The 140,118-nt window shown below is 48.8% G+C and overlaps 6 protein-coding genes and 1 pseudogene across 17 annotated transcripts; 3 read left to right on the forward strand and 4 right to left on the reverse strand.

Moving 5' to 3' along the window:
• Positions 1-2,123: 2,123 nt before the first annotated feature.
• On the reverse strand, positions 2,124-70,988 carry KDM3B (lysine demethylase 3B). Of its 2 annotated transcripts, XM_090064742.1 has the most exons (24): positions 70,723-70,988; positions 52,227-52,394; positions 48,020-48,133; positions 46,947-47,052; positions 45,036-45,160; positions 43,314-43,385; positions 41,758-42,333; positions 37,660-38,911; positions 36,721-36,922; positions 35,055-35,269; positions 33,136-33,288; positions 25,888-25,995; positions 25,222-25,349; positions 19,160-19,433; positions 17,793-18,049; positions 14,927-15,193; positions 14,197-14,368; positions 10,735-10,825; positions 10,460-10,590; positions 8,275-8,394; positions 7,656-7,795; positions 6,735-6,911; positions 5,973-6,107; positions 2,124-3,423 (listed from the first exon to the last, which is right to left on the reverse strand). In XM_090064742.1, exons 1-24 carry the CDS (start codon positions 70,897-70,899, stop codon positions 3,343-3,345), a joined length of 5,241 nt encoding a protein of 1,746 aa, XP_089920868.1. In that variant the 5' UTR covers positions 70,900-70,988; the 3' UTR covers positions 2,124-3,342. The 2 variants fall into 2 exon arrangements, with proteins under 2 accessions (XP_089920868.1, XP_089920869.1); XM_090064743.1 differs by lacking the exon at positions 43,314-43,385.
• Positions 27,803-29,295, forward strand: LOC149856019 (uncharacterized; annotated as a pseudogene).
• A 1,821-nt stretch (positions 70,989-72,809) lies between the features above and the next one.
• On the reverse strand, positions 72,810-84,151 carry LOC149856020 (C-terminal-binding protein 2-like). The gene is made up of 9 exons (XM_090020944.1): positions 84,011-84,151; positions 82,586-82,740; positions 82,349-82,493; positions 80,351-80,557; positions 79,526-79,740; positions 78,653-78,783; positions 78,366-78,493; positions 77,655-77,775; positions 72,810-76,522 (listed from the first exon to the last, which is right to left on the reverse strand). The coding sequence occupies exons 1-9, from the start codon at positions 84,057-84,059 to the stop codon at positions 76,351-76,353; spliced, it is 1,323 nt and encodes a 440-aa protein (XP_089877070.1). The 5' UTR covers positions 84,060-84,151; the 3' UTR covers positions 72,810-76,350.
• A 204-nt stretch (positions 84,152-84,355) lies between these two features.
• Positions 84,356-90,845, reverse strand: FAM53C (family with sequence similarity 53 member C). Of its 4 annotated transcripts, none has more exons than XM_090020947.1 (5): positions 90,758-90,845; positions 88,624-88,752; positions 87,729-87,786; positions 84,826-85,544; positions 84,356-84,577 (listed from the first exon to the last, which is right to left on the reverse strand). In XM_090020947.1, the coding sequence occupies exons 2-5, from the start codon at positions 88,633-88,635 to the stop codon at positions 84,365-84,367; spliced, it is 1,002 nt and encodes a 333-aa protein (XP_089877073.1). In that variant the 5' UTR covers positions 88,636-88,752; positions 90,758-90,845; the 3' UTR covers positions 84,356-84,364. The 4 variants fall into 4 exon arrangements, with proteins under 4 accessions (XP_089877073.1, XP_089877072.1, XP_089877074.1 ...); XM_090020946.1 differs by lacking the exon at positions 90,758-90,845 and adding an exon at positions 88,865-90,737; XM_090020948.1 differs by lacking the exon at positions 88,624-88,752 and having other exon boundaries at positions 90,758-90,836.
• A 1,107-nt stretch (positions 90,846-91,952) lies between these two features.
• On the reverse strand, positions 91,953-95,994 carry LOC149856022 (oocyte-specific histone RNA stem-loop-binding protein 2-like). 3 transcript variants are annotated; one of them, XM_090020949.1, is made up of 7 exons: positions 95,815-95,994; positions 94,711-94,809; positions 94,524-94,628; positions 93,875-94,034; positions 93,076-93,195; positions 92,378-92,816; positions 91,953-92,102 (listed from the first exon to the last, which is right to left on the reverse strand). In XM_090020949.1, the coding sequence occupies exons 1-6, from the start codon at positions 95,853-95,855 to the stop codon at positions 92,664-92,666; spliced, it is 678 nt and encodes a 225-aa protein (XP_089877075.1). In that variant the 5' UTR covers positions 95,856-95,994; the 3' UTR covers positions 91,953-92,102; positions 92,378-92,663. The 3 variants fall into 3 exon arrangements, with proteins under 3 accessions (XP_089877075.1, XP_089877076.1, XP_089877077.1); XM_090020950.1 differs by having other exon boundaries at positions 93,076-93,196; positions 93,682-94,034; XM_090020951.1 differs by lacking the exons at positions 91,953-92,102; positions 92,378-92,816 and having other exon boundaries at positions 93,183-93,196; positions 93,547-94,034.
• A 67-nt stretch (positions 95,995-96,061) lies between these two features.
• On the forward strand, positions 96,062-107,724 carry CDC25C (cell division cycle 25C). 4 transcript variants are annotated; one of them, XM_090020940.1, is made up of 15 exons: positions 96,062-96,331; positions 96,438-96,535; positions 96,835-96,874; positions 102,752-102,785; positions 102,891-103,010; positions 103,311-103,409; positions 103,836-103,970; positions 104,366-104,449; positions 104,676-104,828; positions 105,060-105,161; positions 105,781-105,843; positions 106,311-106,409; positions 106,545-106,678; positions 106,791-106,902; positions 107,131-107,724. In XM_090020940.1, the coding sequence occupies exons 1-15, from the start codon at positions 96,186-96,188 to the stop codon at positions 107,269-107,271; spliced, it is 1,560 nt and encodes a 519-aa protein (XP_089877066.1). In that variant the 5' UTR covers positions 96,062-96,185; the 3' UTR covers positions 107,272-107,724. The 4 variants fall into 4 exon arrangements, with proteins under 4 accessions (XP_089877066.1, XP_089877067.1, XP_089877068.1 ...); XM_090020941.1 differs by having other exon boundaries at positions 102,930-103,010; XM_090020942.1 differs by lacking the exon at positions 104,676-104,828.
• Positions 107,725-119,037: 11,313 nt separating this feature from the next.
• On the forward strand, positions 119,038-131,091 carry GFRA3 (GDNF family receptor alpha 3). 3 transcript variants are annotated; one of them, XM_090020499.1, is made up of 8 exons: positions 119,038-119,128; positions 123,058-123,330; positions 124,093-124,185; positions 127,433-127,778; positions 127,857-127,966; positions 128,211-128,345; positions 129,441-129,571; positions 129,931-131,091. In XM_090020499.1, exons 1-8 carry the CDS (start codon positions 119,083-119,085, stop codon positions 130,060-130,062), a joined length of 1,266 nt encoding a protein of 421 aa, XP_089876625.1. In that variant the 5' UTR covers positions 119,038-119,082; the 3' UTR covers positions 130,063-131,091. The 3 variants fall into 3 exon arrangements, with proteins under 3 accessions (XP_089876625.1, XP_089876627.1, XP_089876626.1); XM_090020501.1 differs by lacking the exon at positions 129,931-131,091 and adding an exon at positions 129,196-129,284 and having other exon boundaries at positions 129,441-129,567; XM_090020500.1 differs by lacking the exons at positions 119,038-119,128; positions 123,058-123,330 and adding an exon at positions 123,346-123,486.
• The last annotated feature ends 9,027 nt before the right edge of the window (positions 131,092-140,118 follow it).

Genomic DNA, 140,118 nt, shown 5'->3' on the forward strand with positions numbered 1-140,118 from the left:
CAGATGAAAAATAATAAAGTAATAGGAGTTTAAGGATCATGAAATCCTGTTACAAACCATTCTGTGCATGCACTTTCACCAGTGTCATCTCCTCCATATGGATGCTTGGCATAGTAGCTGCCTGGGTCAAGATTACAGACCATAAAAGCTGCACTTCTCTCCATACAGCGGGCAGCGCTGAACTATGCAGGGAATCAGGAAGAATGGAAAACAAGATGCTGTAATACAAATCCTTCAGAACGCTTACGCATAAGTGTCACCAGCGACCAGAACTAACAACAGGGAAGAGCTGCATTTTTTGTTTGTTTGTTTAAAAGAAAACCCACACATTTTATGGATCAAAGTAAAAAAGTACAATGGTCTGTTAAAATGTTCTTGCACTATGGTGGTGGTCTATGACATTGTTTCATTATACTTGCAATTAATATCTGATCACAGGAAAATTAACAACATTTGAGTCTCTATTTCCATTAAATATTTCTGTGCAAAGACAAAGGAAAATAGGATGGCTTTGGTCATTTTATCAGAACTGCATTTTTCTCCAATACCATTCACTGTTTTAATTCTCTGAATAAGAGGCTCTGCCCAAGAAAACCGTCATCCACCCTCTCTGTAGTGTATGCCACTTAGAATAATAAAAAATGCTGCACATATTGATCATACCAAAAACCAAGTTATTTGCATAAATTAGAGTTTATTAAAGCCAAGGTACAAAGTTGTTGGGGTAATATACAATATTGTTATTGGTGTTTTATGTTTCCACAAAGTTGAAGTTAGAGTTTGCATTTCTCTGATGAAATTTTAGAACTAAAAAGGAAAGTTAGTAGGTACAGTTCATGGAGTTAAGGGGTTGGATTGGATAGCTTCTTGAGGTCCTTTCCAGCTCTATTTTCTTAGGATTCTAGGCACTATTCCAGCTAGAGATGAAGAATTCTCCAAATCCTTGAAAAGCATAACAAATAACAGTGCTCGTTTGCGAGTCTTAAGGCAACACTAAATACAAGAGCTGGTTCAACTAACTGTAGTGTATAACGAGGAAGTATCTCTTTACAGACTTTTAGAGCCCTGTAGCGGTGCTCGCTGTTCTATGTTTTAGAAGCCATCAGAAACCAAAGCACCAGTACACACTGGGTTAGACCTTGTATGTTTAGCTATGTACTAGTAAATGCAGTTATGAGGGAGCCACTTACTATTTATCTTGTTATGTAGCAACCACAAAACCACTGAACCTAACACATTTCAATAGTCATAATTCAATTAAGCAATCTGAACGGTTATTTATCATGGAGAATTTTCTACAAATTTAATTTTACTTTGATGCTTTTAAAAAACTGGTCTCTGAACTGGGGACAGGGAGCAGCAGAGATGGACCTAGGAGTCCTGCCACGCCTGGGACCAGTGGTGCTCTGTGCACCTGGCTGCTAGCTGTGTAGGCAGGCATGAACTACAGCAGGCTCCAGCCCTACCTGTGAGATGAACAGCAGCGGCAGCCAGCGAGCCATGGTCTGGCCTCTCTGACCCTCGTCTTCAGGGCAAATGCAGAGGGACTTGGGCAGTTGTTGCCAAGACTGAGCCACTCGCACCTCCACCTACCTGGGACAGAGCCAGGCCATGGCATGGCAAGGGACAGGGACCCCAACTGGCATGGGACACACAGGGGACAGCTCTGCCCTCCATGACAGCGAGAAGCAGCCAGGCTGAACACAAAAGCCTGGGGCACAGGGGAAACACCCTGCTTGCGAGGGTAGGGGCAAGGGGGCACGGTGCGGGTGATGGGTGGATGAAGAGGATGAGCCTGAGCGAATGGAGTGGGGGCTGGGCTGGGTTGTGGCAGCCAGTTTCAGGCAAGCTACAATGCTAACCTTCAGGATCTCCCGTGCATACAGTTTGAGCCTCACACCAGCTCAGGCCACTTGTCCTACAGCGCTCTGAGGAGCTGGTGCCTAGGCAGTGGCTGTGCCAAGCTGAGCATGCCACCGGGGCAGCTGGGCTGGCTGGAGCTGCCGCCTCTTGGCCTGGTTCAGGGGCTGGCGTCCCGAGGCCATCGCGCCCTGGCAGGCTGCACGGAGCCGAGGCAGGAAGGGAGCAGGCTAGGAGTCTACAGTAAATGACTTTTATTTAAAAAAAAAAAAAAAAAAAAAAAAAAAAAATAAAATGAAATAACCGTGAACATATTAACAGGCCTGCAGGTGGCACTACAGTACAGCTGGATATAAGGTAGATACATTTCCCCATGTACCCGGACAATGAAATCCACCGCATCAATGCTGACATTTAGTTAATTCTGAATACAGTTCTATCAAGCAGGAACATTTTACTTAAAATAGTTCTGGACAAAGCTGATATCTGAAAATTAGTTTTCCTTCACTTCTGGAAAGGATAGAAGCCCCGAGCTAGCACCAGCACCGGGTGAACTATTGCCTGGCATTACCAGTGCAGGAGGAGATGCACAACATCTCCAAGTCAAAACAAAGTTCATGCCCCTTTTTACTTCTCATTTTGAGGAAACTGGAAGGGGAGGGTCAATTTCTTTTAGCTCTCCTTTGGCTGATTTTGTGCTATTTTGGACTGATTTCTACAAATCATTTACTGATTTTATTGAAAGGAAGACTAAATGTAATGTGCCTTTCCTTGCAAATCCAGGAACAGTTGTGGTATTTCAAAAATACTAAAAATATCTACTTTCATGAAATATTAACTGTTTCACTACAAACCTAGTTTTTCACTAAATACACAATTCTCCTAATTCTGGAGCCTCCTGGGAAAAGCAGTGGGTTCTCCCTGTATTTCTGCAGTTCTACAGTGTATAAACGGCTACAAGAAGGGGAGTGTGGAGAACAGCTTTATCCCTTTTCCTTGGCCTGTATCAATCACACTAGGAAGGATTAGCATGTATGTTTCTGCAGTTGGGCTCCTGTTGGTCACACTTCTGCAGCAGCTATCTACTTAAGTTTGCAACAGGATACCCCACCTCCAGCACATTCCTTCTAATTTCTTGGAGACTAACTAGGCATGAGGAAAAAAAAAGTCACACTCTTATACCATTTCTAATTATAATATGCAGGAACACCATGTGGTTTCCATGCAATTCCAATTCGCAGAAGGCCACAGGAAAGGGAAACGGCACCTTTCATCAGACAGGAATTCTGCAGGTAACAGCGCAACTTCCCATTAGACCTTCAGTGTTGAGGCAGCGTAGAAAACAGTGGCTGAAGAGTGTGTAATACTGACCACACTAGCTCTTAGTGAGAGGCTTCTGCTCCCGCAGAGGCAGTCAAGTGCAGTCCCTGTATGTACTGTGAGCAAAGGCTTACTTCACAGGGGATTCAGAATTAGCAACTCCTAAGACCTAGCCAGTTTGGATTCGTGAGCCTTCAGTGTGCCAACAGCATCTTTTACTGCATGGTAGATAATGTTCTTCACCTAAAACAAAAAAACAAACAGCCCCCACAAAAATCAACACATACAATTAAACAATGAGCAGCATCTTCAGTTTAACAAGAAATTAACTAGCTCTGCTTGTTTAAAGCTGTGGAAGTAAACTCTGGCAATTGGCTCTATAGCCACTGGAAGATAATCGCGCAAAAGAGTTGGTCATTGACCAAAGGATATTGGTCTCAGAAACTGCAGAAAAGGAGGGCTGGAAGGGACCTCTGGAGGTCACGTCTAGTCCATCTCCCAGCTCAAAGCAGGACCAGCCCCAGCTACATCATCCCAGCCAAGGCTTTGTCTACCTGGGTTTTGAAAACCTCCATGGACGGAGACTCCACCACCCCTCTGGGTAACCTGGTTCCAGTGTTTCACCACCCTCCTAGTGAGAAAGTTTCTCCTAATATCTAACCTCAATTTGCCTTGCTGCCTTATTCTGTCATCTGCCCCCACTGAGAACAGCCCAGCTCCATCCTTTTTGCAGCCCCCCTGGCAGGGAGCTGAAGGCGGCTATCAAATCCCCCTCAGTCTTCTCTTCTCTGGACTAAATCAGCCCAGTTCCCTCAGGCCTCTCCTCACCAGTCTGTGCCCCAGCCACCAAACCATTTTCACTGCCCTCCACTGGGCTCTATTTGTCCACATCTTTTCTGTGGTGGGGGGACCGCAACTGGACACAGGACTCCAGATGTGGCCTCCCCAGTGCTGAATAGAGGGGAAGAATCACTTCCCACCCCACCATCTGCTGGCAACGCTCCTCCCAATGCAGCCCAGGATGCTGGTAGCCTTCTTGGCAGCAAGGGCACACTGCTGGCTCCTGTTCAGCTTCTTGACCCCCGTCATCCCCCAGGTCCTTTTCTGCAGAGCTGCTGCTTAGCCAGTCATTCCCCAGCGTGTACCTCCCTAGTGCAGGACTTTGCACTTGTCCTTGTTGAACCTCATGAGACTTCTTTTGGCCCAATTCTCCAATTTGTCAAGGTCTCTCTGAATACTAACCCTACCCTCCAGTGTATCTACTACTCCCCACAGCTTGGTGTCATCTTCAAACTCGCCGAGTGTGCACTCCATCCCACCTTACAAAGTGTTGATGAAGACATTGAACAAAACCAGCTCAAGGACCAACCCCTGGGCACTCCACTTGATACCAGCTGCCAACTAGACATCAAGCCACCAATTACTACCCTTTGGAGTCCAACAACCCAGCCAGTTTTCTATGCACCTTACAGTTCGTTCATCCAACCCATACTTCCTTAGCTTGATTGTGAGAATGTTGTGGGAGACTGTATTAAAAGCCTTGCTAAAGTCAAGGTATATTATGTCCACTGCTTCCCACACAGAGCCAGTCATCTCATCATAGAGGGCAACCGGGTTGGTCCGTCATGACTTGCCCTTGGTGAATCCATGCTGGCTGTTCCTAATCAACTTATCTTCCAAGTGCTTAGAAATAGATTCCTTGAGGACCTGCTTCATGATTTCTCTAGGGACTGAGGTAAGGCTGACTGAGCTGTAGTTTCCCAAATCCTCCTCCTTTCCTTTCTTAAAGCTGGGCATTAGGTCTGCCTTCTGCAATTGTATTGTCTTGTATTGCTAGGCTTTAATTCTTCATCTCTTAAAATACCACTCACACTACTTGCCCCATTTAAACATTGCCACAATATTATTACTCTTCCTTCCCTCTGAAATGTCCTTTGTGTTCCAAAATATTATTAATGTTCTCTGTCACTGGGCCAGAGACCTTCTTAGCAGCTCATTCACACATTTCTTGGGCTACCAATTTAAAAATTCTTCATCTTAGTAGACGATGTTTTGAATCCTCCTTAGTAACTGGAGTAATGCACTGGAGCTTACTTCTTCAGGCATATGCTATAAGAACATGCCATCCCACATCTTTCAACATTTGTAGCAAACATTTATGGAACATTAAACCTTTCCTGCATCAGTTTTACTGTCTAGCACCAAGGCTTCTTTTGTTCTTCGGCTTCTCATGCTTCAAGTCTCCTATGCCCTGCCAGCCATGGATCTTTCCCAAGACTTTTGGCTTCCCTTATCAATTTTCTATACTTAATTTCTAATTTATGGTTTTTATTTCCTTTTTTCCATTTGTTATAGATGTCCGTCTTATTTCTAATTGCTGCTCTCACTACAGCACAGAACAAGAGGCTTAAACATTTTTCCAGTGCAGAGAAAAAAATGCAGAGCAACAAGGAACGGACATCTCTTCAGTTCATTAGTCTCTTAGTACCTTTACCCTGGCTAGTTGCCTAATTATTTGCCATAGCTTCATCCTAAAGCACACGTGCTCACACAATCTCTTCAACATCCTTTCTAGCTGACAGTCTAAAGACTAACTCATACAAGTTAGTTCCTTTGTCATATATACACAAAATCATTATCACCACCCATTCTGGCCACCAATGGGGAAAAATCCTAAACAGTGTTGCTCAGACAAAATCAGGCCTATTCAGACTAGTAATGACATGTCTTTTAAAGACTTCAAGCCACCAGTCAGCACAGAAATGTTTCCACCAAGACGGACTGACAATTACCTGCAGCTTATCTTCATGGTTCGTGTGAGTGTTAGACAAATGTCTGAACTCTTGAGTCAGGCGGAAGCAGTGCTTTACATGTTCTGGAGATACAAAATCTTCTGCCACTTTAATACAGCTGTACAGATTATGAACCTAAAAAACCCCAAAACATTATAGCAGTGGATGTTAGATACAGCAAAGCTGAATGACCCAATATAGAATTAATACAGAAGAATTCCATGTACTGTAGGTTCCTGCTCACCTAGCTACCAGAGACTGAAGCTACCCAGAGACGCAGAACAATTCACAGAATTAGTTTCATGTCAGAAGTGCAAACATTCTACTGAGCGACAGCCAACCTCTCTCCCTATAGATGCAGGACTGCTCGCTACAGAAGATTCTCTGGTATTTTGCTGACCATAGCGTCAGATGACTACAGTGATGGAGCCTCTACCACTTCCACTGGGAGTCTGGTCCAGAGCCTAAGGAAATCTCAATGTCAGGAAGCTTTTCCTAATATTCAGTCTAAGTGTTCATTTTCTTAATTTTCTCCCAGTTATTTAGTTACACACCTGCTCCCGTGGTGCCACTATGCTTACTTATTCAGTTGTTTAAATTGTACTCAAGCATCACATTGATAAAAATGTTACAAACAGATTTCTGTAGCAACTGTTCTCCAAAACCCAAGGGCTCAAGTCAGTGGTCATATTTCAGGGTGCTTTTGGGAGATGAAACAAACTTGGCTGTAACGTTTTTTATCATCTGTGACACTATGCTTACCTGGTGGGGTGCACCTGCGGGAATGAACACTGCATCTCCTAGGAACTGTACTATTGCCCAGCCTTGTACACCATATTCATCATAAAGACGCTTACGCAGGGTCTGGTCCAAGTACCAACTTTGGTCATGAATTGGGTCATGATCTGGGGGATTTTCTTGACCTTGTTCTTCTCCAACCTAATGCAAAAATACAAAACACATCCACAGATAGCAAGGTTCAGTACCTCTCCCATCTCACGTAGCATTCTGAGCCAACCCTGACATGGACAAATATGACTTTAAGCTGCTACAATGAGAAATACTAGCAGCACAGACTATAAAGTGTTTCCAGGCAATGGCATCTGTACTAATAATTATCCCTTCCATATCTATCCTTGAGATCCTAACATGGGCTAATCATTTATATTATCTCCATGCTCAGAAACTCAGTCTTCTCAAGGACGGAGACAGGCTTTTCTTTGTGGCTACAGGGGACAGGACTAAGAGCAATGGCCTCAAAATGCAGCAAAGGAAGTTTACGTTGGAAGTTAGAGAAATTTTCTGACTATGAGGGTCACCAAGCACTGGAACAAGCTACCTACAGAAGTTGTGGAATCTCCGTTACTGGAAATTTTCAAAAATCAGGTTAGATCAGCACTTGACTGTTATGGTTTAGTCAGGGATGATCCTGCCTTAAGCAGAGGGCTGACCTAGATGCCCCTATGAGATCCCTTCCAGTCCTCCTTTCCTATGATCCTACGACTAGCCATACACACAATTCCATTCAGTCACATTCACAGAGTGGTTGTAATTTCTGCAGGTGAATATTTTTGTGGTAAGGAACATCAGCTGCACAAGATTCAACCTGAATCCTCCAAGTCCCTATAGATGAACCTTTCTTGGACAACAGTAAGACACAAGCCTTCTTTGTCATCGGTATACCTTCCGCAGAAGTTCACGGATCTTCTCAGCATCCTTGGCGGCATAGATGTGCCACAGAGCTCCAGGCTTTTCCTTCCCTTCGTGGATTCGCTGCTTTGTTACATCATCGGCATCTCCTTCATCAATAGTTTTCAGCACCTCTGCAAAGAAGATCCCCACAAAAAGTTGAGTACAATCACATACCTTTTATATCCAATACGTAAACAGAAATTAACATCATAATCTTTGGACTCATAGCAGTCACTAACTGACTGGGATGCAGTCTAAAAACTCGGTCATAAAACATTCAAATCCAGCCAATCCTTATTTCTCAAATATTTGAAAACTGGTACAATGGTTTCCTTCCCCTCCCATTCAGTTCTCTTCTTAATTCCCCCACAAAACTGCCACTGCTTTCACAGAACATTCTGAACTATTAGTGGAAAAGGCACTACTTTAGAACAGATTAATTTCTATACTTGTGAATGTTCACTGAAGATACGGCCTACATTTCCAAGGTGACTTGTTGCATCTGGCCAAAGTTGCAAGACTCTTTAAAGAAACTTGGAAGCCCACATAACACATTCCTCTCTCCACGGCACAGTTTTCATAGGACAGTAAAACGTTTCCAAAACATTACCATCATCATGGGACCCTTCGCCAATGGGGATCCCAACATACACCATGACATTAACGGCATCAGACACATCCAAGTGTAAGTTGGTTGTACCAACACGTCTGTCTTCCGCAGTTATCAACCCTAAGAAAAAGGACAGTGTGAAAGACCAGCACTGTAAGATGGACAAGATCCAAGTTCCTGTGAAAAGAACAAACAAAGCTCTTTTTGCAAGAACAGGGGCTTCCTAATGCACGTTTACTTTTGGTTTCTCCCATCATCCCTGAAACAGTGTACAAAATCAAAGCTACATATTTAGAGACCTGAGCTACAGCTTCCTAGCTTTTCTAAACTGAAAAACATTATGAATGCAAAGAAATCTGAAGTAGTACTTTGTGTTCATTACTGTTGCAACATACAGTGATGAAATATTTTTTCCTAATCCCTTCTTTTACTTTGACATGCCTGTAAGCACATCGAGCAAGGTACTGAATGTTTGCTTTTTTGATGAAAGACATTTAAGGCATTTTTGCCTTTTACATTTAACAGATGGCAAAATAAAGGGGCTGTCCCTTTGGTGACAACACTTTTTAACAGTCAGATACAACACTGAAGTATTAAAATTTTTACTTCTGGAAGGCAACATATTATACAGAAGTCCTACAAATTCTGATTTTTAAAAGAAGAAAAAGTTTAAACAAAAACGTGCTCATTGTCTGTGCATTCCCCATGCACATAAGATGGTACAAAAAAACTGGAAGCACACAAAACAAGTTAGCTTTCACTAGTATTCACTGCTTTTTTGTTGCATCATTTCCTACATCTAGTACATTGTCTGACTAAACTACATGCTCTTTGGGGCAAGGACTATGATTTCTTGCTGTCTAAAGCCTGTCACATCAAGGTGTTAACTACACATTTAAGGCAACTGTTGCCTTAACATACAGCTTGCAGAAGTTGGTTCTGCTACCTGCCTAAATTAAAGCACCAGAAACAAAAGACTTGAAAGAACCGCATTAATCATAATCCCATTTTCATCCCCCTATTGTATAATACTTGTGATGTCTCTAGTAAACAAACTGATTTCTCAGAACCTCACAGGGGTTTCACATTTTTAAAGCCAGAAGTCTCACTGGCTTGGCAGGCACAGAATTTCATGCAGCAATTCCTGAATTCTAATTCAGTGACCAGGGTAGATTTAAGCACATATTTTATAAACTGACATCCCAAAGGAAGCTGGCTCAATTAAAAAAGATTTTACAAAGTTTAGTTTTTAAGCAACATTTCTACAGTTCACCCTTCAATTATAAGAACAATTTCCTTCCACACACCTGCAGTGGAGACACCATTTGCAGGGTCACCAGCTTAAAACGGTTTTGCAACATTAAGAGCGATCCAAACTGTTTTTTTCCTTTAAAGCAACAACTAAGTGAAGTGTTTGAGGCCTCAACCTACTTTAAATAACTGGTTAAAAACAACCAGCATCCACCGCCCCCCCCTCTTTCCTATCATGATTCAAGCTGTTATAACTTCAAATTGTTCCATTCTACTTCTGTCCATCAGATGCAGTGAAAATAACTTCATATTTTAGAATGATTACATCCACAAAGCATGTGTGCGCCAATTGTTTTGGATGTTTTGAAAAATAATCATTAAATGCTAATTGCTTTTAATCCCTGCAGAAATTGTCATCTGTAAATTTCACAATGCTTATTCATCAGGGCACACGCTCTGGCACATTGCCCTCCATTGATATCCAACCTGCTGCACGCACAATTTATCTTACAAGGCTAAAAATATATACTTAAGTCTAATAGTAGGGTTCAATCTGTCTTTCAGTCTGAGGTCACCAAAACTGCTTTAACTCAGTCATGGAAAACAGCTAAATATATTTTATATTATAATGTAATATATACTATAATATAACATGTATTCATATAACATACACTAGAGAATATAAAGTACATTATGGTAATAATTTATAGGGAGGTTTTAAGTTTACTGGTGTGTACGTGTACATGCATTCATGGAGGAAAAAGCAGCACGTGGAGATCTCTTAGTGTTGATCCAGTAAGATGACTCAACCTCCTCTAGGGTAAGTTCTCAGACTTAGCTAATGCTTTCTTGCCATACAAATTCCAGTTCTGAGGATATACAAAATGAAATAAAGCACAGCCACAAGCTCATCTCCAGCTCTGTTCCTACATACCATAGGCATTGTACATTTTTGGGCCCAGATCAGGACGTACAAAGTAGCTTGGCAGCCTAGAGGCCAGATTTAACCTGCCGTCCCTCTTGGTATACTCCGGGAGAGGAAGATTCTCCATCAAATCCTCAAACCTACACAGGAAGAGAAGAGAGCAAAGACCCTTTCAGGTCACAGGGAAGGAAGAGCACACAAAGAACAATACAACACCAACAGAACGGTCCTGCTTGTAAAGCAGTCAGGATCCCCTGTTAGTGCTGTTGCTCCAGATTCCTTACCTTGTAGGCATCATGTCTCTAAAATCCTCCCCTGGAGGCCAGTCCTTTAACTTCAGTACCATTGGCTGTCCATCTTCTGACCTCAGGCGTTCTGCAAGATGAAACACATTTCACTCTGCATGCTGCACCTCTTCCCACCTCTCGGTCTCATCTCCATAGCAAACTTCTTGTGACGGTGACTTTGTACACTGCCCAGCACAGTGCACGCTGCTCCCTGGCCCATAGTACAAATGAATTTTACTAGTCAAAACAGGACCCACAGCAGAGTCTAAAGGAGATTCCCGCAAGTTGCCAAATGTCTGCAGCACTTCTGTGGGGCGAAAGGAGGAGCGTTCCAGAACCCACCGCCTGACCACTTCTACTGACATCACAGAATTTTACCATTCATTCCTATAGAAGGCAGTTAAGCCAATGCCCAATGCTTATGAAAAAATCTCATCCTATATTGTTTTTGCCAACCTGGACTGCTTCTAAAACACGATGAAATCCACTGTGGTCAACGCAAGGGACTGGTAATGCACTGCTGAAATTGCAGTCCACAGGGTGGGGGACATGCACACAACCTCCAGAAGACATCCACCATGCACAGCCTCTCATTTACCAAATGTGGTGCAGAGCAGAGCAGGACATTTAGACGGCAATGCTCACAACTGATTTTTACTCGTACCTAATTTGACTCAGGAATGAAGCCTAGCCCATTTATTCTCTTCATACGTGATGCTGACTAGTTTAACTAAAACAGGGGTGGCTCAGACAGACCTGGCTTACAGAGCTGTGTCATCCAGCCAGTGGGGCTCCCCAAGGTCTGGAAATCTGGCAACAGGGGAGTGATAATTAATGCTGCCACTGCTCCCCTGATTTCAATTTTCTGGACCCTTAGGGAGCTGCATGGGCCAGACTGCACCAGCATACAGCTACAACCAAGGGCTGGCCATGTGCCAACTCCCCTCCACTCATCTAACCCCAAAATCATAGACAATGAGGCCTGGAAGGGACCTCAGGAGGTCACATCTAGTTTAACCCCCTGCTCAAAGCAGGACCAGCCCCAACTACATCATCCCAGCCAAGGCTTTTTCTACTAAGGTCTTAAAACCTCCAAGGATAGAGATTCTACCACCTCTCTGGGTAGCCTGTTCTACCCTCATGAGAAAGTTTTTCCTAATATTGAACCTAAACTTTCCTTGCTGCAACTTGAGCCCATTGCTCCTTGTCCTGTCATCTGCCCCCACTGAGGACAGCCCAGCTCCATCCTCTTTGCAGCCCCCCTGCAGGGAGGTGAGGCTGCTGTTCAATCCCTCTCTCTCTTCTCCAGACTAAAACAGCCCAGTTCCCTCAGCCTCTCCTCACCAGTCACGTCCTCCAGCCCCACAACCATTTTCATTGCTTTCCACGGGGACTCTCTCCAATGTGTCAACATCCTTTCTGCAAGGGGGAGGGGACAGGCAAAACTGGACACCGGACTCCGGATGTGGCCTCCTCAGTGCCAAATAGAGGGGAAGAATCACTCCCCTCCATCTGCTGGCAATGCTCCTACTAATGCGCCCAGTATGCTGTTAGCCTGCTTGGCAATATACTACAGGTGCCTCGAGTAGTCATCTTTGGATCTATAAGACATTGCAAAATCCTGCTCATTTGTCAGACTTCCCCAAGGAAGTATCCAAGACACTAGCTGACACCAACTTCAAAACGTCTGTCTTTTACTTATATCCTGGACCTGACCTACCAGTCAGAGCTCAGGCCAAGCCATGGCACAGCATGCCTTTAGCACTGACAAATTACCTTTTTTGCCCATAGGTGAGAGATTTTACATATTTATCCTTCTAGATGTCTTATGATAATACTGACTATGGCCAATTACTATCTTGCCTCAAATGTAAGAGAGACTTAAAAAACACCAACAATGAACAAACCAAAAACAAACCTGACCCCACTTCCTTATTTATTCAATTTATATGTCACTCGGGGGCAGATCCAGAGGGGTGGAGTGATGCAGCTGCACTCCCCTTTCCAACCACACCATGGAAGCAGCAGCCGGGGATTCTTTTAAAGACTCCAAAATCAAGTAAGAACTCCCTGCTTCCCCCAGCCTTGCCCCAAGGCTCAGCAGCACATCCCCCCGCCCCCCCCCCGCAACTAGGGAGGGACTATACCACTCATGCTGCGCACATAGCCACGGCACATGGACTGCTCATGCTGCACGTGTGGCAAAGAAAGGGAACAACTCCTTTCCGCTGCTTGCACTGAGTGCGTAGCCACTTGGGGGTGGGGGGAGAGCTGGGCTCCTGCATGGCAGAGGGATGCCAGGCCTGCAGACTCGCGTGGCATGCAGTCTCCAACTGTCCGGAAGCTGGGAAGCCCGGAGCAAGGCCACCATTCAGTTGCTTGCTTAATCTAATCTACCCATCTTCAAAGTCTTCCAGGACCCTGGCCCAAGACCACAGAAAGTGTCTTGTTAGAATGAGATGCCATGACCCGCTCCACCCCTCTGGTACTCCGAAGCAGTCAGCCTCAAGACCAGGGTGGCAAAGTGGCAGATCCGGCCAGCAGCCAGACTCCATTTCCCACCACCCCTGCCTGTGCAACTCTCCATGGAGACCAGCTGGGAGCCATGCAGTCAGGGTGCACAGCTGGGCAGGGAGCTGCTCCGAGGCCAGGAACTTGAGCCAGGGATGGCACGGGGCCACAGCAGAGCTGAAATCTGCTCCCTGCACGCCCCTGTGCATGAAACCTGCACTTGTTACAATGGCAGGTGGGCAGTGGATCGCAGCTCTGTCCAGGGCCCAGCCCCCACCAGACCCCGGGGTCTCCCTAGCCCCGCCTGCCCATCTTGCTCCCGGCTGCAGTCCCATCCCAGCCATGTGTCCTGCTTATGTGCCTGGCAGCGGGTATGGGGCAGATGGGCAAAGGTGCCTGGGAAGCAGGGATCGGTCTGGTAGTAGCTGCCAGAAGGAGCTGCCACTGCAGGGACTGATGGGATATGGAGGGCCAGACTTTGCCCACCCCTGCTCAAGACTGATCCTTACAAATAGTGCTTTCTTTGCAGCATGACCATGGTTTTGGGAGGTTGTCACCAGGGGATAAAAACATGGAGGTGGCAAGACTTGCAATCACAGCAAAATGTAGAACCAACTTCAGCTTTATCATGAATACAACCAGAGGGGGAAGAGAGAAAAGATCAGACTACCAATTTCATGTGGTATAGACCATCTACTTATTTATTTTGAATACTGTTGTAATAAGAGTTCTCTGCTCCAAAGCAGTCTGACTGTACTAAGCTACTTTTGGCCTAGCCTCATTCTTCACAATTTCTCCACCCAGAAGTCACTCCCTAGTGAGCCTTACAAGGAGCAGCTGTGGCTTTACACCTTGAGGGATAGCTACTGGAACACACAACCTGTGGTATCTGTGACAGGGATTATAAGAGGAATGAGGTGTGCTGTTCCACCATGAATCTGCACTTACTAGAAATTATTTCAAAGCCATCCCAGAAGTCACGCACTTTCACATCTGAAATTATGGCACAGTTTCTGCAGTTCACCAGATCAACATCCTGGTCTCCAAACTCCAGACTGAAGGCCTCTGGTTTCCACAGCTCTGACTTCAACTTCTTATGGACTCCAGAAACTAGCACGGGCTAACGAAAAGAAAGGCAGGTGGCTCGTTACATTATTAGCCAAATTTGCTACAAATTTAACTACATCTCTCTCATTCTCGGGAGCTGGATTTTCTTGGCCATCACCAGAGAAGCAAGGCATCAGATACTAGCTCCTTTTCGCATAAAAGTACATCCCCGTTACATCAAGCAAATTAGCAAAGTCAGAAAATCAAAATTCAGTTCCAAGCCATTTTCAGGTGTCTTTACAAGAAAGTCTAGTATCATATAGCACCATATACACTCCCTCCACCCCGAGATCCACTAGCCATATGTAACTATATCTGGCTGTACTTCTAGACAGACTATATCCACTCCTAAATGAAAGGAATGTCTCTCTAAAATACAGCAAATAGGAGTGCCACAAAATTAGCTTCAGTTTTCCCTCCCTTAATTTTTTTTTTTTATTATTATTTTTTTTTTTTACACGCAGAACTGTACGTTGCCATTGACTATTCAGAGCAGGAATAGAGGAAGCTTTTTTTCATTCTCTAAAATACCTGCTCCAGTGTTACAACCTGGCTATTCATTTTCACTTACCTGGCCCTGTTTCCAACACTCCCTGAAGATCTTCCAGTTGTTTTTGTTGCTGGGATCATGCAGGCAAAGGAGCCTTCCATCACAGAGCCAGGAATGAGAAGTGTGTGGATCCAGAACATTCAGTCCCATTACCATTTCCTTCACCTCTCTCTGAGTGTCAGCCAAGTTACTTGTTCGCTTTGCAGCATCAGATGTCTTCTTATTTTCCACCACAGAAGCAATGATATGATCTAGGAAGTTGGGCAGACTGGCTTTACCTTTGGCTCCCTAAAGACACAAATATACAGGCCAAGTTCAGTTTTCACAGAAGTTTACATAAGGGCAATATGCATCTGCCCCAACACCCTCTTGTATTTCAACCATGGTAACTGTTATCACAAGACCTTGTACACAAGTCAGTACACAGTTGGGAGGGGGTACTGACAACAGCATGTCTGCTGCTGCCGCCAGTGGTCTACAGAATTAAGGCTTGGAAAACTTGCTGCATTCTAACGAGATTAATTGCTAAGCCTTCAGAAATGAATACCGACATCACAATATCAGAAGCTGTTCCCTCCTACCACCATCGGTTTTATTTCCATCAAGTTATGAAATGTTCATTTTTTCCTGGTTCCCTTAAATGCTTTTTATGCACTAAACAGAATCAGACCAGTTAGGATCTCTGGCTTTTGTTGTTTTGGTTTCTGTTAAAAGGGAGACTGCAATCCTTGAATATATAAGCAGGAGTAGATCACACAGGAATAGGAAGTCAGCATTACCTCTGTATGCAGCATAATAGAGACTGTTACTTAATACTGTGCCCAGTTCTGCTGTCTACAGCTCAGAAAGGACACTGAAAATTTGGAAGAGATTCAAGAGAAGAGCTACAAGTGTTTCGAGGCCTTGAAAAACATGCCTTACAGTGAGAGATTTATACTCAAGCATTAGTTTAAACGACAAAAGATTAAAAGCTGGTTTTGATCATGGCCTACAAGTGCCTCAACAATAAAACTGCTTCTGGTGAGAAATGGTACTTTCTAGCAGGAATAAAGGTATAATAAGAGCTTGTGGCTAAGAAACTGATGGTGCTCAAGTTAAGACAGAAGACAGTGGCCCAGTTGCTAAGATGCTATCTGCTCCACTGCAAGTCATTTGGGCGTATTGTTTGATTCACTTAAAATTCTGGAGGTCAAATGAGTTCAGTGAAACTCAAATGCTGCAGAAGTGGTAAATTTTAATAAAGAAAATCCCAATACACATAACTTCACCACCTTATGCATGCCTCCTCTTCAAATGCTAGTGATCCAGACTTTTACAAAGTTCTGACCCTAACGTTCGAGTCAGAAAAGCAGCAAAGGATCTTTGTTGATGAATTTGTCACTGATCTTGATAAGGAGCAGCAACAAAAACTGACAAGGTTCTGAGAAAGGAGAAAAAGGATAAAACCTGTGGTTTACTGTGCCACGTTGCTAGGAAGGGTAGGGAATATAAATGTGAGGACTTTCCTTCCACAGAAGAAATTCCTTTTGCCTTAAGGCATTTCACAGTTATCTACATTTTAGTTTGTGGATATATGTTCTCAGGGCCATGACATTTTCAGAAGCTCTTAAAAGCTGAGTCACAACTACTGGTTTCACTTTCCTGTGACAACGAAGCTTCCCTTTGTAGTATGTTCCAATCCTCTTGCCAGTGCCAAACAAGTTAAACTATTAAGACCCCATCTGCCCTGGTTCAGAGAGTTCAAATGTCTTGCTCTAAACATCAGAGCAAGGCAGTGTTACTCTAAACCAATGACAACAGATGCCGGGAGGGTAATGAACAGGGGGAATGCTCACACCAGGTACGCCTGGTTCAACGCTCTCCCTCCAAATCACCTACTTCTGCCACTGTCAGAGACAGGATACTGGGCTAGATGGACCACTGGTTTGACCCAGTAAGGTGCTTTTGCTATTCTTACCAGATCACACCGCGGGGCATACCAGTTTAACACCATCCCTTACCAGAATCCGAACACCTTCCATAATTAAAAAACAGAACAAAAAACTCGCAGTGATAGCCAAGTCCCTAGTGGAGTCAGTGGACCGTGGCACTTCTGAAGGTAACGATTCTATTTAGGGAAGGGCTTTTTGTTATAGATTGTTCATGCTGTTAGTGCTCGCCCACTTCTTAAAGAGGCTTAAGTTATATTTAAACAAGGAATTCTTGTTCCAGAACAAGAGTTTCATGTTTGAAAGTACTCAGTAACAGCCACTGTCTTTTAAATTTACACCCTACCTTAAATGAGAATCAACTTTAAGCATGGGCAAGCCTCAGGGTTTTTTAAGGTAAGGATTCTTGGGGTTCCTCTTTTTACTTCCTTTTTTTTTTTTTTAAAGCAGGACACGTGGTTGTTGTATCATTCTTATGATGGGTATTTTCAAAGGAGAATTTTTCAGCATATCTTTTTCTTTTTTTTTTTTTAAAAGGATAGTCTTACTTCACATTCACCCAATCTCTGAAAATCTGTTCCACAGCTGGGTCCCCTTAACCAGCAACAGCTTACAGGCTAATCTTAAGCAGGACTTTCCAAAAAATCAGACTGCTTCTCAACTGAGCTTCCATGGCAGCACAGATTACCAAAAAGGAATTTAAGAGTCGGAGTTAATACTATGCCTAACTAATGGCCACTTCCCTCCAAAGGGAGAATTTTTTCATGACAACAAAGGACTAAGCCCCATAAATAACTATTGTGTCAAATTATTTTATAGCTTTTTTCACCATCAAATGAGTGCCTTTGTTTATACCAAGTGCCCAGAAACAATGCTGTTAGAATGCAAAGAAAGCTGTTAAATTACTGAGAATTTTACCTCAGAGTATAACCTATCTGCAGGAAGACAATGCTACTTACCATTGAAGCTGCAGAGAAAACTGGAGGAAATGGGATTCCTGTGTCTAATGGGACCTGAGGCAGTTTTCCTGGTCCAGAATGTAGCAAATCTCTGAGACTTGAACCTTCGGTTTTGTTGCTAGATGCAACTGGGCCCAACAGGAGGCTGTTAAACAGCTTTGGAGTTAATGGGGAAACCTTTGCACTGGAATTGAAGGAATCCAATCCAAAGGGCGAGTGGGATTCTTTACTGAGCACTGACCGCAGTGATCCTGCTTCTGTAAGCAAGAATTAGAACTGGGTGAGATGAAGAACCACGACGAGGAAAGGTCTGAGACAAGTGTCCAATATAAACACAGCTACTATCCTGTTACTATCCCGTAACATTTACCTAAATGTTACAACTCAAGAATAGTATTACACTCTGTTGAGGTCCCTTCTGACCCTAGCATCTATGAATCTATGCATACAGGACGAAACACTCTTATACACTGTCCTACACATTTATACATTGTACATTTCAGGGAGGTGTTACCAACAGGCTGTTATCATTGTGGGATAAGACCTTGAGAAGTACAAAAGATAATTTTGACTTAAACACATTTGATTTACAAGGAACTGCAACCTTATTTGAAACAAATTCCCCAACTGACCCACTCACCTTCCAAGTTAGTTCCGAATCCTTCACCATGAAAGCTTTTAAGATTACTGTCTTCAGATTTTACAGACAGTAGGGACTACTACTGGGAATGTGACCTTTAGAGCTAGCAAAACATTTGTGAGCAACAAGAAGGAACAACAAAATCTTTCCATCACTCACAGTGATGAAAAAAGGTTGCATGCCACACCACCTTCACTCTACCTAAGCACAGTCTTTATGGGGGCCACCCTGAACCACCTTTATTGCAGGTGTGTCCTGAAAAACAAATATTTCTGAAATGATGTTGTATATTCCGAGGTTTTTTTTTTCCTAAAACCTGCCCTGAACATTTAAGTGACTAGAAATTCCACTCTTCATTTCCCATGCAGGACGCTAACATCAATTTTAGCAGTTTCCATAAGCTACTTAACCGATACCAGAAATAAATGTTAAATTAGACTTGACATCACATACCAGTGCAACAAAGCCTTCCAGAAAAGATACAGCTAACAGCAGACTAAGATGGGATAAATGTGATTAGGAATTATATGCTCTCCCTTTGGTCACCTCCATGCAAGTTATTTCGAGATGCTTTCCACATCTTTTAAACCTACTAAAGAAAATGGATCCAAAGAGGGAAGTGAAGAGGAAGGAGCACGCCCTTTTCCATCTAACAAGCTGGGACTCTCACCAAGGTAATACTGCAACTCTTTTCTGCAAAAAGCTATGGGATAGATCTTTTACTTACCTTTTGTTTCTTCTTTTGCTTTCTGGGTTGCTAAATCAGCAAGCCAGTGCAAGGCAGATGAGGGGGTCGTTTCTGGACACAATGCCCTGTTAGTCTTTGTTTCACTGGTGTTACTGGTTGGTGGTATCTCTGATTTTGCAGACTCCTCAGTTCTACCATCTGCAGCCTCAGGTTTAAGGCCAGTGTCCATCTCCAGCTGTCCTGTCCCTGTTGCTGCATTGGAGAAGGTGCTTTCATTTCCAGAGGCAGACACAGTAGGATTTACACTGGGAAGCTAAAGAAAACATGCACATTTAAATGCCGACTTTAAAAAAGCAAACTGCTCCCCCTAAACTGAAACAAATGAAAATTTAACCAGCTGATAACAGCAGAACAAGGCAATACAGTCTAGTGTCATCAAGGTAGAATGTCAAGCCAGAGGAAGGCCAGAAATGCAACAAATCTACTCCAACTTTCACCTAGGAGGAGAGGAGGGAGTGCTAAAGTTGGAGTGGGTCTGCTGCACCTGAATCATTCTCAGCTTGCTCAGTCATAACATTTAGAACGCATCAGCAGCTGTGCCCTTCTGAAACATTCCCCTTTTGAAAGGGGCTCCAAGTCATCATATGTCCACACCCTAAGAAACAGGATAATTTGGTTATTCATACTGATGTCCAATGTGCCTTGCCAAGTTATTGCTATGTAGTGATCTCAAAGCCAAGGAGTACCACACTAAATCATGTATGTGAAAAATGTCCTTTATCAGGCTTAAACTTAGTCAGTACTTAATTGATTCAAAGTCTCCTTGTTCTTGTGTGAGGAGGTAGAGAAAACAGTCACTGTAGACCAGGCACCATTCTATTTATTTGTACTGTGTGTGTACTCTTCATCTCTTTTCTAAACTAAACAGTCCTCATCTTTTCAATCTCCCTTAATACAAGAGTTTTAAGCAGGCACAAATCATTCCTCCTTCTTTTGAGATCTACCCCCAATTCAGCAATATCTTTACGAGATAAGGTGACCTGTATTGTTGGAAGTATCCCATATTCCACTCAATAAGATGGCATAATATTTTCTGTATTATTCTCTACCTTATTCTTTATGCACCGAGTATCGAGTTTCCTATTCTGCTTGCTGTTGGATACTGTGGAAAGGTCTTAGTTATGGTAATGTTATGGTATCTTTTTAAGTTGATCTTGCAAGGTCAAGTCTGTGATCAGGTCGTGTTTATTTCCTTGCAGTATTCAGAAGCTAGGCATCGTTTCCCATCATGTTACACCAATTTGCCCAACTTGGATCTCCTCTGGTCTCTACTTCCCTAAACAGCCTAGTCTGATCTCCAAAATTTGGTATCTCTTTGTACAATCTCTCATTTCCACATCATCAACACATGAATAAAATGTCACAGGAACTACTATGGAACCTTGCTGTTCATTTTTTGCATGATGAACGCCAACTATTAATTCTTCTTTATTTCTCCCATAATAACATTTTGCTTCTGATTATAAGCACTACTTCAGAGTCAGGGTGGCTAGAATCTGCAACCAACTTCCAAGGGAAGTGGTGCTCGCTCCTACCCTGGGGGCCTTCAAAAGGAGGCTAGATAGACAGCTTACTGGGGTCGTTTGACCCCGGCACTCCTTCCTGCCCATGGCAGGGGGTCGGACTTGATGATCTGCTCAGGTCCCTTCTGACCTGACCAACCATGAAACTATTTTCTTTGGTAGCATCTTGTAAAAGGGCTTTTCAAAGGTCTTCTGAAAGACTCAAAAGTTATGTCAACAAGTTCTCATTTAGCACTATGCTGACAACATCAAGACTTCTAACAGATTAGTAAGGCACCATTGTCCTTTGCACTATGGTCTACCTAGGTTATTATATTCAGTTTTTAATCTTCATTACAATCAGTCTGCCAAACAGCGACAACTGTTTTCAAATATAGGTAGAAGAATATTTGGCTACTTTCTAATTTTCTCAGCACAGAGACTGTTTTTAAATGAGAGCCTGCATATTTTTGCAAGCAGCTCAGTAAATCTATATTTCAGCTCCTTCAGCACTGTGGGATTTACACTGTTTGGGTTGGGTGACTTACTGTATTTTCAGTTCTCAATGTGGTCCAGCTTCTCTTTTGACATTCAGGTCACCAATAGTACTTTTTCCCTATTGCCAGAAAAGAAGAACACGGATCTCCACCACCCTCTGTGAAGACTGATGCAGAGACCCTCTGTGGTCAAGACTGATGCATTTAGGTGCTCGGCATTGTCCTTATCCTTAGCCCTTTGAGACCCAGCAGTCCCAATTATTTTTTTCATGAGTTTCCTGCTTCTGAAACTCTTGCTATTTATTTATTTGGAGTTTCATAGATTTCATAGACATTAGGGCTGGAAGGGACCTCGGGAGATCATCGAGTCCAGCCCCCTGCCCAAAGGGCAGGAAATCAGCTGGGGTCACAGGATCCCAGCAAGATAAGCATCCAATTTACTCTTGAAGGTGTTCAATGTAGGTGCTTGAACCACCTCCGCTGGCAGACTGTTCCAGACCTTGGGGGCTCGGACAGTAAAGAAATTCTTCCTTATGTCCAGCCTGAAACGGTCTTGCAGGAGTTTGTGACCGTTAGACCTTGTCATCCCTTGGGGCGCTCTGGTGAACAAACGTTCCCCCAGATCCTGGTGGTCACCCCGATAAACTTATAGGTGGCCATCAGATCACCCCTGAGCCCGCACTTTTCCAGGCTAAAGAGTCCCATGGCTCTCAGCCTGTCATCGTAAGATCTGTTTTCCTGACCTCTGATCATGTGCGTGGCTCTCCTCGGCACTCTCTCAAGCTTCTCCACATCCTTTTTGAATTGTGGAGCCCAAAACTGGACGCAGTACTCCAGCTGCGGCCTCACCAAGGCCAAGTACAAGGGGAGAATGACGTCCCGGGATTTGCTCGAGAAGCATCTATGGATGCACGCCAGCATTTTGGTCGCTTTATTAGCTGCAGCATCGCATTGCAGGCTCATGTTCATCTTGTGGTCAATGATGACCCCCAAGTCTCTTTCTTCTGTAGTGCTAACCAACGTAGCACTGCCGAGCCTATAAGGGTGCGGCAGGTTTTTCCTCCCAAGGTGGAGAACCTTGCATTTTTCGGTGTTAAACACCATGAGGTTCTTGTCTGCCCATTTGCTGAGCTTGTCCAGGTCAGCCTGGATCACCCACCTATCTTCCGGCGTGAATGCTTTGCCCCAAAGTTTGGTGTCATCGGCGAACTTGGCCAGTCCACTCCTGACTCCAGTGTCCACATCGTTAATGAAGTTGTTGAACAGGATGGGTCCCAGGACAGAGCCTTGAGGGACCCCACTGGTCACAGGGCACCACGATGAGTGACTGCCATCAATCACAACCCTCTGGGTCCGACCATGGAGCCAATTTCCCAGCCAGCGGATCGTGGTGGAGCCAAGGCCACAACGGGGCAGTTTGGCCAAGAGGTGATCATGGGATACCAGATCAAAAGCTTTTTTGAAGTCAAGATATATGACATCAATCTCTTCTCCCTCGTCCAGGTGATAGGTCACCTGGTCATAGAAGGAAATGAGATTGGTCAAACAAGACCTACCCGCAACAAACCCGTGCTGGCTGTCCCTTAGAATGTTAGCCTGGGCCAGTCCCTCAAGAATGGCCTCCTTAATAAACTTTTCTAAGATCTTCCCCAGGATAGAAGTCAGGCTAATGGGCCTGTAGTTAGCCGGATCCACTCTCCTCCCTTTCTTGAAGATCGGCACCACATTGGCCTTCTTCCAGTCTTCGGGCACTACACCAGAGCGCCAGGAGTTTTCAAAGATCCGTGCCAGGGGCTGGGCTATGACGCTCGCCAGCTCCTTGAGTACCCTGGGGTGCAGGTTGTCAGGACCGGCTGACTTGAAGGTATCCAGCTTCTCAAGGTGTTCCTTCACGAGGTCAGCATTGATGGAGGGTAGGGGATTCCCCTCACCCAGATTTCCCTGTCCCATAGCAGGCATAGGCATCCCGTGTGACTGATGAAAGACTGACGCAAAGTACCTATTTAATAGGTTGGCTTTTTCCTGGGCGTCCGTTGTCAGTTGCCCCATCTGGTTTAGCAGGGGTCCAACATTGCCCTTGCTTTTCCTCCAGCTCCCCACATACCTGAAAAAGGACTTTTTGTTGTCCTTGATGCCTGAAGCTAGTTGGAGTTCAGTTGCAGCCTTGGCTTTCCTGGTTTGGTCCCTGCAGGACCGGACCAGCGCGGAGTAATCCTCCTTGGAGGTGAATCCCGTCCTCCATCCTTTGTAGGCTTTCCTTTTTAGCCACAGTAGCTCCGCTAGCTCTCTGGAGAGCCAGGGGGGCTGCTGTGCCTTCTTGCTGCCTTTCCTCTGTGTTGGGATAGATTTAGCTTGTGCATTGAGGATCGCTTCCTTGAGAAGCAACCACTCTTCTTGAACTCCCATCTCCCTGGGGTCACGGTCCCTGAGGGCCTGACCGACAAGCCTCTTGAGCTTGTCAAAGTCGGCTTGTCTGAAGTCAAGGACTTCTGTGTTGCTGACTGACTTGCCAGCTTTACGGCGGATGGTGAAGGTGATCAGCTCGTGGTCGCTGTCACCCAACTTCCCATCGATCACTAGGTCGCCGATTAGGTCGTCCCCCGTAGCCAGTACCAGGTCAAGCAGCGCTTTGCCTCTCGTTGGCCCATAGACTTCTTGAGTCAGGTAGAGGTCATCCACGCACAAGAGAAAGCTTTGCGACCGCTCAGATTTAGTTGAGTGATCTTCCCACAAGATGTCCGGGTAATTGAAGTCACCCATGACAACCAAGGTCCTGGAGCAAGCGGCCTCAGTCAGTTCCCGGGCGAACTCCTGGTCAAGCTCGGGACTTTGAGTGGGAGGTCTGTAGTAGACTCCCACCCTTGTGTCCCCTGTGCCGAATTCCCCACGAATTTTTACCCACAGGGTCTCTAGCTGTCCATGCCGGTCACCAACATCAGCTTGCAGGGACATGTAGCTTTCCTTCACATAGAGAGCTACACCCCCGCCCCTTTTGTCAACACGATCCCTCCTGTGTAGGGCATAGCCCTCTATACCCGTGGTCCAGTCATGGGTGGAGTCCCACCAGGTCTCCGTTATCCCAATGACATCATATTTCTTTGCACTGAGCAGGAGAACGAGCACCCCCGCGCCTCTCGGCTGCCCCGCCCGGCAGCCCCTGCCCACCCTCCCATCCGACTGCGACCTCAGATCAGACGTGGCAACCCGCTGAATTGAAGCATATTAGTCAGCGGAGGAAAAGTCATTAGCTACAGGTGCCATTTCAGCCCTTCTAATGTCCTTCCTACATGCTATGCAGTTTCCCTAATTTATATTGCTATGTATTGGCTTTATTAGGATCTCATTTTGAAGAGTATCTTTTCGACTCTAGTGGACTCTCAACCCATTTCATCCTATTGATATATATAGTCCTGGCTTTCTAATCACAGTTTTTGGTCATAAGTATACTTGCTGAGATTTCCTTGCTGGTTTTTGAGAGTAGCATCCAAGCCACCATACTTTTCCTTTCATCTTTCAACTTCAGCATCTTTTCTGACTCATTCTATTTTAATGAAATCTCCACTTGTGCTAATATTTGATTCCTTAACTTCCCCTAGGACACTGACTCCAACTATAATGTGGTCACTAGCATTCTTGATTAACGTCCGTCTTACTTAGCCTGACACGTCAGCTTTAGAGCTACCTTTGCCAAGGACAAACAAAACAAAAAAACCCCCAACAAAATCAACCAACAGTTAAAATACTGTGCACTAAGAACCAGATTCTCAAATTCTGGCCACTTATCTCACTTTATTGGTTTACATATGGATAGCTGAAGCTCCCCTGATCATCTTTGAATCTCTATTAAGTTTATTGAAAACAGCAAAATCAAATAGACCATAAAAAGCCTAATAGTTAGAAGGCGCTGAAGTAGTAAGACTTGCAATACATAGGAGGTTAGATTATGGACCATCTAATGCCACCCTTTGACTTTTAAAACTCTCTTCTCTAACATTCAGGGTCAAGTATAGTATTTCTACTCACAGACTCGCTGCTTACATACCTGTGACATCCCATTTGTGACAGCTGGTCTCAGTACGGATTTGTTCTGTCGGTTAATACATGGGCAGTTTGCTTTAATTCCCCATTTGCCTCGTGCTGCATGCACCATGTCTCCAATATTATAAAGGGCTGTAAGGAAAGTTAAATGTTTTGGTACTGGAGCTGTGTACAAATCTGGGAGAGACACTGACCCCAATTACTGCCACCTCACAGTGAAAGTCTTAAGGGTCGATGAAAGCCTCAAAACAAGATGCTTGCATACACTCCAGTGTACTGTGTAACAGTGCTCACATTGGTTCTGAAAGCTGGTCTTGTCAGGGAGATCCTACCATTGAACATTTCCCTGGCCTTCAGGTAGGATGCTTCCTATTACTCACTGTATTTGGTTACTAGTAGTATCTCTGAAAAAAGAGCACTGAGCCAAAACAAGAGCCACACGCTTTGGATGCATGTTATCACCTTTGGTAACAGCTTAGTCTCTCACAAACTATTTTCACCTCAATTCCCAAGCTTCCTTCAGCAAAACACTTTCTTCATCCAGGCACCCTCCTCCCTGCCTCCACTAAACAAGACAACAGCTAGAAAAACTAACTATCACACTTCCTTCTCTCCTGCCTCTTCAAACAGGAAAAGTTGTATAGAGTTTCCTTCCGGTTTCGAATATTACCTGTTCCAGGAATGATTTGGGTTGGCATAAGATTTTCTGGTTCATGAGACTGCCCCTTCGCACACTTCAGCCATGAGAAGACTTCCTCATCACCAATCTCCTCTGTTTCTGAAATGGTAAGAGCCAGACACTTTACTCTCCTAATAAGTCGCAGAATATTTATTTGTCACTGTTTCAATGAGTTTCATCTCCGAGCTGCACAATCAACAACAAACCCATCCTACCCTGGTGAGTACAGAATTAAGATGCTTCAGAACAAAATCCACGGCAGCTCCCAGGGGCTCTGTTTTGCCCCTACCATCCACAGAAGGCTGTTAAAACCATTCTTTTGCACAGAAGTGTCCACTGAGGCCACACAGGTGCCTTGGACAGCCTCATCTCGTGCACTGAGGGTGTAACAGGTAGAATAGCCCCCCTCATCACACAGTTTCTTTCCCCCTTCAGATCCAGCTGTTATACAACTCCAGAATCACGCAGAAGAAACACAGTCATGCATGGACAAAGAATCTTGGATTCCAGTTACCAAACTGGTAAGTAACTCTGCTTTCCTCAAGTACTTGTTCCTATATAGTTGACCCTTTATTTTTTCAGCAAACAGCAAAGCCAACCTTGGGGAAGCTGCAAAAGGTTCAGCTCCTTGTAGCCAGAAGGATAGCACTGTAGACATTTAATTTACATAGACTAGCCTCTATTTTGGAAGACTGAGGTTAAGTGAAGAACCTAAGACAGCATGTATTCTTATTTAAATAAAATGTCATTACTAGTTTTGTTGGGAATTTGATTGGGGGCGGGGCACGATGGGCAGAGTTGAATTATATCCTGTCAGTGTAAAAATGGGCTGGGATCTCCCTGGCTAGTGAAACTGCAACAAAAAGGAGGTTTTCATAGATACATATGCTATGGAATAGGATACCACAGAGATTCCTTAAATATAGGTCCCATTAAATCTGAAAGAACAAGATTAATATTCCACAATGGGTACCTATGGAAATGGAACAGGTACCTATGGAAACGTACTGTGCTATAATTACTGTAGGCTTCAGTATCAATAGCAGGCATCTGAGAGTCGGTGACAACAGGAGAGATTCAGATTTCTCAAACTCAGTAGGATAGAGTACCTTGGTGTTAGACAAGAGGGCACCCTTAAGACCACTGCTGCTCTTGTGGAAGTTAGCAATGACAAAATGACTAGAACTAAGTACTTGACACTGATGCCAGGCAACGTTACAGCATCGAAGACAGAGGCACCACAGCAGCTGAGATGGAAGTTACTTAGCATACATATGCAGTACTAATACTCTGAAACAAGCTCCCTACAGAGGTCCAACACTACTCCCAGTTAGGCTGAAGAGCCTCTTTAGAATTGTGGCTTAAGCATCTTTCTAGCAGAGGTTTTGTTGGGAACTGGTCTCTAGCTTCAACAGAGGAGCCAGAGGAATGCTTTCCTTCCTATTAAAATGTAGTTTTAATGTCCCTAAATTAATTTTAAGCCTGGCCATAGGCAACTGGTGCCTCCCAAGTCTGGAGGGACACCAGATCACTGACGGGGAAGGAGGGTCCCCCAGTGGTCAATTGTCAAGCCAGGCGCTTCTTCCAGGGGGTGCACATGCACCCCCTGCTCATCGCCAATAAGCCTGGCTTAGGGAGATAGGACCCAAAACTATCTGAGCCCACACTCTGATAGCTGGTGTTTGTTAGAAGAGGAGGGCTGGACGTCAATCAGCTTCAAATGATTTAGTAGAAACATTTAGTAGGTCCCTAGCAGGCATGCTGCTGCTAGGGACTGCCCGGGTGGCACTGCCTACCTGCAGCTCCTCGGAGGTCACCACCCAGACAGAGCCCTGCCCCGACTGTGGGGGCAGCCTGGTGGGGACCCTGCAGCAGGGAGTGGGAGCCCTCTCACCTGTTCCTCTTGTGCCCACCTTTGGGCCCTGGAGGAGCAGAAGCAGGTGAGGGAACTCCAGGAGGCAGTGAGCAGGCTGAATGGGAGCAGGCAGGATGAGGCTGTGATTGACAGGTACTTCCATTCCTTACAGCTCCAGATGCCTACGGGAGAAACCCTAAGACAGGGATCTGCAGCAAAGGAGTGACAGACAGTCACCTCCAGACCCAGGCAGCAGGAGCAGGCGTCAGCTTCCCCATTGAGACCAGGGAAACAGGTACGAGGCCCTGGCAGCTTTGGTGGAGGATGCAGCAGAGGTGGCCACAGAAGAAGCAGTCCCTGCAACCCCCACTGGACAGACTGGAGGACCGCTGCCCAGTGAAAATAAGAAACGCCGGGTTATTGTGGTGGGCAACTTGCTCCTGAGTGGCACGGAGGGGCCGATCTGCTGACCAGATCCTATGGCAAGAAAGGTCTCCTGCATGCCTGGAGCTAAGATCAGCAACATCACCGAAACAATTCCTGATCTCATCCGGCCCTCCGACTACTACCCCATGGTCCTTGTCCATGTGGGCACGAACGATGCGGCTGGGAGTAGTCGTGACCACATCGCAAAGGACTTCCACAAGCTGGGGGCCGAGCTTAGGAAGCCGGGGGCACGGGTGGTATTCTCCTCCATCCTTCCACTTGGAAGCAGCTGGTGGTACCAGGATGCCCGCACCAGGGTAGTCAACCAGCGGCTACAGAAATGGTGTCTTCGGGAGGACTTTGGATTCTACAGCCACGATCAGCACTTCCAGGGAGGAGGCTTCCTGGGATGGGATGATCTTCATTTCTCTCCTAGAAGTAAGCATCTGTTCTCCCACAGGTTGACTGATTTCCTCCGTAGAGCTTTAAACTAGGTTCAATGGGGGACAGGAAACCAGTGGTCGAGGCGAACCCAGGGTTGGCAAGCCACAAACAAGGCACCGGACAAAACCAGGTAGGCACTAAGGGGCACACTAGCCAACAAAGCAAAGGGGCACCAAGAGCACCCCTCGGAGGGGATAACATGTCTTTACACAAACACCAGGAGTATGGGGAATAAGCAGGAGGAGCTCTCACTCCTACTTGCTAGCATCCAGTATGACCTGGTTGGCTTAACAGAAACATGGTGGGATTCTACTCATGACTGTGTGGTGGGCATTGAGGGGTACAGGTTGTATAGGCAAGACAGAGTGGGAAAAAAAGGCAGGGGTGTAGCTCTCTGTTAAGGAGCAGTACACATCTACCGTTATCAAGGCAGGGGAAGAGGAGAGGGATACCGAGTCATTACGGGTCAGGATACAGGGGGGTCCAGGGGAAAAGGACTTGGTAGTGGGGGTCTAATTAGGATGACGAGCTAGATCTGGTACTCACCAGGCAGCTCAGGAGGCCGTTCAGGTGAAAGAAGCGGTAGTCATGGGAGACCTAAATTACTCGGACATCTGCTGGGAGTAGCAGACGGCCAAAACAAACCCCTCACATAGGTTCTTAAACTGCACGCAGAACCTCCACCTAACCCAGGAGGTGTCCAGTCTCACCAAGGGTAACACTTTGCTAGACCTGGTCTTAGCAACAGGGGATGATCTTGTGGGGGACCAGCGAGTGCACAGTAGCCTGGGAGACGGTGACCATCATTTGGTCGCATTTACAATCCAACAAAAGGTGGGAAAAATAACCAGCAAGGCTAAAGTGTTAGACTTCAGAACGGCCAATTTCAGTTAACTTAGAAGGCTAGTTAGTGAGGTGGCTGAAATCAAGAGCATCGAGCATATGGGGGTCCAGGAGGGTTGGCAGTTTCTCAAGGGAGTGAATCTTGGGGCACAAAGTGAGACTATTCTATTACACTGGAAAGGGAGAAGGGGACTAAAAAGCCCCCTTGGCAGAACAGGGAACTCCAGAAAAGACTGAGGGCAAAGAAAGAGATTTATAGGTGGTAGAAGCGGAGGGCTTGCATACACCACCCTGGCACGCTAGTGCAGGGAGCCAGTTAGGCAGACCAAGGCAGGGCTGGAGCTTAGGCTGGCTACAAAAGTCAAGGACAATAAAAAGTCCTTCTACAGACACATAGCAAGCAAAAGGAAGGCGCAGAGAAGCACAGGGCCCCTACAGGACAAATCAGGACAGTTGACAGCCAACACAGGGAAAAAGACGGAGCTCTTCAACAAGTTCTTCACTTCAGTATTCCTAAGTACTGGCCAGGGCAATTCCCCCAATTTGAACATACACAGATGTCTGGAAGGTACCAGACCACCAATGGTTAGTGCTCATAGAATCAGAGAAGTAGGGTTGGAAGGGACCTTGTAGATCTTCAAGTCCAACCCCCTGCCTAGGTGGGAGAAAAACTGGACTCAAATGAGTCCAGCCAGGTAGGCATCAAGCCTCTTCTTAAAGACCCCCAGGGTAGGAGTGAGCACCACTTCCCTTGGAAGTTGGTTCCAGCTCCTAGCTGCCCTAACTGTGAAGTAGTTCTTGAGGATGTCTAATCTAAACCTCCTCTCCAACAACCTGTGTCCATGATTCCTTGTTATGCCAGGGGGCACTTGGGGAAACAGTGTCTCTTCTGGTCCCCCCCTAGTGAGTTCATAGACAGTCACCAGGTCCCCCCCTCAGCCTTCTCTTGTGAAGACTGAACAGGTTTAGGTCCCGCAGTCTTTCATTGTAGGGTCTGCCCTGTTGTCCCCGGATCATGTGGGTGGCCCTCCTCTGGACCCTCTCCATGTTGTCCACATCCCTCCTGAAGTGGGGCGCACAGAACTGGACGCAGTACTCCAGCTGCAGCCTGACTAGTGTCACGTAGAGGGGGAGGATCACCTCCTTGGCTGTACTTGAGATGCACCTGTGGATGCACGACAAGGTCCGGTTAGCCCTGCCAACCATGACCTCGCACTGTTGGCCCATTTTTAAGAAGGGATGTCCCCCTCTGTGCGACACTGGTCAGGTCACGGTCGGAGTACTGTGTCCAGTTCTGGGCACCGCACTTCAAGAGGGATGCGGAGAATCTGGAGAGGGTCCAGAGGAGGCCACTCGCATGATTAGTGGCCTCCGTACAAAACCCTACGAAGGAAGGTTGAGAGATCTGGATCACTTCCGCCTTCTCAAGAGATGGCTGAAGGGAGACCTTGTAGCAGCCTATAAGTTTATCAAGGGAGGACAAGAGAGAGCTGGAGATGCACTACTTACCAGGGCACCCCTAAGAGTAACTAGGAATAATGGGTACAAACTAGTGGAGAGTAGTTTCATAGTTGATAGCTGATAGGGTCGGGAGGGACCTGAGCAGATCATCAAGTATGACCCCCTGCCATGAGCAGGAAAGGATGCTGGGGTCAAATGACCCCATTTGGCTAGGTGACTATCTAGCCTCCTTTTGAAGACCTCCCAGGGCAGGAGTGGGCCGTCCTGACTGTGAAGTAGTGCCCCCTGATGTCTAGCCTGAACCTACTCTCAATCAACTTGTGGCTGTTATTCCTAGTTACTTCAGGTAGTGCTCAGGGGAACAGGGAGTCTGCCAAACCCCACTGGTGCCCCCGGTAAGTTTACAGACAGTCATCAGATCCCCTCTCACCCTTCTCTTGTGGAGGCTGAACAGGTTCAGGTACCATAGCCTCTCCTCGTAGGGTCTGCCCTGCTGCCCCCTGACCATGCGAGTGGCCCTCCTCTGGACCCCCTCCATGTTGTCTACGTCCCTCCTGAAGTGCGGCGCCCAGAACTGGATGCAGTACTCCAGCTGCGGCCTGACCAGTGCCGCATAGAGGGGGAGGATCACCTCCTTGGACCTGCTCCAGATGCATCTGTGGATGCATGACAAGGTACGGCTGGCCTTCTGGACCACGTCCCCACACTGCCGGCCCATGTTCATCTTGGCATCAATGACGACTCCAAGATCCTTTTCTGCCTCTGCACTGACAAGAAGGGAGTTCCCCAGTTGGTGCCAGCTGTTCTTCCCCAGGTTCAGCATCTTGCACTTGTCGGTGTTGAATCCCATCCTGTTCTCATCTGCCCACCCCTATAACCTGTCCAGATCTAGTTGTAGCCTGTCCCTCTCTTCTAGCTTGCCTACCTCTCCCCACATCTTAGTGTCGTCAGCGAATTTGAACAGGGTGCTTTTCAGTCCCTCGTCCAAGTCACTGATAAAGATGTTGAACAGTGCGGGCCTGAGGGCCGCACCCTGGGGGACTCCACTGCCCACATCCCTCCGGGTCGAAAATGACCCATTTGGCTAGGTGACTATCTAGTGACACCACCACTCTCTGGGTGTGGCCCTCTAGCCAATTTGGGACCCATGTGACTGTGTAGGCATCAATGCCACAATGGGCTAGTTTTTTAACGAGAATGGGGTGAAAGAGGGTGTCAAAGGCCTTCCCAGACTCCAGAAACACTACGTACACCGCGACACCTGCATCCAAGGATTTTGTGACCTGATCATAAAAGGCAGCCAGTAGATTCAGGTTAGACATTAGGAAAAAATTCTTCACAGTAATGGTGGCCAGAATCTGGAACGGGCTTCCAAGAGAGGTGGTACTATGACTTGGAGGTCTTCAAGAGGAGGCTAGATAGGCATCTGACTGGGGTCGTCTGACCTCGGTCCTTTTCCTGCCTGGGGCAAGGGGTTGGACATGATGATCCTTTGGGATCCCTTTCAACTCTACAACCTATGAATTTACAAACCATCTTCTCTTGCTCTTGAAATTCATTAGTATAAGATTTACAAGTTGTCTCACTTGTCCCTTTATTGGTATGGCTTTCCCCACAAGACAAAAAACAGTTTAAGTTTAACAGTTGAGACTTGAGGTTAGGCTACCCAAACTTCAGCACAAGTACAGAAAGAAGCTTCCCTTATAAATCTGTGTGAACAAGCAATATCTAGCATTTACAATAACATGCCATTAAAAATGGTTAAGGAGCGTACCAAGATCCAGACACACAACACGTCCACCTTGTAGCTACAAGTGGTAAGAGGAAACTGGGCAACAGCAGGTGCTGCAGCACACGTTCAGTTCCCACTGGAGCCCAAGGACACCAGGGGCATGCACAGTCCCAGAAAAAATAAACAAACACAGGTGGCCTCAAGACAGATCACATACATGGAGTGCAAGTATGCCAGAGGCAAATGTATATATACACATGGACAGGTATTCAGAGAACAAGGAGGATGAGATGACAACAGGTGCAGGCAGCAGTGACAGAAGCTTCTGCCACTATCGCCTCCCTTCTACCAAACCCTTTGAGTCTCTCCCATCGCACACCAGCTCTTGCTTGGGGACCCCATCAGACCCCAGGGGTCACCTACCTGCCAACTGCCCAGATCAAAGAATACAAGAATCACAGAGAAAGCTGGTACTAACCACTTCGCGGACGATTCTTCCTCAGCCGGTAACAGTCCAGGCAGACTCCAAAACCACATTTGCGACAAACCCAGTGAATATTGAAGAGGGTTGTCTCACATACATCACACATCTCCCTCACGCCACGGACTGCTCGCTTCCATGCCACTTTCTCTAAAAAGAGAAGGAAGAACATTTCAGATTGGGGTTTTGTTTTCTTTTGTGGGGAGCTGCAGGGAGGGGGGTGGCAGCACGAAAGGGAGGAAGAGGCATAGGGGTCTGAGGATTCCACAAACCCACTGACCTAGCCTTAGCAGCCAGGCTTAGTTCTCCAGTGGGGTGAGATTCCGCAACACTTTCATCTCTGTTATTGCCCCAGGAGAGACCAGGTGCAGGAAAGCCAACAAGGAGTGCAGAGTTAACCCTCAGCTGTCACTGACTGGAGGGCCAAGTACACTCCACCACCACTCCAGGTCTCCATTTACATACCTGGGAGGCAGAAGCTGAAACTTGCTATCCACTGAAACACCAAGCTGTCCAGCAGCAGGTGCAGGAGCTTCAATTTGATGCCCTTCCCTAAAGGCAGCAGACTGGAAGTGATTTCCCCATGGAACAGAGGCATTTCCTGTCTTTATTGTGTATGCATCTGGCAACCCACAGTTCTGTGACATTTTTTCAGAAGAGCCATAGAATTGGCTAATCTAGAGCAGATGTGTGTATATGCACATGATGCAGCAGGTAAGTAGGTGCAGAATGTGTGTACCTGAAATGAGTGTAGCATGCTTACAGGCAGAAAGCCTGGGAGTGTAGTGAATGCTGTCTGAGTTAGAAACAGGATTTATAGAATTACTATACTACATGAAAAGGGTGTGAATTTGGCAAATTGCCAGAGTATGCAAATCTGCACGCATTTAAAAATGTGTGCAAGCCTGTAACAGCACAAAGCCTATGACTCACTAATGGCAGGCAGTCAGGAAAACAACCATGTTCCAATTTCAACCCGGGAAAGTGACTGGAATCATTTTACAGCCTAAATATACAAAGGCTGAAAAGCTGCCGACTTGGCAAAACACAACCATCTCTTATCAGTCCTAGAGCAGTAGAGACCATACTGAATTACAAAAACATTTCTGACTAAGTATCCTCTTCAATTATTCTAGAGTTAGAAAGTAGCTTTTTTTCCCTAAACCAAAGAAACTGTGACAATGTGCTTTGAGTCAAGCATCTTACCATTTGGATGCTGAAGCCTAAAACAGATCTTAATTATGAAGTCTGCCTTTGCTAGACTTGTAATTACTTGTTTTTGAGGAGCACTGAAACATGCATAGCGAGCACACCCAGTACAACGCTTCATAGAGACGTGCACTTTGACAGATAAACACTTGCATATCAGCCCTCTAAAACCAGCATCTTCACTAGGCGTGGCAGACTAACGCTTAGCTTTTTCTAGGGCATTTTGGGAGAAGATAACACAAAAGCTGAACTAATTTAATAGGATGGAATTCATGCAGTGAATTCAATGACAGTCTATTAGTTATCAGACTTCAGGATAAGCAATTCAAGTGTGTAGGGTTTTAGACACCAAAGTAAGGCCTCATTGTATCCTAAAGTACTTGGCAGTGTTATCAGAAAGTCAGGTTCTTTTCCATTTTCTCAGGACCTTCAACCAGTTACTCAAGGAACATAATTTTTTGTATTTCCTTATTTAAAACATGGAATTAGCAGTTTCAGGCAATTTACCATCAGTTCCCTTGTTAGGAAAAACTACTCTTTCCAAGAAGACAAGCTGGTCCTATAGTCAGATCTGCTACAGAAGGAGATGCACCCTCTTTCAAAGAAGGAAAGTATAGTCTTTGCAACTAGGAACTAAACTCTCTCTTCGGCTGCACTACACTGAATTTGCATGGATCTCAGCTAGAGGGGTAAAACCAGCAGCTTACGATGTGGCTCCACCATCATCATCGCCTCCTTTTCAGACATAACAAGCTGGCAGAACTGGTCCCCAACATTGGCCAGGATGTATTTAGAAGTTTCCAAGTCAATGCCCTCTGCAGGGGCGGAAGACGGAATCCACAGGCTCATCGCATCAGGGTCGCTCTGCTGGGGATTTAAGAATCCTTCTACTCGCAGGATACCCTTCCGCGTGAATATCAGTCTGAAACAAAACAGGATGAACTAGATAAGAAGCAGCAAAATAACTGAGAACTTCCCTCTGATGCCATCCCCCTCAGAGTGCACCTGGGCAGAGAAGGAAAGGCTTTTCTCTATAACTGTACAATCCGTGGAGTTAGCACTTCAGCCTAAGAGGACAGCTTGAGGCAACTGAACAGATCCCCAGTTACAGGCACTGGCAATAGGGAGCTGTGAGGTAACCAATTCAGTTTGAGAAACAGGAGGACTGAAAAAATGGCAAGAGGCTAAGCTGCTACAAGTCCCTGGGGCTTACTGGTTTGCTATGCAAGAGTATCCAGAGTCCCGCATGTAATTCTCCATGCTGTCTCTTAGTGCAAGTTATCTCCTAGCTTCTGAAGAAAAAACTACTGTGTGGGAACTGGAAAAAGGACATGGAGCTCTTCACTACTAGCCTGCACACAGACTGGTCTGTTCATCACTAAATTGCAGCTGACATTTGACAACTGGTTTCAGTACCTACTTATTAGGGGTGAACCCATCCCATCTTGTAAATGTTAAAAAACATGTTAAAAAAATCCTAGTCTTTCTAGGATTAGCGTAATTAATCTCAGCTGATGGAACTACCTTTAATTCACAGATATGGCCCTGCCAGATCACGATGTGCATGCGCACAGTCCACAACAGGTCAAAAACTTGCACTTCTGCTCCAGTCTGTTTTAAGAAAACTTTGTTCTCCAGCATGTCCAATCTAGCTTCTCATCCCACCTGGCTTCAAACAATGGAGGGAAGAGAAAGACATGCCTTCCAACCCCAGCAAGGAATACAGTATAATGTACAGAGGATTCACTGCTGCTTTATTTCTCTAGAAGCAACTAATCATCCATCTCCCAGCTACACGTCACTAGTTGGGTCAAGATTGATTAAAGAGATCAAGAAACACATATCCCTTGAGGGACCTGTGTACTCCCACGGCATACTGGGGGAAAAGGGAAAGAAGGGAAACACAAATGGACAGAGCAGGCTACTCCAAGAAATTGCTTCCAAGCCAACTTATCACATTTATACCAATACTAGCTTTGCACCGACAACTTCTAGCTATTTGTTAGCTAAATTAAATCTTACCTGCCCCAAACTCATTGAATAAAAACAGAAATGAGCAGTTACTTCAGTACCCTGCTACCCAGTAGTAACATTTCACTGAAGCAAATTAGGTATCCTGGGACTTGGCATGGAGTCAGCCAGTTAGCATCACATAGCTGTAGTTTTCAAGTGAGCTGGCAGAAATACATCTGCAATGGCAGCTGCCTTCTTTACAGAAGAACAGAACTCCAGCCAGGTGACAGGAAACAGGAAATGATCAAAGCCTTCCCTAAGATTCTCAGGCAAATTAGAAGCAGAAGCCCTAAGAACTGGGGACTTGAATAAGCCTGAAGCTCTGCAGCATTAGGTAGGAAGCAAGAACAGATTCAGCACCTCCGAAAATGGAAAAAGCGACAGGCCACAGTCGAGTCATCTTGCTCTTGCTCCTTGAACTTGCGGTACCGCTCCAGACGGCACTCCCGGCACTTGTGCAGATGAGGGGCTACGTTGATGCAAGAGCCGTCCTGGAGGAAAGGTTCTCCTGACTGCTTCAGCTTCCTCACTTTACTCATGTCTTTCAGCACTGACTGGCCAACTGTGTAGAAGGGGAAACATGAAAAATCCATCAAGCTACACCAGCAAACTACACCAGAAGCATCTATCTTCCCCCAGATAATCTCTACCAGTGCATTTCTGCCAAAAAAATTCTCCTAAGGTCTCCCTCCCCAACATGAGCAGGAGCACTTTTGCATATAATCTTCAGTCACATCACACCATTACAATGATGGCTATTTCAAATAGGAATATTGTAAAACAGATTAAGAATGGTTAATGGGGCTGAACGCACAAAATACTGAAGAATTGAAACTGTCAGAAATTACAAGCCACAACCCCCTCACGCGAGCATGACAGTCTACCAGAACGTCTAAGAGCAACAGCACAAAGAGTCCAGTCTCTCATCTCAGACCAGTGGCTAGTACTGCCTGCTTCAAATGGACCAGGATAATGGTCTTAGCTGTGGAACAAGAACATGCCCACAGGGAAATATTAGCAATTGTCATCAGTTCTGAAGCATGCCCATTAATTCCGTGTCCTGACACTTATGTTGGGGAAAATCATTCTTAGAGACTGCACCTGCCAATATCCTTAAGTCCAAAAATATCAGATCCATGCAACTCCAAACTTGGGCCCTTACTAATCTCCTGTGCACATGCTAGTTTACACCAGAGGGCACATCACATGGTTTACCATACAGGAGATGTGCTAGTGCAGAACACAGAATCCCTTCCCTTCATGTTTCCAAGCAGGTGTGCCCTGCCTTGAAGTCTTCACCTTTCAGGGGAGCTGTGCGAGGCCGGCCCTTTGGGGCCTGTTTCCCTTTTCCTTTTCCCAGTAGCAACTCAGCATTCCGTTCTGCATTGGGGCCCAGCTTCCCAATCAAGTGTTCTGGGATCCCCTTCAGACAAGCCTTGGCCTGCAGCTGCTCCTCAGAGTCACTCAAATCTGACAGGTCACTATTGGTACTAGAATCTGAGTCTTGTTTGGACGTCATGCTCCTCTCATCTAACGAGAACCTTTTCACAGCTTCAAAGGGGGCTCTGTTCTCTTGTGCAAACTCTGCCTGTGAAGAGAAAAAGCAAGGCGGGTGCCTGCCAAAGACGTTAGAAAAAGTTTTCAGAAGAGGGTTGTCCTGCTGCCCAGGCCCAACAGATGGTTTCTCTTCCGTTGGACTGGAGGAAAGAGTGGGCATCTCAATAGGCTGCGTCAGGATGCTGGTGGGCGAGCTGGAGCGGCCATTCCCCACCGTAGCAGGGCTCTGTACACCAGCCAAGGCAGCCAGACCAGGCGGACCAGAAACCAGCTTGGAGGAATCGGTTGTTATAAACAAGGTTTTCTTCTTAGCAAAAGAAGAGTCTGTTGAGGTGAGCGATTCTGGCCAGCTAGAAGCGGCCTTGGGAGCCACAGTTGAAGAGGGTGTAGAAACTCCTGTCTGAGATGAAGATGCAAAGCTACCAAAAGGACCAAGTTCTGCTTTCTCAGCAAATGCCAGGAAAGGGTTTGCAGGCTCCTCCCGGGACAGTTTTGGGGGCTGTAAAAATAAATTTTCATGATTATCTGGGGGCCGAGGATTCAACAGGCTTCTCGAAAAAGCTGGAGTGAGGGTGGGCATTGACTCGGTTGGCAGCTTCCGGTCCACAGAACTGCCAGGCTGGGCTGCAGGCTTATTCTCTGCTGCAAGAAGACTTTTACCTTTACCAATCCCAGAGCTCAGGCTTTCTGAACACTGCTTGAACGAGTCCCGATTACAGGGCTCGTCAGCCAAACTCTCAGAGATGACTGTGAAGTAGTTACTGGAGGGCAAATTCTGAGACATACATTGGAAAAACAAGTTCTTTGACAGATCAGAATCTTTTGGAGACTCTTGCCCAGTGCTGCTGCCAAATGGAAATCCAGCAGGTTTGCTTTCTGCGGTCAGTACTCCATTTGATTGGCCTCTTCCACCCCCGAATGTCAAAGGTTGGGGAGCACTTGGAAGAGATGCTCCAAAACCAGAAGAAGCAGCCAAAAGCGAGTTTCGGGAATTCTGCAACAAAATTGGAGAGAGTTAGCTAATGAGACAAATTCCTCAAAAAAGAGCTTAGTATCTACACTTCAGCAGTACTTTGTCTATCTTATTTCACAATTTCTTCACATGCCCCTTACTACTGCAGGAAGTCAGACCAGAAATCATTACATAAACAGCACCCGCTAAACTAACATTTACACAATGCATGACCTCTCTTCACCTATAAACTGATGTACCTAGCTGGTTCATATCAGTTACAAAATAAGAGTGCGCAGAGAAACTGAGTTTTTTTAACATGTGGGAATGGAACTAACAGATCAAATTGGGCTGACTCACGTATGGAAGTGATTTACATCAGCTAGTACGAAACTTCCATCTAAATTATTACTTTTTATCTTGTTTTGTATTTGTACAAAACAGTGATTTTCCTAAATGAGGATTTGAGTCCTCCTCTCAGACTGGCAGCCAAACATACGTACCTACAACTAAGCCATTCAGCCTTAACATGGTGGGGTTTTTTTCTTTGAAGTGAAGAGGAACAGTGCAGGCAACTACTTGTAAACCACTGCTCAGCATGTATTTATTCAGTTTCTTATTTCTTACATTTTCCTCATGGAGAAAAATGCATTTCTTATTTGCTAGATCAGGGGTCAGCAATCCCCGGTACGCATGTCAAGCATGGCACGCAAGGCCATTTTGCTCCGTAGGCCACAGCCAGCCCCGGCTCTGGGTAGCTGCTGGAGCCCAGGCTGCTCCCAGCCGGGCTTGCAGCGTCCCAGCCGTCTGCTGGGAGCAGCCCAGGCTCTGTGGCTGCAGCAGCTACCCAGAGCCGGGAGGCTCTAAACAGCTGCGCCAGGCTCCGGAACCCCGGCATCAGCTCCGTACCGGCCCATGCAAGAGAACAGGCCCTATGAAGAGAGGCTGAGAGCCTTGGGACACCATAACGATTCTGGAAAAGTAAAGGCTCAGGGGGGACCTAGTGGCTGTTTATAAGTACATAAGGGGTATACATCAAGATCTGGGAGAACGTCTGTTCACCAGAGCGCCCCAAGGAAAAACAAGGGCCAACAGTCAAACTCCTACAAGACTGTTTTAGGCTGGACATAAGAAAAAATGTCTTTATGGCCCAAGCCCCCAAGACCTGGAACAGACTCCCTCCAGAAGTGGTGCAGGCAGCTACCCTGGACTCATTCAAGAAACGCTTGGATGCTTATCTTGCTGGGATCCTTTGACCCTAGCTGACTTCCTGCCCCTGGGGCAGGGGGCTGAACTTGATGATCCTCAAGGTCCCTTCCAGCCCTAATGTCTATGAATCTATGAACGTTGCTGACGCTCATCGAGCTTGTAATCCTGTGCAACTCGTGTTGTTGGTGCAGTTAAGGGCCATAGGATGTGGAACTGCTGCCTACCAGCATCGTGGCAAAAGGTTTCTGCTTACATAGCCTTTTCTGTAGCCTTATGACACTACACACTCGTGTTTAGTGTACTGACTACTGCCGGTCTTCCTATGTTACTGCCTCCCAGAATTCTCCCTCCGAGTATGCGTATTTACAGTATGTTTTCTTCTTTATGTATTTGGTGACTCTATATGATCTATAGATCTAGTCTCTTCGTGCCTCATTAATTGCCTCAGTCTCTCCAACTATAACTTCTGATTTAGAATCTCCTATAGTTTTAATCCATCATAACATGTATTCAAGCTATAGTAACCCTGGGTTTTGTAAGTCTTTTCTATTAACCTGTTTTGAGAGCCAAAGATTTTGACAGTCCTCTTCCATTATTTTATCAGTACTTCTGAAGAACACTCAGACTAAGGAGGGAGGACTTGTGAGGCTAGCTTTTTCCTAGCACGTAACCTTATGCAGATACCTCACAACCAAGGACCTGAGTATACTGTGGTAGGCCAGACCAATTCATAGAGTTTCAGACTGTCTACAGATTAAGGAAGACAGAATTATTATATCACAAATTTCATGTATAAAAATATTCTTGACCACAGGACTATAAGTTTTAAATGAAGGTTAGCTAAGGGCTCATCATAAATTATTGGGCCACGGTCAAAAATGTCTTCTGGTACACTAAGCTCTCATACCCTAAAATTCCCCAACTCTCCCCTACCAACTTTGAAGACCAACACAACAGTGACTCCTCTCCAAGAACAGCTCTGTTAGTAGTTCCGTTACTCTGCATTTCTTTTTAAGCGGTTAAACAAATATTATACAGTCCTTGAGATTCACAGCCAAGTGGCTTCCTTCTGCCTGCAACTTAGCCCTTGTAGGCTGTGCATGGGCTGACGGTAGTTAAGTTGCAGCCCCTGGGCTCTCACCTGGCTGCTGCTCCCCCTCCCTTCCCAGGGAGCAGAGCAATGCAATGCAGGGAGCTAAAGGCAAGTCCAGACAGCATGTAGCAGCGGAAACTGATGGTAAGCCTGTGTTGCGTGCAGCAGGGGTAGGGGGAAAAAACAAATATCAGGGCTAAGGGAAAGAGTGGGGGGGAAGAGACTGTGCCTGCATGGGGGAAGACACTGGTGCAGTGGAGGGGATGTCCATGGGGAGCAGCAGGGGGAAAGGGGAAGCATCTGCATGCCGCATGGTCCAGTGGCCTGCATGGTGCAGTACCCAGAGGCTGAAGTTGGACAGCCCTGGTTTAGAAGAGGTGTCCCTTAGTTCTTTTCCCAGTCAGTGGCTAAAAAAAAGAAACGAGAGGAACTTCTGGGAAAGACAGAGGTCCCCAAATGGCAAACCTTTTAGAACTACCTATGTACAAATGCCCAATGGGAACCTATTTCATTAGATGCTTAGAAAATACATTTTCCCTGCATTTCCTAGTTTTACTTTGAATCTTCAGAGCTGCAAACGACTCACCTCTCCCTGAGCCTGTGACCGGCTTTTTGATTTCTCCTGTCCAGAAACCGCTGACATACCAGTATCTGAGATCCTCACAGTTGTGGGCGTCAAAGTAGCTGTAGTAACAACTGTTGCAGCAGCCGCCATGTTTTGGCCAACCTGTTCCAGTGATTTTCCTGCCTCTTTACAACCAGCTCCAACCAGCAGTGCTTGACCAGCCACTGAGGAAAAGGGAGTGAATGGTACAGGTGTCTCACCACCAACTGGTTCATCCTGGACTACCAGAGTTCGGCCATTCTCTTTGGTGTAAGTGGCAAAGCGAATATTGCGATTAATTGGAGGAACAAATGGAGGCAGCTGCTTGGCCCTTGGATCCAGCCCTGCATCACTACTGGTGCCTCCTTTCCAAGGGCCACTGCTTGCCTCGCCTCCGTCACTCCCATTACTATCTGCTTCACCCCTCTCTTTTAGCTTCTTTGTTGCAGGATCACACCCAGGATCCGAAGCCGTTTTCCTCCTTCGTCCATCCTTTCCCTCCAGACACTCGCGTTTCTTTTTCCCTTTTGAAGATTTAGCTGCTTTTACACCTCCACCCTAGAAGAAGTAAAATTATGCAATTATTACAAAAGGTCCCCCTGGCTGTGTCAAGAAAACCACAAGTTCCATTCCCTTCCCAACTCAATGGAAAGCAGTCCGTATGCTGGAACAATTAATGTGTTACTCTATTCTACTCTAGATACTGCTCTGGCAACTTTTAATACAGGAAACTGTAAGGAGGCAAAAAAAGGTAAGCCCTTGTCCTTTTTATGTTAGAACAGGGTCATCAATAAACACAAATAATCTTTTCATTAACTGACTGACATCAAGCAACACCAGTACAGCAGACCTTAAAGAAACAGAAAGCCAATGAAAGTAATGACTGCGAAATACTTATGGTTGAGAGCCTGAACTATGAAACCATTTATACAATGCATCTTACTGCTACAAGTAAATTGCCACCACTTTCTTTTAGGACAAAGCTTTTGGTCAAACACAGCTGCCAACATTGCCAGGATTCTGCAGGAGGCAGCCTGCACTACGCTGCAAAGAGCAAACGTGCGGCTCCGAACTTCAAGTAGAAGCATCATTTAAATGAGGAGGGCAGATCCCAGACTGCTGTGGCCTGAAGTTACAGAGTCTGCTGTGTGGGGACCAGCCATGACCCTCTCTCAACAAGGTCCTAAAGGAGGATAGGAATGTTTTCCTACAATAAGAGAAAATGACCAGCAGGACCCACCGTCAGAAAACCTCTTACAATGAAAGATGACATGTCCAAATGCCAAGAGCCACCAAAAATCATTTCTAACTTTGTAAACCAAAAGCAAGCCTGTGCTGACAGAAAATGGATCTTTAAGGGAAACCAAGAAGATAATCGGATTAGCCATCACAGCACAACACAACACCCACTTCTCCCCTCCAGCAGAATTCTGATGCCCTCAGCGAAGAGCACCCGTTGCAGTTCTTTTTTATCAAGTGACTTCAAAGACTTTCCAAAGCTCCAACTGTATATGCAGAGACCTGATAAATAACAGTACCTCATTGGAAGGAGCCGAGTTGTCCATCACCACATGAATAAGTCGAGGATCCACTGACTTTATCTCACCACTCTGATTTTTATGGGTGTGGGCAGCGAGAAGCACAGGAGGAAGGAAGAAACGCATTGAATCAAGTTATCAGCTTGGAGACTACACCAAACAGCCCATCCCACCCCCTTTCTCTACCTCTCGTACCCTGTTTCCACTTCCTTGCTGGCCTGTCTTTCATTTACCATTTTAATGGTTTCACTTTTTCTTCAATTATGTGGCCCTCAAACTTGGCTCTCCCTTTGTCTGCATTCATATACTTGCCCCGCTGAGCACTTTGGGCACACTTTGGCCACGAAGCATACTCCCCTGTAAATGCATTCTCTTCTCCCTTCCTTTCTTTCTAACCTGGCAAGGAAGTGACTCAGTTTATGTGACCCATTCCCTAGCAGCCTCGCCCAAACACAGGAGATTGGAAACTAGTCCATTAGAAGATTCAAGTCAGGCGGTTTCTTGATCAATGACTTAATATTCACTTTCTACTCAAGTGTCACCCTGCCCCACAAAAAGCAGCAATAAAGCATCTCTTCTATTGAGACTGTCTCCCCAGATTTAATCAAACAGAAGATACATGGATACAAGAACCCAGTTCAGAGGCAGAGACCTGAAGCTCCCACAGCAAGCAATAATGGCCAGAAACACCCTTCCCACTCCAGGGTTTGAGGCAGCAGAGTGGGCATCTGTAGGGATGGGAGGGAACATGGGAAAAAATATTCTCTTTTGCAGGGACAGTGAATGGGGGTGGAGAAGTGAGACTAGGTTGGACAGGAGGGATGCTCTCCTAACTAACAGCCAGGGAAGCAGGAGCGAGTGGGGCAAAATAGGCTGTGTTTGAATTTGGAGGGAGGGGGGTGTTATTTTGTTATACCCTCTTGTATTATTTTATTATGCTTTAAGTTTTGTTTTTTATTGAAAACCACTCAGCCCTCTCTGGGAAGGGCAGCATAAGCAGTTGATAAAAAAATAAATACATAATAAAAAAATTACGACATACATATTCAAACAAAAAATACTCTATACATTATCCAACTCTGGAGTTAAATCCAAATAATCTAATCAGACATTTTTGCTGGCTGTTCTTTCCTGGGTAAGAAGTACAATAATTAATGGTGTCAATGAAGGTTCACCATGCTATCAACCACTTGGAACTGACATGACGACTGGGATTTGGGAGAAGCTAAAGAGTCTGCAACTTTAGCTCAACAAAAAACAAAACAATAACTTAGGTTACACTTATGTGTCTTCCCCTAGGGTATATTGTCAAACAAATGCAGCATGTGGGATGGCAATTTCTGTAACTCATGTAACCTATGAAGTAGCTGCCAAGAAAGAAGATACTTCAAAGCCACATACACCAATGGAAAAATACATGTTTCCATTCAGCAGACTCTCTATCAGAGTCATTTCCATTAGTTTTTTTCCACCCTACAGTAGCTTGTTCTCAACAAAGATCACTCCCATACCCTCTCCCCTACCAGAATTGCTGAATTGTGTACTGTCTTTTTATTATGAAGCCTGTGGACGTTTTATCCAGAAAGCACCGGGTAAATGATTACACATTTAAGAACCAGTAGCCAAGAACAAATAAATGCAGTTTTTTTGAAAAATAAGTTCACTAGGTGATGCAACAGAATCACATTTCAGAAGCCCAGACAAAACGTATCAGATCTTCACCTCAGTTACAGACACCTCCATAAGGCGAGTGATGGGGTCTTGATGGCTCACCACACCACAAAGCCAACTGTTTTCATCCTCCGGTTGGTACACCTTCACCCGTTGGCCCTGAACACTGTAAGGACCTAGAAAAGACACACAGTGATTGAATATACCTTTGAACAAATTATACTGACTGTACCATTACAGGTATATAATACAGGTAGTAATATATATAGCTTGGGGTTGAAAGTACCAGTACTCTGGTGCAAGGAAACAGATTACAAGTTTTATTAGAGCTTCTGCTGGTTGCAAAAAGCTGTACTCTGTAAGCACAAGTCTCTGAATAAAAATGACCAGCAGCCTCAGGGGTCTTCACATTTGTTTCTCAATGATTCTCAGATCAAGTTTCTTAAGTTTATCAGAATTTTCTTCTGGATAACTGAACACCCTCCTCCAGCTTTGCAAACATGCACCAAGTTCTAACTCCCTTCTCTTCACTTTTGCTCCATCACCTACAAACAAATTAATACTTAGAAAAATGAATGTGTAGCCACATAGCAAGTAATACAACCTAACTGTCAGCTTTGTTTGTTCTACTCTTTCTTCTATTTGTGACCCTCATTTGCTGGGCAAACACTGCAAGGCTGCCATTTGGAACAAGGCTGCCACTTATCTGTAGCTGAAGCATTAAGTATAGGTGGAGCAGACCAGCAGACTTATGTAAACCAAACAACGGGTTTTGCGACCTGAACAGAGCATGAGTCCACAGTTCATCCAGAGGTAAGAATTTTTTCCTGCTATAAAAGCCAGTATGTGGAATTCATCTCCTGGCTCCCCACTAAACCTACAAACAAAGAACTTGCCTGAACAAAGGAAGAAAAGCAACTCAGACCACAGGGGCCTGTTTAGTCTAGTATCCTGTCACTGACTGTAAATTACGAGATGACCAGCTCATTTGAGGAGCATTGCCTTAAACGGAGAAGGCATGCTTATTAAGCCAAAATCAGTTTTGCTAATATCAAAGTCACTAGCTCCCCAGTAAGATCCACATCACACCCCCGTAATGCAGTGTCCCTAGGGCAGACATCAGCAGCATGGACCCAACTGCACCAAAAGCCACAAGCTTCCACTGGTCAAGCTGAAGAGCCCAGGCTGCTAATCAAAGGTTGTAGCAGAAGCAACGCTACATGGTCTAGGCACTAGACCAGGGGCGGGCAATTATTTTGGGCAGAGGGCTGCTTACTGAGTTTTGGCAAGCCATCAAGGGCCACATGACAGGCAGCCAGGGGCAAATAAGTATTAATTTTCTTAATTTTGGGGGGGCCCCACCGGCCAGATACAATGGCCTGGCGGGCCAGATCTGGCCCCCGGGGCGCATTTTGCCCGCCCCTGCATTAGACCGTCAGAATACCACATAGCGCAAGTCTGGATCAAATCCCATTTAACATTCCAGTCATTTATGAACACAGAGCTGCTAAGGTTAGTCCCCTATGTTTCCCTGTAGTCATGTTCAAGATGCTATCATTAGACTTTGAGACAAAGTAGTTTTCTTCAGTTGCAGAGAACTCAAAGACAACCAGAGGGATTCGGTTCTAAATTCCCACAAAACCCAGCTCCAGGCAAAAGCTAAACATGTTACATTTCAAATCTAAAAATCTGATTATTTGTAAATACTGACTTACACTGAAAGAGGTTTTGGCACTTCAAATAGAGAAAGCAGTCATTTTCCCAGCCGAAGGCACTTTGACACAGATGATTAACCTCATGTCACAAAGAACTCAGGACACATTATCTGTGAAAGTGGAACTTTCAAATATAGCCAGCCATACGTATCGCTTTGACTCCTTTTCTCAACAAAACCCAAGCATAAGTCAGTACTCTGGTGACACAATCAAAATCATTCTGAAATGAAAAACCAGTCAGTTTTACCTCTGCTAAAAATTTCCTGGAGCTTCTGGTCACCAATCAATGCATTGACAGATTCTCGCAGGGCAGGCTGCTCCTGCAGAATTTGATTCTGACTCTCCGTTCCCATCTGTCAGCAATGGAAGAAATCACAAAACATTTTGAATGGAAGATTCAAAACCTCTCAAGACTCAGATTCATAGATGTTAGGGTTGGAAGGTCATTGAGTCCAACCCCCTGCCCTGAAGTTTCATAGTTAGCAGGGTCGGAAGGGACCTGAGCAGATCATCAAGTCCGACCCCCTGCCATGGCAGGAAAGAGTCCTGGGGTCAAACGACCCCAGCAAGGTGATTGTCTAGCCTTGTCTTAAAAGACCCAAGGCAGGAGCCAGCACCACTTCTCTTGGAAGTTGGTTCCAGATCCTAGCCACCCTCACCGTGAAGTAGCGCCTCCTGATGTCTAATCTGAATTTACCCTCTGCCAGCTTGTGACCATTATTTCTAGTCACTCCTGGTCGTGCTCGGGTGAACACCCCCCTGCCTGTAAGTGTGTTGGTGGTTCTTTTTGCCCAGGTGCAGCACTTTGCATTTGTCTTTGTTGAACATCTTATTTCATTCTGCCCAGTTTTCCAGCCTGGATCTGTTCCCTACCCTCTGGTATGCTAACTTTGCCCCATATTTTGGTATCATCTGCGAACTTGGCCAGGGTGCTCTTCATGCCAAGACAGTAGATAGCAGAAAAGTTGCACTATTTTACATTACATCCTGAAAACTTCCAACGATGGAAACTGCACATAAAGCTGGCACCTCTGCTCTGAGACTTGTGTGAAAAACATCTGACCTCCACCCAAACCAGAGAAAACTAAGCAGCCTCTCTCAATATGTCAAGAACTTGATCGAGACCTGCAGAAGCAGCTTTGCAACTCCCATAGTAATCATTTACTCTGTATATGGAAGAAGGTCTAAATGCTACTGATTTTTACAACAGCAGAAAAACAAGAGCCAAAATACTTGAGGAGGGTTTCCTGATTTGGAAAGAGTGATCCTGACAAGCAGGGCAAAGTGAAATCTATGTTATAAACATACTTAATCAAGTACCTGAAAAAGACGTAGTCCACTGGCATCAGACAGGAACCTTAGGTGCCGGTCCAGAAGAAACTCCACTGGAACCACAGAGCCTAAGCCCAGCTTATCTACTAAAGGAGTGAAGGTCTGTGAAGAAGAAAAATGGAGGTCAGCAAAAAGGCTGGGAAAACCTTCAGACGTAGGTGATCCTCTCCAGCAGTTCTCAAACTTTCAGTGGATAAAATAATCTTTTGTAAAATACATTCTTCCCAAAGCAGCAAACACTTTAAATGCATACTGCATAAATATTGTGGACAAAGAACAAGAAGAACCCAAGCTTCAGTAATTTAGAAAAAGGGCCGAGTAAAATAATTTTGCTTTCTCCAGGGCTCCTGGCAGTCAGCTTTGGTAAGACAAGGAACTAGAATTAAATTATGAATCACTAAGACTCTCTCTCTCAGTGCTTCTAAGGAGCTTCAGCAACTCCTGATGAGAGGTCACATGAAAGCAACATGACCTACAACCTTTGTTAGAACTCAAGGCACAATTCAAATGAGATGTTCTTTTGGGTGTGGGTACTACTAGAGCACATCCCAATGCAGCACATTCTTTGTACTGCACTTGTAATAAAAATCTGTGATCAATAATTCTAAGTATTCCAGGAAATCGCAGACATAACTATTTAACAAGGACAAGTTTATACTCTCATTCCATGTAAAAGTAAACGCTCTTTTGGATTGACTAATGAAGGGAAGCATTACTTGTTACTATAACTGTCTGAAAAATAAGTGCATGTTAGGTCAAAGAATCATAGAAAAGTGGGGCTGGAAGGGGACCTCATAAGGTCATCTAGGACCTCATAAAGCCCTGCCCAAGGCAGGATCATCCTTCACTAAACCATTCCAGCTAAGTGCCTGTCTAACCTGCTTCTGAAAACTTCCAGGGATGGAAATTACACAGTTTCTCTAGGTGCCTGTTCCAAATGCTTGACCACTCAGTCATAAAGTTCTTCCTTGGAAATCTCCAACGAAAATTTCCCCTGCTGCAGCTTAAGGCTATTGCATCTAGTCCTGTCCCCTACAGCCAGAGAGAAAAGCTCATCTCCATCTTCTCTATAATGACTCTTTATAAAGATTGTTAGCAACCCCACCCCCCTCGCAACCCCGTCTTCTCTTTCGCAGACTAAACAATCCTAGTTCTTTCAGCCTTTTCTCATAAGACGGGCTTCCCAGACCTCTTATCACTATTGTTGTTCTCCAATGGACTCTTTCATATCTGTCTCCACCTTGGAGTGTGGGGCCCAGAACTGGACACAATTCTCAAAGGTGAGGCCTCACTAGTGCTAAACAGAGCGGAAGAATCATAGAATCAGAGACAGCGAAGGCTGGAAGGGACCTCAGGAAGTCACATCTAGTCCAACCTCCTGCTCCAAGCAGGACCAGTCCCAACTACATCATCCCAGCCAAGGTTTTGTCAAGCCAGGCCTTAAAAACCTTCAAGGATGGAGACTCCACCACGTCTCTGGGTAGCACTGGAACAGGTTTCACCACCCTCCTAGTGAGAGAGTTTTTCCCTAATATCCAGCCTCAACTTCCCTTGCTGAAACTTGAGCCCATTGCTCCTTGTACTTATAGTTTCATAGTTTCTAGAGTCAGAAGGGACCTGAGTAGATCATCTAGTCCGACGCCCTGCCATGGCAGGAAAGAGTACTGGGGTCAAACGACCCCAGCAAAGTGTACATCTAGCCTCCTCTTAAAGACCCCCAGGGTAGGAACCAGCACCACTTCCCTTGGAAGTTGGTTCCAAATCCTAGCCGCCCTCACCGTGAAGTCACGCCTCCTGATATCTAGCCTAAATCTACCCTCTGCCAGCTTGTGACTGTTATTCCTGGTCACTCCTGGCAGCGCTCGGGGGAACAGAGACTTCCCCAGTGCCTGCTGATCCCCCCTAACTAGTTTGTAACAGGCCACTAGATCCCCCCTCAGCCTTCTCTTGTGGAGGCTGAACAGGTTCAGGTCCCATCGCCTCTCCTCATAAGGCCTGCCCTGCTGCTCCCTGACCATGAGAGTGGCCTCCTCTGGACCCTCTCTCTCCGTGTTGTCCACATCCCTCCTGAAGTGCGGTACCCAGAACTGGACGCAGTACTCCAGCTGCGGCCTGACCAGTGCCGCATAGAGGGGAAGGATCACCTCCCTGGACCTGCTTGAGATGCATCTGTGGATGCATGACAAGGTGCAGTTGGCCTTTCTGACCACGTCCCCACACTGCTGGCCCACGTTCATCTTGAAGTCAACGATGACTGCACCATCCTTTTCCGTCTCTGTACTGACAAGAACAGAGTTCCCCAACCTGTAGGTACGGTGCCGGTTGTTCCTCCCCAGGTGCACCACTCTGCACTTCTCGGTGTTGAATCCCATCCTATTCTCATCCGCCCACCACTGTAACCCTGTCTAGGTCTGATTGCAGCCTGTTCCTCCCTTCTAGCGTGCCCACATCCCCCCACATCTTAGTGTCATCAGCAAATTTGAACAGCGTGCTTTTTACCCCCTCGTCCAAGTCACTGATGAAGATGTTGAACAGCGCAGACCCGAGGACCGAGCCCTGGGGGACCCCACTGCCCACATCCCGCCAGGTTGAAAATGACCCGTCCACCGCCGCTCTCTGGGTGCGGCCCTCCAGCCACTTGGCGGCCCAATTGACTGTGTGGGTGCCAACACCAGTCCCCCAGTTTCTTAATGAGAATGGGGTGAGAGACAGTGTCGAATGCCTTCCAAAAGTCCAGGAAGACAATGTCCACTGCTACCCCTGCACCTAATGATTTGGTGATCTGATCACAAAGGCCACCAGGTTGGTCTGACAGGACCTGCCACTAATGAACCCGTGTTGGTTGCCCCTAAGCATAATCTCCCCTGCTGGCCCCTCATAGATATGCGCCAGAATAACGCGTCCTGTCATCTGCCCCCACTGAGAACAGTCCAGCTTCATCCTCTTTGCATCCACCAACCATGACTTCACTTAATTTGCAAGAGATATTCCTGTTAACACAACCCAGATGCCAGAGCACTAGAGAACAAACTCCCAGATGAAAACACCTTTATAACATTAACTTCTAATTATATGGAGTTATTTTAAAATATTAATGCTTGAAGGGGCAGCAGGGAAATCAGGATACTTTCTACTTAGAAGTGACTTACAAAAAGGACAGAATAAGAGATGTTTTTGAAGGCGACTCACTAAGGAAAGATTGTGGAATTTTGTTTTATGATTGATAAAAGCAGCCTGAAACGCATCAAAAGCTACTTTGCTAAGTTATTACCAGGAGCATTGCATCTTGAATCTTTCTTTTACATTTGCTGCTGAACTCTTGAAGGACCAAGAAAATAACACATGCTCACTCTCAAACACTAACTTAAGGGGAAGAAATACTGAACCAAAGATGTTCTCTCTCAGCAGTTTCCCATGCAACTTTATAGAGATTAACAAAAAGGTTTCAGCACTGACTAAAATTTCTCTCTCTCACTTGATTTCAATTTAATCTTCTCAAGTTTTAATTTCATTAGTTGTCATATCCCCAGAGTCCTCCAGAACAGAAAGGACTGGAACAGCAAATATGAAGACATTGGAATAGCTATGGTGGCAAGGTCAACATGAAGGGGTACCATATGCTGACGGACGGCTTCCTTTGACACAGTTAATGTTTCCCCAAATGAAAAACGGAGCTGGCAGCCGGCAGCAGCTCTCTTCTCTGTGCATCTTTCCACATCCTCCAGGCAATACGGCTATTCCAACAAAAACTTTGGGGTATAGCACTTAGCCTATTAAAAGTGAAAGGGAGCAGGGGGGAAGTCCTTATAAATTCTGCAGGAATCACAGCTAGGTACTATGAGAAATAATCTTTCTAAAACCTTCAAAAGTTCCTCACTACTTCATCGCTGTACAATCCCAAGCACCTGAAAAGAGTTCCACATACAACCTAAATTTCACCCAAACAATCCTACATTAGGAAATACACATCACAACATGCGAGACCTCTGACTTTGCAGCCTCGGAGATAACAGAACATTCTGTCCAGATCCCAACTGCATTTTCCACTTCCCAAATTTGTTCCTGTCTCACCTCAATATAGCTAAGGTTAGGAAGCAGCACGTAAGCCATAAAAAGGACCCGAGACAAAGCTAATCCCAACTTCAACAATTACATGGCTTTTTCCATGCTGAAATTGTTCTGGCCAAATACTTACAAGTGCAGGCCAATGCGCGAGAGAGACCCGAGTTCCCTGAAGTGGAATTGGATCATTTCGAGGAGCCCAAACCAGAGAGCCTTCCAACAGCAACACGATGACCTCTTCAGCATGAACTTTCACCCAGGCATGTTGCTTCCAGTTGCAGCCATCAAACTCCACAAAGATCTGCATGAGATTTTAAAAGGTGATTTAAAAACACATTCCAAACCCCATGGGTGAGAGGAGGAAAATCCTGCAGACAGCTATGGAGATAGGGACTTCATTGTCAGTCAGGAAGATTAGCACCATGTTAGAGCATGCTTCACAGCCTGCCAGACTGTCACGTTTACACAGCTACCAAAAAAGTCAGCTAAATTAAGAGCAACTGCACAATAGAAAAGTCACTTCCTCCCACCCAAACCTCGCCTTGCCTCAGTAATCCATACAGCAGTCCACCCTGACTTGTAGATGCTTTTTGCTCAGTCCTCTGTGTTTACAAACATTGCTATAATCATTATTCACAGAATGTAAACTCCTCTTCAGTCAGAAACACTTTGCCTACAGAACTCCTACTAACACAGGGAGGTCTTAGCCTTGCACACCATGTTCCACGCTCTGAACCCTTGGCAAACATTTCAGTCAACATGAGACTGGGGCTGCTCGGATGCGCTGCTTCATGATAGGCCTGTTGTAGGTGAGACGGCACAACAGACTGCAGTGCACAATATTAAGCCTATACCTCCCAGGTGGCACCTGTTCCTCAGCCAGGTACACAGAAATAAAGACATTAAAATGACCTGTGAAGTTAGAGAATGAGTGTGATGAAGCCAAGAATAATATCTCAGAGTCTTAGCCCCTAATCTAGCCACTAGGGCACCGTCCCAGAACACCACTGCTGCAACACTGTCTTTATTTGTACAGCCCAAGGTCCTCTCATAAGAAACAACTCTTCTACATATCAAACCAAAATCGGTAACACATTCCCACACAGTAGGAAACAATGTCAATTTGTACATTACAATTAATTTTTACTAAATTACCATAAGATCACTGAGGTTGATAGGAAATGACAGAAACTGAAGACAAAACAACTCCCATTTTTTATCAACAGATGCTAGCAGCCACCCATGTTTTCCCACACCCAGCTCAAAAGTTTGAGCCCAAGCGAAGAAAGCATATTTGTAGTGCTCTCCTGCAGAATTCCTGAACTTTAGCTCACAATGAAAGGGGGTTAGGGTTTGCACAACTACAGCTGCATGCTTGCTATGCACATGTGGGCAGCTCTTGTGTTTAGAATGTTGACATGATTTAGCACACCTGGAAGGTGCCACCCTCCATTCAACTTAATTAACACAGCCCATTTTCATTGGAGGGCTGAACAGCTTTTCTCCTGCAGGTGGGCATGCACCCTGCGAAAAACCTATACTTCTGCAACCTATACTTCTGCTACTTTGGCACCTGAGCTCTTAAAGGCTCACAAAGGGATTTTCTTTACACACACGTCTCAAAATAGCTAAAGAATTATCAGTACAGCTTAAAGCACACACACTCTCCCCTCACTCTGGTATTCTCCACATTTACACTGCACCAAACTCCCCCAAACAGATCTTAGCTTCCCAGAAATTTGGCCTTTTAGGTTAAAGTGGACTTATTGAATGCAAATAGTTCAGCAAGCTGAAATAAACTGTTGGCAGAGTGCCAGCCTTAGCACAAACATGTTATTGTTTTGTGGCACAACACTCACTGGCTGTTGCGGCTTCTCTCAGTTCTAAGTAGCTCCAGGAGCCTCTTATGAAAATTGCTGCACACACACAGAGCACAAGTATTGTAACAAATATGTTACAAGAGGCCTCTAGGAATAAAGAACCTAAGTGTCATTTACAGGGTTTATTATGTATGTATTCAATTTATACACTGCCCTTCCCAAATCCAGGTGGCTCACGGTTAGGACTATCCTATAAATTGGCAGTGGAAAGGACTTGGGTAACCAAATAAACATGATGTCTGTCAATGATGATGGTCACAAATGCTAATGCCAACTTGGATGGATAAGGGGGGGGCGGCTAATAGGAGTAAGAAGGTGGTACCAACTCCATACAGGACACTACTAAGACCATTAATAAAGTAAATATCTAGTTATTGCATCCACGCTACAAAGAAAGTGTAGAAAAACTGGAAAGGCCTCAAAAAAGAGCTATGAGAAAGAAGTGAAATCTGGGGGGAAAAAGCCTGTTAGCAGGAGACTTTAAAAGTTCATAGTTTCATAGTTTCTAGGGTCGGAAGGGACCCGAGTAGATCATCTAGTCCGACCCTCTGCCATGGCAGGAAATAATACTAGGGTCAAACAACCCCAGCAAAATGTTCAGTTATTTAAACTTATCAAAAGGAAGGGTATGTCATCATAAGCTACACAGAGTAAAAATTTCTCACAACAAAGAGTTCTTCAGATTGGTAAATGCGTAAAACACTGCCGAGTTCTTTTACAAGCTTCCTTAATGATTTGGACAATAGGATCGAGTACACACATTGCAAATTTGCAGACCACACCAAGTCGGGTGGCATCACGGATTCTCTGGAGAGCAGAGCTGGGATCCAGAATGACCTGGATAGACTGGAGAAATGATCCACATCAACCAGATGAGATTCAACAAGGACAAATGCAAAGCCCTGCACTTGGGATGGAATAACTGCATGTGCAAGTACAGCCTGGGGAATGACTGCCAGGGCTGCTGGGAGTCATGGTGGACCATAATAACCTCAATACGAATCAACAGTGTGCTCTCACTGCAAAAAAGCCCCAACATCTCCTGGGTTGTATTAACAGGAATCTAAATTGCGAGTTAAAGCAAGTGATTCTTCTGCTCTATTCAGTACTGGCAAGGCCTCACCTGGAGAACTATGTCCAGTTCTGGGACCAACACTTCAATAAGGATATGAACAATTTGGAGACTCCAGTGTAGAGCAATAGGGGCCTGGAAGGACAGACATATGAGGAAAGGCTGAAAGACTTAGGGTTATTTAGTGTGGAGAAGACAAGACTGGGAGGGATGTGATAAGTCTTCAAATACCTGAAGGATGATAATAGAGAGGCTGGGGATGAGCTTTGCTCTGTGGCTGCAGGGGACAGGACTAGGAGCCATGGCCTCAAGCTGTAGCAGGAAGAATTGAGGTTGGAGAGGAGGCGGCACTTTCTGACCATAAGGGTGGTCAAGCACTGGAACAGGCACCTAGCGAAACTGTGAACATTTCATCCTTGGAAGTTTTCAAGAGCAGTTTGGACAGATACTTGGCTGGGATGGTTTAGTCAGGTGTGATCCTGCCTTCGACAGGGGGCTGGACTAGATAACCTTTTTGTGAGGCTCCTTCAGCCCAACTTTCCTATGAAATCATTCAATTGCTGAAAAACAAATTTAAACTGAAAGTAAGAATTTTTTTAACTGTAGCATAACTGTGGAACAACTGACTAGGCAGTCTGGTGAATCCTTCGTTAGTTTTTCAATGTGGGGGTTATTATACAAAGATAGTTTAATCTGACTGAAAGTTAAAAACTTGATGCAAGAATTCACCAAGTTTGTCACTTCATGAATTTTTTAATCAAAGATGCAAGTTGGTCTAATAAAAGATATCAGATTTACACAAAAAACCATATCAAAATTGATGCAAGAATTCAAGAATTACTCAAATAAACAGTACCCTGTATCATTCCAGAGACCAGACTAGATGATGAGCCCTTCATCTATGAATAGGGAACTACTGAGTTCAGAGTAATTAAGCCAGGTTTCAGGCCATCTGGCAGTCTGTGGGGAGGGGTGGGACTGCCAGGGCCCTTCCGCCAGAGACATTCCCCCACTACCTCTGCCCACAAAAGTGGAGGCCAGCCCCAAGATCTGCCCACAAATATCAGGCAGCAGTCTCCTTGAGTTCAACAGACCCCACCTATGGGTACAGCTCAACACCTACGTTTCTGCAAAGCACTAGATACTGAAGGGAAGAAGAATGCAAGACACCATGGCATGAAAAGAGCAAGCTATTACCTAACTCACTAGTCAGAGTAGAGACCGGGGGTGGGCAAAATACAGCCTGCGGGCCAGAGCAGGTTCTCCAAGATGTTTTTCTGCCCCACAGTGAGTCCCTCGATGCCGCCTGGCCCAGATGCAGGGGGCAGCCTGGGCTGTAGCGCATGCAGACAGTCCCACAGCCCCTGGTCCCGCAGCATGGCTGGAGCAGCACAGCAGCTGGACTTGCTTCCTAGCAGCCCTGGGAGTTGTTAGGGGACACAGGGGGGCTGACCTGGCTTGCAACAGCCCAAGTAATTGCCCACCATGGGATACATTTCTTTTAGTGGCATCCTCCTGTTAATTACAGCTCCACCCTTGGGCAAAAGACAGAACAATTCAAAAGATTACCTAGAAAATAACTGGGGAGGGGGGGAGGGGGGAGGAAAAATCCCAGCTCTCATCACAAAAGCAGCTAAAAGCCTCAATACACAATCAATCAAGTTTCATGAATAAAAGATAAATACTTAAACAGCAGAGAAAACTGCAGGTGATTCTGTATCTGCTACTACTCCACCTTAGCACCTCCTTCTTCTTCCGCCCCAGCATTGCCACTTCAGAGCAGCACAGAAGGGCACAATGTCAGTTGAATCTAGTACCAGGCAGAGTATTGCTCTCAGACAGCACACTGGGTAGTTTTTCCAAGGTCAAAAAGTGCAATGACATGAGGGGAAAGTCTCACCTTCCAAGTCTCAGATAGGGGACAAAAGGTTGTGCTCTCAAGTTTCCACTGACAAAGGATAGAAAATAAGCTGCTTATTTTGTCCCAACTTGTTGTTCAAGAGCAGTGCAAGCACCAGCACAGCTACTCTGGAACTCTAGAAAGATGATTGCTAGACAGCCAAGTCTCCATGTTCTGAAGTCAAGACTCATCCACATTGCTTCTAGGCAAAGAGTAGTTCTGACCAGTAGGATATGAGCTTCTTGGTTCAAAAAGACTACTCTTCCAACTTCGGGAACTCTAGTATCAAAAATAAGATAGAGGAATAAACGTTCACATTTTTCTTCATAATAGGAAATATATTTCCTGGGCAGGAAGCCTCAGATACAAGAGAGGACAACTTTGGCCAGAAGCCATTAAGGGAACACTGCCTCTGGTTTCAGGATTCACATTTTAAAAGATGCTGGAACTTTGCAGAGCACCAGAACAGTGCCGCAAAAATATTCTGGGGGCAAAGATAAGATAAGTTGTCATGACAGACTTAAGGAGCTTCAGCTGTCCAGTTTATCAGAGCTGAGGCAGCAAACTGGGAGTATGCAAAGTGAAAATACCAGGTTCCTAAAGACACTTATGTGGCAGAGAGAGACCAAAACCAGCAAACCTGAAATGCAAAGAAGGTCCAAAGCTTAACTTTAATGCTATTACTCACTGCAATACAATACTATTAAGAAGTGCTTTATTCTGCATCTCTTGATGGCTTCAAATCAAAACTGGATGCCTGTCTTGAACAAGTCTTAGTCAAACAAGTTATTGGACTCAATAGAGAAGTAATTACTTGAAGTTACATGGTCATACTAAACATTGCTTCCTGCTTGAAAAGCTACAGATTTACTTCCCTGTTTCTCAGGAGTACTGAGGATAACTGCACTAAGGCTGTGCAGCATTTTAATGGCACACAACTACTGTAGCTGAAAGACCAGTTTCGGTTTTACTTTATCCATTTGACACAGAGGAATCAACTACACAAGAGATTCAGGACCAAATTTAATTCACATTTACACTTGAGATGCAAAAATGCCCTAATCCAGGACAGAGCAGTAGGGGGCCCCTCAGAAAATACCCTGTCGGCAGCACACTCTTCTGGCAAATGAGCTGCAAGTCAAGTGTTGCTGTGTTTATCACAGCAAGAGGACATGAGCTAGAGGAAAGTAAGCAGTTCAAGTTCCTGATCATTTAAAAGAGCAAAACCAAACTCTGACAGCCAGAGCGCCACAGGCAACCCGTGCAGATGCTCTGCTTGAAGACTGTACATTCTGCACCAGCTTCAGTTTGCTTTGAACAATCTCGGAGACTAACATGAATGAGGCCAGCAACAATTACATCTAAGAAGCTGCAACTTTCCTGCTACATGGAAGAAGCTCTCCATGTCCCCTGCTATGTCAAATCTTTCAATAACTGGAAATCCAACCTCAAGTTTCTAACCAATTATCATTTAGGACTATTAACTGCCTCAAAAGGCCAGATTCCAATTAAAAGTCAGATGGCAACTGGCTCTCGGGAAGCCTAGTAAGATATTCTTACACCACTCTGAACAAGTATAATCCTGCAGTTTTTTAAAACTTTTTCACATTCATTTCCTAGTCAAAGGATAGTCTGGAAAGGAATCTATAATTCACTGCAAAAGTCACTGAATATTCAGCAGCAGTTGCAGCACACTTTTGTTTTAGGGCATACTTAGCCAAAATTTCATAAAATTGTCCATAGTTTTTGGGGTGTGTTCATACTCTGCTTAGCCTCACAATGAAGATGATGATGTGTTTTTGCACGTGACCCCCAAACTATTTGCCAGAGGTATGTGCATCCAAATAGGACACACCCATCTCAGTTCCCAGATCTTCTCTCCAAGCAGAACAGAAGGTTGCAGGTGAAACAGCAAATCCAAAAAGAATGCAAACACAATGATATAACCTTAAGGTGATAAGAACACTATTAAGTTTGCAGTACTGTCATTTAAACTGCTAAGCCTATTTACCCTCACTAACGACAAAAAGACCAGAAGTTTCCACCTATCATAGATTTCTTGAACTATGGATACTGGTGCATATCTGGGATAGGATTATATTGTTCAGCTCTCTATGGTCTACAGACACATTTTTCCCTTTTACTTTGTTGCACAATACCATTACACATTTTAGGAAAAGGAATCTTGACCCGCTTGTCTTGAAACTCTGAAAATGGATCACAACTTACACATGAATTATTCCTTGCAAAGGTACCGCCTGGCATAATCCTTCCGATAACTCTGTCCTTCCTCTGAGGCTGTACAGTCGGCAGGGCTGTCCCAAATTCACTAGAAGATCTGAAGGTTTTATGCTTAGCCAGCACTGTTGGTTTGTTATCACAACGCTCAATTTCCTTCAATGGGGCAAGGATCCCTTTCTGGTTTTTATGGTAGCTGAACTGACCAACTATAATCATTCCTTTACAAGTCCCCTGCTCTCAGGTGATACCACATTTAGTAACAGAACAGGCATCAGAGGCAAGCTGTAGAGCCCCGAGGGCCACACACTACTTGCAGGGCAGACCTAGCTTGCAGAGCCCCGTCATCCAGGTCCCAATGCTGGTCCTGCGTCCAACTGGGCCCACACAGGGCAGAGCACATATTCACAGCATGGGGCAGTGCGTGGGCTAGACTGGGCCCATGTAACCCCTCCCCCAGGATACCCAACCTGGAGGCTGCTCCAGCTGGGCTGGGACCCACACTGTGTGCGGCACGGATCCAGGATTCACCAAAATGGGCACCACATGCAGTACAGTCCAGTCCAGCCAGGACAGTAGCCATGCCGCACACAGGGGCTACCCTGGGCTGGGCAGCACTGCACATAGTGCCCACGCTGGCACATGCACCATATGGGGTCTGCTCCAGCTGGTCTGGGACCTGTGCTCCCAGGCACCACGTTCAGCATAGGTACACGATGAAGAAGGTCCTGCACAGCCCCATGTTCCTAAGACTCCTGTCAGTAGTACTGAGGCCATCTTTCCAAAGCCCACAAATAGGGGGACACTGTATTGCAGTACAGCAGTTAAGAGGCTGTCAAGTAAATTCCACATCTATCCAACCATGAGATGGAAGTTCAGCGCCATTCACTACTTCTAAATGTAGAGTAATTTCAACTCCCAAAAGGTTTTACGCAGAGCTCTGGGAGACAATGATCTGCTTTAATAAAAGTTACAATAGAATCACCTCTGGACTTGAGGTCGATTGCATCTGGTCTTGCAGTTGTGACACTTGTTTTCTTGTGCCCAAATCCACCTGTCCAGCATGCAGTCCAGCCACACCGTGACACCTGTCAGTCAGTCCCGTTTTTCTCCACAGACAATACTGCCAGTCTCTGATCATGCTATGCAGACCAGGAGAGGAGGCGCAAATATCTGCAGAATTACAAGCATTTCTAACCACAGCCTGTAAGAACTGCCATTTCAACTGTTAGTGCCAGACTGCTTCACTTTTCTTTTTTCAGAGGGGCAACTAATGCATTCTGCTTTGGCAGCTGATGCTGACCATGACAAAATCTTCAGCTTCTCCTTGCAGAATGGATTGCACTTTTACTGTCACTTGTGTTATGCTCCAGTGCTAGAAGCAGTGTGCAGAAAGCCAGGCCAGTGACCCAAGGGGAACCTCTACATTTGTGACATGTGTAATTACAACACACAGTTTCAGAGAGAACACTGTTCATTCTAGAAACGTCACAGATTTATAGACATTAGGTCTGGAAGGGACCTTGGAGGATCATTGAGTCCAGCCCCCTGCCCCAGGGGCAGGAAGTCAGCTAGAGTCAAAGGATCCCAACAAGATAGGTGTCCACATGTTTCTTAAAAGAATCTACAGTAGGTGCTTGAACCACCTCTGGAGCAGTCCATTCCAGGCCTTGGGGGCTCGGACAGTAAAGAAGTTATTCCTTATGTCCAGCCTAAAACAGTCTTAGAGGAGTTTATGACCATTGGACCTTGTCATCCCTTGGGGTGCTCTGGTGAACTTGCATTCCCCCAGATCCTGATGCACCCCCCCTTATGCACTTGTAGGCTGCCACTACGTCACCTCTGAGCCTGCATTTTTGCAGACCGAAGAGTCCCATGGCTCTCAGCCTCTCATCATGAGGCCTGTTCTCTTGCCCTCTGATCATGTATGTGGATCTCCTCCGGCCTCTCTCAAGCTTTTCCACATCCTTGTAAAATTGTGGAGCCCAGAACTGGATGCAGTATTCCAGCTGCAGCCTCACCGAGGCTGAGTACAGCAGGAGGATGACATCTTGAGATCTGCTTGAGAAGCATCTATGGATGCAAGCCAGAGTCTTGCTCGCTTTACCAGCTGTGACACTGCATTGGTGGCTCATGTTCATCTTGTGGTCAGTCATGACCCTCAAGTCCCTTTCAGCCATGTCGCTAGCAAGCGTACCACTGTCAAGCCTATAAGCACGATGCGAGGCGTGTCATTGTTCTCCCCCCATCCCCCAAGGTGGAATACTTTGCATTTTTCTGTATTGAATATCATCAGGTTTTTATCTGCCCGTTTTCTAAGCCTGTCAAGGTCGGCCTGGATCACCAGCCTATCAGGTGTGGACACCTTACCCCAAAGTTTGGTGCCATCACCAAACTTGGCCAGTCCGCTTCTGACACCAATGTCCATGTGGTTAATAAAGACGTTAAAGAGAGCAGGTCCAAGGACAGAGCCTTGGGGACCACCACTGGTCACAGAGCACCACGAGGATTCACTTCCGTTGACTACCACTCTCTGGGTCCGACCTCAGAGCCAATTCCCCAATCATGGGACTGTGAAGGAAAATCATAGCGTTTCCTTCAGGAACTCCCTGCAGGAGAGGCCTAGTCAGCACTGGCCAGAGGCTGGCTTCTTCCTGCCAAAGCAGCGAGAGCCCAGTCCCAACCCGAGTGCGCTCACTGCACCACAACCCTATTCTTAAAGGGGCAGCTTTGATTTCTCATGTACACAAGTAACAAAAACAGGGCAGGAGTCCAAGCTGTCACTAAACATAACAAATATGAACCTAATGTGAAGATCCTATGTTCAAAGGCATCACAAGGCAAAACATTCTGGGAAGCAGCTCTAAAAAGGCCCTGGTATTGGATCTCCAGCACCAGACATGGTTAGTCGGGAGAGATCCAAGGGCTTTGTTGCCACTTAGACACAAAGATGCTCTCTCAAAGACTCATGTTGGACTTGGACTGCTAGATGTAATCAATCACCCCTGGAGAGCCTCTTGACAGCCTTTACGCTGTGCAGGATTCTTCCTCCTCCTTGTTCTTTGCAAAGATCTAACTGCAAACAAAAACAGCTCCCAAAGGGTGCAAGTGAAAGAGCCAAAGGTTCAACTTGTGTAGACTCCAAGCTAGTTTTAATTTTGCTTAACCAGGTTGGGTACTGCACAGTGCTCCACACAGACTGCTCAAGTATTTACCCAGCCACTTGCACAAACTTTGCACCCATGCAATTTGGTACTAATCTGTAGTTGCTACACTAGACATACTACGTGTACAACCAGAGTTCTGTGCACCATCAGTGCAGGAAGTCAGCTGCTAGACACCGTGCAGTCTTCATTTTGATAAGGTCAATAGCCACAAATCCCTCTCTGCCTGCCATATTAACTAGCTCAATAGATTCAAATCCTCCTCTGTGTGGGCATTTCGCCTCAAGTGCATTATTTCACATGTAGGCACTTGAGTCCTGTTACTCCATTGTCCCCCACCTCCATTTTCTCACACATGATCTTGTAAAATATTTCAGAGCTTTCTGCACTACCCATAGGCATGTTCCAGTACCTTCAACTTAAAAACAAGGAGACCAACAAAACACCCGTAAAGCTCAGAGAATCTTGCGCTCTTCCCTCCCGGGAAGGAACTCTGCCGTAGGGGTTCCAACAGTTAGGTCTCCTGTGTACAGAACACCTGCAAATTACTCATTTTCCACATTACAAAATTAACTATATTAATACAAATCCAATGAGACAGAACTCTGAAGAGCAAAGACTTACTCTATGCCGACACAGTGCATACACAAAGAAAATACTTCCCCAATATAGGCCTACTGCAAGACTACACATTTTATTAACTTCTAAGAAGCTAACACCTTAATTCCATGTCCAATTCTACCTATGGCTTGCCTTAACTATTAAAACCACAGCATTTACACTGAACCCCCAAAATGATTTTGGCAAGGGATGACTGCATTTTTAAAAGAGAAGGAAAAGAAAAGACCTGAAAGCAGGTCCCAGAGCAACACATGCCATTTTTTTAAATATGAAACCGCCACTGCCATAGGCAGGGGGAAAAGGACAGTACTGCCTGCTACTGCGTTCACTAGTGCCCCAGAGGAAGGCATGAAAATGCATAAAATAGCCCCGGGGGGGCGGGGGGGAGCATGATGTAGTCCAGCTCCCTGCTCAAGGCACAATTACCCTGTCTAAACCGTGGGGCCCCTGGCATGGCTTTACAAGCACTCGTGGTGCTCTAGCCAGGTGACAGAAGACTGGAAGAAGGCCAATCTGGTCCCCATTTTCAAAAAAGGAAGGAGGGAGGACCCGGGCAACTACAGGCCCATTAATCTTATTTTGGTCCTGGGGAAGCTCTTTGAGAAAATTATCCAGGAGCACATCTGCGAGGGGCCAGCACAGGGGATGATGCTCAAGGGCAACCAGCATGGGTTCATTAAGGACAGGTCCTGTCAGACCAACCAGAATGCCTTCTACGATCAGGTCACAAAATCATTGGACATAGGTGTCATGGTGGAGGTAGTCTTTCTGGACTTCAGGAAGGCCTCTGACACGGTCTCCCACCCCATTCTCATTAAAAAGCTAGGTGACTGTGGCACTGATGTCTACAGTCAGATGGATCGCAAATTGGTTAGGGGGCTGCACCGAGCGTGGTGGTGGTGGATGGGTCATATTCAACCTGGAGGGAAGTGGGCAGTGGGGTCCCCCAGGGCTCGGTCCTCGGACCTGCGCTGTTCAATTTCTTTATTTGTGACCTGGACGAGGGGATGAATAGCACCTTGTTCAAATTCACTGACAACACCAAGATTTGGGACGAAGGGGGCATGCTAGAAGGGAAGGACAGGATACAACTGAACCTGAACAGGTTACAGGGGGTGGGCAAATGTGAATAGGATGGGATTCAATACTGGCAAGTGCAGGGTGCTGCACTTGGGCAGAAAGAACCAGCAACATACCTACAGGCTGACAAACTCCCTTCTCGAAAGCACAGTGGCAGAAAGAGATCTTGGAGTCACTATCGATTCCAAAATGAACATGGGCCGGCAGTGTGAGGACGTGATCAGGAAGACCAACCGCACCTTGTCATGCATTCACAGATGCATCTCAAGCAGGTCCAGGGAGGTGATCCTCCCCCTCTATGCGGCACTGGTCAGGCCACAGCTGGAGTACTGCGTCCAGTTCTGGGCGCTGCACTTCAGGAGGGATGTGGACAACATGGAGAGGGTCCAGAGGAGGGTCACCCGCATGATCAGGGGACAGCAGGGCAGGCCCTACGAGGAGAGGCTATGGGACCTGAACCTGTTCAGCCTCCACAAGAGAAGGCTGAGAGGGGATCTAGTGGCTGTTTATAAACTTGCCGGGGGGATCAGAGGGGAATGGCCAAGACCCTGTACCCCCAAATGCCTCCCAGAGTAACATGGAATAACAGCCACAAGTTGATTGAGAGTAGGCTCAGGCTAGACATCAGGAGGTGCTACTTCACAATCAGGGAGGCTAGGATCTGGAACCAGCTTCCAAGGGAAGTGGTGTAGGCTCCTACCTTAGGGGTCTTTAACAGGAGGCTTGATAATTACCTAGTTGCGGTCATATGAGCTTAAAAACTTACCAGGGGTCATATGAGCCCCGTATTCATTCCTGCCCAGAGCAGGGGGTCAGACTTGATGATCTGTTCAGGTTCCTTCCGACCCTACATCTATGAACCATCCCAGCCAAAGCATTCGACTAAACTGCACTGAGAACCTTCCAGTGGCAGAGATTCCACAAGCTCTCTAGGTAATCTTTTCCAAAGCTTAACCCACCCCCTTAGTCAGAAAGTTGTTCTTGATTTCCAGCTTATACCTGCCTTGTTGCAATATAAATGAGTGGAACAGAACAGGCTACGGTCCAGCCTGCAGCTCTTGTGGGGAACACTCTGGGGGCTCAGGGAGAGCAGGTTTTATTGTATAACCAGGGTACCATAATGCCCTTTTCAGCCCAGAGGCAGAGGGCAACCTAGACCTGACAACAGGCTATCACAACTGGTCTCTGACTGGTTCCCTATGACCATTCCATTCTACTGGGTGAGTGCTGTCCTCAGGTTAAGACAAGAGTTTTGTGATAATTTTGTTGGGAATGGAGCTGACTGCACCTGAGGAGAACATGGGGCTCAGTGGGGAGCAACCTGAGGACAGAGACACAATTTCAGGGGGTCCTTCAGGAGAGGGAGACCACATAAGGCTTCTTCTTGGGGAGGCCCAAGGCAGAGCTCCCCCTCCAAAGCAACACTGATCCATGACACCTGCTATTTCTAGTCCCTCCTGTGGGCAGGGAGATTGGATGGAACATGCAACATCTCTGAAGGATCCAACACAGACAGAAAACTGCCTCTAACATGTATTGGACCGATCAAGCAGCTCCCCCAACTGATGACCTGATGCATAACAAGAAGGGAAGCTTGTCTCCAGCTTCTCCACTGCATGCTTCCCTGCCAGGCTATGGAAGTATGAAGGAGAGCAAGACAGAACCACATGGGTTTCTATCCAAGCACAGGATGCCTCCTCCCATGCTCTTTCAGACCCAAGAACAGAAGAAAGAGCGAGACAGGCTGAGACTCACATCCATTCTAGCACCGAGATTCTCCCAAAAGATTAAAGGAGACTGGGAACCCAACAGCAACAGCTGTCTACCAGGATTGTCAGGGATGGCAGGAAGGATAGAACTCCACCAATTCACTTTATATTCAGCAAACTGATGACAATAAACCAGTACGGAAAAAAAAAGTTGATATAAACTTAAACTGGTCAGGCGGAGTACCACATTCAGTTTTGGGCGACAGACTTCCAGAGGGATGTGGAGAATCTTGAGAGGGTTCAGAGGCCACTCGTATGGTCAGAGGCCTGCAGGCAAGGCCCTACATCTCTTCAGCATTCGCAAGAGAAGGCTGAGAGGTGATCTTGTGGCTGCCTATAAATTCATCAAGGGAAGGCAGCAGGGAATAGGAGACGTTCTATTTACTAGGGCACCCCCTGAAGTAACTAGGAACAATGGCCACAAATTGACAGAGAGCAGATCTAGGTCAGGCATTAGAAAGAATTTCTTCACCGTAAGGGTTGCCAGAATCTGGAATGGGCTTCCCAGGGAGGTGGTGCTCTCCCGTGCCCTGGGGGTCTTCAAGAGGAGACTGGATAAGCACCTGGCTGGAGTCATCTGACCCCAGCGCTCTTTCCTGCCCAGGGCAGGGGGTCGGACTCAATGACCTACTGAGGTCCCTTCTGACCCTAGCATCTATGAATAAACACCTGTGTTCCCCAATGGCTATTTAAGAAAATAATGTTAATTATTTACCATTCTCAAATCCATCCTGACAAACTTATGGATTAATGTGTAAAGGGCAGAGTCAACAACTACCAATAAACGCTTCATTTTCCCTAGACATATTGTGAATGAGAGCTCTAGTTCACGCCATCTCTTAGACTTCTACTCACTTTTCCAATCATCTGGGATTTCTAAATTAAGACATTTAAATTAAAAGTTGTTCATTTATTTTAGTGCTAAAATATTACTGACCACAAATATAACCCGCCATTATCCAATGAATTACCCACCTTAATCTCAGTGAGATATTTGTTCATCGCTGCACCAGCAATTAGTCTTCTTCGGGTTTCTCACTGTGAGTAGCACCCAAAAATGCAAAAAGGTCTCCTGCTAATATAGGACCGCAGCTGAGTAACAGGCCAAGCAATTCCCCCAGTTATCAACTCCCATGCATGGTGGCTTTGTCCACTGTCCTCCCTACCTTTCTCCTTGTACTCACAGCAACCAACAGGTAACGCTGATACGACAACACTACAGCTACCTCATACAGGAAGAGCACACGAGGCCTTAGCAGGGAGGGAAAGGAACTGCTGCCAAGCCAGACGAATTGAAGTACAGTTCCACTGCCATGCATCTGTTGCAGGTGGGCAAGCTGTGCAACACTCAGAAGAAAACCGTCAAGACTCAAGCTTCTCGCTGGTGAGAACGAGTAAATACCTGAGATTGCCAGAATCCCAAGGAACCGGCTCCAGCACAGGTTTGTCTGTGCTTCTGAAGAAAACACAACACCCGGGCTGCGCGCACTCATGACAGCAAAGCCCTGCGGAGCCCCATGCCTTTACACTGCTCCTTAAATAGGGCACCTCAGAAATAACTCATCTTGGGGAGGAACAGTACTGGGTCTAGGGAAATGATGAGGTCAGAAACGGAACTCAATTGTTTGTCAGAGCTGCATTTTTTAATTTTTAAATACTGCAAGAGAACTTTGTTAACTTCAAGAGCAGGGGAGCTAGTATTGGTTATTAAGTTTAAAGGGACTGCCAGAAAAAATGAGACGCAGCTTATGTAATATGTATATTACCAGACATTAAGGAAATTAATACTACTAGTCACAGGCAAGAAGATTTTAGAATTCCATAACATCCTTCAATTTGCCTGTGCCATATGAAGTTTCAGTTCCACCCGAGAGAAATTTTACAAACTTTGCATTCTCCTTCACCTGGGAAAGGGTGCATAAGGCTGAAAGCTTGCAAATAAAGAATTTTTTTCACAACTACGTCGTTGGTCTAATAAAAGACATCACCTCTACCAAGAGTCCTGACTGCTTTTGCCTGTAGACCAATGTAGCTAAAACCTGTATCTTTAGAATTCCATTGTGCTTTTAAAGTAACCGCGAACAAACAGAAAGCTTGGAAATTCAGAAGAGATGAACTTTTATAGTTCTGCCCCTGTTCACCATCAGTTGTCAACTCAACTCTTGCACAGAGCACTGAGGAGACATTCTAATGAAGGTGGGCTTTTAACTGGATTTAAACTAAGAACTACTCGTCAGTAAAAGAACAGCTTTAAAAAGCAACAGAATTTTTCCTTCACTTTCAGTTATTTTGAAGATAAAGCTAATATGGCAGTTCAATCGTGGGGATTTTTTTAAATCTTGCATTTGGGTAGCCATGATTAGGTATTTTTAAAACATTTTTTAATAGTTAATTTCCAAGCCAATGTTTGCATAGGGAACTCTCCCCACCCCCAGTTACTTCTCTGAAAGGCCCCCTCCCCAAATACTGGAATAGGCCACTGATATCTACACCACCAAAGGGACAGTTTGTGAGTTTCAACAATGACTTGAGATTCAAGATCTACATTTGCCTCTCCCCACCCCCCACACAACAATCTCCTGCTGAAGCAACTGCTTGTACAATTTTATTCTAAAAAATATTTTCTCCATCAGTTACTGTTGAAAGACCAAAGCTATGAAATTTATACACAGCAGAAACCTTAAATGGTCTACAGACAAAGTGTTGAAAGCCTGGCGTTAATTAAAAGAGAAGAGGATGATTCTCTGCAGTCTGTCTCTACCATTCCCTAAAGACTGGATTTTTCTTCCTTAGATAAGCAGTTCCCAACAGTGGCCTGTGAGCAACCAATGTCACGCCCCACCTTCCCCCCACAGTCAGGGAGACCTGCAAAGATGTTTGGTCACATTGTGCCAATTCTCCTCATTTCTGTCTACTAAACTGCATGAAAAGAAAACAGTAAATATTTCTCCAGTGTCAATTCTCCATATTGCTTTAAATGCCAGAACTGTAATTTTGTTATCCCTGGAATGGGCAGTACCCATGAGACTCTCATGACTGAAATGTGGTCTGCATTGATAAAGTCAGAGATGCACCACTGTGCAGGCTTTTATTTAAACTACCTGCAGCACTGATGCTCACTACAAATTTGGCCTCTAAGGCCAGACAAAGAAGACAAACAAATAAAAAAGTATGGAACTCATAATTCCCAAGGTCAGAAGGGATCATAATGATCACCATGACCAGGGCTATCCAACTAGCAGTCCACAGGCCACACGACCCACAAGCAGCAAGTGTGCGCTTCCCAGGCCCCTACTCAGCTGCTGCTGCCTTGGACGCTCTGGCTGCTGCGGGGTCTACGTTCTCCCTTCCTCCCTCATTCAGCTTTCATTTCTGCTCCCTCCTGCCCTAGGGGGCGGGGCAGGGCAGGGCAGGGCAGTACATGGGGCAAGGGCCACCCATGGCATGGTTCAGCAAAGGAGTGAGATAGGGCCCCTTCCCCTGTCAGCATGGTGCAGGAATGGGGTGGGATGGGGAAGCCTCTCAATGGTGCAGCCCACCTGGCGTGCAGGCCCCAGCTGCTGAGAAGCTGGACACCTTGATCCAGACAAGCCTCCCACGAAACAGGCAACAGGACTTCCTCAAGCTAGTTCTTGTTTTACATAAAGATTTTATATTACTTTAAGAAGGCAGAGATGACCTGAAAAGAGTACTGTGCAAGTCCAATTCAAATCCTGACTCTGGAAATCACGCACAGTAACCACACAATCCCCTCAAAAAGCTGGTCACAAGAGCAGGTGCCCTAAACTCCTCACCAGACCTCTTAAAAAATGTATGTTCTCCTATCCTTGGGAAAAAGATGCCTGCGGAATAAGTAAAGTCTTAGTGCAGTTCCCCCAGGAATCAACTGACAGTAAAAAGAAACTTGAAAAAAGGCGGGATATCTAGAAAAACATTTTGGGGCCCGTATTCACAATGTCTAAAACTTCTTCCAAAAACGAAGTCTTCAGCGTTTGTTTTACAATTATACCGAAGATGCAACGAATACTATGCATCTATCCACAGGATACTGGGCAGGATAGACCGTTGGTCTGACCCAGTCCGGCACTTATGTCCCTGTCCCAGGTAAGACACTGTGTTGGGAAGAGCGGGTCACCTGGGGGTGGGAGGGAGTTAAGTGTCCAGTCAGGCCCGATGTCTCAGAACCAGACAAGACGCTGCCTTGGCCCCAGTGAACAACATGTAAATGCAGTTGTCTCAAGGGGCTACAAAGGACGAAAAGGAAGAGTTGGTGAGACCGGGGCTGACCCCGACGTACAGGATCCAGGCGGCCCATCATGCCCCCTGCTTCTCCTTGGGAAAGCAACAGACCTAGCTACGGGGACCAGGGTGAAGGCAGCCAAGGGTGGAAGACAAGAGGCAGCCACGAGGGGAAAGGCAGGGAACCAAGCCTGGGCTCACCAGCTGGGCAGAGAGGAACCCCATAAACTAGGTGAACCAGAAATACACCAGCTTTGGGGGTCAAGGGCTCACGCCAACTGCAAGATAAAGACATGCGCGCCAAAGGTCTGTCCCACGGCCAGGCAGCCCCTGGTCACCTGCACGGGGGAGGCCACCCCGGAGCGCAGCCTCCGAGGATCCGGCGGCTGCAGCAGGCGCTGGCCCCCGACCGTGCAGGGAAGGAGGCGCCGCCAGACCAAGGGGCGGCCCGGCCGTGGGAGCCCGGGGCCGCCCCGCCCCGCACGTGCGGGCGCGCTGGTTCCGCGCGTGCGGAGCTCGTTCGTCCGCGGCCCGCCCCGCCCCGCCCCGCCCCGCCTCGCCTCGCCTCGCGGAAAGACCCCCGCCGGCCCGGCCCCCGCGGCGCCGAGGGGCGTGTGGAAGGGAAGGGGGGAGGGGAGAGGGACCCGCCCCGCCCGCGGGCCTCACCGCCAGGTCCTGGGGCACTGCTCCGCTCATGGCCCGCACGGTGCCGCTTCGCCAGGCCCGCGACGGCAGCGCAGGCCCCGGCCCCGACTCTAGCCCCGCCGCGTCGCCCTCGCCCGCGGCCGCCGCCAGGAGCAGCAGGAGCCGCTTCCCCACCGGCGACGCCGCCGCGTCTGCCATCCCCGGGCCGGGCCTGGCCTGCCTCAAGCAACGGCCGCGACCGCCCCGCGCTGGGCCTCCGAGCGCGCCCGCCCCGATCCCGGCCTGCCCCGCGCCGCCCCCCCACTCCTCCCGGCCTGCCCCGCGCCGCGCCGCCCCGCCCCCCTTCCCTCGCCAGCCGCCGGGGCCTGCGCACACTGAGCGCCCGCACGCGGCGGGGCTGAGTCTGGGCGGGGCCGCGGCGGATGACGATAGCGGGCAACGTCAGCACGTGACGTCACTGACCGCAGCGACAACAGGCAGGTCTGCCCAGAGCCTGCGCTGGTCCAGCCGGGCCGGGACCGAGCGGCTTTACGCGGACGCCCGAGACGAGCGCAGCTCCGAGCGGCCGCTGCAGCGCGCGAACCGCGCGGCCCCTGAGGCGCTCGGCTCGGCCAGCCTCCATCTTCCTGAGCGGACCTGCCCTCGGGTCCTCCCGGCCCCGCAGTGAGGCGGCGGCGCAGCCACGAGCGCTCTGCTGCGGAGGCGGTTTCTTGTTGGTCTTTCAGCAGCCGCCTGCCCACGGACCGGAGCGAGCTGTCACCAGTCGCCTTCCTGTCGCCACTCACCCGGATAGGCGCTGGCCAAGCAATGCAGCGGCTGGTAAAACCGGGGTGGAGCTTTTGGGTACCAGTTCAGCAGCAGAAATAAAAAATAACCCATCTCCATTTCCCAGAAACTGGTCTCCTCGGTGACAGATGATGAGGAACCTGGCATAGTCCACGGGGAGCAGAGAACAAAAAGAAAAGCCCACAGCCAAGTAAGAGCACCAGGTGACAATCCAGGTCCTTTACATAACAACTAAAGCCCGAATTTGAGGTCAGGAAAGTAGGCTTTACCGGACTCAATTTACATGATCAAACAACAAAGTTGAGGCAATCTGATCAGGTCCTTAAGGATGCACACAGGGAGAGACACTGAATATTACAGGCCTGTTTCACCACAGTGGCAGCGGCATAACTGCATCCGGTGGTTGAAAAGCCAAGCTAGAATTCAAACTGGACGTCAGTATTCCTTTCATCTACTACAGCATCACACACACAAGTGCTTTCAAACAGCAGGATCCGATTATACAGCTGTTGCAAGTGGTCTCTTGCCAAATGAAGAGCGGCACACAACACGCTCCTGAGCCCTCCAGCCACGGTGGCTACGGACTCTAGAAGACTGGGTTACTGGGTAGGAGCGCCCACCCACCCAGGAGTCGGGCTCTGCACGAGCACGTTCAGGCAAACTTAGGATCGGTGAAGGAGACAAACCGCGATCGTTCACTTCTGTGTCAGGCTGCTGGCTCACCTAGACTGGATTATGGTTTGATCTGCCACAGGTCAAAGGGCCTCTCTAACTTCCCACAGCAGTTGATTTATGCTCCAAATCCCAAGAACTTACTGATCCTATAAAAGACTAAAATAGTCATGTATTCGCTTAGCCACCTAAGTACCTCACCCCTTCCTGAATTCTTCTATGCTCGTTTCATCTTATGTTAGGGCTGTGAGCTCTATGGCCAGGTGTTGCCTTGTATAAGCAAGCCTTCACTTCCGGCAGGTCTTCCTGCATTACAAAAAAGCATGAACATGACCCACTCTCCACAGGTAACAGGTTGTGTCCCCCAGAGCAACATCTCCCACGTCTCTCCTCAGAATCACTAATTATAAATCTAGTACTGACATAAAAGCAGGCATCAGACCACCCCTGACTTTCCCAAAGCAAAGCCCAAAAACAGGCCACTCTCATAACGTATAAAGCGGCCAACGTAGGACACGACATCATTTGGAAGATTTTCTTCTGAAACTTGGTTCTTCAAAGGGGATGGATGCAGCCATGGATTTTTGTTTCTCCCACCTCTCACAGCATGCATTAGGTGGGGCCACCCCTACCACCAAACTGCAGCCATATTTGTTCCAGAACTTTATTAAAATATATCCAAGAAATAGCCAAACAGGTTTTCTAACAAGAGCCAGGAAAGAACTGAAGTGAGAAGGACTTCTGCACAGGGAACATTGCTGTAAAATTTGTTTACATGCTTTATTTTTAAATGCTTCACAGTTTAATTGTTGTCTACAAAAATATATTTCTGAAACTCTGAGTCCTCTATAAAAAAGCTGGTCAGCAACAGCGACCCTGACAAAACAGGATGTACCTTCGGACAGAGCGTGCATCTCCTGTGAGCAGTTCAGCGTGGCCAGGGCATGTCTGCCTCACCCTGGGATAGGAGGTTTCTGTTCTTTGGGATTAAGCTCCACACTGGTTTTGAAGGAAGTGATTTAAGACAAGAAAAACAATATTCTTTCTGTCTCTCCATGCTGCATTCAACCCAGAACATGGAGTGGCAAATGAGTACACTGCACAGAAGAGGGTGCTGTTAAAGGAGAACTTGGCATCAGGGAAAAGGGGAAGACTTTGTGCTTCAGTACTGGTACATGTCACTTCCTTGCCCTTCTCTTGATAACGGCTAGGCCCAGCCCAAAGCATACCAAGCAGAGGTACTTATGAGGGTGCCACAGGAATAGTTTTACCAGCACCTGAGAGCTGTTCATTGGGGAGAGGGAAGCATTCAGCTTGATTTTAGTCTTGCACCTGCCCAGACCGGCATCTTCTTTACTGCAACTCCAACCAAATGTGAAGTCATTTATTTCCAAAAGCAGGTCTACATGGCACTGGCTGTAACACAATCTGTTTTCTTAGGACTAAGGCTTAGGTCAAGCTCATCAGCAGACATAGATGGAGTTAGCAATCCTCACAGTTTTAGGCATGTATTCCTAGTATGCCAGTCACCATGGTATCTAGGCACCAACTAAAAAATTAAGAGTTTCAACATCATCCAGGTGTGATCTTCTTTTCCACTCCTTCTTTGAAGAAGTTTTTCTTGATAGTTCTTAATTTACCCATAGTTTAAAAAAAAAGAGAAAGATAAGAGGCTGTCCCTTACACATTTTGCACTGTACTCTAAGAAAGGAGATAAATGGACCCTGATCTCCTGTGCCTGAAAACCCCACAACTGGGAACTCCCTACCCCAAAATTATCTGCTTCCTGTATCTTTGCAGGTCAAGCAGCTGTTTTCAGCAGCAACTCAAAAATAAAAAGGTGCTGACAGACTGACTATCTCCCTAAAACAGTAACAAGCCAAAGTCAGCCCTTTGAATTGCTAGAGAAACCTTTCCTCCCACCAGGCCAGCATGCCTACTGGGGGAGCAGCTTTCTGAGCTACAGCCTTGTTGATTTAGAGATTAGGAAATTGTTGGAAAAATATTCAGATATTGGTATCTTCCATTCCAATCAGCGACCTCCAAGCTTTCCTCAGAAATGCTTCTCCTCCCCGTAACGCGTCTACCACTGGCCCCAGCTGCTGTCACTCTAGTTTGACTTGCTAGTTCCTGAGCCACAAAGGAGGTAAATGAATATTAAAACCGAATAAGCATTATCCAGGAGAACAGAGAGCTGACGTGCCTACAGCTACCTGAACACCTTAACAAACACACCCAGCTCACAGCGCTGAGAAACTGAACCATGTGCCATCATGGTAAATCTCCACTCGGCCAAGGTGACAGTCTAAAGGAAATAGGGCCAGCTAAAGACTTCCACTCACCATACATTCTCCTCCCCTACGGCACCTCTTCCCAAGGGAAAATAAATCATTTCACAAGGTCAGCACTAAACTAGGTCACATAAGCCAGTATTTGAAGGGAAAAAAATGGAAAACAATTTACAAGTTAGAAGAGAACTTGAGAACCAACCTGAGCTTTGCCACTTCATTCTATTACCCAAACAAAACAGTAACCTACTTGGGTCATGTCCTCTGTGCCCTCTGCAAGTTCTAGGCTCCTTTCATTGGGAAACAAGGAACAGCCTTCTCCTCAAACTGAAGTACAAAGATCAGTGGTCCCCGCTGCCACACCCCCCACAGCAAGTCTCACACAGGATGCTGCATTCCAACATATATAAGCAACAGAAACACATACTGCTGCAGCCCAAGAGATGTCAAGTTTTAGACGATTTCGAAATACTACAGGCATGAAAACCCTCAGTGTGCGGGGAGAGGGCACAACTAGGAGAGACAGGATGCAGTGAAGAAAAGGAAACTTAGAGGAATATTAGTAGAAGTCTGACACTGAATCAAGCTGAAGAATCATCTTGCCCCAGGAAAGTGACAAATGCCTCACTCTTCTTTTCAAGGTTTTGTCCATTCTTATATGTCCCAAACAATCCTGCCCTTGGCCAGACAGGTGAACTACTTAGGTTTTTTCCTTTTCTAATTTCTAGGGAGTTGTCAGTACTACAAAATCTCTGTTGGTACAGATACACTAAAAGTGTTCCATGCCGGGCTGGCAGGACATTTCTGCCAGTATGGTTACATCACCTTTCCAAACATTAGCTATAGCAAGAAAAGCACTCTTCTGTCCAGAAAGACTCATCTACACGGACTTGCCACCTTAGCTACATCTGCCTGGGGGGGGGGGATGTTTTCCACATTCCAACCAACACAGCTATGCTAACAAAACTCTTTAGCACAGACCATACCAAGTATTCTAGCAGAAAATTTTTCTTGATGAAGAGCATTAGTTTGCAAGGTATATGCACAAAAAAACAGCAAGAGCAGCTGCAAATAGCTACAACTTGCTGCGCTCTCCCTATTTCTGCCAGTTCTGATCCTCCCTGAGCAGTGTAAGGATTGCAGGGCAAGCTCTCCTGATGCCTCTTGAACACCTGGGCTGCCAGCATGCAAGTGAATGCTGTCAATCCTTTAGATCTTTTAGCCTCAAAATTCCCTTGTGCTCATGCCCAGCACTGCAGGAGCTAAACTTCATGTGACCAAGCACCAGTCCTCATGATGGCTACACTTGTGCTCACAGACAGCAGGGTCAGGCTACACAGGGCAGTGCGCAGCGCTGGGCACAGAGTCACTTCTCCCTGCCCTGCAGTGTATCAGGACACAATCTGCTTGGCCTCTCCAGGTTTTCTAGTCTTCCTTCAAAGCGCTCCCCCACCCCCTTCACCTTCACTGTCCAAAAACTATCAAATCTGCAGCCTGTGCAAGTCACTGCTGAAAACCTACAGAGTCTGTTGGCAGCACTGGGAGCCTTTTGTGTTCAGTCAGCTCCAGTGCTCCTGCACTTGAGCATGCCCAGGTGCCTTCCTGTGAAACAACAGGAGACAGGGACATGGAAACCTACAGGTCAAACTAAGAATTTCAAAATGGGAAGCAAGGTCACTGCTGTTCTAGCCCAGACAAAAAGACAGATTCACCAAGAAATTAAAACTAAAACAGGTTATAAAATATCTGTTGAAAGGCAAGAGCTAAAAGTTTGCCAGTAATGAAATGCATTCTCCTGTCCCATATGAATAGGAAACAGTCTCAGAGGGAGTTAAGGAAGGTCCTAGCAGGGAGATCTCCCCCTGCTTTTTCTGCTGCCAGCGGAGAAATGAGAGAGAAGATGCTACTGGTCAGCAGGGATCTCTCTGTCTGGGTCCAGTTTGCTCGTCTCTCCTGGGGAAGGGGTACGTGGTGTGGAATGAGACACAGAGGGTATCCCGTGAGTCACCATCCCCTCCAACACCGTTGGCTCTGGCAAGCCAGGAGCAGCTACTCCCACTACTCCTGGAGGAAACCTGAAACCAACAGAAAACATGAGATTACACACCTGTCTTCAGAGATCACAACCAAGGGAGAAGACAGACCCGTGCTATCAGCATGCCTATTGCAGCTCAGAGGAGATGCAAGGTGGAGTGCTGCACTGCACAAAGGTCTACAGCATGGGCACCCATCCTGGCCATATTGTTGGAGGGCATTTACCAGAAACCCAGTAACACACTGCTACCACAACACCCCTTCCCAGAGCACCACTCACTCAGCAACTGACTTCACCAATGGTTTGTCATGCCCCTAGACATTTCCAATACAGATCTTGCCACTGCTAGAAAGTGGATTTCAGACATCCCAAATGGGTGCCTGACACTATGTGCAAGAGGCACAAACTGCTGGATACCACTCACTGGGCTGTAAAAGGAAAAATTAACAGCTTCTGGACAAAGCATTTCCTTTATTCCCATTGTCCACAACTCTCTTTCTGGGAGAAAAGAGTATTTCTTTGCCTCTTGGAAGTAAGTGTGCAACAAACAATAACAGTCCCTAAATGTTTCCAGAAGGGAGAGAAGACTTAAACCCCTACGTTAGAGATGCAGAAATGGAAGGGAAGCAACCTGTCTCAGCACCACACAGAAAGCCTTCAGCAGACAAACAGAACTCTAGGATCTGCCTTAGTCTTTTGCCTATTCCACTAGACCATGTTGGTTCTCACGTTTAGTCCTGTCTCGGGGTGAAGAGAAGGAAGTTCTGTGCATAGGCTGTAATTCTTTGTATGCTTCATTCCTAGGGTTCACCCTAGATCCTTCTTTTGAGTCCAGCTGGTTTCACATATTGAAGAGCCTCTATAACACGCAACCTTTCAAAACTGTTGCAAGATAACCTGGTGCAGTGGATATTATCTGCATGGCCCTGGGTTCTTGCCGCTGGCACAGACTGTCAGAAGAAGCAGCTGTGTGCTTCTGAGCCAGCTAAAGCAGCGATGCTGACAACATTTCTTGTGGGAGCTTATGCCACACAGCTTGCAGGATGTGATCTGTTGCCAGGCAAAATGCAATTATCAGATTCCCAGAGAAAGTACACACCCCAGACACTGGAGTAAGCGTGCATAAGCACACGCACAAGCACCTGCATGATGTGCGTTAGCCCATATCTCACCTGTAAGCTGCAGCTCCGTTAAGTTCTGGGTGAACAGTTGCAGGATCGATATTGGACCACTGAGCAGCTAACAACAAATACTCCTTGTTAACGCAGTTCTTCAAGGCATCGGGTATGTGACCTGTGGCAACAAGAAGGTAAAAGAACAAGAAGCAAATGTACTGATGCCCAATGTACTTGCAGCTGAAAGCAGCAAAAAGGGACCCTCCATCGTTTCCCATGGGAGTTCCACTGGACAGAGAAGGGGAGATCTAAATGAAGATCTGCCCCATACCCACATCTCGTCCAGGCGAGTCTCAGGGACTCAAACACGCTCCACCCAACCCCTAGGATCTTAGGAAAGGCACAGCTGATTTGCCATTGCCAGGTCTTCCCCAGCACATACTGGGCACTTATGGGCATGCCATGCAGCCTGCAAAGTGACAGGCCAAGCATCCAGGGGGAAGGGAAAGACATTGGTCTTGCCCATAACACAATCTAAAAAACAAAGACTCCTCTCGGCAACAGCTACAAAACCCTTAAAAGTCAAACAGCCAATCAGCAACATGCATTCCCTTTCCAGGAAATAATGAATCAGGCAGTGAAGCACAAGCCCAGCAACCTTGGCCTTCAGGAAGAAGTCTGCGTTAATATTTCCCAGTCCTAACAGGGAACCAAGGAATGCCTATCCCAGCAGCCCCATCACATCCCAGGCCTCCCCAAGGAACCTACCTGTGATAGCTCGGCGGATCTCCCTAGCTGCATCTTCTCTGGATTCAATGGAAGCCTGCTCACTGTACCATGCAGCATGAGGGGTGCAGATCACATTGGGAGCATCCTTTAGGGGCCCCTGGGCAAAGCTGAGAAAGGGAGTTGGGGGAGGGATATGGACAAAAGACCAAACACGTTGTTTCTCCCCCAGATGGAATCCCAATCTGTCTTCCCAGCGTAACTATAACATGACCAAAACCAGAGAATCACCCAGTACAGAAGAGCCACAGGACAGGAGCAGACATTACCTGAAGGGCTCAGATTCATGCACATCCAGTGCTGTCCCTCTGATTCTCCCTTCCTTCAAGGCTTGTGCCAAGGCCTTCTCATCTACAAGGCCCCCACGTGCTGTATTCACCAGGAAGCAGCCCTGGCGCATCTGGGGAGGGGAAAATAAAAAGAGGGGTGGAGGGGGTGGGGAGTGAAAATGTCCTTTTCCTTAGAGTCAGCATTAATTGGGGGGAAACAAGCAGGATCCTGCGGAGACTGGGAAGGACCAGGGCACACGAAGCGGGCCTGGAAAACTCAGTACAAACACTGAAGGCACAGAAAGGTAGAAGAGGAGCTCGCAGGTTTCCCACCCTAGAGTGCCCCACTTTTTTTTGTTTTAGCAAACCACTCTAATCAGTTACTCAAATAAACAAGCAAAGAGGCCAGCTGCACAAACCAGACGGCTGTAAGAAAGCACTAAAAAGCATCAGACAAGGGGCGGGGGGAGCCAGAGACTGCTATAGCACAGAGTACTCAGCTCCAAGAGCAAAGCACACTCACAGAACTGTGCTACTGGCCTGCACTACTCCTGGCCCTAATCAGCATCCATTACACATCTGAAACGTAACTACAAACTTCTCATCCATCTTGAACAGTAGCCACCTACAACAGTCATTTTAGATGCGAAATTACAAAGCAAAGAGTCCGTGCCAAGTTTTCTCTTGAAACAAGCACAGATCCATCCACCTGCTCCCAGCCACTGCAGGCGACAGGAGCCATATAGCAGAGCCAGCAAGATTCACAAGCTCCCAGCCTCTGCAAAAGCAGCAGCCTATGTTCTCATTCATTTCCAGGGTGTTTGGAGCAGGGGTTAGGGAGGCAAAAGGAGGAAGACCAAGTTTCTGCTGCACCTGTTTAATAGTGAAGTCATTGATGAGGTGATGGTTATGCTCATTCAGGCTGCAGTGCAATGAAATGCAATCGCTGTGCATTAGAAGATCCTGCAGAGTCCCTACTCGCTGCAGCCCAAGGGACCGTTCCACTCCATCCGGCAGATAGGGGTCGTAGAAAATCACATTGAAACCAAAGGTTTTAGCTCGCAGGGCCACGGCCTGTCCAACACGGCCTTCACAGGAGAAAACACTCATGTCAAATGAATGCAACAACCCATAGCACAGCCGGGGTCTAGGCAGGGACTGCTCCTGGATACTCTTGGAACCCCATTCATTCTCCCCACTCCTCCCCACAGAAGCCCATGGAGGAGCAGATGATCATACTGGAATTCTGTGCTGCTCCCTTGATGTGAACTAACCCTTCCACGCACTATAGCCAACAGTGCTCAACCTCAAGGGGAGCTCTTTATGCTTAACCCACACTCAGTCTGCACTCTAAACATATATGTCTTTCAGGCTGATTAGAAAAGAGATGGCCTGGAAGCAAGGTAGCAATGTCTTCTAGCAAGACCTGGTATCGCAGCAACATGAAGTTCTCCCAACAAGGCCAGCACATGCAGAGGCTGCCAAAGAGGGCTGTTTGAAAATGTCAGCTTTTCCAAGCATTTGTATAAGAAAGGCAGAGACTCACAGGCTGCGCTACATGTTTGGCTTCAGAGAGTAGCAAGATTACATATTAAGTCACCAGAATTACAAACTTGGAAACCCAGCATGTCCAGAAGCTACCAACAGTGTCCCCAGGGACACTCAGTTTCCTTCTCGGTCCAAGTTACCATTTCTTACCCAGGCCAATGATGCCCAGTGTCTCCCCACGGATACGCACAGCACCTCCAGCCACCTCTCGGATCTGCTCAACGCTTGAAGCCCGATTTCCTTCCCGCATAGCCTGATGGAGCCAAGTCACCCGGCGATACAAGTTCAAGATATGACAGAGGGTAGAGTCTGCAGTCTCCTCTACAGAAGAGGAAGGGACGTTGCAAACTGCGATGCCTGCAATAAGGAGGAACTCACATGAGATCCCTAGTACCCCATACAGCATTATGGCAGCAAACTCCCCTCCTAGAGCATGATGGCTGGAAGGCAAGTCCACGCTCCACAGCTGCAGTCACTAAGGTGCCAGCCTCATTACCCAAGTTTCAGGATCCTCCAGAAAAAGTTCCTAAGCTTCTTTGCTTCTCAAACCATTAAGCTGGTACCCCCACCACAGAAAAGTGACAAAACCAGAGAAGTTTGCTTGTTATACCATTTGTGCAGCCAAAGTATGCAGAGGGTAGCACCTGGCCAAGAGACACTCACTCCAGGGCATTCCTAAGGGGCTGCCCAGCAGATCATGGGAGCAGATTTACAAAGGTGGCTGTCTCCGTGCGTTCTGTACCAGATGCTCAAAGCCAGACTGCAAGCACAGGTTTCCCGGTCATCCTACTGTTGCTGCTGCTAAGCTACAACATGTACAGACTGGAAAACCACAGGATTCCTTCTCAAAATCCATTTGCTATTTAAAAAAAAAACAGTCATTACAATTACCACTACGGAGGCACTGTGCAGCCACATGGACTCTCAGATACCCTGGTCAAGAATGACAAGGCAAACCATAATGCTAACAAAGGCAAGCAATGAAAGATACCTTGCCACCAGGAAGCAATTGGTGTCAGAGCTCTGTATGAGCCATGTCATGGAAGGAAGGAAAACACCTTAGAATGACCTCAAGTTCTATCTAATTTCCTCCTGCACTGAGAAGAGTGTCCGGACTGCACAGACGGCCAGGATCTCCAGAGAAACTTCTCAACATTAGATAGCCAGAAGTCAGGTTCAAATAGGGCAAAGCAGATATTCCGCCTAAACCTTAGCCCAAAATCTCAAAACTTCTTTGGAAAAAGAGGTTTCACAGGAGCCTAAGGCCCAGGCATCTTGTCAAGCTGAGAGAGACTTAACAAGGTACACCTATCCTATTCAAGCAGCACCATTCTGAGATAGGCTGCACCTGCTCCTGCTTTTGTCCTGGCACCTGTGGAAGTGCAGTAAGCACAGGGCTGCACTACCACACCCACACTACAGCTGGCTTAGGAGGTAACAGGCACAGAGCAGCAAGGCAAGTGTCCATATAACATTGCCTGGCACTTAATGGAGCAGTTCAAATGTGTCAGCACAAAAACACCCAAGCCTCAACACTCACATCAGAACCATGAGATCAATCCAGGTGGAAATTGAAAGCACAGATGATTCAGCATTGCAAATACCTCTTGGCAAAGCATACAGACAGATATTCCCCCCCAAAAATCTGTGGCAGCTAAGAAAGAATAAAGGCATCAAGGACTACACACAGCCACTGCCATCAAGACCTTGAAAAATGTTCATCCACAATTTAGGTTTTGCATTCAACTTTCTGGAAGTTACATAATGATTCCTAAGCAACTGAAATCGATTTGCAGGGCAACATCAGGCTATTTGCTTCTGGCATAGTAAATATCTAACTGGACCTTAAACAGGTCCAGGACCTCGTCGTCAAGAAGACAAGGAAGCAGTTTACAGAAAGCTAAGTTAGCAGCTACGTCCAAGATTTGGGAACTTTTGTGACCAAGAACCTAACCTTCTTCTTAGGCCAGCTGCCATAAAATCTTTGCGCTTGAACTTTCTGTCTCCTCCACGAGGCCTGACCTTGTTTGGCTTATTTGGGTATGTCCAACGAGTCTTGGTCACTCCAAAGCAGAAAGAGAAAGTGAATGTGAATGTCCCTTCATAGTCACTTATGTTCCCAGAAGAGAGAGACAGAGCTCATCGTACCTAATTCTGCAGCTGACTTAATGTCCACATTGTCATAGCCACTGCCAATGCGCACAATGACACGGAGAGCTTTGAACTTCTCCAGGTCCTGGCGGGATAGGGTGATGGTGTGATACATGAGAGCCCCCACAGCCTCATTCAGCACCTGTAGACAAAAAAACACCCCCCACAGAGTCATTCCATGTTTCAGCTGCTCAATCTGTTCCATCCCCCCATGGACTCATTTGGTCTCCCTACCTTTTCATGGATTTCCTGAGTTGACTGAGCATCACAGAAGGCCACTGTCGCAACATCCTTCAGGATGGGCATCTCAACAGTACAATCTCTCCCATCCAAGAGCGCAACCAGTGGTCGGGCTGGCATCGGTCCATTCACAATGGGAGGCCGTATGCCTGTGGAAAAAGGAAGTTAGGACCGTGCACAGGAAGGAACAAAATGAATTCCAGAGCCCAGGGCTAACATGAGAAGCAGGCAGCACCCTAGTTAGCACTGACTGAATGGGACATGAGAGGAACTACCTCCTGTAGCAGGGGATGGCAACCTACAGCCCAGAGATTAGATCCGAACTGCAGTAGTCACCTGCAGCCGTCACCTGCAGCCACTGGGGCCTCTGGAGGCTTGTGAGGGTCCATGCCCCTGTAGCCCCAGTTCCCTCACTGGTCTCACAACTTGCTCCCTGTGCCTCGCCATCTGCTGTGGGGGAAGGGGAAAAATCATCCAGCGACAGGAAATGGGCAGCCCACCATTGTTGAAAGGTTGCTTGTGCCAGTCCTATAGTAAGCAACCTAGTCAAAAGGCACAAAAGAATCAATAAGCACAAAAAGAATTTGGAAAAAGGAAGCCACAGCAAATCTGTCCATGCCTCTTCAGGGAACAGGGCTCAAAGCAGTGCGTTAACACGGCTGAAGGAGAGCAGCAACGTGCACACACGCAAGAATAAGAAAGAGCCAAACACTGCTGCATATTCCCTTTCCAGAAAACTTCCCTCCACTGACACTGGTGAACGCACAGATAGATTAGACAGTTATACATCTTCCTTTGCTTCACTTTTAAGCTGCATATCAGACTCGGCTACAACACGGGAACTGTTTCATCCATCTGCTTTTAACTTGTTGCATGCAAGCCTAAACCACAATAATCTACTTTCTGGTTCATCCAAGTGTAAAACTAACGATTTTTAATCCTACTTATCCGGAAACCAGACCAGACAAGTGGAGCTGCTGCAAGGGACCAGCTGGCACACGCTCCTATGCCCAACAAGTCCCACCCCTGCCCTTTTAAGATGTCGCAGCGATGCATGTCCGCAGCCTGCCAGGACCCTCGAGGAGGCTCCTGCGGTCCAGCGCCAGAGAGGCAAGCGAGGCCAAGCACCACACTGGTGTCGGGACCTGCCCTGCAGTGTCCTGCGTTTGCAAGCTCTCTCCCCTCGGACTGGGCTGCAGGGACCCGTCTTGTTAAGTCTCCGAGAAGACTCCTGCCTCGGGCCTGCTCCAGACAAAGTGCAGCGCAGGACAGCACCGCTGCGGACTGCCCGGGATGTCCCGCCGGAGCCGGTCCCTCCCGCGCCCGCGGCCACTTCCCTGTAGGCAGCTGGCCGCGGGCGCTCCCCGAGGGGCCCGGGCTGAGGGAGGCCCCGGGCCCGGCTTGGAGCCCGGGCCTCACCTTCGCAGATGCGGTCCAGCCTCTGCCGCTTCACTTTGTGCCTGTCCATGGGGCGCGGCGACCCCGCGGCCGGCTCGGCTCGGCTCGCTGCAGGAGACGGCGACGGCGGTCACGGGCGCGGCGCCACCCCGCGCGGCCACTCGGCGCCGGACTCCGGTCCGGGGGAAGCGGAAGCGGAAGCGGAAGGGCCGGGCCGAGTCCGCAGCGGGCGCGTCCCCACGGCCCCCGCGCCGCGCCCCGCCCGGCCCGGCCCGGAAAGGTCCGCGCAACCACCGAGACGCCGCAGCGCAGAGCGCCCCACTTCCGCTTCCGGCCCGCAGACGCCCCCGCCTGGGCGGGACCGGGCCGCTCGCTCTAATTCTCCTCGATGAGCGCCAGGTCCAGGTCGCCGAGGTCCCGGCACAGCGGTGGCTCCTCGGGCCTGGCCCCGGCCCAGCGCCGCCTGCGCTCCTCCTCGTCTCCGTCCTCCTCGGCGCTTCCGCAGCCGCTCTGCGCCGCGCCGCTGCCCGGGGAGCTGCAGGGCCGGGGCGCGGGGGCCGGGGCGCGGGCGCCTCCCGGCAGCTGCGTCTGCGAGCGGACCCGAGCGTCAGCGCCGCCCGGCCTCGGCCCCGGTCGTCTCGCACGGGCTGCAGCCTCGGCAGCGGAGAGGGAGCTCGGCGGCGGGCGCAGGTCCCGCTCCCTCCCGGCCCCTCAGTCCCAGCAGCCCCGGCCCGGCTGGGCTGGGCCGCCCTCCCCCGGGCCCGGCCCCCTCCTCCGGCACCTGTCGGCCCCGGCCCGATGCTCGGAGCCCGGCCCCAGCACCCACCCTCCTCTACCTGGTTCATCTTGTCAAAGTCGAGCGAGGGCCGGTGCCAGCTCACGTGCTCATCGTGGCGCCGCTTGAGGCTGCTCTTCTTGGCGTCCAGGTCGCAGGGCTGCGAGCGGCTGCGCGGGAGGCTGCGCTGGTGCAGGAGCGGCTCGGGTGTGGAGCAGGCAGAGCTCCGGGGCGACGGCAGGAGCCGCACGGGCGACAAGGAGAAGCGCCGTTGCAGGGAGAAGGGCTGCAAGGCTTCTCCGCTCTCCCAAGCAGTGCCGACCGGGGACTCCCGGGACAGGGCCAAGCTGAAGAAGGGGGGGCTGTGGCCACCACCGCCTTGGACACGCTGGGGAGGGCTACAGGGGGCTTGGTCAAGCCTGAGACTGCAGGTTCCCGGGGGCTGCCTGCGGCACGGCTCTTCCAGCGCCTCCCCTCTGCCACTGCCTCGCTGCTTCACGGCAGTCCACACTTTGGAGCCGAGCGGCCTCCAGCGGGGCTGCCAGTGGGAGAGATCCTCAGGAACTGAGAGTGAGCGGCAGTGCCGCTTGGAAGGGGGCACTGAAGCCTTCTCCAAGGTGCATGGGTCTGTGGCCAGCGTTGGGGATAAAGGGCTGCCCGGCGGGCAGCTGCTTTGGCAACGAGGCGGCAGGCCCAGGCTGGGGTGGTGGTAGCCAAAGCTTACGTTGTCCTGAAGGTGGATTCGAGGACAGAGGAGCCGGTCCCTCCAGGAAGCCCTTTCTGCAAGACACGCCAGAGGGGGGAACAGTTTATCAGCCTGCCTGTCTCACCGCCCAGGCAGCCATGGGCTCATTCTTGTCCTGCAGTCCTAGATGAGAGATCAGCACCAGCACTGCCCTGTTCAGGGCCACCACATCCCAGCCACCACCTGCCTCTCCCATGCATCCCCTCCCTGTCTGGGTACCCAGCACCAAAGGAGGCTCTCCTGGCTGTGAGGCTTTATGACAACTCCCTGGATTCGGCACCTGGGGTTGTTCTCACTACCCTAAAACTAGGGTAGAGGAACAACTTGGCTAGATGAACACCTTGCTGGGGTCATTTGACCCCAGTACTCTTTCCTGCCATGGCAGGGGGTCGGACTCAATGATTTGCTCAGGTCCCTTCCAACCCGAGAAACTATGAAACAGGACCACCGTGCCTCATCTGCCCCTAGCACTGCCACTGTGTGATGCCTCCAAGAGATGTTAGTTCATTAAATTTCTTCCCAGGGTCTCCCGGCACAAGGGGCATCTTCCCTCCAGCTGGGCTAGGAAGGAGGCAGACACCCAGTGGTTGGCAAGCACAGGGACTGGGAAGCCTCACCCCTGGTACTGATGTCTTGAAGGAGGGCACAGATGTACCAAACCTCTCTGAACTGCGCAAAGGGGTGACTGCAGGAAAAGCGGTCCACATGGAGATCTGCCCACCTCCTCCACAAACTGTACATTGAAGAACTGAGCAATGGAAGCGCTCAAATCCTACAACCACCATTGACGTGCCATAGTCCTGCTTCTGCAGACAGGCCCCGATGGGGCAATACTGCTGCTTGGACAGTAGCCTGCTTCCCAATACCTTGCTCAGTTGTGGAAGGTCTTGGCTGAATGCCTCTGCCACTAAACTCCCAAATGACTGGTTGTAGCTGAGTTAAGTGAATATAATTCACATTTTATGGAGCGGGAGAGAGAGGTTGCTGTGGGGGTGTTGACAGTCTCCCTGATGAGCTGGCCCACAGCAATTTGCCCAACTGCACAGCAAGCAGATGTTGTTTTTAATGTCAGAAACAACAGAATGAGTTTGATGCCACAGAATGGCAAAATAGAAACATACTGAGGCAGGCAGACTGGTTGTCCAACAAAGAACAGATTGGGATGGTGGCAGGAAATATGAGCCCTGGGCTTCCTGGAGAGGAAGGGGCTTTCACACTCTTTGGAGGAACATCTGATATGAGCCACTCCATGCAACAAAGCACTGCTGGAGACTGAAGAGGAGATGGGGGCAACCAGGTCACCAGTTACAAAGGTCCAACCTTGCATGGCCAAGGCAGAATTTAGCTGATCACGTGTCTCCTGGGATGGAAAATTGTCCTGTCTCATGGCCACAAGCACCTAGAAGAGAACTGATTCCAGCCAAGAAGCAGCTCCAAAACTAAGGCCTGGAGGCTGCTACATTAGGGAAACAGGAAGCTCGGTGTCGAGGAAGCACTCCTCCCTCTGGGAAAGTTCCCTGCGTGACAAGGAACGCTCTTATGTGCAGCAGCTCTGAAAGCTGCCGACGAGCCAGGATGCTCTGTGCTAGTAGGAGAGAGATTCATCACAGCAAAGGTCTTGAAAGGCCTTTCATCATCTGTATCTCGCCTCTGGTCTTGCATCCGCTCCAAGCCCTAGCCTGCATTCTAGCAACTGTGTTTTCCTATGCACAGACAGCATGTAGCAGATTGCAAGCACTTCCGCACACAAGCAGCAATTCTGCTGCCATTTGATGCTACAAAGGCCACTTGCACAAAGCTTTCAGAAAGACCTGGTCAGAAAGGGGCAATATTAAGAAGATTCTATTTTATTACTCTAATTTTGAACTGATTTCTTCTGTGCTTTTGATACCAGAGACAATAGGGATGGAGTGGTTTAAAAAAAAAAATCAGATTTATTCACTACTTTTCTGGAACAAGGAGCTGGTTTCAGGCTTGGGTCCCAGATGGTACAGTATTAAGCTGCACACCTGGCAGGGGAAGATCTAGTTGTGAAAAACGGCTGTTCCTTTGGAACGGCAGGTTCGCTGGGGTGCCCCCCCTCAGTCCCATCTCTGACTGATAAATGCTTTTGGCAAGGAGATGCACAGACAAAAATATCTCGTAACACAAATGGGTGGAGGCAGAAAAAAAAAGCATGATGTGGGCACAGCAGGTGAAATGCAGCCACATGGTCTTACCAGACATGAGCAGGGAAGGGCTGCCACAGCAGGTCACGTCTGCCTGGTCAGGCCACAGCTACGGAGGAAAACACACAGAGTCACCATGCCGCAGGAAGGAACAAGAACCTCTCAGCATCCCCCCAGCTAGAAGCAAAAACGAGTTTCACCGTCAGGTCTGGAAGCACTGAACAGATGAGAGACCCTGCTATAAATCTTAGCCACAGCCACCTGCGGCAACAGAGACTAGATTCCAGCAGGCACCCGAAGTGCTCTGTGGAACTCTAGACCCACAACGGGCTCCTGACTCAGGTTGTCAACATCCCAACAAACCCCTTACTCGGTGAGAAAATCCCCAGCCCCTGCTCAAGGAATTAGCTCATCCTGTTCCCCCTTGGATGATAAAATGTTGTCACCATGCCACTTGCAACTTTCCCTACTGCTTCTCCCATCTCTGGTTATTTCTCCTTCACTTCTCCACAAACCACGTGACAAAGCCCCCCTGTCACCCCGAGCCATATTCATGTGGTCCCCTGCAAGGGCCCTCCCTGACCTGATGTGTCATGCCTGTGTATTCTGCAAATCGAAAATCCCTTCTCTGTCCTTCAGAGAACTGCAGAGCTGAGCAAAAGGAAATGTACAGGAGCAACATCTCCAGGCTGAACTTGCTTTATGCTGCAGCTCGTCCTGCTCCCTTACTCAACTGGAAGGTCTTTAAGGGAGAGCCCTCATAGCCATGCATCACTGGCATACAGAAATAAACCAGGACAACCACATGAAGACTTCAGTATCAGAAACTCTGCCAACCACACTCCAAATGCCAGGAGCCCTCCTCTGATGCGTCTTCTCTGCAGAGCTGCATGGCCCTTTGAAACAAACCCAGCAAACCCTCCCAAACTCCTCCCCTGCAACTTACTTCTCCGTACATCCTGAAACAAGGACCAGTGGAAACAAACCAGCTGACAGATGTCCATTAGACCACATGAAGCAAGACTGGAAAGCACTCAGACTACAAGGATGGGGGCAGGATACAAACCTGTATAGCCTAGAACAGCAAGGGGTGGGGCGCATGGTCAGTGTGCACCTTATCTAGCAGCACCCAACACAAATTACTAACGTCCCCAAAAAGGCAGTGACAGTCTGAAATGCACACTCACCTTCTTGTCAGGGCAAGTCACCTCTCTGGCAGATGCAGGCTTAATCCATTGCTTTATGTACAATCTCAGCTTTCACTCCAGGGCTCACAACCACCTAGGAGGGTCATAACCACCTGGCCCACTTCAAACACCCCATGGCTTCTCTGCCAGAACCTTCCCCTCATCTGGCTACAGGTAACATTCCCGATCCTAACAACTCAGCAATTCACTTCAGTTTGCCATCTGATAGCCGTTTACCAGTTGTTGCTTTCTTTTCTCATTCACTCTCCATGTTGTCTTGGGCATAGGGCAGCACAGCAACAGGGAAAGGGAAAAATGTTTTGGATGGTTTTCAGATGCTAGATGCATGCATGGATCTGTGGCACTTATCACTCCACTGATGAAACCAATGGTCTGGACCAGGAGCTGGCTATACAGTCACGCATCGCCCTGTAACAGTGCAACAGCTGTTCCAACCTTTCTCCTCCAGTAGCCATCAACTGAGCCAGCAGGCTCCTCATCCTCCACTCCTCTTGATACAGACCCTTGGGGTGCAGAAAGTTATATTCAAATATTCTTTTTTAATTAAGCCTATTTGGAATTCATTATGAAATCCTAGGTTAAAACCTACATTTGCTACAATCTATTAAAATAGTTTAAATAAATAAAGGCTTTGTCAATAACCCTTCCTCAAACATTAACATTTTAAGGATACTACTATTTTTTATTTTATGCAGAATGAGGGGGAAACATCTTTAATTTCTGAGGTCAACTTGTGCTTTAGAAACAAGTCACAACATAACAGAGATATTCAGTTCAGCCTGTGATTTCCAGTCTTTACAGTGAAGAAAATGCAGCTGTTTATGCTTTTCCAGATTTCGGTACTTTCATTTTCTGTTGTGGAGAAAAGCTTTTGCCTTAATTCCTTTGCATTTCAGTTTAGCTGACAGGTACAGAGAGACTATTTTCTTCATTTGCACTAGCTCATTCACAAAGTTCAAAGTGACTAGGGACTGGAGTGCTGTTGTAGCCCTGGGGGTTTAGGAAATCTGCAGGCAGCAAGGGGTTGTTGGTGATATCTTTTACTGGGCCAACTGTTGTAAGACAAGCTACTGGGCACAAAGAGCCTTCTCTCAGGTCGGGTCGGGATTGAAAGAGCAGGAAAACTTGTTCTCTTCCAAGCTAAGAATGTAATCCAGGTGGGACACAATGAGGTCTACTGTTTGCAACAACCTTGAAGGACATGGTATTTATATACCTAAAATGCAGATAACTACCTAATAGCTGCTTTTGGAAATCCTAAACACATTAGGACATAACTCTAATGGATTTCTGCACCTACTGGCCTGCTACGATGCCTGCCTTTGAAAATGCCACTAAAAATTTATCCGTCACAGGGTGACAAATTGGTCAATTCACTCACTACAGTTAATTCTTCCTCTGTTTAATAAATTGGGTTCTCTTTTAAAAGTAAAATGTGTTTTAATAAGAGTGTATATACCCAGTATATTTAAGGCAGTTTTAATTAGCTAATAAAAAAGCAGTGTTTAAAATGGAATTTCATGTATTTTCATTTCCATTCAAGCTGATATAAGCCACAAGAAAATGCATAATTTGTCATTTCTAACATAAATGTAGAACTATAAAAAATTAAGAATTTGAATAAGTGCAGGTTAAGATATATAATTGCTTAGAAAAATCGCACACAGATTTTGTGCATCTTCCTGGCTAGCAAAGAATACCAACTTCAGTGTAAGAGCTACATTTAGTTGCAGATCAATGTGTTTTTAAATTGTTACCCTCCAATTAAAATGAGCTATTTTTCTAAAGAAAGACTAACAGCACAAACACAAAACAAAGGTAAGACTAACGGTTTAAATCACAGTTTACTCCTTAGTAATTAATTAAGTCCACCTTCTGGTTCCCAATGCTGCTTCATTGCTGGGCTGGCACAGCAGGATACAAACTCAGCTGGGAGGAAGAGCAAGGATAGGATCGGGGCCTGGGAAGAAAGAAGATTTACTAATGCAAACCCCTAGGCCTGAGCACTGGGCAGGAGGGAGGAGTGTATCACGCAGTTCCTCTGTGGAAGGCAACTGTGAAGCCTGAAGCAAGGGAAGGACAAGGACAGCAGCAGTACTGGAACTGCTGGTTTCAGAGGAAGAGATCGAGAAGCTGATGGCCACTCAACCATTCTGATTTCAAGTTAGCTGTCCCAGCAGAGTGACATTATAAACAGCAACTTGTTGTTGACTTCACCATGTGCTGCTGTTGCTCCTCTCCCTGGAGCCCACAGCTCCCTCACCGGCAGCCTGTCCTGCTGCTGGCCACAGGGACGGGGCAGCAGATCTATGGCCAACTGCGATTATAGCTGGGCTGGGCTGGGCTGGGTTCATGCTACTCCTTAAGAAAATGTAAACGGCAGCAAAGGTAGAGACTGCAGTTACACCCAAAAGGCAACAATCAAAGTGGCGACTGGGAACAGTGAGGTAGCAGAGGCTGCCCAACCTGCAAGAGACCCTTGCCAGGGTGCAAGATCATTTCGGTATGCTTAATTTGTTTGGGAGAATTTCTCTGGTGTCGGGAGAGGAGCGAAACCACGTCAGGACAGTTACAAAAAGTCCATCCCCTTACGGACAATACAGAGGCTCCTCCTTCTCTGTGAAGAAACTCCGTTCCTATCACAAAGCGCTCCTCCAAGGAGACGCTTCTGAACCCCACTAGGCACAGCCATCAGCCCCAGTGAGAGCTCGTGGTTGTGGGATAAGCGCTGCGTGGAGAACCGTGGGGGGACACTGAGGAACCCCAGAGCACACGTCCTGTGGCACCCGGGGCCACGCAGTGATCGGGGACAGCCAAACCCGGCTTAGTTATGGCTAGCTTTACACGCAGCTCCCAGCCCCATGCGGGACCCTGCCAAACTCAGTATGGACGTGCAATGTCTCACTCGCCCCCCGCCAAAGAAGCAAAATGATATCAACACCATTTCCAGCAGGGCCTGAGCCTGTACAGCCCGGACAGAGGAAACCTCTTACCGGGCGGATGCTGAAGGACGTGCATTTTGGTTCCTCCAGAGTCTGACTCTGCAGCTGCTCGGTGATCAGGGTTACCATGGTTCTCGCACACGCCTGGCACCCGCACCACTTGGCAGCCCCCGACTCCTGTCTCACCCCTCAGAAAGGCTAGTCGGGAGCAATGCCCAGCGCGCCACTCCTGGGCCCAGCCAGGTGGGACTCCTCGCGCTCCATCCCCGCCGGCCCTGCAACACAAACGGCTGCGTTAGCGGCCCCGCGGCAGCAAGGTCACACCCGCGCTCTCCTTGTCCCGGCGTCAGCCCGCCCTGCGCCCGCAGCCGGGCTCCTCTCCAGGGGCTCGGGGCTCCCTGTCCTGGGCCAGCCCTGCAGCCCGGCCCTGCCGGGCGCGCCGCCAAGCCTCCGGCCGCGAGCGGCCCTGGCCCCGTGGCCGGCCCCCGACCCGGCGCGGCTTCCCCCGCAGCCGGGAGCCGCCCGCGCAAGGCCCCGGGCCCGCTCCCACCTCGTCCAGCGCCGGGCTCCGGCGGGCGCCCCCAGCTCGGGGCTCCCCGCACCCGGGCCCGGCCGAGCCCGCAGCGCCCGCGCGGCGCCCGGGCACCCTGGGAAGTGTAGTCCGCACCGCCGCCGCCATCGCCCGGCCCGGCCCGGCCCGGCCCCCGCACGTGTCGGCGGGCGCCGCTCGCTCCCGCTCCGCCCGCGCCGGCACGTGCCCGGCCCGCGCTCCTGGCGCGGCCGGAGGCAAGAGCCCGCTGCCCCCGCTCCCCCGGGGCCGGGAGCGGGCAGCTGCGTCACGGCGCCGCCGGCCGCGAAAGAGGGGGTGCTCCGCGCTCCCTGGACATGCAGCCCCATCCAGAAGCAGCGTCTCCCCAGAGGTGCAGCCAGCCGGGATCCTCCACGGGGGCCAGGCAAGAAGAGGGGCCTGGAGCCGCCAGGGCAGCAAGCTGAGGGAGGGGGCACGAGTCATAAGCCCCACCGGACGAGGGAAGCAAGCCAAGACAGGGCAGGGCAGACGCTCAGGCCCTGAGCGTGGCCCTGGCCCTGGCCCTGGCGGGTGCCAAGCCCCAGTGATCCCTTCCACCACTTTTCCCTGCCCGCCCCCATATCCCTCCGCAGAGAGGCACGAGAGCTGCCTCCTGCCTGGTGGACCCCCTGCAACCCAACAGCATCCCTCCTGCTTCCCTTGCTCCGTCCCCCACCTACCTCTCCTAGTGCTGCTCTGGCCAGGCTTTCGGGAGGCCAAGCCAAGGCTCCCAGCCAGTGATGGGAAAGGCAACACAAAGGGTCTGTCTCCATCTCCACCGCTGCAGAGAGTTGCCAGGGCCTGTCTTGCAAGGAAACAGCAGTTCCATTCACTGACCCCAAAGAGACGCAGCAGCAGCAAGCAGTGGGGCACATGAGGTCCCAGTGCTGCTGGGAGGCAGAGAGGTCTCTCTCCCCTGAGCCCCAGCCAAGAAGGCAGACAGGCAGGATTCCTCCCCAGAAAACACGGATGGACGGCGATGTGGAACACTGCACCGTCTTTGCTCTCTAATCAGACCCAACAACTGAAGGCCCCTGTTCCCCTGCTCCGCCCCCCTCCCCAGCAGCACGGGAGATGCCCAGGTACACCACACAACGCAGGGAGGCACATGGTGCACATCAAGACATATGAACACGTCCCCAACACTGCACCTGGCACGATTTCTTTGCATAGCCCCTCTCCTTCCAGAGGTGCAAAACACCTGCTGCCCAGCATCATAAGGCGCCAAGTCTCAGTGGGCCCATGACAAATGGAGGCCTGGCCATGCTAATGCCCCATTCACTGACCGTCTCAAGCCACCGGCACTGGCAGGTGTAAGGGCAGCTGCACTCAGCGAGTGTTTTGAGGCGGCACTAAGCAGACCACCGCAGCCCAGCGTGGGCACAAGCTGCACGTTGCTTGGGTGCTGCCCCTTCGCTCTGCCAAACGAGCTCTCCCCCTGGAAGGCTCTGAAGGAGCTAAGCATCTGGCAGACACTTCCCTCTCAAGTCCTTGGCAGCCCTGGAGAGGCCACTGGCTGGGCGGGTCCCACGCGTGCAAGGCGCGTCTCCACAGCCGGATTTGCATGTCCCAGGAGCGGCGGCTGTACTTCTTGTGCTTGTTCGGAGTCTGAGGGTGGACCCCTGCCCGACGAGCAGACCTACAAATACAGTATCACATTCGTCATAAGGAACGTCCAGATCCTCCCAGCTTGGGCAAGACCCTCTTATCTTAGCAGGAACAGGACAAGAATGGCCTCATGGTCCCCTGGGATGTCTGGTGGGGCAGGAAGGGGAACTTGCCCTTAGGCAGGTTCAGCGAGGAGGAGGAGTTGCTACAGAGCAGGGGTTCCCAGACTTTTTCTTTTGCGTGCCCCCTGCCAGATCTGCCAGCTGCCCATGTGCCCCTCCAGCACATGCCTTACATTTTAAACCCTTTCATGCCTATTATTATTATTATTGAAAATCAGTTTGCCATTACGCAGTTTCTCTCACGTCCCCCTCAGATGTCTTGCGTATTCCCCAGGGTAGTTTTGGAGCCCCTGCTCTAGAGCAAGCTCTGACATCTCCCCTGTGCCAAGTGCCTGTGGCCAGAGCCAAAGCCAGCAGGCCCATATGGGAAGAAGAGGTGAAAGACAAAGACCCCTCACTTGGGAACCTGCTGCAGAAAGCGCTGGTAGCCCACGGTGTTCTTCCCATAATCAATTTGCTTCTGCCTACGCTGCAGGGTGGTTTCATCTGTCTCGATGTCAGATCTGGGGAAAAGGAACCCAGTTAGCACTGGAGACCCCAGACATGAGCCTGCACAAGCCACATCACTGGCAGAGACCAACACACCTGCATCCTGAGAGGGCTCCTTGCGCTAGGCTTGGCCGTGTGCCAACCCCGATGCTGACCACGCGAACTTGGAAAGAAATGGGTTCAGAGGACAAGGGCCTGTTCCAGGGAAGAAGAGGCTTGTTCAGCAGGAGCCCCACAGCGTAAAGGTGGCTTGTGTCACCGATGGAGGCAACTCGCTGCATTCGCCGGACAAGTCAACTGCTGGTTCCGCAAAGCAGAACCAGAGCTGCCCCACCCAGGCACCTGGGGGAACGGAGGACTCGGCTCTTCAGGAGCTCATGCCTGAAGTACAGAGACCTGCAAGCTCTCTGCCAAGGGACAGGGGATCCCTCCAGGTGCACTGAAGTCCTGTCAAGGGTGCCATGCAACAGTAATGCTGCTAGGAGTGCAAACAGGATGGACTCGACAGACCCAGAGCTAGCATCAGAAAGCAGCATGGCCTGCGGGGTCTCGGAGGAACTGCTCTATTATCTTTCTGTGGTCAAAAGAGAAGTGGACACTTAACAGCTAGTATTTTCAGGGGGGCGAGGGGGGATTTAAGTTTATCTGGGGGTACCTACAGACACTGAGAACCACTGCTCTGGAGACACGGAGATGCTATTGCTCTACTGCTCCTGAAGTGGTTGGGGGCAGAGACGGGGCAGCCAGAAAGACGCAGCCGCGCTCACTCCACTGCCCTTACAAAGCCTTTCTGACCGGCAGCTCCGCACCTGCCGCTGCTTAAGCCTCTACGGGGCCAGCTCTGCTGGTGACCAGCGCTCCTCACAGCAGCCTGCGAGCACCCGAGCAAGCCGGGGCTCCTCCCTGCCCCGCGCAGGGGCCGGCGCGGGCAAGCGCCCGGGCAGACCCCGCGGTGGCCGGAGCGCCACCGCCTCGGCTACAGCAGGAAGGGGCGGCGCGGAGAGCCTCGCCAGGCCGGCAGCGCCCAGGGCTTCCTGCGCCGAGCCCCGCTGCCTTTCCGGACGCGGCGGGGCGGGAGCCTGTGCCACAGCCGCAGCCGGGACCGAGACCCCGGGCAGGGCACCGGCAGAGCCGCGCGGGGCCGGGGCCAGGGCCAGGGCCGGCAGGGCTGCACCTCTGCCCGAGGCCGCGCGACCGTACCTGAGCCCCGCCGCGGGCCGGGAGGAGGCCGCAGGCAACATGAACAAGCCCAACCCCGGTCCGTCCGGCGCCCCCTCTTAGCGCCCGCGCCACGCGCCACGTGCGCCCGCGCGCGGCCATTGGCCGCCGAGGCCCTGCCCCACCCGCCGGCCGGCGGGACCCCCAATGGCAATAGCCCCGCCCGCCCGGGCTCCAATACCGGGCAGCGCAGCGAGCCAATCGAAGAGCGGCTCTGGGGTTTGTTTTTCCCCGCCCCCCAGCGGCGCGCTGATTGGCCGGAGGGCGAGCCGGCAGGTTCGAGGGGCGGGTTCTATTTACATTCAAGTCCGCGGGGCAGGATCGGGATCGGGATCTTCTGCCCGCCGCAGGCCATGTCTGGCCGGCGCTCCCCGGGGCGGGGCGGCTCGCGCCTCGGGCTGCGCGCCGGCTGCCGGATGGTGCTGGGGCTGCTGCGGGACGCCGACCTCTCGCTGCCCTTCTCGCCGGACCTCGCCCGGGGCCTCCGCGCCTCGCCCAGGTGAGCGCCGGTACTCCGAGCTCCCCGCGTGCCACGCTGGCCCCGGGCGGGCGCCTCCCGCGGGGCCCGGTCCGGCACTGAGCCGCTCGCGCTTTCGTCCCCGCAGAGCCACGCCGCGCTGCTGCCTGGACCTGTCCGACCTCAGCGGCGGCGAGGAGATGACCGTCTTCCGCTTCGCGCTGTCCCCGGGCAGGCCCGAGCCTGGTAAGCGCCGCTGCTGCCGCGGCAACGGTGGCCTGGCAAGACCGCCCGGCCCGGGAACGTCTCTGCGCGCAGCTGGCACTGCCCGGCCCTCGGCGCCCCGGCCTCTGCTGCCCCCGGCCCAGACCGGCGCTCTGGGACTGCGACGGGACACGATGGGCCAGGAGGAGTGTGGTGGTCGAGGGCTGCCTGGCGTTTCCAGCAGTCCCTGCCTGTCATGGTGCCAGACGCCACCTCAGCCCTCCTTGCTCATGCCTGGCGCTGCTGTTTGCTGCGGATTTCGCCTACTTCTCTCTCTTCAGTTGCAGGTTGGATGGACTCGCCGGGACCTCAGGATGGGCTGTAAGTGTCCTGCCTCCTGGCTGCTAATCGCCATCTATCTGCTTCCCATTATTAATGCTAATGGTATGCAGAATGGCAGTCTGTGAAATGGCAGCATACGCCATTCTGCGAGCGGGGGCCTGTCCAGTCCAAATAGCCTTGTCCTCCGTTAGCTGTGAGCGGTGACTGGAGATATTTTGTACCTGGGCAAGGAGTGCTGGCTGGGCCCTGGATGGAGCACACCTGTCGGACATCCCGCAAGCCATTCCTGTCTCTGGCTGGGCAATGGCTAGGGCTCTGCTGGCTTAGACCATTTCACGCCCAGCGTGTTGGAGAAGCCGGTTCTGTTTCAAGAACCTGGAAATCTGGGAGGCGGCGGCACTGTGTGGTAGTTTGAATAACAGCTAATTTTTTGAGTGTTAGCATTGGGTAGATTGGCCCAGGGCTCTTCCTTTGCACAGAACACACTGAAGTGGATCTATCTGTACCTCACCTCTCCTTTCTTACAAAACTTCCAGCTGAGCTGATTTTAGTGCTGGTCTATGGCTTTTCAGCTGCTGAGTCCTTGTACTCCTTTTCCATTTGAATCTTATTTCAACACAACCCCTTCCCATCTAAGTGGTTAGCTGAGGAATAGAGATGATAATATTGCTGCTTTGCTGCTATGCCCGCCTGCCCATTAAGGGGATATTCCAGCCTGTTCGACATGTGTGGCTGGGATGCTGTCAGAAACGGCTGTTGACTCTCACTCGTCAGCGTGTCCTTGCTATTAGGGTGTTGTCCCCATCTGAACAGTTCCTACTGAGCGTGGACAATGTACAAATTCCTAAAGAGCCTAGAGCAGCTCCTCCTGCCCTCAGTGGTTGGGTGCCTGCAGTACCTGCCTCTTCCGGTTTTAGCACCTGCTGGACCTGGACAGGTGATGTTTGCACATGGGTGTCTCAGAGGCTGATGTGGGAGTGCCAGCTGTGTTGGATTTGGTATTATTTCTTACTCGGGTTGACACCAGAATCTGGAAACGAGAAAAAAGTGAGTAGTTTCTGAGCTGTCCTGCCAGTCTCCAGCCAGCTGGCTGTGTTCTGTTCAGCACAAACGGAAAGATTTCATAGATTTCATAGACATCAGGGCTGGAAGGGACCTTGGGAGATCATCAAGTCCAGCCCCCTGCCCAAAGGGCAGGAAGTCAGCTGGGGTCATAGGATCCCAGCAAGATAAGCATCCAGTTTACTCTTGAAGGTGTTCAGTGTAGGTGCTTGAACCACCTCCGCTGGCAGACTGTTCCAGACCTTGGGGGCTCGGACAGTAAAGAAATTCTTCCTCATGTCCAGCCTGAAGCGGTCTTGCAGGAGTTTGTGACCGTTCGACCTCATCATCCCTTGGGGCGCTCTGATGAACAGACGTTCCCCCAGATCCTGGTGGTCACCCTGATAAACTTGTAGGTGGCCACCAGATCACCTCTGAGCCTATGCTTTTCCAGGCTGAAGAGCCCCATGGCTCTCAGCCTCTCATAGTTTCATAGTTTCATAGTAGCTAGAGTCGGAAGGGACCTAGGAAGATCATCTAGTCCGACCCCCTGCCTTGGCAGGAAAGAGCACCGGGGTCAGATGACCCCGGCAAGGTGCTCATCTAACTTCCTTTTAAAAATCCCCAGGCTAGGAGCCTGCACCACTTCCCCTGGAAGCCGGTTCCAGGCCCTAGCCGCCCTGAATGTGAAGTAGCGCCTCCTAATATCTAATCTAAACCTATCCTCCGCCAGCTTGTGACCGTTATTCCTGGTCACTCCTGGCAGCGCACGGGGGAACAGGGACTCCCCCAATACCTGCTGATCCCCCCTGACCAGTTTGTAGCAGGCCACAAGGTCCCCCCTTAACCTTCTCTTGTGGAGGCTAAACAGGTTCAGGTCCCGTAGCCTCTCCTCATAAGGCCTGCCCTGCTGACCCCTGATCATACGAGTGGCCCTCCTCTGGACTCTTTCCATATCGTCCACGTCCCTCTTGAAGTGTGGCGCCCAGAGCTGGACGCAGTACTCCAGCTGTGGCCTGACCAGTGCCGCATAGAGGGGGAGGATCACCTCCCTGGACCTGCTCGAGATGCATCTGTGGATGCATGACAGGGTACGGTTGGCCTTCTTGACTGCCTCCCCACACTGCCGGCCCATGTTCATCGTGGAGTCAATGACGACTCCAAGATCCTTTTCCGTCTCCGTGCTGGCAAGAGGGGAGTTCCCCAACCTGTAAGTGTGGTGCCGGTTCTTCCTCCCCATGTGCAACACCTTGCACTTATCAGTGTTAAACCCCATCCTATTCTCATCCGCCCACCGTTGCAACCTGTCAAGGTCAGCTTGTAGCCTATTGCACCCTTCTAGTGCACCCACATCCCCATAATAAGGCCTGTTTTCCTGACCTCTGATCATGTGCGTGGCTCTCCTCTGGACTCTCTCAAGCTTCTCCACATCCTTTTTGAATTGTGGAGCCCAAAACTGGACGCAGTACTCCAGCTGCGGCCTCACCAAGGCCAAGTACAAGGGGAGAATGACGTCCCGGGATTTGCTCGAGAAGCATCTATGGATGCAAGCCAGCGTTTTGGTCGCTTTACTAGCCGCAGCATCGCATTGCAGGCTCCTGTTCATCTTGTGGTCAATGATGACCCCCAAGTCTCTTTCTTCTGTAGTGCTATCCAACATAGCGCTGCCGAGCCTATAAGGATGCTGCAGGTTTTTCCTCCCAAGGTGGAGAACCTTGCATTTTTCGGTGTTAAACACCATGAGGTTCTCGTCTGCCCATTTGCTGAGCTTGTCCAGGTCAGCCTGGATCACCCGCCTATCTTCTGGCGTGGATGCTTTGCCCCAAAGTTTGGTGTCATCGGCGAACTTGGCCAGTCCACTCCTGACTCCAGTGTCCACATCATTAATGAAGATGTTGAACAGGATGGGTCCCAGGACAGAGCCTTGAGGGACCCCACTGGTCACAGGGCACCACGATGAGTGACTGCCATCAATCACAACCCTCTGGGTCCAACCACGGAGCCAATTTCCCAGCCAGCGGATCGTGGTGGAGCCAAGGCCACAACTGGGCAGTTTGGCCAAGAGGTGATCGTGGGATACCAGATCAAAAGCTTTTTTGAAGTCAAGATATATGACATCAATCTCTTCTCCCTTGTCCAGGTGACAGGTCACCTGGTCACAGAAGGAAATGAGATTGGTCAAACAAGACCCGTGCTGGCTATCCCTTAGGATGTTAGCCTGGGCCAGTCCATCAAGGATGGCCTCCTTAATAAACTTTTCTAGGATCTTCCCCAGGACAGAAGTCAGGCTAATGGGCCTGTAGTTAGCCGGATCCACTCTCCTCCCTTTCTTGGAGATCGGCACCACATTGGCCTTCTTCCAGTCTTCGGGCACTACACCAGAGCGCCAGGAGTTTTCAAAGATCCGTGCCAGGGGCTGGGCTATGACGCTCGCCAGCTCCTTGAGTACCCTGGGGTGCAGATTGTCAGGGCCAGCTGACTTGAAGGTATCCAGCTTCTCAAGATGTTCCTTCATGAGGTCAGCATTTATGGAAGGCGGGGGATCCCCATCACCTGGATCTCCCTGTCCCATAGCAGGCATGGGCGTCCCACGGGACTGATGAAAGTCTGACACACAGTACCTATTTAATAGGTTTGCTTTTTCCTGGGCGTCAGTTGCCAGTTGCCCCATCTGGTTTAGCAGGGGTCCAACGTTGCCCTTGCTTTTCCTCCGGCTCCCCACATATCTGAAAAAGGACTTTTTGTTGTCCTTGATGCCTGAAGCTAGTTGGAGTTCAGTTGCAGCCTTGGCTTTCCTGGTTTGCTCCCTGCAGGACCGGACCAGTGCAAAATAATCCTCCTTGGAGGTGAATCCCATCCTCCATCCTTTGTAGGCCTTCCTTTTTTAGCCGTAGGAGGTCCACTAGGTCCTTGGAGAGCCAGGAGGGCTGCTGTGCCTTCTTGCTGCCTTTCCTCCGTGTTGGAATAGATTTAGCTTGTGCATTGAGGATCGCTTCCTTGAGAAGCAACCACTCTTCTTGAACTCCCATCTCCCTGGGGTCACGGTCCCTGAGGGCCTGACCGACTAGCCTCTTGAGCTTGTCAAAGTTGGCTTTTCTGAAGTCAAGGACTTCTGTGTTGCTGACTGACTTGCCAGCTTTATGGCGGATGGTGAAGGTGATCAGCTCGTGGTCGCTGTCACCCAGCTTCCCATCGATTGCTAGGTCGCCGATTGGGTCGTCCCCCGTAGCCAGTACCAGGTCGAGCAGCGCTTTGCCTCTCGTTGGCCCATAGACTTCTTGAGTCAGGTAGAGGTCATCCACGCACAAGAGAAAGCTTTGCAACCGCTCAGATTTTGCTGAGTGATCTTCCCACGAGATGTCCGGGTAATTGAAGTCACCCATGACAACCAAGGTCCTGGATCAAGCGGCCTCAGTCAGTTCCCGGGCGAACTCCTGATCAAGCTCAGGACTTTGAGTGGGAGGTCTGTAGTAGACTCCCACCGTTGTGTCCCCTGTGCCGTATTTCCTCACGAATTTTTACCCAGAGGGTCTCTAGCTGTCCATGCTGGTCGCCAACATCAGCTTGCAGGGACATGTAGCTTTCCTTCACATAGAGAGCTACACCCCCGCCCCTTTTGTCAACACGATCCCTCCTGTATAGGGTATAGCCCTCTACACCCGTGGTCCAGTCATGGGTGGAGTCCCACCAGGTCTCCGTTATCCCAATGACGTCATATTTCTTTGCACTGAGCAGGAGGATGAGCTCCTCCTGCTTGTTGCCCAGGCTCCTGGCATTAGTGTACAGGCAGGCAAGTGTCCCCTTGGGGGCTCTTGCCTTGCCCACAGATTGTGCCAGGGCTGGGGCATGGGTGGGCTCCCTTAAGTGCCTTGGTCTGCTGGCTTTGCAAGGGCTGCTCAGCGGGCCAGCAGTGGCAGTAGTCCCCCCATCCCCCAGCGTGCTTAGTTTAAAGCCTGGGTGAGCAGGTCAGCCAGCCTGGCTGAGAAGAGCCTCCTCCCCAGGGGAGAGGTGGAGGCCATCTCTTCCCAGCAGCTCGCTGCCTCTCTCTCCAAAGAGCGGGCTGTGGTCATGGAAACCAAAGCCTTCCCGATGACACCAGCTCCGCAGTCTTTGGTTCACTACGTGGATCCTCCTCAGCCCATAGCCCGAGACTGGGAGGATCGACGAAAACACCACCTGAGCTCCCAGACCCCTAAGCCCCGCTCCCAAACCCTGTAGCGCCTCATGACCCGGCTGGGGGTGATCCGAGCCGTGTCATTGGTGCCCACGTGAATAAGGAGCATGGGGTAGTGGTCTGTGGGCCGGAGGAGCTGTGGGATCCTCTCCGCAATGTCTCGGATTTGGGCCCCCAGGAAGCAGCAGACTTCCCGGGCTAAGGGGTCGGGGCGGCAGATTGCCCCCTCAGTGCCCCGCAGGATGGAGTCTCCCACAACAAACACCTTTCGTTTTGTCTTGGGGAGAGCGGGGGCAGTAGCTGTGGTTGAGCCTGGGCTGCCTGCGGGAGCCAGCAACTGAGCAGGCTCTGCTGGGGCTGCAAGAGGTGCGAACCTGTTGCTAAGCTCTGGCGAGGGAGGGGCCTTGGTGCGGCGGGCCTTAGGGTGTAAGATGACAGACAGGATCCCCCGTTCAAGTCGCAGCACTGCCACTGACACATGGCATGGCCTCTGAAACTGTCCTGCCTACAAAATGGCATAATCCTGCTCGGGGGGGGTCACAGGTGTCCTGAATTGTTGCTGAGCACTGTCCCGGGGCTCAGAAGAGCTCTGTGGATGTGAGGGAGGGTGCAGGTAGGGATGGGAGTCCTGTCCCAGGACAGTGCAAGCTGGCCAGGAAAAGAGGGGCCAGGACACTGACTGGCAATTTTTCTTCCTGCAGAGAGTCACAGAGGCAGTGTCTGAGGTCTCTCCCGGTGAGTACCTTTTCATCTTCAAAGAAAAGCGATTTGCTGTCTGGGAGATGTGGCAAGTCTGGGTGCACTGGGATGCTGGCTGCAGCTCTGAGTTTATGCTTACAGATGTTGTCTCCAGTGAGCGTTCCCTCCTGTCCGTTCCAGCCCCAGGTACGGTGCAGCACACCAGGCACCATGTACTGCGAGAGCAGTGAGATGGCCAGTCCCCTGATGAGCATGGCAAAGGTGAGTCCCTGCTGGACCAGCTAAGGGCAGGCTGGAGCAGTCTCAGTACTGGAGTTCCCTCGGACATGACAGTGTTTTGCAAGTGCTGCTTTTGGGAGGGTTGCAGTCTTCCAGGAACTCGAGATTCCCTTCCTGCTCTCACCCACCCACTATGCTGGTGACCCTCCTCACAGCCAGTGCCCAGTGGCTGCTTAATGGCAGGGTTAGATCTGAACTTGCCTTGGGTGGGAGATTTTGAAGGTAGTTCTCAGCACCTACTAGAGCCAGAGAGCTGAGAGCTCCTGACCCTTCTCGTTTCAGGAGGGGGGCTGGTTTAAGCATCCAGGATGGCATGTGTCCAAGCCCTTGCTGTTTCATAAAGAAGTGATGGATCCTCTGTCTAGCTCCACCCCTCCACTGGTGAGTTAACATCTCAACTCCTCAGAATCCAGTGACTCCCTCCCACAGAGTGGGGAGGAGTGGGTAGTAGTACAGCACCCAGAGCTTGGGCTGGGTGAGGGGAGAGGAGAAGCTGGGCTGGATCAGATCTTCCCTCTCTGACCAAGAGTACTGTCTGTTCCTCAAATGAAGCCCTGACTCCAGTACAGAATCAGGAACTGGAGAGGGAACAAGCATTCCTCTTCTGCCACTAGGGCAGATCATGCACTCTGCTCCAGGCAAGCTCTAGAAAATACTCCCCAGGGTGAGGCTAGGTAGGCACTGTAGGGAGTCTGCTCTGCGCTCTGGAGTTTCTCTGGATTGGTGGTTGGTGCTGGAAAACATGACAGAGGTGTGGGAACTGGGCACCACTGCAGCCCCTGAACTTTTTCTCCTCTTCCCTGCTAGGATGTAAGAAGCCTGGAGTCTGAGATGGCAGATCTAGGCAGCCCAATTGCCGAGACGGAATCCTGTGCACACGGAACTACGGATCGCTTGGACAGCTCCGCAGCTCTCTTCCCTGATGAGCAGGAAGACATGGAGGTGAGTCCTGCATGCTGCGTCCTCTGTCACGGGCTGCAGAGCCATGCCCAGGATGGAGAAACAAGCATCACAGAGCCAGTCCCTGACCTCATCTGATTCCAGGCTACCAAGAGCCAGGGGGTGCTGAGGAGCATTCTTTCTGCTGGCTGCTGGTCACTTAAGGGCACTGGGAAGATGTTATAGTCATTACCCAGACACAGCACTGGGAGGCCAAGGCCTGTTGTGAGCAAATGTAAGGGAGAGCAGCTCCCAAGTACAATGAGCCCCAGACATATATGTCCTTCTTCCTTGCCTGGTCCAGTCAGGCACAGGAACACAGGCTTGTGGCTGACTCATGGTCTCAGCGACTGCCAGTGGACTGTCTTGGTGGTAATGCAATGTTTCTGCTCCTTCAGATACCAGTGGCTGGTAACCAGTCTTCCAGTATGGCTGTTCTGCTCTCTGGGCCCCTCCTCATGCAGGACATCAACGTCAGTGAGGCAAGGCACTTACCTACTAACATATCATGGAAAAAGGCCAAGCAGGAGCCCCAGGTGTTAGAGCAAGGACTGCACCTGCAAAGCAGGGTTCCTTGCCATGCTACGGAGCCATTCAGAGTTGCTATTTGGCTTCCAGCCCTAACGGGGCTCTGCTGCATGGGGTGCTGAGGTGACGGTGCCCCCTCATGACTTGCTGTTCCCTTCCCACTTGCCCGTCTCCAAGCAGGTCTCTGTGAACAGAAGCCGCCTGTACCGCTCTCCATCAATGCCGGAGAAATTAGACAGGCCAGCGCTAAAGCGAATAGTGAGGGGTCAGGATAATGAAACTCCTGTTAAGGTGAAACGGAGATGCAGCCTGATCCAGGAAGAACCGGAGGGGGTAAGGGAGCCAGCCCAGACTGCGTCTGCATTCTGAATCCTCATCCCCTCAGCCTTAGCTGCAGTTGCTGTGCTGGGCTCTAAAGGCAGACAGAAACTAGTCTAGGCAGCATTGTCAGGACCTGGTCTTGGGGTTCATGGCAGGGGCAGCCCAGCCTTTTGCCACCCACTGGGCTGGGTGGTCAGGACTGGCTTGCATATGTATTGTTGATGCCTGCCTGGGTGGTTATAGGGTGCAACTCTGAAGAAGACGGCCTCACTCTCCGACATGGAGATCACCAAAATCCTGGATCAGGACCATGGCCTCAGACAACTCATTGGGGACTTCTCCAAGGTATGTGTTTGCTCCAGCCCCATGTACCCTCAAGGTCTCCCTGCCTGCAGAAAGGTCAGGCCTAGGCATGGAAGAAGGAGCCCTTAACTGTTAGTATGCAGAGCTGATTGATCTTCCTTTTTGCCCAACAGGAAGATCTTCCCTGCCCCCAGCCCTAGAGCCACTTAAAGCACTGGTTTTCAATCTGAGTTTGCAGACCCCTGGGGGTCTGCAGGCTGCCTAAGGGGTCTCCGAAAGATGACTTTGATCAATTAAAAATATGCAGGTACCCTCACTCACAAGTCAAAGGGGTCCACACCTCCATTTGAAGTGTCCATAGGGGTCCGTAAGTGAGAAAAGGTTGAAAACCACTGACTTGAGAACAAACTGACTGCCTCCATATGTCAAACAATTTTTGTCTCAAAACTTAATACCTGCCACTTATGAGGAACATTGGGCAATGGGAAGAGAGGGGACACCTCCCAACAAACCTGGGAATCCTGTGCTCAGAGAAGCTTATAAAATTGCCTCAGAGGGCAAAGAATATCACCAAGACATGCAGCAGAAACAGGTGGGAGCTGCTGAACTAGCTCTGGAGGAGCAGGGGCCTTGCAGATGTTGCCATTCAGTGTTTTCCTAGGTGTATGCACTGCCTACAGTGACAGGAAGGCACCAGGATCTACAATATATCATCCCGGAGACTGTGAGTACCAGTTTGCTGTCCACCTACGCTGTAACCCCACATGCCCGTCTGCATGTGCAGCCCCTAGCTCCACCTCTCTCCTCTTTGCTTCTCTGCCTCCCCTGTGATCCTGTGCAGGATCAAGTACCCAGGCCTTAATTCCAGCAGAAAACAGCTTAGCAAGGGTTAGGCCTTGCTGTCTGACTTACCCCCTGGAGCTACTGCTTCTGGGTACTGGTTCAGGTCATGACTGCATTTGTGTGGAAGGAATCTCCTTCATCCAGCTCCCAAAGCTTGTTCACCTGATGCCTAGTCATGTGGCCCTATTCCAGGCATGAGTCTTGCTTTGACCTGGTCTGTGCGGGTTGTGTGTTCTGCTAGGATGGGGCCAGAGTGGTAGAAAGTTTGGAGCTTGGGAGGGGAATGCATGTGCCTGGGAGCTGCCCTTCATTTTCCAACGCCCTGAGTGTGTGCTTGTTCCCTTGCAGGTGGCTGCCCTGCTCTCTGGGCAATTCCAAAGCCTCATCGAGATGTTCTATATCATTGACTGCCGCTACCCCTATGAGTATCTAGGAGGGCACATCAAGGTGAGGGAACTGGATATGCAACAGCCAAGGGTAGAAACTGGATATTAGTATCGGGTGCCTGTGATGAGCTGCCCCCAAGCTGCTGGTTATCCTGATGTGTAGCAGAAAATTCTCTTCCCCATGTTTCTCCTGCAGGGTGCTCTGAACCTCCACAGGCAAGAAGACCTCTTTGAGTTGTTTCTGAAGAGGCCTCTCTTCCCATCCATGCCACAGAAACGCATTGTCCTTGTGTTCCACTGTGAATTCTCCTCGGAGAGGGGCCCCAAGATGTGAGTGCAGGCCCCGCCTGGCTAACGAGAGGGGGAAGGCGCAGGCAGGAGTCCGTGCTGGGGTGAATCCCTCTGCTGCCCGTCTGACTGCTCCCCTTGTCACTGTTTGAAGGTGCCGTTATCTGAGGGAGGAAGATCGAGCCATGAACGAATACCCTGCACTGCATTATCCTGAGATGTATGTCCTGAAAGGAGGCTACAAAGAGTTCTTCCCTGAGTACAAGGTGAGGGCCAAAATGTGATAGATGGGGCCGGGGTATCCAAGGTTTCCTGAGAGAGAAGCTGGCTTCTTGGGTGCGAGGTCCCACTAGCAGAGTTCAGTCACCAGCAAGATGAAATGCTCTATCCCATGGCGAACACACCAGCTCCTTCCAGTGGCATTGTCCTGGTGGTTGGTTGGGGGTCCTTGTCCTGCTTCCTGTATAATGAGTGTCTCCACTTTTACTTCTCAGGAGCTGTGTGAACCCCAGAGCTACTGTCCAATGCACCACCAGGACTTTAAGACAGAGCTACTGAAATTCCGCACCAAGAGCAAGTCCTGGGTGGGAGAGCGGAAGAGACGAGACCAGATCACTCGCCTCATGAAGTTGTGAAGGCCACCACTTACAAGGGCTCTGCTCTGGAGTGGGCTACACTCTCTTAGTGAGAGGCTGGGAACCAGGAGCCTGCCTCATCCTCTGGGAACTACAGCCACCTTCGGCTATCTCGGGTGACAGGAAACGTTGGGAAGAGGCTTTTTGAAAAGATGTCAGTGATGCTGTATTTAGACATGCCCGTATCTGAGCCCAGAGCCCATGCATAGAGGGTGGGGCCTGCCTCCTGTGGGCAGAGTGGTCTCTGCTCGTAGAACAGGCATTGGGAAGGCCAGTTCTCACCTGTGTCTGTGCCACCCTGCCATTGCAAGACGGGGCAGGGAATGTCACAGCCAGAGCTCTGCACACCCTGTCCTCCTGGAACAGCAGGAGCCCCCACGTTCCTTCCCGGTATTTACTCTTAGTTTTGCAGTTAATCATAACTTTTGAAAAGAAGAATAAACCGTTTTAAAAGACCAAAATATTTGATTTGGGCATCTCTCCCACAGCCCTCTAGTCTGGTAGTGCCCACCGATTTGGGGCACGTAGTTGTTGGGAATGCCCCCCAGGGTTTTCATCTCAACCATTTGCAAAAGCCATCTGTGAGACTCCTGGGCCCAGGGCAGGTGGGGACACTTGTCAGACATTTGCACAGATGCTGAGACCATCCTTTTGAGGAGGGTTCAGAGGCCTCCTGCTTTGAGGCAACAGCAACTGCCAATGGGCAAGGTTAAGAGACTCCCCCATAAGCACAGCACTCTGCATTGGTCTTTTTAAGGGCTTTCTTGAACTGTCCCCTGAAGCAGAGGCAGGAAACTGGGCAAATCCTGTGTCAAATATTCCAGCTGGAAGTTGAGACCATATTTAGAGGAACAGTCTGACTCCATGTTTTAGTGCCCATCAAGTACCACCAGAGAGTGGTGGTGGACGGGTCATTTTCAACCTCGAGGGATGTGGGCAGTGGGGTCCCCCAGGGCTCGGTCCTCGGGCCCGCACTGTTCAACATCTTCATCAGTGACTTGGACGAGGGGGTAAAAAGCACCTGTTCAAATTTGCTGATGACACTAAGATGGGGGGATGTGGGCACGCTAGAAGGGAGGAATAGGCTGCAATCAGACCTAGACAAGTTACAAGGGTGGGCAGACGAGAATAGGATGGGATTCAACACTGACAAGTGCAAAGTGATGCACCTGGGGAGGAACAACCGGCACCATATCTACAGACTGGGGAACTCCCTTCTTGTCAGTACAGAGGCGGAAAAGGATCTTAGAGTCATCATTGACTCCAAGATGAACGTGGGCCGGCAGTGTGGGGGCGCGGTCAGGAAGGCCAACAGCACCTTGTCGTGCATCCGCAGATGCATCTTGAGCAGGTCCAGGGAGGTGATCCTCCCCCCCTATGCGGCACTGATCAGGCCGCAGCTGGAGTACTGTGTCCAGTTCTGGGCGCTGCACTTCAGGAGGGAGGTGGACAACATGGAGAGGGTCCAGAGGAGGCCACTCACATGGTCAGGGGGCAGCAGGGCAGGCCCCACAAGAAGAGGCTATGGGACCTGAACCTGTTCAGCCTCCACAAGAGAAGGCTGAGGGGGGATCTAGTGGCCTGTTACAAACTAGTTAGGGGGGGATCAGCAGGCACTGAGGAAATCCCTGTTCCCCCGAGCACTACCAGGAGTGACCAGGAATAACGGTCACAAGCTGGCAGAGGGTAGATTTAGGCTAGACATCAGGAGGTGCAACGATCATGGTCAGGGCAGCTAGGATCTGGAACCAACTTCCAAGAGAAGTGGTGCTGGCTCCTACCCTGGGGCTCTTTGAGATGAGGTTAGACGAACACCTTGCTGGGGTTGTTTGACTCCAGTACTCTTTCCTGCAGTGGCAGGGGGTTGGACTAGATTGTCTACTCAGGTCCCTTCCCACCCTAGAAACTATGAAGTATCATTATCCCTTCAGTTAAAGAATGACCAAGGCAAATGCACCGTGATGCAAACTGAAACAGCACTGGTTGGAGGGGAGATCACTCCTGACAGCCACATCACATCTGGTCCTTGCAGAAAAGAGCTTTCAGGCAGGGCCTTTAGGGGAGAGGACATTAGCACAGGGTGAAGGGCTTTTCATCATGGACACAGTGCCCGCAGTTTGTTAGGATTCTGTGTTTAGCTACTGTGAGAAAAGACTCAAGCCATTGGCTCTTTGTAGACAGAGATGATGGCAATAGACTCCACAGTGCTCCTGGTAATGCTCCTTTACACACTGGTCCATGGTGCTGTTTGCCTACAAAGAGATGCTTGGCTTAGCCTATACCATATAATGCTACAAAGCCAGCTCACTCAGGCTGCCTGCCTATAGCTGTGGATGGGTGAGTTCAGGAGCCTGGTGCTAGGGATGTGCACAGGGCTCCTGCCACTAGGTGGAAAGACCCACGAGGTGGCACTGTTGGAGCATTTGTAGGGCAGGGATGGAGCGGTTCCCCTTCCTGGCCCACGGCTCCTGGCACACGTCTCTATGCTGGCCTAGCACTGCTGACCCAGGTAAGGGTGAGCAGGCGGCTGCACAAGTGCCCCATGAAACACGGCACCAGGGGGAAGCTCGGACCTGGGCTCGGGAGAGTTCGGCGGGGCCGGTCCTGGAACATTCACGCTGCGCTTGGGGAATCGCGACCCAGCTGCTTGGCGCAGGAGCCTGCTAGTGCACCTTTTGCCTGGGTGTCTCTGTCTCCTTGCTGAAAACCCTTGGGCTAAGCTTGGGTTGGCTCTTCCCTTTGCACATTTCATGTCCTATCCCACAGCAAGCTATCTAGCTCCCCAGAGCACAAGAAGAGAGTACCTGAGGTTGTGATATGAAGGAATCTGCTTCCCTGTGGGAACTTGTGATAAGCTCCATCTGCAGGTGGACTTCTTTGCTGTCGGGGTGCCCCGGGTAATGTGGGGCCCCTGCAGGACACGATGGGCAACTTAGTCATCACGCCAGATGACAAAGCTAACATATTTAACGATTTCTTTGCCTCTGTCTTCCTAAGTAGGGACCAGTTCAGCCACCTCCCTGCTGGGCCCCCCTCGGGCCCCGAGAGAGACACGCCTGGGCCAGGGGTTAGCGAGGAGTTAGTTAGGGTACTTCTGGAGAGGCTGGACGTGTTCAAGTCCGCTGGTCCGGACGATCTTCACCCTAGGGTTCTACAGGAACTGGCCGAGGTCATTGCGGGACCCCTGGCGCGGCTCTATGAGCACTCGTGGTGCTCTGGCGAGGTGCCGGAGGACTGGAAGAGGGCCAATGTGGTCCCTATCTTCAAAAAGGGAAAAAAAGAGGACCCGGGAAATTACAGGCCAGTTAGTTTTACCTCAATCCCAGGTAAGCTCTTTGAAAAAATTATCCTGGCACACATCCAGGAGGGCCTTGCGGGGGAATGCATGCTCAGGGGCAACCAACATGGGTTCATCAGTGGCAGGTCTTGTCAGACCAACCTGGTGGCCTTTTACGATCAGGTCACCAAATCATTAGACGCAGGGGTTGCTGTGGATGTAGTCTTTCTGGACTTCCGGAAGGCTTTCGACACTGTCTCTCACCCTGTCCTCATCAAAAAGCTGGGAGACTGCGGTGTCGATGCCCACACGGTCAAATGGGTCGCCAACTGGTTGGAGGGCCGCACCCAGAGGGTGGTAGTGGATGGGTTCTTCTCGACCTGGAAGGATGTGGGCAGTGGGGTTCCGCAGGGCTTGGTCCTCGGGCCCGCACTGTTCAACATCTTCATCAGTGACTTGGATGACGGGGTAGAAAGCACCCTGTTCAAGTTTGCTGATGACACTAAGATGTGGGGGGATGTGGGGGCACTAGAAGGGTGCAATAGGCTACAAGCTGACCTTGACAGGTTGCAACGGTGGGCGGATGAGAATAGGATGGGGTTTAACACTGATAAGTGCAAGGTGTTGCACATGGGGAGGAAGAACCGGCACCACACTTACAGGTTGGGGAACTCCCCTCTTGCCAGCACGGAGACGGAAAAGGATCTTGGAGTCGTCATTGACTCCACGATGAACATGGGCCGGCAGTGTGGGGAGGCAGTCAAGAAGGCCAACCGTACCCTGTCATGCATCCACAGATGCATCTCGAGCAGGTCCAGGGAGGTGATCCTCCCCCTCTATGCGGCACTGGTCAGGCCGCAGCTGGAGTACTGCGTCCAGTTCTGGGCGCCACACTTCAAGAGGGACGTGGACAATATGGAAAGAGTTCAGAGGAGGGCCACTCGTATGATCAGGGGTCAGCAGGGCAGGCCTTATGAGGAGAGGCTACGGGACCTGAACCTGTTTAGCCTCCACAAAAGAAGGTTAAGGGGGGACCTTGTGGCCTGCTACAAACTGGTCAGTGGGGATCAGCAGGTATTGGGGGAGTCCTTGTTCCCCCGTGCGCTGCCAGGAGTGACCAGGAATAACGGTCACAAACTGGCGGAGGGTAAGTTTAGATTAGATATTAGGAGGCGCTACTTCACAGTCAGGGCGGCTAGGGCCTGGAACCAGCTTCCAGGGGAAGTGGTGCAGGCTCCTAGCCTGGGGATTTTTAAAAGGAAGTTAGATGAGCACCTTGCCGGGGTCATCTGACCCCGGTGCTCTTTCCTGCTAAGGCAGGGGGTTGGACTAGATGATCTACCTAGGTCCCTTCCGACTCTAGCTACTATGAAACTATGAAACTATTCCTTTTACTTCCCTGGCTTCCACAGCAGGTAAAAGACTCATCTTGCTGTTCAATCAGAGAACCAGCCATGTTTCAGAGTGTGGGATGAGACTTGGGAGAAGTACCTTTGGGAGCTTCCCTTTCCTCCTGCCCCACGTTTAGGCTCTAAGTTTTTCCCTGTGTAGCTGCCTGCATGTTCCTTGAACAGAAAGCCACAGACAAACTGCAGCTGCTTCCTCAGCCTGAAGAAGTCTTTGTGCCCAAAAACTTGCAAAGAAGAATTTTTTCCACCTATCTGAGATGGTCTAATAAAAGTATCACATTTACCCAAAGAACCTTGTTCTCCCATCTTTGCACTAAGTAAACCCCCATTCCTGTTTAAATCCCTACTTTAAAGCCTGTGTCTGTGAGATGCATCAGGGGAGCCCTCCAAGCCCGGTCCGTTCTGTGCTGATCCCTTGGCAAGAGGGGACACATCTTCCTTCTATTTTGCAGAAGACTAAATATGTAGATCATCCTCAGTACATGTAATTAAATACTTGAAAGGTGGGCAACATCCCCTGTGCTGGAAGGAAAGGAGGTGACGGCTTGTGTATAAAGAAAAGGAATCAGAAATACTGCTGCCAGGGGATGAGCTGAGAGAGAAAAATCCTGTCTATGTGGACACACCTGTTCTCTGTTACAGTTCAAAGTCCTGTTGTGCAGGTGAGGCCTGTACCTCGCTCTTTTCTGGTTAATCTATGCACTGCCTGATGCTGTTGATAAGATGCAAAGCAAACACCGGCCCCCCCTGTTTTTGCTCGCTGCCACATGCCCTTCTTTATTACAAGGAAAAAGGGTAAATGAACAAGATTATCTGAAATAAAAATCCTGCTGTGACCAGTTGGAAGCTGCAACATATTGTTTTCTCCCCCAGACCAGGGAGTCAGGGTGGCAGCAGGGAGAAGGAGCCTGTCTGATGGGCACAGCAGCACCTGTTCCTGCAGTTTGCCTCAGTCCCACGGCTTGGCGTGAATAGGGACTAGTTCACTGAGCAGCTAATAGTATGGCAGGATTACTGCTAAATCAAGGGGAAAATCTCAAATTGCCCTTGTTTTATCACATGATTTCTCTTAATTCAACACGTACCCCCAAACTGCGGGAGCAGTACAAATGTGTTCTGCTGCACGTTTTAGTCTATTATCATGGTCAGTGGAGTATGCCATGGCTCTTAACAGCTGCTAGCCCTGAGGCAGTGCAGCATCTGTTTAGATCTCTCTCACCATGGATGTATTCACCACACTGCTCTCTCAAGCTTTGCCGCAGGCAAGGAGAGGCAGGGTAGCTGCCCTGCCACACGATCAGTTATAAAAACAAGCCAGAGAAAACAACTGCCCATATGAGGTGGCTGCTGTCAACTTACTACAGCATCTTTCAACAAACGTCCTCTGGAATTTTGCTACCAGAAGCAAATTGGCACTGAAGTTGCCCTTGGTTTACCTCCCTATTTCTAAGCCTGACCCATTTAAAGCAAACTCAGCAGTGTAGGAGTCAGCAGGAACTCCCACCTGTTGCTCTGGGAGGAAGAATTGGGAAGTCTCTTTAGAGAGAGTCTGTTCTGAACTGCCCTTCCAGTCACTTACATGGGTCTCCTTAGACTGCGCTCTGTCACCCTGCCATGTCCTTGCCAGAGCCACAAGCCTAAGCAAGGGCCTGTTGGCTTGCTGATTTGGCTGGAAGGTCCATGGACTTTCAGCCAGAGCTGCTGGGGGCACTAGCATCAATATTAAGAGCTGGCAGTTTTGTGCTTGGTTTCCTCGAATAATGACCCTACCTTCTTCTGGGCTGTTTACTTTGTGTTAATATTTCTGCCCTGTACAGGTGTTAATATGTGCTGTTGGTGTAGTGTGGCTGTCACTGTCTCTGAAATGAGAGGTCGGTGGTGCTGTAAACATGAGTCCTGGCAGAGGAGTGTTTGCACAGCCTTCCCCATGTCTGCCTCCTGCTGCCCTAGGTCTGTGCCCCGGGCTCTCAGCTGCCCAGGCCTCCCCGGCTCGTGGAAGGGCAGCACCTGCACTGCACAGAGGAGCAGACACTGTTTTACACTCTGAGAGCTGCCATCAGCCCTGCTTCTCTACCATCTTCACAGATGGATCCCATTAACCAGCAGGTACGATGAAATACCCTTCTGACCATTTGAAAGCAAGACGCCTGCTTTGCCAAGAGCTCCAGCTCAGCAGTCACGCCTGTGATCTGAGCTCGGGCTGCCTGAGCACCACTCTAGTTGTTAAACCAACTGGGGAAACAGAGTGACTCTCAGGTAAAACAAATACTTCATTCCTAGGGCCTCACTCCTGAAGTAAGCAAAAACCTGAGGCCTGAGGAGGATCAGCAGTCGACATTCGGGGTGGGCATCTGAAAACTGTCACAGCTTCCACTCCTGCCCAAAACTGCCTTGGGCCACAGGGCAATATAGAAGATGAAAGGCTTACTGGAGGAGGTGAAGGCACCAGTGAGTGAAGGCTAGCCCTTCTAGAAAAGAAAGTAGAGATTCACAGTCTTTATTCCCAGTTGTTACCAGGGACTTATTGTGTGACCTTAGGCCAGTCAATTCTCTGTGTCCTGATTTAGCCATCTGTAAAATGAAGATAACATTGACCTCACAGTGGTATCATGAAGCTTAATTAGCTTTATGTAACCCCTTCGTGTGCAGCTTTGTGGACAAGTTGTACATCAAGCAGATATCTGTGGCCTATTGTCAGCACCTCTCCCCTGTAAGTGGCCTGAACTCTGGCTAAACAGAGCTGTGACAAGATGGTGCACATGCTGTTTATTAGCGAGGGAAAAGGAGTGAAACCAGTAGTAGCAGAGGTGAATAGCTTTGTGAGGTCCTGTAGTAGAACTAGGTATTATTAATATCTGAAGTTGCCGACAATCAAGAATATCCAGAATCATAAAAACACAGAAGCACCTAGACCAAAAAGAACAGTTATTTGTGGCTGGACTCTGTTTCTTAACAGTGGTCGTCCTGCCTCCAGCATGGCAGAGGCTACAGCTACAACTGCTAAAAAAGTATTTCCCTCTCTTAGGCTGACGCCAAAGTAACAAGAGCCAAAAGTACAGGAACTCCCTGAAGATCAAGTAGGTATGACACTGGCAAACACAAACCCACTGCCAAGCTGACATGCACACAATGGTCTTGATACTTCGATCAGACCCCCTCGCACCACAAGCCCAGTGAGAGAGTCCCTCTCGGGGTAGCTGGAACCAGGGCAGGAGCCTGCGCTGTTGGTCAGGGAAGAGCTCTGCTCCCATGGGACTCTGGTTCAGCAGCAGGTTGAGGTGCTGTGTCTGTGTGGCTCTGTGACCTGTGCTGTGAGCGGACACTTGGTGGCACAAAACCAGCTTTACAGGGAGTTTCCCCAAGATGTGTGGTTCGAGCAGGTACATTGCACAAATGGGGACATGTAGAGGCAGTCCTTTCAGTGACAGATGGAGGAGCACATGCTCTCGCAGGTGTTTATAGGATGTGACAAGAGGGAGGAAGGGGATTAATGAGAGCCGCTTCCATGTCGTGATCCCTGGTAACGTCTCCGACGGCCAAGAGCTCCCGAATTGACAAAAACACCAAAGTACGCAAAGATAAAGACATGGACACCGTTTTTGTCATACAAAAGAAGAGGGCAAGGAAGTTCTTGATCTTGTGGTTGCATACTGGATATCCAGAAGCCTGGATTCAGTCCTGGGGCCATATGATTCTTTGGGTAAGACTGCCTCAGGTCCCCTCATGCAAACTAGGGATAGTAACACTGCCCTGCTGCAGAAGAGCAAGTGGGGGTACTAAAAGTATACACCTTCACAGTTGTAAGGCACTCCTGTTTGACAGTGGTGAGGGCTTAGCCCTGCTAATACAATGGGACTGACATAAAGGACAGAGCAGTACAAGCACAACGCTCCACTGCAGAAGTGAGAGCTCCGCCTAGAACAAAGCACTACCACGTGTGAGGGGTTTACATTTTGTTTCCATGAGATCCCAACGCAGCCCCCGATTTCATAATAAGGATGCGTGCTTAATTTATGCTTTGGGTAAAAAGAAATATCCACAAAGGATCCCTCCTGCACTCACTGGCTTCCCTGAGGTCAGGAGACTGCCTCCCCTGCATGACTGCTTACATCTCTGACCCCAGAACAGTAGGGACCTGCCCAGGTCTACAGTGACCAATAAAGAACCCACGAACCACAGAAGGGAGGAAATCAGATCAGGGTTTACAGCTCACAATTTGTGCAGCTGCTTGAGCAGGTCAAAGGACTGGACCTTCCAGGGGAACTGAAGAACTTGATTCCCAAGATATTACACATCAGAGTGGGGGCAGCCCCAGAGGTCAGAGCTGGCCCACAGGTTCCAAATGGGAAGACTGGTGAAAGCCCTGATCCTAGAAGACTTGTAATTATTAGACTCTCTGAGCCTTGAGATGCAGCTGAACCCCCACCACTTGGCAAATTCAAGCCAACAGTAAGGTTCCATTTTGAATAGTGTGGATAATTAATAATCATTAAAAGAACAGACCTTGGGAAGAGGCAGATTTTCCATCTATTAGTGTCTGGCAGTCAAGACTGGATATCTTTCTAGAACCATAAACTCACAGGAGTGGAAGGAAACTCGAGATCCATCTACTCCTTTTTCCTTCACAAACGCAAAATGTGCTATTCCTAAATCATCCCAAACACATCCGTCAATACAAGGAAGACAGTCTTCCAGGAATAGTGTTCAGGTGATGTTGTAGCTGTGACAGTCCTGTAATTATGTGAAAGAAAAAGATTTTGGGGGGTGATATCTTTTATTGGGCCAACTGAGATAAAGTTAGACGAGCTTTTGAATACAAAATATTCTTCAGATCTGAGAAGGAAAGCAAGCACAACAATTTTTAAGAACAGTGGGTAGCGAGCGCTGTAAAATTAGCGGGGCGGGAGGAGAAACTCCCAGGGGTAGCAGACACTTAGCAAAAGAAAAGAAGCTTGATTACTGAGCGGTCAAGACCTTTGGAAGGGAAGTAGGGTCATTATCACCTGTACTGTAGGGGAAGAATTTCAGGAGGCAGGCAGATTACAGCTGCAGGAAAATCAATGTCAACGTTCAGTCCATGGTTCCCAGTGTCCAGCCAGCTTATGAACGGCTGTTCCCAATGTTTGGGAATGCTTGGCAGATTTCCCTTAAACATGAGGGCAGTGAGGTCAGAAAGGAAGTGGCTGTTCTGTGAAAACAAAAATACATCTGATGATGTATGTGTCTCTCCGTCCTCTATATTTTTTCTGTGAGAGTCCATTCTGATGTGCAGCTGTTGTTTAGCTTCATCCATGTTTGCACCACAAGGGCATCTGGTGCATCGGAACAGGTATATCGCAACTTGTGAAAGGCATGTGTAGGATCCAGAGATTCTGATGGGTTCTTTTGGGGGCTGTTAATTGTAGTAACCGTTCACCAGAATCCTTGTTTCATGACCTGTATCCAGGGTCAGGGTGCATGCACGTTATCTGTTGGTCAGTTGAAGACGAAGGGTCGTGGGATGCTCGTTGATGCCAACTGGACATTCTGGCATCTGAGTAACAATCTTAGTCTTGATAGCAAAACTAGTGCCATGGATGTGTCTGTCTCTTTTGGCTTTTCCTTTCCAAACAAAGGTATAGCCACCACCATGCTCTGAACTGCCCTTCTCCTGTGTGTCTAGTCCCACTAAGTGCAGCAACATCAGCATCAAATTGTGCAAGTTCTCTGGCCGTGAGAGCTGTTTTTCCCTCCCGCCAGTCACCATTAGGGTTATCCACTGGGTGAGGATATTTCAGGTTGCAAACTTCATTACACAATCTGGACTTCAGGTAGAGCAGGGCCCCCGGGACGTAACATGAATCTGCTTTGCTGCAGTTTAAACCCATTGCTTCAGTCTTGCTCCTGCCCTCTGTGGGAAGGGAGAACAATTCTCCCTCCTCTTTACAGCAGCCTTTCAAATATATGAAAACCACCAGGATGTCCCCCCATAACCTTTCTCTCACCAAACTAAACATACCCAGGTCTTTCAACCCTTCCTCACACAGTTTTCTTTCCAACCCCCTTATCATCTTTGTTGCTGGCGTGAATTAGTGCAGCTCTGCTTGCACTTAGGTCTTTCCTAGTACTTTGCACATGCTTTGCGTTTCAGCACTATTCAGCTCCCCAAGGAGCAGGTATGTGGCCCCTATTCTACAGATGGAGAAGCTGAACCAGACGGCTGAAGTGACTGCACATCAAGGGACAAGTGCCTCACTGGTTGTTGCACACACTAATACGTGATTCTCACCTGTTGGTGCAGGGATTTTTTTCATACCAGTTAACTGTATTCACACATGCAACTGCTACATGACCTGGTTTGCAGTAATTAGAAAAAAGATGACTGAGCTACATGAAAGTGGGAAATTACCTGGACTGAGAAATGTAGATGACCTGAATATACAAGATAACAAATGGAAAGGCCGCCAAGTTCTGTGCCGCCAAGCAGCCATGATCGCACCTCCAGCAAGGGCAGCAACTTTCAGAGCTGGTGCCAGAGAAGGTATTTACAGGTTTAGTCCTATTCACATTTAAACAAAACTATGAAATACATGTTTGAAGGACAGGATGCAGAGACACTGGAAAACCTGAGGCTATCGAGACCTGGGAAGCTTGCAGGTGCCTCTTCAGGAGGAAGATAAGGTGGTCTGTGATGCAGCCAATCAAAGCCTCCCCTCTGGCAAGGACAAAAGTCACCTTTTCTCGGGTATGAAAGTCTTCCCTTGTTACAGGGAAGTGACCATGTCCTGAGCCCACCTAACTCCTGGCTTGCAGCAGGCCTGAGGAGGCTGCACATTTTTTTTTTTTGGGGGGGGGGGCCATAAACAAAGGCCATTGAACCAGAGGATTTGTAACCAGGTCCCTGTCTTGTCCGAGCCTACCGCCCGTTAACACGGGACAGCCCAGCCCGGCCCTGCCCGCACCGCTGTCCCCGGCGGCTGCTCGCTGCTCCGCCGGGCCGGGGCCGGGGCCAGTGGCGGCGGGCGGGGTGTAAGGGGCGGGGGCTGCCGCGGGAGGCGGAGGCACAGACACCGGCCCCGGGGCGCACAGCCCCGCCGGGCAGCGCTCGGGACGCGTCGCGGCAGCGCCAGCGGGAGCGGCCCCGCCATGGGACTGCCGCCGCTGCTGCTCGGGCTGCTCCTCTCCCGGGCCGGTAACCTCGCGGGACGGGCGGGCGCGCGGGGCGGGCGGCCGAAGCCGGGGCTCTGCCTCGCCGTGGCCCGCGGGCGGCTCTGCCGGGCGGCTCCGGGCTCGCGGCGGGAGCAGCCCAGCGCGGCGGCACCGGGCGCTTGCGGGCACGGGGCGGCGACTCCGCGGGCTTCGGACGGGCGCGGGGCGCGGGGCGCGCTGCCGCATCTGCTCCGGCGGCTCCGCTGCCCAGCGCGGGGGTGGGAGGAGGCTGAAGTTGGTTGCTTAGTCCCAGTTCCTTATTCCCGGTTCCTTTTTCAAAGCTAATCTGGACCCGATAAAGGTTGTTATCAATGAATTACAAATCCTAACGAGAGAGTCAGTGGCTATGCATACGTACTAATGAATATGCAAAATAACAACAGCCCGTACCGAGCACAGAGCCCTAAATGAAGGCCAGATTTAGATGGGATTATGGGGCAAAGTATTTCTTGGGCCACCCCAAACTTCCTGTCGATGCCACTGGGGCACTGTGCAAGGACCCCTGACCACAGTCCTGCCCAGCCCAAAGCGCGGTCTGGCTGTGCCTGACAGCCCCTGCGTGCCCACTGGCCTAAGTGTGTGGGCTCGAATAAGGAACCGTTTTTGGGTGGCTTTATGGTTGGAAATCCTTTTCAGGCCACGCCATGCCTCTGTTGCACCGGGGGACTCTCCTGGTCACCTCTGACCAGAGAATTGCCCGGCCCAAAGCGCAGCGTGGCCATGCCAGGCTGCCAAGTGACAGCACCCAGCCACTGTCCTAAGTATATGGACATGAATAAGGAGCTGGATTTCGGGCTGGGATTATAGCTAGAAATCCTTTTTGGGCCACTCCACAGCAAACCTCTCTGCCCCCAGGGCACTGTCCTGGACACCTCTGACCAGAGACTTGCCTGGCCCAAAGTGCAGCTTGCCCATGCCAGGCTGCCAGCCCTCCCTCCCCCCCAACCACTCTACTAAGTATAGGGGCTTGAATTAGGAACTGGGTTTTTGGGATGAGATTATGATTGGAAATCCTTTTTGGACCACCCCACCCCATGTCTCTGTGTCACTGGGGCACGCTCCTGGACATATCTGGACAGGGTCTTACCCAGCCCAGAGCATGGTTTGTTCATGCCAGGCTGCCAATTAACACCCCCTGCCCCCAAGCCCCTTTGTTAAGTATATGGGCTTGAATTAGGAACTGTTTTCTGGGCTGGGATTAGAGATGGAAATGCTTCTTGGGCCACCCCACACCGTGAGTCTCTGGCACTGAGGGACTCTTCTGGACTTCTCTGACCAGAGTCTTGCCCAGCCCAAAGTGCAGTTTGGCAAGTCTCTGGCCAGAAATGTCCGGGGGAGTCCCCAGGTGGTACAGAAGCATAGAGGGGGTGGCCCAAAAAATATTTCCAACCAGAAACCCAGCCAAAACTGGTTCCTTATTCGAGCCCATACACTTACTTCAGTGGGCGTGTGGGGACTGTCAGTTAGCAGCCTGGCATGCACAAACTGCACTTTGGGCTGGGCAAGGCCTGGTTCAGAGATGTCCAAGAGAGTCCCCCAGTGGCACACAGGTATGCTGTGGGGTGACCCAAAAAGAATTTCGAATCATAATCTCAGCCCAAAAGACACTTCCTTATTGAACCCATTATACTTAGTACAGTAGGCATGGGGGCTGTCAACTGGCAGCCTGGCACGGCCAAACCATGCTTTGGGCTGGGCAGGACTGTGGTCAGGGGTCTTTGGGACAGCCCACAAGTAGCATCGACAGGAAGTTTCAAGTGACCCAAGAAATATTTTGACCCATAATCCCATCTAAATCTGAACTTCATTGAGGGCTCTGTACTTGATACAGGATATTATTTTACATATGAATTAGTATATATGCATAGCTAATGAAATTCTCTCTCATTAGGATGTGCAATTCATTAATAACAAGCTTTTATTGCTTCTAGATTAGTTTTGAAAATGGAACTGGGAACTAGGAATAAGGAATAAGCAACTGGGAATAAGCAACCAACTTCAGCCTCATGGGATTAGGGGGAACGGACTCATCTGCACTACTGGCATCATTGCCACAATTCAGGCCTTTCCTGCCTGTACTACAGCAGCTACCATCCCACGCAACTGTGCAATGCATGGTGCCACGTCCCATCAGGCACAGCTGCAGAAAAGGGCTTGCAGAACACATTTTCCTGACACCAGAGCCAAGATAATAGAGCGGAAGCAGCTATCAAGTTTGCCAAGAAACTACTAAAAATGCATCAGTGTTACAGAGCCCCATGGTTAGCTTCACTGGGCTGGAGAAAAAAACCCAGAAAGGCTGGGCAGCAGTCCAGCATGGCATCCTGTCACTCTGCACACAGGCCATTGCCTCAAATACAACCAGCACCCTGGAGACCAAGCCACGAGACAGGACCAGGCCTTGTATCCAAAGGGTAGCATCAAGATCAGAAACAGCAGGAGGGAGAAGACAACTTGCACTTCCAGTGAAGAAACTTTCCTTGGCAGCCTGTTTCACTGGTATTAAGAGAAGGTGGAGGGAGGGGGTGTTGTTTGTTTGTCTTTTGTTGTTTTTTCCCACCCCCCAAGACATAACATGAATCTGCTTTGCTGCAGTTTCAACCCATTGCTTCAGTCCTGCTCCTGCCCTCTGCGGGAAGGGAGAACAGTTCTCCCTCCTCTTTACAGCAGCTTTGGACAGCAACAGCCCTTTCCTAAGACCAGCCAAGGAACAACTTTCCCCAGAATCTTCCCACAGGGGAACAGCATTGCCCAGCCATGGGCCGGGGTCCTGCAGTGCTAGGTATGGTGCCCATGCAGATTCTGTGCAACTGCTACAGAAGAAGCGAACGACTGCAATATGTTCACCCAGTAATGACCCCCATCAAGGTGCAAAGAGGATGCCACAAAATCTCCCTGCATAACTCTAAAAGAAAATACCACCCGATCCCGACAGAACAGGTGCAAATAAAACCCAGCGAGTGGCAGAGCTGTGGAGATGCCACATTTCAAAGAGTCCACAGATAATTGAAATTATTCAGTTCTAGCACTGTAAGAAAATTTGTTACAAGCATTCTTGTCGCAACTATTGTATTCTACAGATGCATGTATATAGATATGTCTATGGTTTAATAGTAAACATTAATGCCATCCATAGCATCTGACAAAGTAAGTTGTGACCTACAAAAGCTCGTGCTTCTCTGAACCAGTTAGTCTCTAAGGTGCCACTCTGCCCTACCTTCTGTCAGTTTACTCTGAAAGGAGACCTCTGTTACAATGAGAACATGTGCTGCACTCTTCCTAAGCTCACCGGCTTGCTCAACATGATGTCATTATACAACTGCAAACAGCTTTCTCAGTGAAGCTTTTACTACCTTGTCCTAGGCTGTGGCACCTGGAGGAGGAGGCATTTGAACGCTTCCTTGGCATTACACAGGGCTGCAGGAGCCCCAGCAACTCATGGGTGAGGTGCTTCTCATGCTCCACTCCCTGAGGCAACTGAGCTTTCCTGAGGAATCTTCTGTCCCATGCAAGAACCAAGTGGGTCTGGCTCTGATCAGGATACAGGATTTAGAAGGGATCATAAACTACTTAATCCAAAGGGGTTTATGAGGGAGAGCTCTCAAATAGGTTTGTTCGCAGTCTCTTGCTAGTTTTTCTTCTGCTGCAAGCCCCATTGATGTCCATCTTATTGATTTGAAATAATCAACTCTTGATTATATGAATAATCAACTTTGAAATAAAGGCAACTCTTGCTCATGGGTCTGTCCCATGGGTGTGGGCTTGCATCTCTCCCACATCAAGTAAACTTCCCCACTTGTACCTTCCCAGAGGGTTTCCTGCTGGCTACAGGAAGCCTGCAGGGACCGTTCTGCTGTTCATGTGGTTCTCACCATGAATGAAGTCTTAATATTGCTTCTCTGTTTTGATCAGGAAGTTTTCTGGCTCTGTCAAGTGACTGCACAGAAACAAAGCGGCTTTGCCTGAAAGACTCTGTCTGTAATACCACCTACCAGACCCTGGAAAACTGCTCGAGTGCTAAGACTCATCCCATCTCCCTGGACCACGATGCCAGGGCGAAGTGCCTGGATGCTGAGCTGGCCATCAGAAGCAGCCCTCTGCTGCACTGCAAGTGTCGCCGGCGCATGAGGAGACAGGAGCACTGTCTGCACATCTACTGGACTGTTCACTCCAGCCTGATGCATGGTGAGATGGAATCACTTCACCTAAAAATAATGGGAACCTATGTAATGGGAATAAATTCCCACCAAGGAAGTGGGGATGGTTTCCTGGGAACACTGCCACAGAGCACTCAACTCTGGAGGCAGTCACCAGAAAATCTCACCATACCTCCAGAGAAAAGTAAGTTATTAGTGATTTACAAGGAATATGTTAAAGAAATCAATACACAGAACAAGAAAGCTTAAGCACAGATTGCATCTTTTAAAACAACAAAGAAATATGCTCACAACATATTCATGAGCCGCTTCAGGGGCTGAACCCTCAGATACTGCATTTTCTGTTGCCTTGTGTAAAGAAGGAGGGTCTAATACCAATGAATCAAGAGATTAATTGAACAGAGAAAACAGTGCTGTCCTTAAACCTGCTGTTTGCCTTCTGTAGAGTTGTTTCCCGAAGGCTCCCCTATCTCCACTGCTGCCTTGCTCCCTGCAGTGCATCCATCCTCGCAAATGCTGAGACCTGGAAGGAGCAAATGAGAACTTAGAATACATCTTGCCTACGTGGAAGTGGTGAATGACTCCTGCATCTCTGCTGCAGAGTAACACCTAAGCAAGGTCCTTAGCTCCTGGCCCTTGGTTTGCTCCTAGATCTAGAGCAGAGTGCTTTTGAATTAACTATGGCCCTGTGGCTGCAGTTAGACAAGTGGATAGATGTCTCTCTGAAAGGCTAAGCTGGTCATCGAGCATTTCTCCCAACACTCCTGCATGTGTTTCTTGCCTCATCTAGGGTATATGAATATGGAGACGTCTCCCTACAAGGATCCAGCAAATAAAGGACCCAAGAAGATGGACTACAGCAGGCTGGCAGCTTTGGTTTCAGGTAGGGACCAAAACAGGTACATTATATAACACTACCCTTCCCCACTTTTTTTCATTCCCTTTCCAGAGGAAGACTATAAAATAGGGGCACTCTGAAGTGCTTTGGGTTAAAATACAAGGCAGCTGAGGGGAAAGAGACTTAATGGTGGGGGTCTACTACAGACCTCCCAACCAAGGGGAAGAGCTTGACCAGGAATGCTTATGTCAGCTCACGGAGGTAGTGAAGTCAAAGAACGTGGTCATCATGGGGGACCTGAACTTCCCGGGCATCTGCTGGGAAGAGCAGTCAGACAGGTCTGAATGCTCACGTCGGTTCTTGGCCAGAGTGTAGGACCTCCATCTAACCCAAGAGGTGCACAGCCCCCCCAGGGGAGATGCCTTGTTGGACCTAGTGCTGGCCATGGGTGATGTCCTGGTGTGGGGGCTGCGGGTGCTCGACCCCTGGGTGACAGCGATCATCGCCTGCTGGGATTCACCATCCAGCGCAAGGTGGCAAAGGCCGGCAGCAAGGCAGCGGCCCTGGACTTCAGGAGGGCGACTTCAGTGAGCTAAGGAGAATAGTCGGGGAGGCACTGAGGTCCCGGAGGAGAGGGGAGGGGAGCCAGGTGTCCAAGGAGAGTGGTCGCTCGTTAAGGAGACGATCCTCCAAGCCCAAAGGAAGGTAATTCCAGCACGGATCAAAGGGGGCAGGAGGACACAAAGCCCCCACGGCTCACCAAAAGCATCTGGGAACGTGTCCTAGCTAAAAGGGAGGCGCACACCCGATGGCAGGGAGGGGCCATCCCCAGGGAGGACTACACTGCGGTTGCTCGGGGATGCAGGGGGGGTCAGGAAGGCCAAGGCGGAGATGGGACTGGGACTAGCTTCCCGGATCAAGGACAACAAGAAATCCTTTTTTAACTACACAGGGGGCAGAAAGAAGGTTCCAGGTAACGTGGGGCCCCTGCAAGACACACTAGGAAATTTGGTCATCATACCAGACGACAAAGCCAATATATTTAACAATTTCTTTGCCTCCATTTTCCTGAGCAGGGACCGGATCAGTCGCCCCCCCATTGGGCCCCCGTCAGGCCCTAGGGGAGGCACACCTAAGCCAAGGCTCAGTGAGGATCTAGTCAGGGAACATCTGGAGGGACTGGATGTATTCAAATCAGCTGGTCTGGACAATCTCCACCCCAGGGTGCTGAGGGAATTGGCTGAGGTCATTGCGGGACCCCTGGCACAGCTTTACGAGCACTCGTGGTGCTCTGGTGTGGTGCCAGAGGAGTGGAAGAGGGCCACTGTGGTTCCCATCTTCAAAAAGGGGAGGAAGGAGGACCCAGGAAACTATAGGCCAGTCAGTCTTACCTCGATCCTGGGCAAGCTTTTTGAGAAAATTATTCTGGCGCATGTCCACGAGGGGCCAGCAGGGGAGATTATGCTTAGGGGCAACCAACACGGGTTCATTAGCGGCAGGTCCTGTCAGACCAACCTGGTGGCCTTCTACAACCAGGTGACCAAATCCTTAGATGCAGGGGTAGCAGTGGACATAGTCTTCCTGGACTTTCGGAAGGCCCTCGACACTGTCTCTCACACCGTTCTCATTAAGAAACTGGGGGGCTGTGGTGTCGACACCCACACAGTCAGATGGGTCACCAAGTGGCTGGAGGGCCGCACCCAGAGAGCGGTGGTGGACGGGTCATTTTCAACCTGGAGGGATGTGGGCAGTGGGGTCCCGCAGGGCTCGGTCCTCGGGCCCGCACTGTTCAACATCTTCATCAGTGACTTGGACGAGGGGGTAAAAACCACCTGTTCAAATTTGCTGATGACACTAACGTGGGGGGATGTGGGCACACTAGAAGGGAGGAACAGGCTGCAGTCGGACCTAGACAGGTTGCAAGGGTGGGCGGATGAGGTGGTGCTGACTCCTACCCTGGGAGTCTTTAAGAGGAGACTAGATAACAGGCAACTAGATCCCCCTTCAGCCTTCTCTTGTGGAGGCTGAACAGATTCAGGTCCTGTCGCCTTTCCTTGTAGGGCCTGCCCTGCTGCCCCCTGACCATGTGAGTGGCCTCCTCTGGACCCTCTCCATGCTGTCCACATCCCTCCTGAAGTGCGGTGCCCAGAACTGGACGCAGTACTCCAGCTGCGGCCTGACCAGTGCCGCATAGAGGGGGAGGATCACCTCCTTCGACCTGCTCGAGATGGATCTGTGGATGCACGACAAGGTGCGGCTGGCCTTCCTGACCACGTCCCCACACTGTCGGCCCATGTTCATCTTGGCATTAATGATGACTCCAAGATCCTTTTCTGCCTCTGTACTAACAAGAAGGGAGTTCCCCAACCTGTAGGTGGACCCTAGAAACTATGAAACTATGAAATGAAAAAAAAATTCTAAGGGAACACCCCTTTCCCAGCTGGTCAGAGGAACATTGGCGCTGGAGGGCCTGGTATAGACAAATGGAGCTTGGGGACAGCAGGTGAAAGGGCAATACGAATCCCTAGATGCTACTGTCTGTGAAGAAAGGCATCCAACAAAGGAAAGAGATCAGGAAAGATTTGGAGGGATAGAGTCAAAAGGATTGACTGCATCAGGGAAGACCTAACAATTTTGATTTGTAAATAATGCAGATTATTTAAAGTAGCAAGATACAATAAATATTGGGATTTCTCTCTATTATTTGCTATATTTTCCTTTACTCCAGTCAGTAACCTCAAGGGGTTCGCTATAGCTAACAAGGGGTTTATTTTCCAATGGACAACTTCCACTTATTCCGAGAAAAATTATTTCGCTTAGGACTGTTCTGGATATTTGATGTTTCACATGCATTGATTTCTTTAACTAAAGCAACTTAACTAACTTAAAAATGTTTACTACTAGTCAAGTCCCTATATAACTTACTTCCTGTCCTGGTCTTCCATTATGACTTTCTCAATGCTGCTTTCTAGTTTATAATCTTAATTAAGAATGATTAAGAATATTTACAGCCAGGGAGATGATTTAAAATCCATGGAACATCTGTGGAAGTTTCATCTTCTGCAGAAAACCTCCGGAACAGAGGTGGCACCAGGCAACTGCCCTTTACACCATGCCTACCTGCTGCTGTCCTTGAAAGGTGCATGTAAGGGGTCCCTTGAATGTGTCCCTTGGCAAGCCAAACCTCTCCCAGTTCTCAGGAGCTGCAGGAGACCTTATATCCCTTTCTACTCCACCTCGAACCTCTTCTGCAATTTGCTTTATTCTGCCTGTGTTTCTTTTGGCTTTACAGACTCAAATCTAGCAGGGGACAACACAAATCACTGCCTGAAAGCAACTCACATCTGTAGCATGAATAAGAAGTGTATCCGATGGCGTACTGCATATGCTTCCATCTGCACCAGGAAGGCAGAGACTGGGGCGACCTGTAACCGGCACAAGTGCCACAAAGGGCTACGACATTTCTTTGAGAAGGTCCATGAGGATTTCACCAAGAGGCTGCTGTTCTGCCCCTGTGAAAATGAGGTCTGTGGGGAGCGACGCCGGAAAGCCATTGTCCCAGAGTGCTCCTTTCAGGAGAGCATCAAACCCAACTGCCTCTCTCTCTGGCATGCCTGTGTCCAAGACAATATTTGCAAGTAGGTCTGGCACCAAGCAGCATTAGCACAGTGAGCAAAGCAGCCCTGATGCTGACACTCTTCTGCTTCCTTCCACAGATCTCGACTGGCCGATTTCCAACACAATTGCCAGCCTGCAGACGCATTCCCAGATGGCTGCTCTCAGCACAACCATGCTGCATGCCTGCAGGCTTACCTGGGAATGATTGGTAAGTGGTGCCCACAGGGGTACTTTGGGAGGGGCATGTCCTCCAGTGTACTGGGGACATGGTGCACCTGCATGTGTGCGGTGCAGAGCTGATGAGTGGGCAGATGCTTTACCAGCATTTCCAGCCCCGCCCCCTTGGTGGTAGTAACAGAAATGCAGGGGTCCCTGTCCATTCAGCCCTTCCCAGGCATCATGTATTTCAGTGTATGTAAGCACTAATGGCATCTCTTGGGGATTTGGGACAGGTACCCACATGACACCAAACTATATCAGTAACTCTAGTGTGGCGATTTCGCTGTGGTGTACGTGTGAGAGCAGTGGCAACCAGAAGGAGGAGTGTGACCAGATACTCGGCATGTTCATCAGCAACAAATGCCTCAGTAAGTGTCATGTAGGGTGTCGGCCACGGTGGAGGTTCAGCATTAGCAAGTTCAAACCCTGTATCGCTCCTTGTAAGGTCTAAGGCACAGCCCCTGCATGCAGCTTTGACCTGCCTCTTCTACACTGCAGTATCCCTTTTAGTCCATGCTACAATCCCCACTTTGTCTGCTCTCAGGTGTTTCTATATCTTCTGGCACAATGGGCTCATCTTGGAAGTGTTCCCCCTCAAGCCTTCTCTCATCACACCAGTCCCTTCCCCGAGACTTGCTTCTGCTCTCTTAACTGTATAAAGTGCAAGGGCAGAAAAGGTGAAGAGAGGAAGACTGGGATCATGGCATATCCAAACTCACCACCACTATCTTGTTCTTCTCTCCTTTCTCCCTGTCCTTTTATCTGACATTTGTTCACTGATAGGGCAAGTGCTTCTAATTATCTGAGAGAAAATGTAAATATTTCTGAGTGCTAAAAAATAAATAGTAATAGTTTGTAATCTGACACTCCACTGCCTGGCCATCTCTGTGTGACTGGTTTCAGGAGCACAGTGACAGCTTCTAAATCCTGCTGGCTGAAGCTGTGTAAAATCCAACTGTGAGCAATGCCTGTGTCCTGGACCCCCATCCTTTATCCATCTCTGGCAACTTGGAAATGGACTGTATTAAAATGTAAATATTTTATGATTATAAAAGCTTTCAAAGGACATCAAATAAAGAAACAACATCACTATATGAATGTTTCATATTAGTGCCTTTTAAATGGTATTTAGTACAATACAGAAAAATCCTTCACACCCTGCAGTGCAGATACATATCTGTCTACCTAGATATATCTTCTAATCCTACCTCACCTCAGGAAGAAGGCAGTGGAGGACCTACCGACAGCAGCCCCAGGCACCAGTGTGGGAGTGTTCCTTGTAGTCTGTCGTGTGTGCCTTTACCTAGGTAAACTCCCCAGAGTAGTATGCTGTTTGTACGGTACCCTCCAAAGCACTGATGTGCATCCATCCAGGCACTTTCGTGCACTTCCCATATACATTATATTCCAAGATGAGCATGCAAGAAAAATCTATTGGATTCCCATTTGTCTTCTGCTTGCAGAAAACACAATCCAGTCCCAGATGCATTTGAATTACACAACTCAGGAGGGGCAGGCAGAACTGTCTTACACACCTTCTCAAAGCATCCAGGGGAGAAGCACTAGCATTTCACTTGCTTCAGGAATGATCCAGGTATGATTTCATTTTGCCACCTTCAACAGGAGTACAAGAAATGGCTTAGAGGAAGTAGCATTTGAGAAATTTGGCATTTTGAAACATGAAGCTCAGGGCACTTGAAGGAGGGAGGCAGGCATGTACATAGAAAGGCCTGAGAAGATAACTCTCACCCCACCTCTCCCCATGGCTGCTCCTTCCCACAGGGGAGCAGAGGTGAAGAGCGTCATTTTTTGGCTGTGGAAGGTCTCAAGGACCTCAATTCTCTACTCAGTCAGGGACCCGGTGTCCCTACTCAGAGCTGGAGACCCTGAAGGAGCCAGGGGTCAGAGCGAGATAGGTCTAGGTTGAATTAATTTCTCCTGTTTCTTTCCTAGGAGATGAAAGTGAAGACCAAGCAAGACATCTCTGAACACAGCAGCTTGCCCAGGGCCTCCTCCGTGTATTCTGGAGCTGGGCTTTCCTGGCCCTGCCCAGTTTTGCTGCTGCTGCTGCTCAGCCCACTCTAGCCAAAAAACTGTGGGTGCCCCGCCCTGCGATTATTCTCATTCTGCACCCTGACATTTTCATACCCACTCACCCTGGGAGTCTGAGGATCTCCAGAGAAGAGGGATGCAGTCTCAGCCCAGAACAGGATGCCCTGCAAGCCCCCCGCTCACCCTTACATCCTGCCCCAGGACTGATCCTCCTGCAGCTAGAGCTGCAGGGGCTGCTGTCCAGCACTATCACCTCTCCTCACCATTAGCACTGCCAGGAAAAGCAGCCAGTCAGGAGACATGGGGGCACTTCACAAAACTTCTGGATGTTGCTAGAACGTGCAGCATGTTTGTTTTTTGACTGAAGAGGAAGGAGAGGTGCCTGCAGGAACCTGTCACACTTGCTTTGGCCAACAGCACCTTTCCTTTAAAGCAGAAAGCAGCAAGTGGGTTCCCCAAGGACAAAGATCCCTCACTCCTGGGGGTCCTGAGAATACAGCACAGCAAACCCACACACACAAGTCTTCTGTAAATACTGGCTCTGGGATGCTTCCAGGCTCATCTGAACACTCTTCAAACTTATTCTGTTAAACATACAACAGTATGTTGCAGAGTGAGAGCAAGGAAGCTGGATTCCAGCCTCTGCTCTGACCCCTGCTCTTGGCCTCGTTCAGCCACACCTATTTTCCACTGCTACTGCTAGACAGAGATTTAGCCTCCTGTGGTCACGTTATATGTCTGTTCTTTATCCCATTGTATTAAGCTTTGTCCTGCATCCTACCACCCTGCCTGGCCAGGCCATGCTTCCCTGTGAATGCTAGGAAAGAAGCATCCGGGCTTACTGACAGTTTTTGCTGATCTGCAGTGCAAAGACCTCAGACAGCTGGAATGACCTGGTGTCCCTTCACATGCCCGAATCTCCCCTGCAGTGTCTCCCTTCTTTGCCAGGCTCCATTTCATGAACTATTTATTCTGGGTGTAAACATGTGCACTATGTAACTACTGTTCTGTTGTGCTGCTGTGGCCTGTTAAAATGTGGTGTTAAAGTGAATATTGATTTGAGTGCAGGTTAATAGTCCACAATCAACTGTGTGTAAGAGTTGCCTTATCAGCCAGCTTATGTTTTCAGGAGAGTTGGCAACTCAATTCAGAGTGGCTCCTCTGCACACAGGTGTGCAGTGGGAATGATGCAATGAAACTGAGCAAATATGCTCATGGAGTGGATGTAGGCCTCCCTACATTCCCCATGCTCCATTCCTCCTGGCCTCAGGATGGGGGCTGACTTCATTTCTGTGTTGCAGGTAGGGTGGCCATCATAGAGTACAGTCTGGTTGTCCTCTGTCCGGTATTGATATGAAAACCGATGCCTTTATGTCCAAAAAATAGAGGACATAAAGGCGTTGGGTTTCGTATCAATACAGGGCAGAGGACAGAGTTGCAGAAAACCGGAATGTCCTCTATGATGGCCACCCTGGCTGTAGGGCCTAGAGACACTTGTCAGATGCCTCATTACTAGAGCAGCCTCCATTTCTGCACAAACAAGTTCTGTGTCCCAGCTGCACCTCTGAACAGTCTTAAAGTAGCTGCAATGTTCCCACTTGAATCCTAATATTATCTGTGCTCTCCTCATTGGAGAAGGGGTTTTGTCCTCTGCTGCATAGAGCAAGTACACCCATGCAGGTGTACCTACTGGTAATTTCCAGTTACAGGAAGGTGGCAGCCACCCCCATTGTTGAAAGAGGGATATGGAGTGCAATGTGTACCTTCGTGTTCTGGGATTGCTTGGATCAGGATGGACCATTCCACTTGTTGCCCCTCTCCGATGAAGACAGAGTCCATGGTATAGGACCCAAGGGCTCCATTTGTCCACTCTGATGTGGAGGAGCTGGCCATTCTCTGGAGCTGTGCAAAGCTCCTTCACAGTGTAGCAGGAGAAGCCATCTCCAAAGCTTATTTTGGAGAAAAGTTATTATTTATAACTTTGTAAGTTATATTATTTATAACTTTAGTTATGGGACAATGGGCGGGCAGCTCTTCCTAATATCCTGCACCACGATACCCAGCGAAAGAGTGGAGTGAGGGCTGGCCGTCATTTACACATTTCTCCCCAAGCATTGTGTGCCTTCCGGCCCAGCCCCTGTGTGGTGTGCTGCCCCTGTGGCAACCAACTGCTCTCTGCAGTGGAATACATGGCCTAGGGAAGCTGTGGACTCTCCATCACTGGAGGTGTTCAAGAAGAAGCAGGACAGCCACTGGTTGGGGATAATCTAGGCACAGCTATACCTGTTTTCTACCACAGATATTTCCCATGCTTCTGGGCTTTGCTGGTTGCTCGCACCCCACCCTCCCCTTGTTCTGTTACATGTTAGAGTGTTTTTAAGCCTCCCCAAAGGCATCAGGTGATGGCCACAGGTGATGCTGGGCACTTTAACTGGGGTGTGCTGGTTCTCCTACTAGAAGAAAAGCTGCTGGAGGTTCCTGGCTAAAGGGTCTTGCTCCTCCACTCAGGGTTAGACTGATACCCATAGTTGGGGTCAGGAAGAAATTTTACCCCATGGTCAGAATGGTATGGACTGTGGGGGGTTTTGCCTTGCTCTGTAGCATGGGGCATGGCCCTCTACTGGGAACCTCTTGAGTGTATATTGACAACATTTTGTAGAAGCAGGGCATTGCTGCCATGGTTCCTCTGCTTTACCTGTGGCAGGTTCAGGTCTTAGGTCTGTGTTGTGTCAGGGATGAGGGTAGTCTCATGCAGAGTTTAGATTACGGTTTTATGGGATGGATTGGATAGGGATGATCCTGTCTCAGGCAGGGGGTTGGACTAGATGACTTCTGGAGGTCCCTTCCAGCCCTACTTCTCTATGACCATGTCTACATGTTGCCCTAAACCTCCGGCAACATAGCAGTGTGCGACATCGCCATATAGTGCACTACAGTGATGCAGCCATCACATGGGTCTACACGTGATAGCCAGACACTGCCATAGCAGCGCAATCCCCTGGTATGGTGCGCTGCTACAGTGACATAGCAGTGAAATTTAACCATGTGCCGTGCACACGGCACAATAACTGCCTACACTGCACTATGCTTTAGTACTTCTGAAAGGAAGTAATAAAGCACAGTGCCATAGTAACATCACCATACGGTGATGTGTAGACACACCCTATGACTCCTTCAGTACCTGTCTTCCCCACTCCTTGTGTCTTTCTGCACACAGGCAGGTACAGGACAAACAGCTGTCCATTTGCCCATGGTCATTGTGCAGCTGGGGCTCTACCCTCCCAACCTCAGCATCTGCACCACTGATTATAGCCAGCACATCCTGTCCTGAACATGCTGGGCCAAGGTTCAGGTCATTCTGGGCTAGTTGCTTTACAGTAAAAGAAATTCTGATCTGCTCAGAAACTGAAGCCTCCAGGCCTTCTCTCTAAGCATTCTCCTCTTCTGTATACCTATGCCATAGATGCTTCTGCCTCTCATACCTAGCGCCTAGCAGTGCACCCCAAACACCACTTCTCCACACACAGACATTTACATCCACAGGTACACACAGCCATTTGGACAACTACCTGCAGATTAATGCCTGCCTCTAAACCTACATCTCCCCAAAATAACACACCAATACAACAGCACACACACACACAACTGCATACAGTCCATGTGCACTGCTGAAAAACATCTAAGTTCTGAGAATACATTTATATAGGTGTATTTAAAGGAAAACTCTAAAGCGAAAAGAAAAGGAATTAATTTCCCTATTGTAGCTGGCACTGTACAGGCGCTTATCACGAATGTCAACACCAGCCCACTCCCACGAGCATCACCCATGTTGAGGGACTGCGCTAGACTCACAGAAATCAGTTCAGAACTATTTTTCAAGATGGGGCCTGCTGGCTGCCTCTAGTGTTTCAGACCTTTTCTGAGTGTGGTTAGATGACACATGGCATAAAACAGTGGCCCAGGTCTTCCAAGTCTGCCAACAGAAGAGCTCGTTTAGCAACCTGACAAATGTTTTGTATATTTTCCTTCATGTAGACAAGTTTTGAATGGGGATCTGAGACTGGGCTTCCTGCTGGGAAGGAAACGTGAAATACAGCTTTTCCTGGGCGAAGACAAAATCAGATTTTTTTAGGTTTGTTGTAGGTAGATAATTGTTTCTTTTTCAACTCCACTTGCAGTGAATAATCTTGGCTCGGCTGTTATTTAAATTAACTGTTTAAGATAGCTAAAAATTCCCTGTAAGCTTTTCAAGTGTCTCATTTCAGATATATTGTGACAGTAGCTGCATACCCTTTTGTTGACATTGCACTGATGTTGCCCTGAACCTGACTCCTTGTTAGTTTTCTGATGTCAGGACCCCTGTTTCAGATATACGCAGATGTAACAGATCAGAATCTGAGCCCCCCTCTCAAATATACAAGGACTTACAGCAAATCTTCAACTGCTGCATGCAGGAATACGGCAGTGCAATGCAGGTCACTGAAAATGCTATAAAGTGCAAGAAGAACGGTATAATAGGAACACCCCATCCTGACGGTAATATTCATTTATTTTTATTAGATTTATAAAGATTTACATGACACCTGCCCCAGAAAACACTCAGGGTGGCTGAACATGGACTTTGGGCAAACACACAGAATAGAGGGAGCTTTTTCAGCTGTTGTAATGTAAATTTTATTATTAAAAAAATGTAACATAAAAGCAAAATATCTCCAAGAATAAAGTTTACCTTACAGCTCTGAAAGTTTCCTGCCTTCCTTTGCAGTCAAAGGCTTCTGCATTCCCTGTTGTGTCCTACTCTGCTCAGCAAAGAAACCAGAGGAGAACAGCCTCTTACAAGAGTTCCTGCAGGGAAGTCTCAACATTATGGCAGCTCTTACTGACAGACAGACACCCCAAGGACCAGTTACAGTCACAGAGAGGGAGCCAAGTCACATTTCTAAAAGCCATTTTTAAAATCCCTTGACAAGGTCTAGCTTAACATGTATGAATAGATAGTATATTTATACAGCTCTTTGCAGGCAGTAAGGCTGACAACCAGCCATCATACAAGTTAGGCAAGAGGTCACTCCAACTTGGCAGGGGAGGGAAGAGACATGTATGTTTCTTCCTGGAGGCTGTACAGGGAAGGGTGATGGTGTCAGAGGTGGCCCTGGTATTTGGAAGCTAGACAAGTCTTTTGCTCCATAAACTCACATTGCATTACATATTTCAGTATTCACTGGGAGGGAAAGTGTCAGCTTATGAAATAAAAGACTTAATAGTCCAGAGTTTCCGAATTCCAGTGTCTCTGCACTAAACAGCCCCAGAGTGACTGTTGGCATTGGAAGGTGCCCAGAAAACACCTGGACCCAAAGGGTTGTCCAACTTTCTGCAGAATAACAAAGCCCGCACCTCCACCCCCCAAAATCTTCAGCAGTTACTTTCCATGCAGAAACAGAGTGGTAAATATAATCAACAGCTAATTACTTCTGCCTCTGGGACTCTGCGGTTGGACTTTTGTTCAGCTGAAAGAGGGTCTGTTGAGTCTGAGCTTGGTTTTATCTCTAATGGAGGCTTTTCTTATAGGTTATTAGTTCTTCTCCAGGAAGTGATTCTCTGTTTGGGTTTTTTGCAAAGCCCCGGGTTAGCAGAGGTCACCCTGTACAGAGCTTTCTCCCTAGTGCCCACATGAAAATAGCCCCACATCCTTTCCATTTGCAGCTGATCACCTCCATTATCCACAGACTAGGAGATGATCAGTAATTGTTAAGTGCTTGAATCAGACTAATAGCTCACTGCTAATTCCCCTTGTAATATGAATCTAAATTCCTGGTAAACAAACTGACTGCTTTTCACACACAGGGAAGGATGCCAAAAGCCTAATATTAGAGCTCTGGAGCTAAAGCTTTTAGAGCAATTCTGCCCACTCAAAGACGTTTAATGGCATTAAATTGTGTACTAAATAATTAGAAGATGAAGGCCCACTTGGAATCAATGAGTTATTGTCTAATTAAGATGAAAAGGGGTCTGTATCCTACTTTTAAACAGTTACTCTAAAATGTTATACCTGATAAATGCTGCAGATAACTAGATCTTTACCTTTGGGCAGAAAAGAAGCCAACTATCAGGTCAGTGAAAGATAATTACTTGCACGATTTTGGCTCAGCTCTCTCCTAATGGGTTTAAAAAACACTTGGTCTCTTGTAGGCCCTGAGTCTCTACCATTTCTTTCCTCACAATCAGGTCATGCATTTTATTAAATACAGTTCTGTAAGCAGTCAATCCGCTCAGAGACATCACCTCCAGGTCTGCCTGGTGTTTTTCCACATGGCCAGAATCCTGGACTTCATATTAACAGATGCTTGAAGAGCTAAGTGATGTAGAGAAACCATTTCTAGCAGGATTTACCACTGAGCACAGGAGGGAGGAGAAAAGGGTCCAGTCACCTCTCTGTGTAGATAAAGAACTGAGCAATGTTCTATTGATTATCTGACTGAATTAAAGTTAATTAGTAGTAAATTAGCCTTCAACTGAATTATAAGTCATGTACCTCCCGTCAATATAAACAGCAAAAGTCCAAAAAGCAGTACACACAAGACTTATGGCAGAGAAGACAATTTATCTGAGAATTAAATTGTGGTTTGGGGTTTTAGTAGAATTCACAGGTATTACCAGGTATTACTTGACAGGGGTCATGATGTGAACACTTCTGCTATGACCCCCAACCGCTTACACACTGGAGTTGGATGCTCCAAGGAACTAATGAAGAAGTGGGGCTATACCATTGGTTCAACCACCTGTGACTGGTGCAGAGCCTCAGACTATGCAACACTTGCTGCAATGGACATGTGCCTTCAAGCAGCAGACAATGAAAGATCTTACTGAGTACAATAAATGTGCACAAGCATGTGTTAAAAAAAAAAAGGTCAGATGTGGTGTAGAGACATGAGAAGATCTAAGAGTTTTCTATATTGTCCCTCACTGTAAAACCTATGTGCTTCCCATCTTACCCTTCATTATGCCTCTAAGTATATCATCCTTTCCAGAGACAACATCAATCATAAGATCCAATTTGAGAACAGTAGCAGTGTAGTGGGATTAGTGTAATCTCTCTGGAGCAAGACACGTCTAGAAAACTTCGGACCTGAACCTGTTCACCCTCCACAAGAGAAGGCTGAGAGGGGATCTGGTGGCTGTATATAAACTTACCAGGGGGGACCTATTGGGAATGGGAGAGTCCCCGTTCCCCCAAGCACTACTGGGAGTAACAAGGAATAACGGCCACAAGTCGACTGAGAGTAGGTTCAGGCTAGACATCAGGAGGTGCTACTTCACAGACAGGGTGGCTAGGACCTGGAACTAACTTCCAAGGGAAGTGGTGCTCGCTCCTACCCTGGGGGTCTTCAAACAGAGGCTAGATAGACACCTTGCCGGGGTTGTTTGACCCCAGCACTCTTTCCTGCCCGTGGCAGGGGGTCAGACTTCATGATCTGCTCAGGTCCCTTCCAACCCTACCAACTATGAAACTACACATCTATTTCCAGAATTAAATTGGAAAAAATGCAAAGATGTTCCAGGTCCTCCACTCCCCGTTCCAGGACATTCCATCCTTGGATGAGGAAAATGAAAGCAAATTTTCCAAAAGGTCACTTGTTGGTATTAACTGTGTCCTTTCCAATTGCTTCCCTTGGGTGGAACTGCAGATAGGAAAGCAGGGCACTGCAATATTTGCAAAGAGACAGATAACAGCCTTGTTGTTACATCAGTGATGTGCTCAACACAAATGGTTGAACTTGCTCTGTAATGCTGGAACTGCTGCTGCAGAAAATCTCCCTTGGCTTCCACAAAGGACTAATTTAATCCCCATTTAAGTAAAAATGTTTCCTTAGTAACTGGTACATTTAAGTCACAATGCTTTTGCTTTCCAGAAGGCAAGTGTCCAAGCGGACAGATGCTCGCAATAACAGGAACAGGTCTCACCGACTCAGGAGGTCCCTACCAGTCCTGTGTCCCTGTAGAAACACAAGAGGAAAGGACATAGCTGGATATTACTTCCAAAACTATTTCCCTTTGCTTTCCCCTGGTTTGATTGCCCTGGTGTTACATTTCACAATACTGGATGTTCCAATGGACTGACACAACATGTGAATTTGTCCTGATGCTTACAATGAAAGTCAAACTTGACCTTGCCAAGCTCCACATCTGTAACCAGTGTACTTTAGTCCAAGTCTCCAAGCAGGTGTGGTGCAGCAAGTGAACTGCCTTCACACCTATACCACAACCACACATCCTTTGTCTGAGATTTCCCCATAGTCTCATCTTAGCACTGCCTGCTTTCAAAATTCTTAATTTACTAGAACTCCCATCAGACTTCAAAGGGGCAGGCTAAGGAAACTGTGCTGATGCAGGTACAGGCTATGTGTTAGAGGCTTGAGTTGGGGCACAGTGCCAGATACATTTGACTTTACCACAGTTCGTTCAAGCAAAGAACATTTATCCTTGGAGTCCATAGGGGTAATGCTATTAATTACTAGGTTGTCTCTTCAACAGACATATTCACTGCATCTTCTCTGGAATCTTATTTCTACCATTTCTCCCATTCATCCATGAAGAAGTAGTTAGAAGAGAGTTCTTCCTTTCAGTTGGGACTGCAAAAGAAGAGCAGAGCTGTCAACCCCAACTCAAATGCTCCTGGTCCCACTAACTGGCAACACAGTCAGGGCCATGCTAATCTCTGTTCAGGGCAGAACATCCCAATATAGCATATGCTGAAGAACTCCATCCTCACTGGAGTTGTTAACAACTAAGGCATTTCTCCAATGCTACATGCTTGTGGATTCAAATTACAAACTGCTCCATAAGTGTTTTAGTTAACAGGGAGCAGAAACGGGGGCACTTTGCCTGACACTCACTATACTTTATAGGAAACACGTGACCCTTCTTTCTCCAGCTCTGGGATCTAAATCCAGAGCCTATGTTTTTCCTTCTTTCAACTAAAGTTACTTTCATTAGGTGTAAATGAACCCTTGCAACTGCCCAACAGAATCTACCAGGCCTCTTTTTTGGGGGTAGGACTTTCCTTAACTATCTACTCAAACTGACTGTGAAATAATGGCAAGTTTTGCAGCTGCATAGACTAGCAGACAGCAAACACCGCAGATGATGGGTTTTTTTTTTCTTTTTTGGAAAGAATCTTTTGATTAACTGAAGTCAATTTTGCTAAGTGCTAGTGGCTCTCAGAAGCTGGTTGTCAAGGGTCCCTGGGGCTCCATTACATTATCAGGGCAATAAAGCAGGACTTACTCGGTCTCTTTGCAGAAATGTAAAATTAGCAGTTAATTTTTCCAGCCTTAAAACTCTTTGCTCTCAGCTTCTGTGGAAAAACACTTATTCTAAACCAGAAGACATTTTTCTTCTGGGTGCAGACTTTAGTGAAGATAGGACCAGATTTCTCCTCTGTCCCATGCTCTTCTCTATATTCACTTTATTTCCTTCATTCTCATTCTTTCTTGACTTACAGCCTACTGCAAACTTTATAGTTCAGCGACATAAAAGAAATCTGACTCGCTAAGAATGTAGCATGAACTCTGTGGTCTCCTCTTAGCCTCGACTCCAAACCTAGAGCTGTACAGTTATAACATCAAGGGACACATTTTCACTGAATTATATGAAGCTGTCAGTGGGCACTTTGGCTGAAGCTTTCTGTCAAGACTCTGACAGCACATTGCTATGGCAGCTGGGTATTCCATTTTCTGTTTTGCAGAGAAGGATACCGAGGCACAGAGTTTGTGAGGTGCCACACCGTGACTCGGTGGCATCAGGAGTAGGATCCTGGTCACTTTCTGGATCACACAGACTTAGCACCCTATCGGAGAGAAGAGCCTGCAATTTTGCACTAGAAGCTAAGTATGCAAGGTTCTCTTGTCATCCACCAGCTGGTCAAAGGAGGCAAGATGGAAAGGTGAAAAGAAGTTTGCATAAATCAACTTGCCAACTAAATTAATATTATTTAGTTATTGCAGATACACCACAAACAAACTAGCAAGTTTCACCCACAAGCCCAGCCATTGCTCAGAAGGTTATTTTCTGTAAAGCACAGGGTTTATT

Source organism: Crocodylus siamensis, chromosome 10 (assembly GCF_052110815.1).
Source record: "Crocodylus siamensis isolate JL-2025a chromosome 10, ASM5211081v1, whole genome shotgun sequence".
NCBI classification, from domain to species: Eukaryota; Metazoa; Chordata; order Crocodylia; family Crocodylidae; genus Crocodylus; species Crocodylus siamensis.

Excerpts from the sequence above, each read along its gene's own strand:
- GFRA3 (XM_090020499.1), top strand. The coding sequence starts at position 119,083 with ATGGGACTGCCGCCGCTGCTGCTCGGGCTGCTCCTCTCCCGGGCCG. Across the intron at positions 127,779-127,856 it reads GTCCAAGACAATATTTGCAA|ATCTCGACTGGCCGATTTCC; the intron begins GTAGGTCTGGCA and ends TTCCTTCCACAG. Across the intron at positions 127,967-128,210 it reads GGCTTACCTGGGAATGATTG|GTACCCACATGACACCAAAC; the intron begins GTAAGTGGTGCC and ends GATTTGGGACAG.
- CDC25C (XM_090020940.1), top strand. The coding sequence starts at position 96,186 with ATGTCTGGCCGGCGCTCCCCGGGGCGGGGCGGCTCGCGCCTCGGGCTG. Across the intron at positions 103,011-103,310 it reads CCCTGATGAGCATGGCAAAG|GAGGGGGGCTGGTTTAAGCA; the intron begins GTGAGTCCCTGC and ends TTCTCGTTTCAG. Across the intron at positions 106,903-107,130 it reads AGTTCTTCCCTGAGTACAAG|GAGCTGTGTGAACCCCAGAG; the intron begins GTGAGGGCCAAA and ends TTTACTTCTCAG.
- FAM53C (XM_090020947.1), bottom strand. Across the intron at positions 85,545-87,728 it reads CCCTTCCCTGCTCATGTCTG|AAAGGGCTTCCTGGAGGGAC; the intron begins GTAAGACCATGT and ends CGTGTCTTGCAG. Across the intron at positions 84,578-84,825 it reads ACTTTGACAAGATGAACCAG|ACGCAGCTGCCGGGAGGCGC; the intron begins GTAGAGGAGGGT and ends GTCCGCTCGCAG.
- KDM3B (XM_090064742.1), bottom strand. The coding sequence starts at position 70,899 with ATGGCAGACGCGGCGGCGTCGCCGGTGGGGAAGCGGCTCCTGCTGCTC. Across the intron at positions 36,923-37,659 it reads TCGCACAGCTCCCCTGAAAG|TTGGCCAGTCAGTGCTGAAA; the intron begins GTGAAGACTTCA and ends CCTTCTACACAG. Across the intron at positions 14,369-14,926 it reads AGTGTTGGAAACAGGGCCAG|CCCGTGCTAGTTTCTGGAGT; the intron begins GTAAGTGAAAAT and ends TCTTTTCGTTAG.
- LOC149856020 (XM_090020944.1), bottom strand. The coding sequence starts at position 84,059 with ATGGACAGGCACAAAGTGAAGCGGCAGAGGCTGGACCGCATCTGCGAA. Across the intron at positions 82,741-84,010 it reads GCTGGACCGCATCTGCGAAG|GCATACGGCCTCCCATTGTG; the intron begins GTGAGGCCCGGG and ends CTTTTTCCACAG. Across the intron at positions 77,776-78,365 it reads GATCCGCCGAGCTATCACAG|GTCACATACCCGATGCCTTG; the intron begins GTAGGTTCCTTG and ends TTGTTGCCACAG.
- LOC149856022 (XM_090020949.1), bottom strand. The coding sequence starts at position 95,855 with ATGTTGCCTGCGGCCTCCTCCCGGCCCGCGGCGGGGCTCAG. Across the intron at positions 94,810-95,814 it reads CGGCCCGCGGCGGGGCTCAG|GCCCTTGTCCTCTGAACCCA; the intron begins GTACGGTCGCGC and ends TCCCTGGAACAG. Across the intron at positions 94,629-94,710 it reads GGAGCCCTCTCAGGATGCAG|ATCTGACATCGAGACAGATG; the intron begins GTGTGTTGGTCT and ends CCTTTTCCCCAG.